This window comes from Pituophis catenifer, unplaced genomic scaffold, assembly GCF_029215685.1.
Source record: "Pituophis catenifer annectens isolate HBS135680 unplaced genomic scaffold, rPitCat1.0.hap2 SCAF_3, whole genome shotgun sequence".
NCBI lineage: Eukaryota > Metazoa > Chordata > Lepidosauria > Squamata > Colubridae > Pituophis > Pituophis catenifer.
Window position 1 is genome coordinate 85,518,198 of NW_027256883.1, and position 144,179 is coordinate 85,662,376.

A 144,179-nucleotide genomic window follows, 5' to 3' on the forward strand; every position below is an offset into this window, starting at 1 on the left:
CTTCTTTATCTTTTTTATATCGTGATTTAATTTGTGCATATGTCCACCAATCTATATGTGTGCCCTGTTCTTTTAATTCTTCCATTGTTTTGAGGTTCCCTGCCCCATCTAATATCTCTTTGTATTTCACTGTTTTGCCCAATTCCAGTACGTTTGGATATATTATTACCTCCATCGTAGATAGCCATCTGGGAACTTGAGTATATTGTTTTCACCTTATTTCTCCCCATGTCAACATTAGCGTATCCCTTATTTTATGTTTGTGAAAATATGTTCTTGTTCTTTTCCCTGTTTCCCAGAGGTGAGCATGCCATCCCTTCTGGAGGTCATGCCCCTCCAATGTCAGGATTCTTTTGTTTCCCAAAGTTGCCCATTCTTTTAGCCATACTAGATTTGCTGCTTTTTGGTAAATTTCCCAAATTGGTAGTCCAAGGCCACCCCTGTCTTTTTTATCTTGTAAATTCCTAATTGCAATCCTAGGTTTCTTCCCTCCCCAAATAAATTTTCTGATAATAGAATTAAGTTCCCGAAAAAATTTCCTATCTAGTTTGACTGGGGCAGTTTGGAATAGATACAACAGCTTTGGTAGGACGCTCATTTTAATTGCCGCAATCCTCCCTAAAAAGGATATCTGGAGCTTCTCCCACTTTTCTAAGTCTTGTTTAATATTTTTAACCAGGGGTACATAATTATCCTCTTTAATGGCCAAACATTTTGTTGAGATCCATACTCCCAAATATTTTACTTTCTTTACAATTTGTATCCCCATTGACTCCTCCAACAGTTTCTTTTGATCTTTGGTCATGTTTTTAGTCAACATTTTAGTTTTGGATTTTACAGTATCCTTCCTCTGCCACACCCACCAAGCCATGCCACGCCCACCAAGCCACCCCCATAGAACCAGTAGTAAAAAAAATTGAATCCCACCACTGGACAGTCCCAACACCCCAAGGTCAAACAATGGGAAAACTCCAAGCTGCTCAGAATGTTCTCAAAACAAAACGAATACAACTGATTGGTGGACAACAAACTGCAGGGAGGTCCAGGGGAAAGAAGGAATTTTACCTATGCTGCTTCTCACACAAAAACTTTAGAACTTGCTTCTGTGCCTATGTGGAATTATCAAGTAAAGTTATACTCTTGGTAAAATAATGTCCCTGGAGTTTCTTTTGCTGCATTTACCAATGGGATGGTTGACAATAACTTACTTACATTCATGTCCATAAGATGTGCTATTTATCATTGTATGAAAATGCAAAACAAAACCAGTCTCTATGAAAGGGAGAGGAAAAGGTGCCAAGCTTTCTCTGACAACTTGACAAAGATGTCTTTACTGCCATACTGCAAAGTAAGCCAGGCTGCCAAACACCTTCTGTTTTGTATTTCCAAGTTTGTTTTACTTTTTACATGCCTCATATATTTTATTTTTAATAATAATTTTATTAAGCATTATAATAAAAAATGAAAACTAATGCAAACTAAAAAATAAAAGAGTAAAAAGTAAAAAGTAAAGAAAAGAAGAGAAATAGGAAAAATAATATAGTAGGAAAAAAAAAAGAAATATATATAGAAATACCTGCCCCTTCATCACAATTAAAAACAATTTTAGTAACTTATCACCTTATCTTAAAATACAACAAATGCTCTCTTCTTCCCGTAGGCTACCTTTTACCTACAGTATAAACAGATTCTTAAAGCATAGTCATTTCAGTCCTAATCAGCAAAAGTCTATTAAGGGTGACCTGAGATAATATGTCTATTTTAAACTTGATCAAATAAACCAATTTTACATTCCTTCCTTTTACTTTTAACAAGCATGAACAAGCATCCTTTCAAATAATGTCTTAAATTTGATTTGATTTCATTTTTTTCGTTGTTTTTTCTCACAAAATTCTTCTAAGCTTTGACAAATATCTCGAAACAACTTCAGCCATGCTTACTTTCGTTTTGTTTTTCAGGTGCCACTTTTGGGGGGAGGGGGGAATCAGAAAGTATTAGAATGTGATGCCTTAAACTGCTAGACAAAACATCAACCAGAATCAACCAGAGAGCCTGTAGTACAGTGGACTAAAGCACTGTTTTTTTTTTTTATTGAAAAAGTTTTCAAATACAAATTTTTCCCCCTTTTTCCCCCCCCCTCCCCCCCCCTCCCTAACCCCCCCTCCCCACCCTTCCCCCCCTGTGACTTCTTCGTAACAAAAAAAAAAACCCTAATTCATAACAGATTACTTACTCCCTCCTCAAAATACTGACCTTTACTTACTAAAAGTATTATAAATCCCCCTTTATCCATACATCTCAGAAAAGAAGAAGAGAAAAAAACAAAACAAAAAACAAACACATTATACTATAACTATTATAAAATAACTTCTAATTTAGCATAATAGTGTTTTATATCTATACATTATTGCAACAATTCAAAACCACCTTCCACTTTAAAACTATACGATAAGTCCTACTTTAATAACATTTCAAAGCGGGCTCCCCATAAAATCTAATTTAACATTTATTCCACTCTATCCATTTCCTCCACTCCCCTAAATGTATCACTTAAAAATCCCTTTTCTTAAACTAATCAATCTGTAGCTAGCTTATTCACCCACTGTCTTACAAATTTACCATACACAACAATTCTTGATATCTTTAATTCACTGCCCACACTACTTAAAAATATATATATATATATATTCCATTATATCTAAATAAAAAAAGAAAAGACAATAACTTTAAATTTATAGTCCATATAATATCTTCTTGAAGTCTTTCCACTGGATTGTTAGAACCAACATCCATAATAGGGTAACATAGCTTGCTGATGCAACAGTTTATTCAAGGTCTCCAATCATATCTGCCCCCATCAGTAGTAAACATCTTCTTATATATATAAAAGTAAAAACAACCACCCGAGTGACATTATAATTATATTCCATATAATAATAATTGTGGGTATCATCAGGATTATTAATTTCCATCATCGTATTGGGTAACAACCCGATCTTCTGCATGTCCCAATGTGATTCTCTTGCCTTATAATTCAAAATAATTATAATATATTTATCAACACAAAAAGAAGTTTCAAAGTAGATAATTCAAAACCATCAATTTGAGGCTCTTTCCATGTCCCAAAATTACGGCAATGCAGAGATCTGCCACTATCCTCAGGATGATATTGACCAATGTGTCGCCTCCTCTATGTTTTCACATAATCATTCATATTTTAAAATCACTGGCTTCACTGTTGCTTGGGTTAGAAATTTCTATTTTTGCACAACCTATTTCTTTTTTGTTTTCTTTTTGTGGGTTTGACTTCCATCCTAATTTTTTGTGTCTCGCGTTTCTTTTTTATCCCTTGTATATCCTCTAATTGGTTTCCATGCTTGTCCTTGCCTTGATAAGTCATCACATTAAAATCAGATGGCACTTCTCTCGAATTTGTAGATAATCCAGCTGGGGTATCCGATAAATCCAAAGGCAATTTATCTGGTACAGTCTCTGTCTTTAGTTCCAGCTCCTTCTGCTTATCCTGTATTATATCTGAAGACGTTAAATTCATTTTCAACCTATTTTGATAAAATTCTTCCGCTCTTTCAACAGTATTTAACTGGTATCTTTCTCCTTGGTATCTCAATATAATACCAACTGGGACGTCCCACCGGAATTGAATATTTCTCCTTTTTAACTCAGACACCAGAAAGCCAAATTTCTTCCTTTCCATTAATATCTTAGGTGGGAGTTCCTTGTAAATCCAAATCTTTCTTCCATACAATTGCAAATTAGAATTGAAGGAATTTTGCACAATTTTATTCCTAATTTCTTTATCTGAAAAATAGATTACCACATCTCTAGGCAATTGCCTTTGCTTGGCAGTCCAGGAGTTTATTCGATAAGCTCTGTCAATCCTACAAAACACTTCCTCAGGTTGAATCTTTAAAATCCCAGCTAGAAATTCAGAAGATATTTTCCTTAAGTCATCTCTGTTATTTTCCTGCAAACCTCTAAGTCTTATTGCATATTCTGTAAAATTATATTGTATCTTTAGAACCTCTTTTTCAATCCTCTGTTGCAGAGTTTCTACATTACCAGACTTTTGATCAGCATCCATTTTAAATTTTTCTTCTGAACTATAATCCTGAATATTTAACAAATCATTTTCAATTTTTTGAATTCTATTGTCCAATTTGTCTTGAATTTCATCCATTTTTGACTCTAGTAAATTAGCATTTGTTTCCAACCGAATCATGAATTCTGACATTTTTAAAATTTTTTGCTGCAAAAAGTCAAACTTGGATTTCACCAATTCCTTAGTTTCCTGCTTAAATTTTTCAAGTTGCTGATTCACAATCTCATCCCTTCTTTCAATCTCCTCTAAGAGAAATTCTATTATATTAAAATCAGGTTTCTGGGACTGAAGAGTTAAAACTTGTTCCTTTAAATTCTTAGTGGGGGAATCCCCCCCACCTATTTTTTTGTCTGACTTCACAAGCCTCAGTGCCATGTTTCCGCCTAAGCAGGCTTTGTTAGAAGAAAAAAAAAACAAGACAAAAGACTTCCAGCCAGCAACAATCAGGCCTCCAGGGGAAAAAGAGAAAAACAAAAACAGGAGCGGAGTTTTGTCTACAAATGTAGCCAGTGGTATTTATTCCGCTACATTGTAATAATAAAAAACGGAAGAACTTTCCCTCTCAAACTCTTCTCCAGCCGCGGCAGACGCCATTTTAAAAAAAACCTTTTTTCCTCTTTCTCTTCCTCTATTCTCTTAAGTAATTTTTAAAAGATAAGTAAAATACTTGCGCTTCAGTATTACAGGTCCAGCTCACATTTTCTTTGAGTAATCTGTCAAATTCGCAGGCTTGCTTTTGACGCCTAGCTCTGCATTAGCAGAGGTCTCCCAAAGCCCGGAGCAGCGGCTGGGGATATGGGGCATCTCATCCGCTCCATCCCAAAAGTAAAAGAAAAACTTTTGGGACTCTGCAGAGAGTTCTACCCACCCCTGCCGGCTCTATCTCCGTTTCCTCATGGGAACGGAGTTTTTTCGAGCCGCCGTTCCGTTGTGAAGGCGGCTCTGACAGGCTATGGAAGCTGACGATCCCAAAGGAACGTCTGGCGGCGGCCAGCAGCAAACAGGAAGTCGACTAAAGCACTGTTATTAACATCTGCTGCTTGCAATTACTGCAAGTTCAAATCTCACCAGGCTCAAGGTTGACTCAGCCTTCCATCCTTTCAAAGGTAGGTGAAATGAGGACCCAGATTGTGGGGGCAATAAGATGACTTTGTTTTACTTTTTACATGCCTCATATATTTTATTTTTAATAATAATTTTATTAAGCATTATAATAAAAAATGAAAACTAATGCAAACTAAAAAATAAAAGAGTAAAAAGTAAAAAGTAAAGAAAAGAAGAGAAATAGGAAAAATAATATAGTAGGAAAAAAAAAGAAATATATATAGAAATACCTGCCCCTTCATCACAATTAAAAACAATTTTAGTAACTTATCACCTTATCTTAAAATACAACAAATGCTCTCTTCTTCCCGTAGGCTACCTTTTACCTACAGTATAAACAGATTCTTAAAGCATAGTCATTTCAGTCCTAATCAGCAAAAGTCTATTAAGGGTGACCTGAGATAATATGTCTATTTTAAACTTGATCAAATAAACCAATTTTTACATTCCTTCCTTTTACTTTTAACAAGCATGAACAAGCATCCTTTCAAATAATGTCTTAAATTTGATTTGATTTCATTTTTTTCGTTGTTTTTTCTCACAAAATTCTTCTAAGCTTTGACAAATATCTCGAAACAACTTCAGCCATGCTTACTTTCGTTTTGTTTTTCAGGTGCCACTTTTGGGGGGAGGGGGGAATCAGAAAGTATTAGAATGTGATGCCTTAAACTGCTAGACAAAACATCAACCAGAATCAACCAGAGAGCCTGTAGTACAGTGGACTAAAGCACTGTTATTAACATCTGCTGCTTGCAATTACTGCAAGTTCAAATCTCACCAGGCTCAAGGTTGACTCAGCCTTCCATCCTTTCAAAGGTAGGTGAAATGAGGACCCAGATTGTGGGGGCAATAAGATGACTTTGTTTTACTTTTTACATGCCTCATATATTTTATTTTTAATAATAATTTTATTAAGCATTATAATAAAAAATGAAAACTAATGCAAACTAAAAAATAAAAGAGTAAAAAGTAAAAAGTAAAGAAAAGAAGAGAAATAGGAAAAATAATATAGTAGGAAAAAAAAAGAAATATATATAGAAATACCTGCCCCTTCATCACAATTAAAAACAATTTTAGTAACTTATCACCTTATCTTAAAATACAACAAATGCTCTCTTCTTCCCGTAGGCTACCTTTTACCTACAGTATAAACAGATTCTTAAAGCATAGTCATTTCAGTCCTAATCAGCAAAAGTCTATTAAGGGTGACCTGAGATAATATGTCTATTTTAAACTTGATCAAATAAACCAATTTTTACATTCCTTCCTTTTACTTTTAACAAGCATGAACAAGCATCCTTTCAAATAATGTCTTAAATTTGATTTGATTTCATTTTTTTCGTTGTTTTTTCTCACAAAATTCTTCTAAGCTTTGACAAATATCTCGAAACAACTTCAGCCATGCTTACTTTCGTTTTGTTTTTCAGGTGCCACTTTTGGGGGGAGGGGGGAATCAGAAAGTATTAGAATGTGATGCCTTAAACTGCTAGACAAAACATCAACCAGAATCAACCAGAGAGCCTGTAGTACAGTGGACTAAAGCACTGTTATTAACATCTGCTGCTTGCAATTACTGCAAGTTCAAATCTCACCAGGCTCAAGGTTGACTCAGCCTTCCATCCTTTCAAAGGTAGGTGAAATGAGGACCCAGATTGTGGGGGCAATAAGATGACTTTGTTTTACTTTTTACATGCCTCATATATTTTATTTTTAATAATAATTTTATTAAGCATTATAATAAAAAATGAAAACTAATGCAAACTAAAAAATAAAAGAGTAAAAAGTAAAAAGTAAAGAAAAGAAGAGAAATAGGAAAAATAATATAGTAGGAAAAAAAAAGAAATATATATAGAAATACCTGCCCCTTCATCACAATTAAAAACAATTTTAGTAACTTATCACCTTATCTTAAAATACAACAAATGCTCTCTTCTTCCCGTAGGCTACCTTTTACCTACAGTATAAACAGATTCTTAAAGCATAGTCATTTCAGTCCTAATCAGCAAAAGTCTATTAAGGGTGACCTGAGATAATATGTCTATTTTAAACTTGATCAAATAAACCAATTTTACATTCCTTCCTTTTACTTTTAACAAGCATGAACAAGCATCCTTTCAAATAATGTCTTAAATTTGATTTGATTTCATTTTTTTCGTTGTTTTTTCTCACAAAATTCTTCTAAGCTTTGACAAATATCTCGAAACAACTTCAGCCATGCTTACTTTCGTTTTGTTTTTCAGGTGCCACTTTTGGGGGGAGGGGGGAATCAGAAAGTATTAGAATGTGATGCCTTAAACTGCTAGACAAAACATCAACCAGAATCAACCAGAGAGCCTGTAGTACAGTGGACTAAAGCACTGTTATTAACATCTGCTGCTTGCAATTACTGCAAGTTCAAATCTCACCAGGCTCAAGGTTGACTCAGCCTTCCATCCTTTCAAAGGTAGGTGAAATGAGGACCCAGATTGTGGGGGCAATAAGATGACTTTGTTTTACTTTTTACATGCCTCATATATTTTATTTTTAATAATAATTTTATTAAGCATTATAATAAAAAATGAAAACTAATGCAAACTAAAAAATAAAAGAGTAAAAAGTAAAAAGTAAAGAAAAGAAGAGAAATAGGAAAAATAATATAGTAGGAAAAAAAAAGAAATATATATAGAAATACCTGCCCCTTCATCACAATTAAAAACAATTTTAGTAACTTATCACCTTATCTTAAAATACAACAAATGCTCTCTTCTTCCCGTAGGCTACCTTTTACCTACAGTATAAACAAATTCTTAAAGCATAGTCATTTCAGTCCTAATCAGCAAAAGTCTATTAAGGGTGACCTGAGATAATATGTCTATTTTAAACTTGATCAAATAAACCAATTTTACATTCCTTCCTTTTACTTTTAACAAGCATGAACAAGCATCCTTTCAAATAATGTCTTAAATTTGATTTGATTTCATTTTTTTCGTTGTTTTTTCTCACAAAATTCTTCTAAGCTTTGACAAATATCTCGAAACAACTTCAGCCATGCTTACTTTCGTTTTGTTTTTCAGGTGCCACTTTTGGGGGGAGGGGGGAATCAGAAAGTATTAGAATGTGATGCCTTAAACTGCTAGACAAAACATCAACCAGAATCAACCAGAGAGCCTGTAGTACAGTGGACTAAAGCACTGTTATTAACATCTGCTGCTTGCAATTACTGCAAGTTCAAATCTCACCAGGCTCAAGGTTGACTCAGCCTTCCATCCTTTCAAAGGTAGGTGAAATGAGGACCCAGATTGTGGGGGCAATAAGATGACTTTGTATAAATATACAAAAGTATGAAGGCTATTGCTTAACGCATTGTAAGCCACCCTGAGTCTCCGGAGAAGGGCGGCATATAAATTAAAAGCAAAAAAAAAAAAGAATCAGCATGAGAGTCAAGGTCATGGCAATGAATATCTGCTGAGACCGAGGAAGAAGCTGCTGCCAGACTGATTGGTTAACATGATCTCAGACACCTGAGGTGGTTGGGAAGCTTCTATTCTTTTAACTACCCTAAAATGCAGGAATTACTTAGAGCTAGCTTCATCTTTCTATGTGCCAATATGATATACTCAATAAAAGGTCTTTTGAGCCTGACTGAGTCCTGATTCGATTGGGTTCATTACTTGGAACCATGACATATCTTTTGTAAATCCAATATAGGAAAATTATTCAAATCATCCTTTTGGTTTGTTATTTGTTATCCTTTTTAATTATTAAGACATCCGCTGTTCCATTTATATATCCAGTGTAGCAGTTTTTCCCATATCATGGGATCAGTATGCAAACAGCAAACTCAACTGGCTGAAGAGGTTGTAGAAAAAATGCTTTTAAAAGCCTCTGATGATCCCAGCTGAGTTGCCTGATTGGCAGAGCCCTTTAAAAGCATTTTTTACAACCTCTTCGGCCGAAGAGGTTGTAGAAAAAATGGTTTTAAAAGTTTTTTTTTTAAAAGTTGGCCACACCTACCCAGTCACATTAACACCCCCCCCCCACAGAGCCACACCCACAGAATCATTAGTAACAAATTTTACATTTCACCACCGAGTTAGGTGCATCTACTTGCTACTATAAGCCTTCTTCCAGACCAGTGGTTCCCAATGTGGGGCCCATGCCCCACAGGGGGGCAGTTTGATTTTTAATGGGGGCAATTGGAACCTTGTTTAAACCAAGTTAATGGCCTTTTAGGCTCCACATGAGTAGGAGTTCACTTTTTGAATAGTAAGAATTATATGTCACCGGGGGGGGGGGGCGGGGGGGGGCATCAGGATTTTAGACATGCTTAGGTGGGGCATGGCCAAAAAAAGGTTGGGAACACTGTTCCAGACTAATTTGAGTAAGAGCTAATCCCTGGAGCTTCTCATGAGTTGAAGAAATAGATTGAGTTCTCTGTATTAGATCTTACAAACACTTTTCTTTGACTATAAAAATCATCCAGATATGAATAGCTTTCAGACCAGTGGTGAAATCCAATTTTTTTTTACTACCGGTACTGTAGGTGTGGCTTGGTGGGCATGGTGTGGCTTGGTGGGCGTGGCAGGGGAAGGATACTGCAAAATCTCCATTCCCACCCCACTCCAGGGGAAGGATACTACAAAATCTCCATTCCCTCCCCACTCCTGAGGAAAGGATATTGCAAAATCTCCATTCCCACCCCACTCTGGGGCCAGCCAGAGGTGGTATTTGCCAGTTCTCCGAATTACTCAAAATTTCCGCTACTGGTTCTCCGAACTGTTCAAAATTTCCGCTACCGGTTCTCCAGAATCTGTCAGAACCTGGTAGATTTCACCCCTGTTTCAAACCCATAATGTGGCCTGGAATTGGAGCAGATAGCCTGTACAACAATCACCTTCTGCAGCATGTCCCTGATAGATAGACAATCGTGGATGGATAAAACTTGTTAAAAACCAAAGTGGGTTTCTTCAAAAGCAGAAGCAATCCCAATTTATCTGTGGAGTCTGCGCCCAAATGAAATGCAGAACAATACAAATATGAAAGAGATAACAATAGCTAATATTGCTAATTCCATGTGCTGCATGGAGGGGATCTCTTTTTATTCACAGAGCATGCTTGCTCCACATTATTCAAGGATTATATAATTGGCTTGTTTAAGTCAATGAAAGAATGCAAACATCATGTAGAAAGGATGAAATGTTTTAGCTGGCATAAACAAGCCTAAGCCACTTTTTGTTATTTATAAAAGGAGTTCTTGACAACATCAATCAAGGAATATGTATAGGTCATACAAATTGCTAAATTTCCTTCACACCTTGCTAAATTTCTTCCCACAACATTTTTAAACATCCTCTCTCAGGCCTGCAAAAATAAATAAATATTGAACTCTAGGATTTTAATGTGACCTAGCCCTATTTACACATACACAAAAGATTGCAACAAAGATTACTCTAATTCATTTTTCCTCTCTCTCTCTCTCTTTGTCTTCATAGGTGAAAAGAGTGTATTGTATTTAAGCCACTTAAAACTGCAATGCTGGGTTAATACAGCACCAGGCTGCCTCTGAATGCAGCTGATTTTGGAATTTCTGTTAGATAAAAATCTGGAGGGAAGCAATTTAATAATTAACTTTGTTTTCAACTATGTGTCTTTTTATGACTGTATGGCTTTTATAAATTGAATGAACGAACGAACGAACGAACGAACGAATGAATGAATGAATGAATGAATGAATGAATGAATGAACAGCATTAATACATTCTACATTTTTTATTATGGTCTCCCAGACGCTCCCTCCTTTAATCTTTATTTAGAGCACAATGGAGTCTATTAGCTCAAATAATGATAATGGGTGGGAGATGACCATTTTTAAATGACTGAATTATTTTAAAATATCATCACAAGTATCGGAATAAATGAATAGTCTAAAAACCCTATTCTTTGCTGCTATATTTTTTAGGAAGAAAACACACACGCTCAAATCTATTCAAACTATGCTTAACATCAGAATTTGTCCAAAATATCAGCTATTATTTTTGTCCCCAGAAAGAGAGATCTAAAAATTCCAAAAACATAATATATAAACTGATTAATATATAATAATATAAACATAATCGTTCGAATGTTTACCTGACTTTATGAACTGCAGCTATTTCCATCAGATACAGTACAGAAGCAAAATCCTTTCTTAAATATTCTAAACTTTTGTCTATATCATTTATAAACTTTGCAATAGCAAGTGGTTGTATAATTTATTCAGCAACATAAACCATCCACAAATTTCATACATGTAAGACGTCTAAGCAATTCAAATGCCAAGCTGAGCTCCTTGTGTCGACCCAAAATAAAATGCTATATTTTAATGCTGAGCAGCATGACAATGTTTTCTCCAATCCAAAATATAGTGAAATACACTCATTCTCTGTATTAGAAACAGGCTTGGCCTTCAAATTTTTATGAAATAAACTTGTGGAAGAGAGAGAGAGAGAGAGAGAGAGAGAGAGAGAGAGAGAGAGGAGGGAGGGAGGGAAAGAAAGAAAGAAAGAAAGAAAGAAAGAAAGAAAGAAAGAAAGAAAGAAAGAAAGAAAGAAAGAAAGAAAGCTATGTTCAAGAAAAGTTTGACATGCCTCTGGATGTAAGTTTTCAAATGACACAACCACAGATATTACTCAACAGTGTCCAAATTGTGCAACCAAATCATGCTTCTTGTTTGAAAAAGATAACATTTGTGTGCTCTACAGAGGGGCGCAGCTGAAATGACTCCTTTCTTACGTCCTTGCCACAATCCTAGCCAAATATCTAGCATTGCTGATACTATTTTTGCTGATACCAAGAGAACTATCTTGTTCAACCATTGCAAAATTGATTTATGAATGAGGCCCAATGGGTATAAAAACCCACCCTCAGCACACAACGAAGGGAATGTGAGCCATGTGACAAAGCAAACTTCTAATCACTTGGTCATAAACAGTGATTTCAGGCATTCTGAAAGGTGAGGAAATTTCTTCTCAGTCTATTTGTAATCAGATCAGCATTCCAGAGACCAGCCCAATAACTCTTCCAGACCTCGCCTCGGCATTGCCAGGCATAAACAGTTTGAAAAAGCAGTATTTTAAATCAGCTTCTAACCCAGCCGGCTTGGAAAAATGAATACATGTAATTAAACAAAGACGTTCTTCTCAAAGTTCACAGGGGGAAAGGCTCAAAAATATGTAAGGCTGCTGTTGAAAAAGTTCTGTGTCACCTCAGCAGGGCTATCAACTCCAGGCCCATGGGCCAGATGCGTCACGTGCTGGCCATGCCCACGCCCGTTTGAGCGAAGGGGGGGAAAGTCCCAATACGTCACGTGATGCTGTCGTGACAACGTGAGTTTGACACCCTGATACTAGAGCTTTAGCTAAACTTGAACACTACTGGGAGGGATAGGCGGGAGTGGGATTGGCAGCCAATATCTCTGGTATCATATCGATCATCTGGCTGCTACCTAGATACAACATGAGCTGACATTTCAAAAGGCTACCTTATGTATTATAAGATAGAGGCAATGTATAAATAACGCAAGGTGAAGAACAATAGGCAAAACATTGTAAACAATACCTAATTATTGGTGCCACTAGCTTATTTAACAAGTCTAAGACATTGTTGCAATTTCCTTTTTGTCTTATTATAACACATATAGAAATTCTTTTCTACATAACAGGTTAAGTAACAATACAGTAGGGACCTCTAAAGGTATGCATTCAAATAAAAATTGAGCTAGGTAATACTGTACAGATAATAACCTCAGGAGATTCCCTTAAATAACCTCGTGCTTCCTCTGCACCAGATTGTAGCTGTGATCAATAAGTATGGAAAGAATTTGACAGAAACAGAATCTGTTCAAAAGCATCCATCATAATTACCTACCATATGAAAACATTCTGAAGCTGGCATTCTACAGTGCATTGCCAGTGGCAGCAGATGTAGCCTGAAGACTTGCCCTAGTTAAACAAAGCTTTTTTTTTTTTCCCCAAGGAAGACTTCTGCTATTTACAAGATAAGGTATTCCTTGCAATTATGTATTGGAGCAGATTTAAACATGTTGTGCTTCACATTACTTAATGCTTCAAACCCAGAGTTTTGGCTTACTCATATGGTACCAGGTAGTGAAATAAAAAGCCAGAGTAGTAATAGTTGGGTTATAATGGCAGCTTAATAAAATAGTAAACAGAATCCAGATAACCCTTGCAACTCTATTTTTTTTAATTGCATAAACTTAAGGAATAATAAGAAAAAAAATTAAAAGTAGAGTGAAAAAACAAGACATAAGTAAAAACATTATGAAGAGGAATTCTTGGTAGCAAATTCTTCCCTTCTTTTTTCCAGCCACTAATCACTACTTACATATTTGTGCTATGCTTTGAACATTAAACATTCATTTTAAAATAGAGATTTCTGCTTGTTATATATCTATTTGACTCATTTCATCTGTTGTTTTTAATTCACCTGTAAACTTTTCCTTGAAACTGTATTATAAATATATAAATTGTCTTGCCATATGATATCTCGTATATAAAAGAGCATTCCTGCTTAAATTTGGTTAAATTTCTATTATGAATATATACAGTTACTTTGGCCATTATTGTATATTCTCCAGTTTGGGTCTCCCCCAATCTTTTATCAACAGCTAGTTTGGAGTAGTGATTAAGCATCAGGCTCGATATAAGGACATCATGAAATCTAGTCCCATCTGGGGTAGAAGAACAGCTGGGTGACCTTGAGCCAGTCACTCTCACTCAGCCCTCAGAAGCAGGTAATGGCAAATCACTTCTGAAAAACTGCAGGGGCTTATCCAGAAACTCTAATAATCAGACACAATTGAAAGGAAGAAAAAAGCATTTTGTATCCAATATTGTGTCACATTCATTCTTATCATTGTCAGCATGTATCTTAATACATTGTGATACTTTTCATTTATGCTTCCTCAAATTGTTCCAAATAAAACTATTTGTCATGTTTTTCAAGATCCCTCCTTCTTTCTTAAGGTCTTCTTTTAATTCTTCAGCTCTTTGTCAATACATTAACCATGGTAAATTCCCGTCTTCATTAAGCAATTCTTGCAGGGTCTTTAAACTGTTTTTTGAATTGGAAAATCCTTGTAATATGAGTTTCAGCTATAGTTTGACCATATATATGTTGACCAAAGTTACAATCATTTAAAATAATGAAGAAATCTGATTTTTGGTCAAAAACTGCAACTCATTTACAAAGTAGACTTCAATGGACCAAGCCCTTGTTTATATTGCTATCTGGGGGCAGGGGGTGGGGGGTGGGAATCACCCAGCATGGTTGAGATGGATGGTTTCAAACACCAATTGCCCAATAGACAATATTCAGATATGTAGATCAGATCAAAGTAAGACAAGAGACCTTTTTCTGAAAAATACAATCCTTTCATCCTTATCATCATCACCATCATCTATGTTTTGTTTTGTTTTGTTTTGTTTTGTTTTGTTCTTTTGCGGCTTCTTTAAACAGTTTGGAAAACTGTGGGATGGTGACTTTATGATATAACTGAGATTCTTCCTTCTAGATGAGATACATTTTTCCTTTTCCTTGCATATTTTAGGAGGCCGAATAGGTCAGGAGAATCCTCATTAGAGCATCTACATTTTGTGAAGCACAATCATCACTCCATATTCTAGTCAGACACAAAGCAATAGCAATAGCACTTAGACTTATATAGTTGTTGTGGCCTGCCAGCGGCCTGCACGGATCGTGGCTGATCCCGATGAGGAGGAGGCTGGTGTGGTGTCACGCCAGCAGCCTGCACAGCCAGTGCTCGCGTCGGACAGCGAGGAGGCTGAAGAGGATGTGGTGCCAGAGGCAGAGATTCAGCCAGGGCCTTCAGAACCTCCAGAGGCTCCTTCCAGTGAAGAGAGCGAAGTGGAGGAGCCTCTCCTCAATGCTCAAGCACACAGGGCTGCCAAAAGGCAGGAGTGGCTACTCAGGAGGAGGAGGTCTCCTCGAGAATAAGGCTTGAGGATAATTGACCATCCCTTAGCCTATTTAAATCACATGCTGTTAGTAAGTTTCTTGCTAGAAACAACTTGTAATTACCATCAGAGCATTTTTGGGAAAAGTCTTATCGTATCTTGCTTTCTGGGCTGGTTGCCAACCTTTGCCAGACTTTGGTTTATTCTTGCTACTTAATAAACTTGATAAGGACCATTGGTGTGTGTCAATATCCTCGGGAATCTGGAGCTGGGGCAGAACAATAGTGCTCCATAGTGTTTTACAGCACTCTCTGAGGGATTTACAATGTCAGTTTATTGCCCCCAACAATCTGGGTCCCCATTTTACTAACCTTGGAAGGCTGGAAGGCTGAGTCAACCTTGAGCTGGTCAGGATCAAATTCCTGGCTGCAGGTAGAGTTAGCCTGCAATAGTACATTCTAACCACTATGCCACCAGCAGGAGCAAAATAAAGGCTTACAAAACACTGCCTGACCAGAAAAACCATCTACCAAGAAGGTATGAATAAGAAGCTCTCTGTAGTTAACATATATAAGCAAGCTATAGGGTTCTAGATATATTTTATTTTATTTTATTTTTGTATCAAATGTCTGTTCTAAAAAATGAGATTTGAGTGTGGCAGGAAAAACTTTAGAAAGGGACTCTATCACTATGACAAAAATCCAAATTCTAACTCTGTAAAAAAAAAAATGAAGCTGAGAAGGACAGGCAGAAGGAAGTTCTGGAAGCAATATTAAATCTGCAACAATAACATCAATAAAATAACTTGGCTTCTCCATCTGCCCTAAATTAAATTTTAAAAAAACTTGAGGTAAACAGGACTGAATTTATGTAGAAATAACTGGGAGCTCTGGTCTAATACTTTGAAGAAATTTTCTGACCTCCAGGGATATTGGTATTCTAGCAAAATATAAAATAGTTCTACATGCCTAAAATCTGGTCAGTATCCACCCCTATTTTAGAATGCAAAGTACCCTAGTTTCTTGGGAAGAATGAGGATTCAAAACTCATTCAGTCTATCTCTTGCCAAAGGTTCTCCATTATCTTTCAAGTTTCAGCAAATCAAGTACAATATTAAATCTGATTTATAACTAAATGTAGCTTCTAGCAGTTACTGTCCATTCCTAATCTGAAAGCAATTCCAGAGATTTGCATCTTCTTCTTATGGGCTTCTGCTTCTTGTGCTTTCTTTTTTCTTTCTTTGATACCCATCCTACACAGCATTAACTTCATATTTGATACCCATCCTACATAGCATTAACTTCATATCCAGAGACCTATTCATTTCATATATTTTAGTATGCAGTAAAGCCAGTTGGCTAAGAAATATAAAATATGCCAATCATAGCTAAAGAATGTAAAATATGCCCTAGGATAGGGGTCTTCAAACTTTTTCAGGCCATCCAAACTGTTGCTTAAAAAACAACAACTGATCAAGACACAGAACTCTAGTAACAGAAAATTGACGACATTTGAGTTCCTTTTTTGTTGTTTTGCCTTAGTCTCTCACAGATCCTCATCAAGATCTCATAAAACCCCAAGATGGTTTTAAAACATGGAAGATGTTTTTTTAAAAAAAATCACCACCCTTTCCTAGTGAGTTAGTAAACTTTTTCAGCATGATATTTTGAGAATAAGGAAGTTTTCTAGTGAAGGCAGTTGAATTGTCAGATGAAGACATTCTACCTTCACTGTTGTTAGATTATCAAGTTTGGATTTTACTTGTGGCATTCCTGGATCTCTATAGAAACTCTGAACCTTTTTTCATGCTAAACTCTTCCTCTTTTCCTTCAGAATAGTGTATGATACTTCACCTCAGCCAAGAACAACATGTTGGCAATCCCCTCTTTTTTTTAATTCTCACTCGAGGGTGGAAATTTCCTCCTCTCTCTGCTCCCATCAGCTTTGATTACAATAGCCTTAAGGCATTGCAAGTCCACTTTCCATTCCCAATGGCTCTCCTTAGAACCTACTTCAAATCAACACAGAACAGGATTTGCAGTTATAAGTGCTGACGTTCTTACCAGCAAAAGAGTTTGTCCTACTTTTACAGTAAACCACCTCTAACTGGTTAAAAAAATCAGGAGCAAAGCATTTAAAAAAAAAACAACTAGACTTTCACTAAGCCATTAATATTGCCACCAAGCACTTGGGACCACGTATTTTTCAAAGTGCAATATAACAAATTCTTGCTCCGGTAAGATATTAGCTCCCCAAGAGCTAACATCAATCAACTTGTATGAAAAGCTTCTCTTAAAAACATGCACTGTGAACAGCTTCATTTTGTTCCGTCCCATTGCTATTCTCATTCCCAAAACCTTGAGAAGCAGTTTAAAAGCCAAGCAGTAATTATCTCTATTCTACTAAAGCAAAATGCTGAGAACAAGGAGCAAAACTCCCTGCTCCACCCTGAACTGCGGCGAATTCTGCAGCAATAAAAAAAAATCCCCTCATCTCTGCTCCACACGAGGGAAAGGAAGGCAAAACAAGGAAAACAGCCAGCAGCATCTCACTTCTCACAGGCTGATCTTTCTTCAGAGAAAGTGAAAGTGACCAGACCCTTTGTCTCCAAATGTTCAGCACTGAACCTTCCCTCTGACTTACTGAAGTGGTATTGCAAAGCCCTCAAGAGAATATTTGCCTTCTGGGACATGCAGTCTAAGAATGGAGGAGGAAGTCTCAGTTCTCTTTAATGAGGAAGCAAAACCGTGGCATCTTTTCCCCTTCCCTCTAAGGGAAAAACAAAACAAAACCCCTATCGACAGCAATTTTGAGCGTCTGCAGCTGAGCCAGAAATAAACAAGCACAGTTTTCCCACTGTGCTGATGCTGTAGGAGCATAGAAATCCAGAAGTCATCTCAACTGGACCATTCTATGGAAATAACCCAGACTTCGTTTGTGATTCTCCCCCCCCCCCTTTTTTTTTTTTTAATCTCTCTAAGCAGTTTGGTTTTGTCTATTTTTTTTTCAATAATAAATTTATTTTCCTCTGATTTCTGGAAGAAGCATTATTATTACTAGGTACATAATACTGTGAAATCACAGCTTCCAGTTCTTCAGCTGGTGTTAGCTTTCATATGCATCAAATCCTTCTCAGGATTTGCAACCTAGGATGTTGCAATGTATTGGCATTGTACATATGTGGATATGCAGACAAAGCAATGTGGCTTTTGTAAAATGACAGGTGGACATTTTGTCAATGTGCAGATTTTCAAAAATGCCATCCAAGATTTTTGGTATGGTGATAATCCCTGGAACCACCACAGCCAGTTTATGCCATCACCATTTAGTTCTGATTTTCAGATCTTGACATATTGTGATCTACTCCAATTCTTTGTTTCCTATTTTACAATCCCTAATTTTGCCCCATCAATTACTTTCTTCTTTTCAATCACCGTTAAATCTGGTGTGTTTTGTGCCAAGATTTTATGTTCAGGAATCCCATAATATTTTAACCTGCTAATATTTTTTACTACTTTTTCAACTACATGTTTTCACCAATTTTTCATTATTGGTGATAATTTTGGCAGATGTTCCAGTGAATCATTTTGGTGACTATATTATGTTGTTCGTTATAATCAATTTGTGCAATTTTCTTACATGAGTATATGAGCTACTATTCCTTCTACTTCTTTGCAACAATCTGCACTTTGAATCATTTGATAATTCTGGTCGTGATTTCATTAGTTCAAAGAGCTTGCTCTTGAGCAGCCAAAATCAAGTCTTCAGTTTCTTTTTATAATGTTCCAGTTGTAAGCCATTGCCAGGTTTTATCTTTATTTACTTTGCCCCTCCATCTTTTGTAGAAATTGACAATGTAATGCTATTCCTTGCCAGCATTCTCTTTGTGTTTTTATTACATTATTTCAATATTCATATTTTATTTCCTGTACATTGATTAAATTCCAAGTTTTAATTTGCACCAATGCTTGTTCTTGGCTGTCTTTCACGTAATCAGCCAATCCATGCTGTGGAAGTTTTGCTTCCATTTCTGTGGGGCAAGTACAAATAGTCCTCAATTTACAACTGGTTGCTTAGCAGCCATTCAAAGTTACGATGGATGCCAAAGGTACTTAAGACCCCACCCACCCACCACCTCTGCACTCAGCAAGCAACCCTCATTTATAGTAATTGGCAGCATCGCACATTTGTATAACCGTGATTTATGACATTTTTGCCAGAAACCAGTGTTTATTTCTGGTTTCTGGCAAAAACAGCCCATTGTGGACAATGGAATTGTTTAACAAACATTGTGATTTGCTTACAGACTGCTGCAAAAAATGTAAAATTGATGACTCACTTAATGACACACCTGATTTACGATAATACTGGGCTCAGTTAACAATTGTAGGTCAAGGACTACCTGCATATCTATCAACATCGCAATGGAGAGGTAATGCATAGTGAATATTCATTAATTTTATTGGCTTTTGGTTCGAATTGCCCAGTTTAGTTTTGGTCCAAACTGTCCATTATTCTTATTATGCTTTTATTATTATTTGCCAAATGCTACTTTGTAAAGTTAAAAGTGGTAATCCTGAGCCAACTGCTTCCAAATAGCTGTTTAAGAAGACCTATCATCTTTGTATCTGGAACTTTAAGAGTTTCTTCTTTACCTGAATATAAGCTGGGAGCAGAGGAGTGAGACAAATGATACCTGAGAAAATTCTGTAATATGCAACAGGACCCAGACAATACAAATACAGTTTTCTTTTTAAAAAAATTGCTTATCTATATATATAAAAGCGAAAAGCACTCATGGATTAATCATGAAATCTCCAGAACCGTAAAGCCTACAAACTTGAAATTTGCCATGTATGTTCCTCTTGGCTTCTAGGTGCTCACTAAGAAAGGATTTTTCGAAATGACCTTCAGAGCATTAGTATTTCCTATATAATTATAACATGCTCTGATGCTAATTAGTTAGACATTCTACTCCCCCTCCCAACTTGAAAATAACTCTTGAGAGAATGGGATAGCATAGGACAGGCTTCTGTGGGACAAGCCTCATGGAGAGAAGGGGCTAGAAAGCCTGAGGGAGAGAAGGGCATAGGATAGGAGACATTTCTGTGAGGCAAGGCTGAGGGAGAGAAGGGGAGAGGAGAGGATCAATGGGGCCAGCCTGAGGGAGAGAAGGGGAGAGGAGAGGCTGATCGTAACTACTCATTAATTTTCAAACTCTAGTCGATTTATCAAGCCTGATCACATAGTTTCGTAACGGAGCACGGGTATTCAGCTAGTATATCATAAGCAGATAGTCAGACAATGCGAAGGTGGAGGAATTTTTTTTTCTTCAGAATCAATTTCAAAATTGCAAGGTGTCAGGGATAGTCATCCTGCCAATTTTGCTCAATGTTACTTGAGAAAGTTGCAATCCTATTCCGTTTTTCAGGAATTCCTGAACTGTTCATAGGCATAGGTTTGTTCATAGGCATATATAATATTGCACGATAAAAACAGATTTCAATCTGAATATTGTGTAACGGAAAAGATGCTTCTCTACATGGGTTTCTATTGCTGGAAAAACAGAAGAGAATATTTGTAGCTCAGGGTTGAACTACAGGGTCCTTGGTTCTCTCAGAGCTTGATAGTTTTCTTGCAAACATTTCATTACCAAACTAGATAACATCATCATCATGTTAGTAGGGAGTGGGGTTTGCTATCATTTTATATAGTGGCTTGCCCTGGCAGTGTTGGTGGGAGTGGTCTTGGTAGTTCCTTGACTGCACTGTTGTTTACTGTTAGCTTGTTTGTCTAAGTTGATAGTTCCCAGATTGGGGTATTGTATTTTTTGATTATTGGTCTAATGTTAATCTTGGTGTTGATCTTTGCTCATCTGGGTGTTGATTGCTGGTGAGGAGGGTTTTTTGGCCTTTTTTATTTTCTTTTTGGCTTTTTGATCATCTCTTTTGAATGGTATGTAGATGTTGTTTATCTCTATGTGCCTGTTGATAGCTGATTTTTTTTTTCTGAGCCTCTAACTGGGAATTACCAGCATTGAATTTAGGGAAACTTCTGAATAAGCATACTCCTTCCAAGTAGGAGATTTTGAATACATGTCCTGCTTGCTTCTAAATGAGCATGGATGAAGTTTGTAACGCATGCTTATTTGAAAAGGAATTTGCAGAGATGCTGTCTACTTTTAATTATGGCCCCATCAAATAGAAGATGTTCCTTGACATCTTTCACATAAATGGACTAGAAACACTTCTCTATTGCTGACATAAAGAAATGATTGTGTAGATGTCTTGTTTGGTTGGACCTGTACAAATACATTTAAATTTTGAGAGGCAGAATGTATGCCTGAGAACAGAAGGGGAAACAAAAAGATGGCTCCTTGATATACTGTAAGTTGTATTGAAATAGCTATGTCTGTTGTATTGAAATAACTATGTCTCTCTTTCTGAAGTGGCACTGGCAGATATGTACAACAGAGGCCCTTGATGTCAACATACAGTACATATCATATTTCCTAATCTGTCTGCTGACATTACTAACAACATTTGCAACTACCAGGCAGTGTAGCTATGACAACTCATTGCCAACACTCCTTTTTTTCACCAAGCAGTTTCTTGTCTTTTGTTTCATTGTTATGACGGAGAAAAAAATTTCCCTGGAAGTTGCTCTGACAAGATGGTGAGATTGTTTGCTGATATAGTCATGCACATCCACTCCAAGTTAGATACCACTCTGACAAAATCTAGTGAATTGTCTGGGTAATATCTTACAAAACTGTCTGAGGCTTTTTTCAGCTTGCAGAGGTTTAGGAAGTGGCTTTAGTTTTTCTGCAATATAGGGCCAGCTGTATGCAGGCTGATCTATGCCCTGTCTGGCTTCTTTGAGCTTCAAGGAAAGACAGGTGTAACTAGATTTGGGAGATGGTCAATGCTTCATTAGTGGAGAGGTGAACTGCTTCAGTAGCATAATACTTACCTGCTCGTTTGCAACATTTGTTACCAGTAGGTTTCTAAGATTGATTAAAGGACTGTCTTTAATAAAGCAGTGAGTGGTTTGGTATCTGAATCAGAGGTGGGTTTCTACCGGTTCGCCCCAGTTTGCAGAAACTGGTAGGGGTGGTGGGAGGCTCCACCCACCTGCCCAGATGTCATCAAAAATGCTCTGCACATGCACAGGAGCACCGCACACCCGCACACTACCGATAGTGAACTGGTAGCGCTGGGATTTGAATCCCATCACTGCTGTGAATCTCTGAGCTGAACCAACCATTCTATGCATTTATCCTGGGAGGCAATGCTGAAGGTCCCCTTCTTACATGAGGTTAAATGGAGGGGTCCCAAAGGTAGATTTCTTAGTGTTAGTCCCCATGTTATGGATTCACATATCCCCCAAAATTTCATTGGTATCCACCCAATCTATCCAAAGACATTAAAACTACCTTGTTCTAGCAGGCCTATTTGGGATTATGGGTTTGAAGCAGTGGTGGGATTCAGCCAGTTCGCACCACTTCGGGAGAACCGGTTGTTAACTTTCTGAGCAGTTTGGCAAACTGGTTGTTGGAAGAAATCATTAGGGCAGAGAACCGGTTGTTAAATTACTTGAATCCCACCACTGGTTTGAAGGCATCAGGCTGAGCTGTAACCTTACCAAATGGTAGTTATTTCCTGGGGTTCAGAAAGAGGTCTTTCTGAACTCTTATTAGGAGATGCAAAGAATTGAATTAGGAATTTTTGCTGGCAAAATATGTCTGCTTTCTTGCTCTGCATCTGATTTCCCACTTGCTGACCAAAATTTGGGATTATGAACATTGTCCAAATGAACTTTATTCCGGCCTTTTATAACCAGCTTGTGATACCACACTCTGTAAATTGGAAGTGTTGGCTCCAACTGACATCTAAGCACTTGCAACGGGTGATTTGTTCTGCATGAACCTGGACTGATGTATTCATTGAAACATGCACAAATAGCCCATCTTCATTTACATATGCCTTCATTATGTGCATCTTAATATGCATTGGGACCTGCTGTTCTCAGTTAAACAATTGAAACACATACAACATGGGCATCGATAGTTTAATAAGGTTGACGGGTTTTAGATGGATATTTTGCTTCTCCTCCCGCAAACATTCTATGCAAAATAACATTTCTATTATGTTGTTAATATTATAAGGTTTAGATGCTGTGTCACTAGTTTTGTCTGATATACAGTGCTGTAGATTGTTAAGGTCATAGTATATTGTGCTAACATGGTGAAACAGCTGGTGTCTTGGTGTAGAATCTGTATTTACAGTTGCCAACTTTTTGTGAAAGAAAGTCTGGGATTAAATTTTCATATAGGAACAGAACAGGTTTGAGAGGAAACGTTGGGTAGGAAAACCAGATCAGAGGAATTATTGAGGAAAGAAAATGGTAAATCAAAGGAATTTGCAAGCTTGGGAGTGAATTTAAATAAGGGAGCTTACACTTCCTTTTAATAATGGGATAGAAATAATACAATGAACAGATCCGTAGGTGAATGAGTCCTGCATTTTTACTAAAATTGTTCAGTGGATGATTGAAGTAACCTGTTGTGTTCAGTATTAAATCAAACCTAATATGAATATTTCTGCAGAAAGTAGTGAAAATTGTGGTACTTTGAAATTAGTGGCACAATTTCCAGGGACTACAGAAGTTTGTGACCACAAATCCACTCCCCAGTCTTAAATGTCAGGAGGAAATCTTCAAAATACAATCTAAAAAAACAACATACATCATTGATTTGAATTTACTAACCAACCCATTACAGGCTTCTTAGAAGAAGTTTATTCAGATGTTTTGAACATAAATGTGTTAAATGCTTCTGCACATAATGTCCTTTTGCTAAGCAGAAAGAAGTGGTTGCTTAGTTTTGAAAAATCATTAGAGGCACGATTTCTTTAAACATTGAAATTTGAATTGTGCAGAGTATTTTTTTTATATACACCAACTGCTTTGCCCAGAAGTGCATGAAACAAAAAGCACACGTAGCACAGATTGCTCAGCAGTCAGTGGTGTCCAGAAAGAAGGGATTTTCCATGGCATTTTTGCACTGTTCATCATAGCAAGTTGCCAAGTGTCTGCACTAGATCTGCCTAATCAGCATAGCTACTTCTTTAAAAAGAGTTTTAGCCATTATTGCACAGACTTGCTTTGTGATGATCACAGCTCCCTGCCAGTATGCATTATCCTAACAGTTGCTTTTTCCCTAGCAACTTGTAATGACTGAGTTAAAAATTCTAAACTAATTTGAAACAGTAATTATTTTAGAAAGACTTGAAAGTTAACTCCAACAGCACAGGTTTCTTATAGGGCATGATCAATAGACTGTGCCAAACAAAACAAAAACACCCAAACCAGAGTTTTTGATTTAATATAATGAAAATAGGGAAAAAAACCAACCCTAGTAATACCGTAATTGGAAAAAAAAGATTTTAGGAAAGACTTCATTACTAAGAAAGGGACAAAGTGTCTCATGTAGCTTTCCTGCACCAAAGATTGATCTTTCAACATCAAAAAATCAATATAAAAATAATTTCTAGTGGTACATCTATACATCAGTCCTATTGTGAGATGTGGTGGAAGCCGTGATTTGATATCTGTAGTCTGCCAGGGAAAAATAGACTCAGACTCAACCCAAAGCTGCTTGGTCCGCAAGTCTCTTTTGTTGCATCAGATTTCCTCTAAAGTGAAATCCATAAATTAATTTGAGTGAAAGTTGTCAGGGTATTTTCATGACTTGGTATTTTAAGTCATGTGTGAAAAATAAGTGATAGGGAAATTTAAGGAACAAGAATAGTCATCTGATAAATAAAATTGCAATTGGGAATCAAGATACTCTTACAATTTTTCCCAGGGGATTTGACTATTATAGAAGGCAACTATATAAGATTAGAAGTCTAGTTTCTGAATAGTAGTAACTTGAGAGCAGTTTAATAAAAGCAAACATTGTGCTTAACTCGTTGGCTTTATAAGCCCCTTTTCTAGCTATGACATGGCATTGCAGCTGTAACTATAACTACCAGCTATAACTTTAGGTCATCATAGATACAAAACCACATAATAGCTACTAAACCACATTTAATTGGGTTGGGTTTGGAGTTGGCAGGTTAAATATAGCCTTAAAGGAAACTGACACAGCTAAATATTGTAAGGCCCATGAGTTCAATGGGACTTACTCCCAGTCAGTCTCTATCAAACTGTAATCTGAATGTTTCATTTAATGGGAAAGGATGATTGTAAGTGAGTAGGAATGCTAAATGCATATTGAAAACACCGATACTTCTTTATAAACAAGCAAGTTTTGCCTTACCTTTCAAGTGTGTTGAATTACAGCTTCCACAATTCCCAGGCAGCATGTCTGCACACCTGGAATTCACTGGGCTTGAGAAGAATGAATTAGCACTATCTGAGAGCTTGCCTGTTGGCAATGAAGATGTTACTGTCATTTTTCAGTAAAGCAATCTTCCCATGTTTAGTCAGAAGGAACTCTTAGTGTGTTCAACTGATTTATTGTCTAGTTAGGACAGGAACAGTAATTTCTTCTGCTGTTTCTTCAAGTGGAAAATGGCCCGAAGTTTCAGAAAGCAGGGTATCAAGGGATTCTGGTTATTTAACATCTGTTCAAAATTTTATTCAAACACAGAGAAATGTAAATCTTTAAAACATTTCTTATCTAGGTTTATAAAATGTGTCTTTCCCCATGTATATTGTATATGTATAATTTTAATCAAAACCCTGAAATAATAACTTTGGAAGACAGAGCCCAGGGAAGATTGTTTGGGTTTAACATATGCTTACATTTCCCACTTTTTACCAACATGATTGGCAACTACATTGGTTTGTTTCTTTTTCAACCTGGAAAATGCTGACTCGGGGATATGAGCTTTTATTTCAGAAAGAAAGAAGTAGTGCAGCTGACAAAGTTTGGATAATAAATCAGATATTGCAATAGGACTTGAAACAACAATGTGTTTAACTCATAGACATGTGATACATTTTGAAATCTCTTTAGGGATTTGTCAGTTGTTATATGTTGCTTCAGAACCCAAGGTTATTAAGAATTTTTAAAAAACTGATAATTATCCGAAGCTCCTACTGCTTCTTGTTAGTATCTGGGTCTTTGACTTCTGCTTACATGTATCATAGCAACATTTGAGTAGCTTGGGTGCAACTTGTATCATATGACCATCATTGTGCCAAAATAACTGCAAAGTGGGGACAGGTTTTATATCTCCCAGTGGAGTTTGAGGAACGCTGTACAGTCACTGTAAGTTAATAGTAGGGAAATTCATTCGCTCTGGGTCCTCTCCCTAACAGCTTGGAAGTTTAGACTTTTTAAAGGTAGAAAGTAAAACAAAAGTAATAGAAAATATCTTTCCACAATTAGTATCATGTTTCCCCGAAAATAAGACCTTGTCTTATATTTTTTTTGAACCCTGAAGTAAGCACTTGGCCTTATTGCCATGTGCTCAAAAGTCCAATTGGGCTTATTATCAGGGGATGTCTTATTTTGGGGGAAACAGAGTAGCTAGAGAAAGCTTATATAACTGGGTCATCTGTCAGATATTTTGGAATTCAGCTCCAAAATTTCAGATAGCATAACCAATAGACAGGCTTCCTAGGAATTCTGAGATTTGTCCCAACCCAATTTTTAGAAAGCACAGGTGTAGGAGTAATTTTTCTAGCTGGAAGTGTCCTGTTCAGTACTGGAAAGATTATTGGAACTCACAGACATTTGTTGAATTTACATGTGCTAAGACTTAATGTGGCTTAATGTGATTTGCTCAAACCATGGTTAAAGACCCTTGGTTTATACACATGTGAGTTCAGAAGCTAAAAGTATCCATCAACAAACCATTTTAAGAAAAACTAATGTTGAGCAAACTTTCAAAGAAGTTCGTTAATCATGATGATGATTATTATTATTATTGGGAAAGAACTGATTAGCATCTTAGCAAGATAGTTTTCTGGAAATACACTTGAAAACCATCTGCTTGGTTCAAATTCTTGGTACAGTTTAACCACTAACCAGTCTATTAAAAAATGGTTCTATTTTCTATACATATTAGTCTATTTACATTTTGGGGGAGGTGGGAAATGGATATTTTTATTCTCTTGCCAGTGTTTTGGGTTCTTCCCTCTTTAATCTAATTTTAGAAATCATAGCAATAAAAGAGAAGCTTCCATCTTTTCGGAAGCTCAGAATAATTTACTATAGATACGTACTAAATTTAAATAACATTGCAATAAAACCTGTGCAGTAATAGAATAAAAATATCATGACTTTCTCCTGGGACTTATCCCCAGCATTTAGAATTGAGAGGTTTGGGTGCCTATGTATAAAGATGTTTAATAACCTGGATCCAAAGAATATATTGAGAATATCGATCTTGGCCATCCATGGGGGGAGGGGCAAACAATGAAGACTGCATCATGACATTGCAACACAAATTCCACCCCATTTGTATTTGTGATGCAGCAGTGCAGGCGAGTAGGTAAGGAGTGGAGCTCACATTGTAAATATCAAGATACGTGTTTTGTCATTTTGGCAAAATGTTGGCTTGTTATGGAAGCTCAGGTACTCATCACTGTTCTGTCTCAGGCGACAAATAGAAGTCTGCCAAAAAAATCCACTTACTGCTCTAATCTAAATACCTTAGAAACTATGGAATTTTCTATCCTTTTCTATTGGCTCCCTGGGAGAGCATCACATGCAGTAGTCATTACATTATGGTTTAATTTTTGTGATCGTGCTAAATTGATATTATGGGGAAATGCAAACTTGAAAATGCCAAAGTAATCTTTTTATCTAATAAGAGTGAAGACTGTGATTCATAGCTTAAGTAATTGAATTTAATTATAACTGTTAACTTGTAGAGCTACAGCACTGATGCCATTTGCCAAAATGTTCAAAATAGCAATTACCAAATAGTCCTCAGTTAATGACTAGTCATTCAGCAACTGTTACAATGACGAAGAACAAGTGATACTTATGATCGATCCTTGAAGCTGTAAAATATTGCAATATCGCATAGTCACATGATCCTGTTTTCAATCTTCCCTATCAGCTTCATACAAGCAAAATTGAGGGGGAAAGCAACAGGAGGATGCAAATCCTTGCTTAATGACCCACCATGATTCACTTAACAATGGTTACTGGAGACTAGTGGAACTGCTTTTGCTAGGTAGTGTGGCCATGTGATGCATTTTACAACCATATCACACAGCAACAGAAGTTCCAGTCCCAATTAACGTTGTTAAGAAAAGACTACCTGTGCTCAAACTTTTTAACATCTTCAAAACTCCCTGTAAAATTAGAAGAGTTCGCATGTTAAATAATAAACCTATTATACCAATTTATAATTGTTTGTAAGACAAACACTAAATGAGATGTTCAGATTTATAGAGAAGCATGGAATGTAAAATCAGTGGGTCTGATACTGTAATGGAATGTGGAAATGAGGAGGGAAAGGACGGAAGTGCTGCCTAGGAAACAATTAGACAAAAGAGGCCCCAGTGGCTTAATAGTTAGAGAAAGGGACTTAGAAGGGACTAACCCGAATGGATCAAGCAATTAAAAATGGCAGTGGGAAGTTTGTACTTATAGAGTTGCAAAATTCTGTTAATGTAGCCTTACAATAAAGTAGATTTAGCTCATCTAGTCATATCTCCTGTCTAGTTTACCCAGGAGAACTAACAGATACATGAATGTCAATGAGAAATTATATCGGCACCACTTAGCATTTCCATACATTTCCATACAATTTTATGGAGGTGGTCTTCCCAGATTAATTCCAGTTATTCCATTTTCCCATGTTGCTAAACAACACTGGCAAGCCAAGATCTCTCTACCTTCATTCCTTTTTCCACCCTATGGTTTCTTTCTCTAGCAAGGAAAAATAAAAGTAAAAATCGCAACCAACCACTATGGCAGCAGCAGTAATGAACCTACTCAATGTGACTGTCAAGGGTGGGAGGTAGTGGGAAAACACAAAGGGAAAGATGGATTGAGATAGAAATACCTATCAGTGAGAAACTCACAGCATTTCCATAATATCCATTTAAAGTGTTCGTAAACTGCGGTTTTACTGTTTCTTCTGTAGTAGGAGCTGAAATGATGATTAATGTAACTTAGTTTTGTGACTCTCCCAGAAGCCATATGGCCATTATGGCACATTTTTATACATTTTAAATTGTAATTAATCAACAAATTTATTATTTTGTATCTTTTGGACATTGTTTATTTTGAAGAAGAATTTGATAGGCACAGGTTATTGTTCAGATGGGGTGCCCAAAATGAAATATTTATTCACTTGGTATGTTGTATAGGGATGGGCAACTCACTGGTTCAAGATTCCATTGAAATCCGGAACATTCTGTTCTCCGCCAGACCATGCCAACCTTTACCAGATCTTTCCATTCAATGGTTTCCAGAAGCAAATGCTGAGAACTCAAATCATCTCAACATGGCTGGGGCAAAATATTTTAGTGTTAAGATGTTTCAGTGTTTCATGTTTCCAGTTCAGAGGATTTACTTCTGGAAACTAGAATGTCACAATCCAGCATTATCAGATAGGAGAACAGACTGTTCCAGAGTTCTCCAGAATGTTCCATTGCTGGACTGGTCAATTTTGTAAATCCCTAGTTTATATTTATAGTGGCTTGTTTTTGGACAAAAGTTATTTCATGCATATTCAGGAAGACCAATTGGCTTTTGTAAATGCCCACATTCATTTGAATTATATGCCAATAATTTAGAAATTACAGGAGCTCAGCAAACATTCCTTTACCAATTGTAAAAAGCTCAGTGCTGCAAGACTGGGAAAAATACCCATTCTTTGTCAGTTGTACAATTGGTTGGTGAAGCCTAGTACTGTTTCAGAATTTTGGATTGCATTTTATTAGTTTATGTGATAATGTTTTGATTTGTTTCACACTCTTAAATAAAATGACTTAAAAGTTAATTATTTCATAACAAGGTGCACACATACACAAACAAATACCTTACTTTATATATAAATAAAGGATACCAAACTTTCCCCTTTTTCTTGTTCTTTTTCCATATATAATTAAACCAAAATCCTGTGGAAGGTGTCTGCTCTGTTGTTATACTTAATGTTATTATAAATTATAAATTCAAGACCAGTGGAAGCAGCACGTCATTAATTTTGCAAGTAGGCACTTTCCCCCTATGATGGTAGGTGGAGTGGAAAGAATAACATCTTCTTTTGAGATATTTGTGAATTTTCCATCACCACATCAGTGGTGGACAAATGTCAAGTAAGCAAGACCTATCAAGTAAAGTGAAGTACAGAATAGTGTTAGAGCAGCAAGCACATATTGAGAATTAATGAACAACTTACCTCTAAATAATCACAGAGCCCTATATTAGCTTTCGGTGCTAGAAATTAGCTCACAGTCACCTCGATGAAAAATTCTGCCCGATTCTAGTTTTTTTTTTTAACCTTATCTTAATTTCAGTACAGAATTATGAAGATCAATCAGCTGCCTCCCATGTTGTTTTTTAAGAAAGGATGATTGTACTGTTGCATAGATCTCAGTAACTAGCACTTGAATAGTTTTGAAATCCAGATTTTGTAGGAGGTGATACTGTAGATCAAAAGGTGTCACTACATACAAATCATTTCTTTACCAAAGTTGTACAATCATTTCACAACCTAATAATTCATTAATTTCAATAAGACTCTGACAAAGCTAACTTTTCCAAGATCCGGTCTCTATCTTTGAACGAGAATCTCCAGGATTATGAAGTGAATAACTAAAACGTAATTATTCTATGAAACTATTTTTAGCTTGATTCATTTTTATCTGTTTCTCTTTCCTGAAACATGGTGAAAACTTTGGTTTTTATGGACTTCAGTTGAATGCACTTTATAAGAGAGAACACAAAGGACATAATTAGTATATTTGTGCTGCATGGTGGTATTGTTTTTGATTCAACAGATTTAGGAAACAAGAGACACCCTTCCTCCCAATTCATCTGTTAAATTGAGGCTTTCCTATATATTTTTTATTTTGAAATAAATTTAAAAAAAAATCATATTTTTGAATAAGAAGAAGAAATGTCTATGCAGAAATTGAAAGGGTGATCAGAGAGAAAGTACCTGGTTGCCAGAGATCCAGATTGGTCTGGAATGAAATTACCACAAGCTTTTCTTGCCTATATTTTCATTATTTTTCTGATCTGGGGGGCTTTTCTATTTGGGCTGGGGCATATTTGATGTATGAATTCTGTTTTTCACACTGTGGTGTGGTTAAGGCAGTTGGGTTTCTTCTGCGATGTGCCAGCTGTGGGCAACACAGAGAGTTCAACATGTAGTAAGTAACCTCTTCTTCCATTTTGACCAAATCTCTTCTGTATGTTCAGGTTTTGAGCTGCATAGTCACTGATCATGCAACTGGCCATTGCTCTTTGCCATAAAGTCACTTCATGCTCTTTTGAAGCAGAGCAGATAAGTAGAGCCCTGATATGAATAACTTAAGTGTATTTCATGCCTTGAGTAATTCTTCCTGCTAAAAACCTGGAATGTCAAATTATCTCCTAGTCCTTGCTGTCTTGGACTCTCTGTTTGTCCAGGCTTCATATATTTAATCTCAGGTGAAGGACTCACGGCATGTTAAAGTTAGTTTTCTGCCACACATAGCTGTTAACTTGGATGAATGATAGGGACACAATAGCTAATAGGGATCTTGAGATACTTGAACTATGGCATTTACTATCAGCTTTCCTGATCTGGCAAGGTTAGCCTAATTGGCCAATAGTAAAGTCAATGCTCATCACATTCTACCGCTCTCAATAATCATAAGCTAGTCCCAATGATTCCATATGTTATTATATTAATAGCATATATTTAAGACTAGTTTTACAGTAGGTCTGCTTTAAGAACAGAGTGTTTTTCCATAAGGCTGGTTAATTGGGATTAATTTTCCTGGGAAAAATTGAGAGGCTGACACTCTTCATTTTTATACCTGTCTTAATAACATTAACATAATTTTTTTCTTGGTCTCATTCTAGATCAAGAATGGGCATCATTGATCAACGCCAGGTCCTTTCTTGATGCATTGGTTCAGGTCCTAGTCATTGTTGACATGCCACAATTCTTTTTTTTTTTAATACTGTCCATAATTACTATGAGATCTACAAAATCCAGCTTTCTCTTTTTAATGTTTTAAAATCTACATTTAATTATTGGGCAAGGTCATCTGTTGGCATAAAACTATATATCATTGATATGGTAATTAGTACAGGTAGTTCTTGATTTATGACCACAATTGAGGCCAAAATTTCCATACGGTTAAGTGAGTTTTGCCCCATTTTATGACCTTTCTTGCTACAGTTGTTAAATGATTTGCTGCAGTTAAGTTAGTGACACAGTTAAGTGAATCTGGATTCCCCATTGACTTTACTTGTCAGAAGGTCACAAAAGGTGATCACATGACCCTGGAACACTGCATCTGTCATAAATGAGTCAGTTGCCAAGGGTCTGAATTTTGATCACATGACCATGGGGATGTTGCAATGGTCATGTGAAAAACAATTACAAGTCTCTTTTCTCAGTGCCATTGTAACTTTGAATGGTCACTAAACAAGCTGTTGTAAGTCAAGGACTACGTGTATCAGTTTTCTGTAGAACATATAGAATTGGAGATGCATTCAAGAGGATAAAAAGACAGGGAGTGTGAACCCAGAGTGTCCTGTATTATGATACCTGGGTACTCACTGGACTGATTAATTGGGCAGATATCCATTTGGAATTGAAATATTTTGCCATATGAAACAAGCTTGTCTTGGATTTCACTGTAATTCTTAGCTGCTGAATGGCAATTGCAACCCAGAATGATGTATGGGTTTCAGCTGATTTGCCACCTGCTGCCAATGCAAATAGATACCTGGCTTCTACCAGTTACACCCATGTAACATCTAGCAACTATAATGCAATCTCATGGAAATTTCTTTGAAAATGATCCAGACCTTTCAGTAGGCATAGAATGCCAATGAGGTAAGAAACATATTCCCATCCATGCTGAAATACTGGCACATTTACATTTTCAGAGGCTGTTGGAACTTGCTGGTTGTGATATTTAAAGGCTTGACTACATGGCTTGGATGTTGCCTTAGAAAGTTCTCTCCTGTATAGTCTTCAGGAGTTTCAATTTTGTTGACAAAGGCTGTAATAACTGTTGGGTTTCTGAAAACCAGGTTCAGCTTTTCCTAAGGATAGGTCTTGAAAAGTGAAATAGGATTCTTTTAAGAGAGTCTGCTTTTCACTGGTCTCATTTGGATGGCAAATACATCCTCATTTTACTAAAGATGGGGTGTAAATAGAAGTGTGCTTTTACTCCTCTTGCCTTTAAACCATGGGTGTCAAACTCGTGGCGTCACGTTGCTGTTTTGTGATGTTTTTTCCCTTCACGGAACTGGGGTGGGCATGCCCTGTGCATGTCGCATTCAGCCCATGGGCCGCCAGTTTGACACCCCTGCTTTAAACTATACTGTAATTTATTGAAACATTAGGTAGGGAACACTGATGTTAAACTATGGAAATAGTTAACACGTGCAAGGAATGTTGAGTATGTTGTATATCCTTGACTAAATGCCATTTAGATGCAATTCTCCTTTATCTTATTTATTCGAATTATCATACCTGGGCCACATAACTTCAGACAACCAGTAGATGATAGTGAAGAAAGACCTGTCTATATCTCTTTGTCATCTAGTGGCCCTCTGGAGTTCTGTAGCCCAGATCTAAACATTTATAGATACTTCCTGAACATAGAATGAGAGACCAGAGGCCACCTAGTCCAACCTCCTGCTCACGGTTTGAACCCCTGAAACAATTTGGAGAATTTATCTAGTCCTAGTCTCTGTTTAAATACCTTCATTTAGAAGGAACATACTTCATGAGGCTGCCTGTTTCACAGGTTTACCATCAGGAAATTCCTGTATCTACTGGAATCTACTTCTCTGTAGTTTCAGTCCTTTGATTCTGGGCCTGCCAACTAAGACAACAGAAACCAAATCCCTTGTGTTCTATATGCCAATCATTTAGATATTTGAAGATTACTTTCATGTTTCTCCCAGACTTATCTTCCACAGACTAAACGTACCCACTTTTATCCAGTATCTCAGCCCTGACTACTTGGAGATATGTGGATTTTAACTCCCAGAATTCCCCGACTGGGGAATTCTGGGAGTTTTGAAGTCCATACACCTTCAAGTGGCCAAAATTGAAAAACATTGCTTTAATAATTCCTCACAGGAGTTTAAGTCCTATCACCTTCTTGGGGTTCTCCTCTGAAGGCATCCACATTTTATTACAATATGTGGTTTTTCTTTTAGTTCATAAAATGTCTACCCAGAGCATGAAGCAGGTTGTACTTAAATAGTTTTGTCTTTGTTATGCACTATGTCTTCAGAATTAGTGGCTCTTTCTCAATTTGGTGCCCTTCAGGTGTGTTAGATTTTGACTCCCTAATTCTTTAGCTAACAAGACCAAGAGAAATAGGTCCACTATAACTTCAAAACATCAACTTTGGAAAAGCCATAGACAGCAATCTCCAAATATAGGTACATATAGATATAGATACACTGCGACATAATTTTCCATGCGATGAACAGATGGACTAATACTTGATGCTATTGAGTCATAATACTCACTAATGATAATGGCCACATTTGCTCTCGTGCAATGCCCATGCAGGGTTAAAGCAGTACCTTTGTGACCAGTCTTGCAGTCCTGCTGCTTGGTATCACTAAAGAAATAAAATATTTCAGAGTCCAAGAATACTGGGACAAACTAGCTACTGCACATCCCTCCTTCTATAGGAAACTTCTTTATTTCTTAGTTTTATCTGTGCAATGGATCATAAACAACTCCTAAAGCAGTCCCTCCTATAATTTTCAATTCTGACTGTACATGTGTTTTCTGATTCCCAACTACCCAAATCAATTTTCAATCCGTTTCTCTCCTGCTTTGCTTCGTCTTGATCTCAGCTTATCTCTCTTTCTTGGGGATCTGTCTCAATCTGGTCAACATTCTCAGTATCTTTGACTTTGCTAAATTTTGATTTGGAAAAGAGACACAAGGTCTCCTTTTAGAGGAAGGTACCAGAATTTGATAACCAGAAAGAAGGCAGGGGTCCATACCATGTCCACTAACAGTTTTATACTATGTACTCTTTAGTTTGGTGAAGTTATTGATGTATTATGGAGTGAGAAGGTTTGGTTTTTCTGCTGGCTTGTGACAGAACCTAATATTGATTTGGGCACAGAAAAAAAATGACTGGACAAATATCACCCAGTTGGTTGCTGTTCCTAATCTGGGCCTCCCTGCTTTGAGTCCAGCACTATACCACACTGGCTCGCTATTAGTGAGAGAAGTTAATCTAAATAAAATTGCAGCCGCTAACACCTGAAATGTTTTTTAAATTATTTAACTTTTATTACTGTTGCACCATTTATACAATTACATATAATTTCAATGCATCCATTGTACATTTTGCTTTTTCTTTTGTTTATTTCCAATGAGAGGTGACTTGGTGTCTGTGACACAGAATGGAAGAGAAACTGGAACTGCAATGAACGCAGATTTTTTTTTTTTTTTCATTTTCACTGACCAATAAACAGAACTACAGGTGCACTCAACCACAGACATGCATTAAACTTGTCATGAGAAATCTAGGTAGGCTAAGTAGGATGAGAATGCTTTTTTTAACTATTTTTTTTAAACTCCCAAAAATATTTGGGGAAGAAGAAGAAGAATTGCAGGATTGGCATTGAGAAAAAATGTTGACAGCTATGTGAGTTTTGTCTGAAAGTTGCCATTCATCCACTGCATAAAAAATACAAAATGATAAAGCCTGTAAATAAAATTTTTAAAGAACCCACAAGAAATACTGCTTTTATAAAGGTTTGATTGGTGTGGCACTGGCCCAGAAGGCAGAATTAATCCTATCATTGCTCCTCCATCCCTCCTAGGAAAAAGGAAGGAAAAGAATAAGTGGAGTGCATTTAGAGCAGGTCAGGAGGAAAAGGAAGAAAAGGAGTAGGAGAAGAGAAAGAGGCATACTGCACTTTCAGACAAACTGAGTTGTCTTCTTAATGAAATGCAGAGATTTTTTGGAAAGTTGGCAGAAACTATATTAGATATTTCCCCCACAAAAATACTATTTAGATTACCCCATGTCGACCATTCCCCCATCCCCCTTAACTTAATGGGACACTTCTTGCTTGCTTGCTTGCTTGTTTTCTTGGGCAATACAGTTCAGCTACGTAACAAGTTAGTAGAGCTGGGGAAAAAAAGATAATTAAAAAAAAAAGACACAGGTTGTTTTAAGTGGTTAATTTTGTTTTGTTTCGCAACAGGCTGTCCAATTTAATCCTTCACTGCTATGGTTTGATCCGAGTTTGCTGCGGGAGCTTCAGATGGTTTCGCTTCCTCTGGTGGGGCTGCAGGCTCTGAGGCCTTAGGAGTAGAACTAGGTGCTTCTGTTGTTGCTGGGGTCTCCTTGGAAGAAGGTGCAGCCTCGTTGCTGCTGCTGGGTTTTGAGTCTGAAGCTTGGGCCACATCACTTTTAGTTTCTGGGACTGCAGGAGCCTCAGTCTTTTTGGCTTCCCCTTCCTCCTTGCCCTTGTCATCTCCTTTACTAGTAGCTGTGACCTCTGAAGGCTGGGAAGCTTTTGCATCACCACTGGGCTCTGAGGATTTCGGGGTGTCACTGCTGGCTGGAGGAGCATCTGAGCTTGGCTCCTCCTTAGAGGTTTCAGTGCTCTTCGGAGGCTCTGCTTTTGTGTCACCCGGAGTGTCCGGCTTCTCTGGTTCTGGCTTCTTCGGTTCTTCTGGGCTTACACCTTTCTCCCCTTCCTTCTCTTCTGTCTTGTTGGCAGCTACCTGGGCATCCTTGTCTCCCATCTCCTCTTTGTTATTCTCCTTCACTTCTGCAGTCTCCGTGGTGGTCTGCTGGCTTGACTCATTCTCTTTTGGAGCCTCCCCTTCCTCAGCTGTTGTCCCCTCAGCCTTCTTGTCTTTATCTTTGGTCTTTTCATCATTCACATTATATCCCTTCTTCTTCTTGCTCAGTTTACCTCCCATGGTGGAGCTCTGGAAATGAGAAAAAGAAGAACGTCATCCTCCAAATAAGGTTACCAATAAAATGAACACTAAATTGCTTTGTTGTTCTCACACAATATGCAAGCAATAATACTAGAATAAATAGAGAAGAGTGGGCTGCATCCAGACTAAATTTCTCAATCGTGTTTTTGATCTCATTGAAATAAATGAAGTGAACTAGTTGTCAATAATTCAATCTCATTTCATAAAACAGGAGTAAACAAGACAGTTTCAGTCATGTTGTCCTATCAATGTAACCTGCTAAACTGTAAGTGGCTGTGTTCACCCATAAAGCTGAACCCAAAGCACATCATGCTCAGTAGGATATGCAAACTCATATTGTATTTGAATGCAATCCAGGCATTTTATAACTGCAAACTAAAGTAACATTTTCACTATGATCTTATGCTGTACCACTTGAGTTGCTAGTGGATTTAATTTTGCCAGAAAGGGGAAATTATTACATCTATTTATGACTATTAAAATCATAATTTCATAGAGTAAATAAATGCAGATCCCTGGGCCCAAAATATTGTAAATCTCCATTCTATAAGTCTTAAATCCAGATAGCAGTGGTGTTAGAAGACTATCTCTTATACACCTCTCTTCCTCTCCATAATAAACCTGGTCTAGTTTATTACTGAAGAAATAAACACCAATTCGGGATCCTGTCCAGGGGTGCTATTCAGTAGGTTCTGACAGGTTCTGGAGAACCAGTAGTGGAAATTATGAGTAGTTTGGAGAACCAGTAGTAAAAATTCTGACTGGCCCTGCCCCCATCCATTCTCTGCCTCCTGAGTCCCAGCTGATCAGAAAGATAATGGGATTTTGCAGTAACCTTCCCCTGAAGTGGGGAGGGAATGGAGATTTTACAGTATCCTTCCCCCAGGAGTGGGGAGGGAATGGGGATTTTGCAATATCCTTCCCTTGGAGTGGGGTGGGAATGGAAATTTTGCAGTATCCTTCCCCTGCCACGCCCACCAAGCCACACCACGCCCACAAAACCAATAGTAAAAAAAAACCGAATTCCACCACTGATCCTCTCCCTCTTCAAATGCCCTGATATACACATTTCCTATGTTACCTTCTTTCATATACCATTCACGCTATTTCACCTTAATATAACAAAGGAAAATTCCATGCATTGTATAAAAAAGAGCAATTGTTTACATTTTCTATGTATAAACATATACAATGACATCCAAATAGGAATGGGCAATCTTACCCAAATCCTGAAAAAAAATCCTGCTTAATTTATCTTCATTTAATTTTCCCTCAGCCTTCCTACAGATGTTTACTGGAGTGAAAATTTCCATGCATTGCAAACTGCATTCCAGGCAAATGAATTTCATTCTCTTGCTTTAGATGGACTGTTTTTCATCTGAAAAATATTGGATAATTTCCCAAAGCTTCATGCAATTCTCTACATTTTATTAAGTTGTGGCCACATGCCATGTGTAACATGCTCCTTTGCCTTGCTCCTCCAGGATACTAATCCTAACCTCCCATCTAACCTCTAACCTCCATTCTGATATGATCTTGGTTAATAAACCAGGAAGATAAGTTGGAGCACAGCAGAGAGGGAACATGTTGTAGCTATAAGCTTTGGATGATTGTCGGATCATAACTTCTGGGCACATTAGTTCATGCGTGTTTATTCTTCCCTATATTTTCTGTAATTTAGAAGAGGAAAGATTTGCTTGTGGTTTCCCCTTGCGTGTCTACCCATGTTTTAGAAAATAAATATTTTCTAGCCACTTGTATACTCACAAGCATTCATGACTATAATATAGCTACTTTAGAAAAAGAATTAAAAGGTAACAGCTTGCTAGGAAAGATTTTAAATAATGCACTGAATTTAAAATGGATCTCACATCAACCCTTCCAAAAAGACACCGAGCCCACTTTGGTCAGGAAAACAGTCGCTAAAACCTAACAACATTAGTGTCACTCCATTTCATCCATGTAGGTCACTGTGAGTTTATTGCATAAAGAAAACATGTTCACGCCCATCCAGTCACATTTCACTTCACCGGAGTTTTTGCAAATCAGCAAGAGCAATATATTAAACAAAAGCGAGTGTTATATTTGCTTCCAGATAGTCAATCCCCAATTAAGCCTCTATTTGTTTGCCTGGTAATGGCTAGATAACACAAACCAGCTTTTGTGCAAGGTGCCTATTTCTTCCCCCCTCTGCAGTTTCTCTCCCCAAAACAGGATGGACAATAGAAGCAGGTAGAGTGCGAGCTGCCAGAAGATACTCTGCAACCTGACCATAAGTTATGCCATTATATTTGAATGCTAGTATTTCTTCACAAGAATGAAGGGCAATCACACATTTAACTGAGATTAAAAACAATCAGCCATGGGAGATGGCTGCTGATGAGAGGGGCACTGAACATCTACCTGTTTGGGGTTTTTTTTATTTTTTGTTTTTGAATGACCATTGGATTAGACAGGGTCATTTTTGTCCTCATCCAAAATATATTTCATTTCTAGTCCATTGACATTTTGATTTCATCTATTGATTCTGCTAATTAGATCCTGTTCAATGAGCTCAAATGTCCTTCTTGTGCCAAGCTACAATAAACTCAATGTTTCTAGCAGAGAAAATCCAATGGCTGCATGTAAGATGCATTTGAATGGGGTGGGGGGAGATATTGAGTCGAAATAGAAAATGGAATAATATGGCAGTATAACACCAGTTCTCTAATAATTCTACAATGCTCTGAAGAGAATTCACTTCCTTCTGTACTTGAACAAATACATTTTCACCAAATGTGGATTGCAAACTTCCACTGAGAAATATTAGGAAGATGGAGAAAATAAAAAAAAATCTGGAAGAAGGTAGCGATAATACCCATGTATACATACATGCAAAACTAAGGGTGGTACCACACTTTCAGCATATCTCAATGCAAGCACAAGAAATGAACAATTGTGTGTGTGTGCATGTGCAGGATTGTTGTCATTGAATTTTTATCTTGTCATCAATTGTCGTCATTGAATTGTTGTCAACTCACCACCAACCAGCCAAATTCCAATTTTTTTTTTTTTCGTTCTTTTAAATGAAAGACCTTTTCATCTTATGTTGATTTACAAGCTCTGGTTTGCATGCCACACTTTAATGCCTTGTAAGCAACCATTCCACTCCACTCCATTCGGCTACTGCATCTATGGCATGAATACTCTCCCCTTTCCAGCCCCTCATTGCTGCCCTGACTTTTTTCTTACAAAATAACTTTTTTGTTTCATTTGGGATGAGGAAGAGGGGAAAAGTTCTTTGAGGAAACAGTGAAACAATGGACCTGACTTAATTTTATTTAACAAGCTGAATTAACAGGAATGTCGTTAATTTTCTTTCTAGCCCTAGTGAAAGCAAGCATGGTAGAAGTGTGGTACTTTTTTTTTCCTTTTAAAACAAACAAATTGATCCAGGAAGAGTAAACAAACAGGGCAATCCATTAATCAAGCTGTATAAACACCAAGAACACCAACCTCTCACTGAGGCAGAGGTGGATACAGATTTCAAAATGGCCACTGTGTACAGACAATTGAAGTCTCCCCTTTATGGGTATGTAGTGCACATTCAAAGGGACGTAGTGGCTCAGTGGCTAAGATGCTGAGCTTATTGATCGAAAGTTTGGTAGTTCAGCAGTTCGAATCTCTAGTGCCGCGTAATGGAGTGAGCTCCTGTTACTTGTCCCAGCTTCTGCCAATCTAGCAGTTTGAAAGCACATAAAAAATGCAAGTAGAAAAAATAGGGAGCACCTTTGGTGCGCCTTTGGCATTTAGTCACACCGGCCACATGACCATGGAGATGTCTTCGGACAGCGCTGGCTCTTCAGCTTTGAAACAGTGATGAGGACCGCCCCCTAGAGTCGGGAACGACTAGCACATACAGTATGTGCAAGGGGAACCTTTACCTTTACCTTTTAGTGCACATTCAACAGAGTTGGGGCTTTGATCTTCTAGTCTCACTCACCATGTTGAAACCAGTCACACTCACTATGTTGAAACCAGTCACACTCACATGTTGAAACCAGTCACATTCACTATGTTGAAACCAGTCACACTCACCATGTTGAAACAAATGACTGTCACCAACTGAGACTAAAGCAAAGGAAGGGTTTGAAATCTAGGAAGGATTCCTTATACTTCCCCCCCCCAGCTGATTTATCGAGGGAGGCAAATGGCTGCAGCATGGATAATGCCTGTTTTTGTTTAATATATAAAAATTAATGCTAGGATTTATTTATTTGTCCCTTTTTTCTGCATATGCAGAAATTAATTAGCTTATGTGTTAAGCTAATCAAGCAAAAAAACAAACAAACCCCCAGTTCAGAAGTATTCCTTTGTTACAGGTAGATATGAGGGGGTGGGGAAGCATAACAGGAAAGGATGAGTATTCTGGGGAAAGATGGAGTCTTCTGGTTTTATAACACTGTGATCACTGAAAAGAGGGGTTGACCCCTTTTCTCTCTTTAATGTTTGCAGCCAGTTCTTCTGTGGATTGAGGCTATCTCACTGAGCCTTTTAGTTTTAGTATTCCCAGTTAATTATTAGGAGGAGTTAAGGAAGATATGAGGATTTATACCATAATCTTACTCCATAAAAATTTCCAACAAAATATAAGGACAGTTATTCGGTCTTTGTTCCATGGCAAAATGGCATGAGGGAAGAGTTAAATCCTTTCAACCTGGCCATCATACCAGCCTGAATTAGGAGTGCCATGGTTGTATTAATTCCTTAAAATGCATTTTTATGTATGTGAATTATTGAAGTGAGGTTTTTAATAGATGTTGCATTACATTATGTACTAGGTGTTTAAAAAACACTATTAAGGAAAAAATGACTGCAGAACTTTAAAAAATATGAATGCCAGCTCATATAAACTCAGATTTCTATATAGCACTAATCAGTCTATAGGCATCCAATGAAGGATGCAGAACAGATTATCTTTTAAGTGCCTTTTAATTTACTGTTTAAAAATATATCCCATAATTGCCATTAAAAAGTGTAAAGCAAAAATGAATATTGCTGTTTTGTTTGTGCGTTAAATGCAGGAAATCAACCAGGGTAGTATTAACTCATTTATGAGATATATTACCTTCAACACCTGTAGGAATAGATACATAACAAACTAGTCCAATATGTCAACAGATGGTCTTCTTTCTGTGGAAGAATAATTGCAATAATCCCTAGTCAGCAGTATTTTTGCTCATGCTGATGAGGATCAGAAAAGTTGTAATGTCTTGACATTCAAAAGGCAACAGGTTAGAGATGGCTATGCCAATCACTTCCTTATATCAAGTGTTATGAAAAATAAAATCCATAGCCCAAACTGTGTTTCAAAATTGTCTTCAATCATTTAAGAATATGAACTAGCAAATTTTCTGCAATACTACCATCTTCACTACCACCACCGATTCACACTCACCAGGGTGGATAAAAATCAATGATTTTTTTAAAAAAATCAAAAAAATCAGATTTTTTTTATTTAAATCGGATTTTTTTTTTGATTTTTATCTAATTTATTTTAATAAAAAACTTTTGGGGTAAAAATCTATTGTAAGATAGTTTTCTATTTAAGATACATAAATAATTTAGTTTATTCAGCATGAAATGGAGCTTAGTTATGTAGCATGAGACTATATATTCTGCAACACTGGGACTATCGGTGAGTCAACAGTGGGTCAAAGGAGTAGCAGAGATGACAGTTGCTCTTTAAAAATTATGATTTAAATCGAGTTGATTTAAATCAAGCCTTTTTACTAGTGATTTAAATCATGATTTAAATTGTGATTTAAATCAACTCGATTTAAATCTAATCCACCCTGACACTCACTGAGACAAACCTGACATCATACAGTTAAGTGCACAGATACAAACAAATAAGTCTTTTCTATTTCTAATAGACTGGTAAAGGCAACATCTTGGCAAAGGCTAATAGTCACTATTTTAATCAAGAGCACAATAGGGACAGAAAAAGTTAAATCTGCCTCGTGTCCAGACCACAATCCTAATCTTGATTTAAGGTCCTGGGGCTACTACTAAAAAATCACCAGATCTAAAAAGCCCTTTTCCATTTTCCCTTTTCCTCATTTACTGCTTAACCTCTTGGAACTGAAAGGCAAGAAAAACACTGCTATTAAAAAGCGAAGCATGATTATATCCATACACTATTGACTAAGCTTTTGAGAAACTCACAGCTCCAACCCTCCACCACATTTCAATAAATTGTGAGCTCAATTGGGATAGATAAACTAGCCTAAGTATATACCGTATTTTTCACCCCATAAGACACACTCCCCCCCCAAAACTGGGTGGAAATGTCTGTGCATTTTATGGAGTGAATATTGTAGCTGGGCTGCGGGGTCCTTTTAGAGTGCTGAAACCTACCGGAGTGCAGGAGTCAATAGGCAGAGCTGGCACATGAGACGACACCTATTTGTGGTCCTCTCAGGTTCCGCCTCCTGCCCTCACTTCACTGCTGCTCCATATTCAGCGCTCCATATGCACAGTGAGTCGGTGCTCCAGATTCATATTTTTTTCTTCATTTCCTCCTCAAAACCTAGGTGCGTCTTATGGAGCAAAAAATACAGTAAGTAAAAGTAATTTGGTAAGCTAATTGGATGGTCATTCCTCCCACTTTGGCATGTATCATCTTTGTGGTTGAAATGTTTAGAACAGGGGTATCAAAGTCAATTTCATTGAGGGCTGCATCAGGGTTTGTATTTGACCTCAGGGGGACAGGTGGGCATGGCCAGCTCGACATCACTCATGTCAGGGGCGCTTGTGGTGGCCCAAGGCTGTCACTTCCGAAAATGGAGCACAAGAGGGCCACACGTGGCCCTCCCGAGTTCCACTTTCGCTGGCAGAGGCACCATGGGCCAGTCCTTCGCTATTTCCAGGGCAGCCCCGCGGGCCAGACACTGCGGGCCTTGAGTTTGACATCCCTGGTCTAGAAAAATCACTGAAACATTCCTTTTAAACAAAGGGAGCTTATCCTGCAAATCCTGCTAAGAGCTTCAACAATGTCCACATGGCAGCTTCTCCCATCATAGTGCTGTACTAAGAGGACAAGAGGCAGCTCTTGTAAACCCACTCCTAAAAGTAATTCTGTGCTTAGGATTTAGGATGGGACACTCACATACACTCAATACATCAGACAATTAATGGGAAGGGAGGCTTCAAAAAATATATTTGTAGGATTTTAGACCAGCTTCAGCAGATTCGGTAACGGCAGAAGAGCAGCTATAGATCAATGATGGGGTCAGAATTTACTGCAAAAAGTTGCTGGAGTCAGAATCCGCAGCCAAAGTGACAAGCGAGGAAGGCAGGGAAGTCGTTCAAATTACAGGCATGCCTATCTAGGAAAGAACTGCTGAGGCTCTTGGCGCTACATTTTTCTGGACTTTGGACCAGTGTGCTGGAGAAGAAAAAATGTTTTCTGCAGTTTTGCTGTTTTGCCTTTTCAAATCCCTTATGATAAGTAAGGAGAACAGAATACAGGCTACTGGGGGAAATTATAGATCCTGCCAATAAAACTGAGCAGTCATCTAAGCTTCGGGCCAGCTAGTAATCCTATCTGAAACATGAAAGTTAAGAAACGGTTCCTTTCCTGTGGCAATTTCCTGACTTCGTTTCTTCTTCTTCTGGTTTGCTTTCACTTGTGGCTTGAGAGGCCTACTCTTTTCACATATTCCTATCCCCACCACCACATTTAATGTCCTAACTTGTCACAGGGGCTCCTTTCCACACACCAAGCCTTCCTTATTTTCCAGTCTTTTCACTTGTGCTTCCTGTCCTTCAGAGAACAAAATCAGCTTGAAACTCCAACTTTGTTAAAGTCTAATTTCAGCAACTGCTGATGCAAAACTTTTGACAAAGGGAAGAGGGTTTACTACATCTGTCACGAGCCAACAGAAGATCCTCTGCGTGTTGTTACATGCACAGAGGCAGGCACTTCCTACCAAAGAATATATTTTTAATTATTAACTGCAGATCTCTGGTCAACATTCAAGTTATTCAATTAGAGGATCACTCTGAAGAGTGAGCAAAGGATCACTCTGCTGTGTTCTTACATTAGCTTCCAGAGCTATAAGGTCTAGTGGAAGGCTTGTTGGGGATTTATACAATTATCATTGCCTGAACAGAAAACATGGATGCTTCACCAGCTATCACAGTGAAGAGAGCTAATGCAACAGGGCAACAAATATCAAGATTTGTTGATTTGTTGACAAAGTTCTGTATATGGGCCCACATTGCATTAGACCAAATGATAACTATAAAATCAGTGTGACTGAAAGTATCACTTTTTTTACTTTGCACTCACTATTACACCATTACTTTTTTCAACACCAGCTTATTGAACTGGTGTCCAGTTCATGCATGGAAGCTGCATTAATACCCATGGCTATTTTGTCATCCCCCATGTTATCGGCTATTTTGTGATCTCCCATATTATGTCACAAAATACTAAATTATAGCGATACTTTTTCATGCATTTTAAAAACAAGCAGTAAAAGAGATGCCTGTGATCTTTTTTATATGGGCATATGAACATATGCACATATTTACACATCAAAAGTTAGGTTAGGAAACTCTGTTCCTGCCCCTTTTGGTGTTTTCATCATATCACTGGGATCACATCTTTTCTGACTCTCAGCAATTGAAACAAAAAAAAAAAAGAATACTGAAAGCAACCAGTTGCAAAATGTTGTCTACACATAAATCTCAATTAATCAGTAATGCTTCAATTCATACATCAAACTAAGCAGACCATAGTATAAGCTTAGTGCACACAGTGTAACCTGGATTTTTGCTTTTCTCGCTAACCACAATGTACCAATCTCCAGTGCCTTCATACACTTGTTATAACTCGGTTGACTTCACTGTTTATTTAATGAAAGTTTACTTTAATAATTCAATGTAAATGATTAAAGTAATTATTACTTTAATAATTCAATGTACTTATACTGTCCTGAAAAATTATTGTTGCCAACAGGTGAATGTATTATTTGTCTATATCAATGACTGAAGTAAAGACTCAGGAAATCTTCACTTTAAGCATTCACAATCTTCTTTTGTGAAAAGCATTTTGCAGCCCAAGCTGTGTGATCTGCAATTCTTAGCTTACTAGAGAAACGCACCAAGAAAATAACATTATTTTAAAGTCCATAGGACTCCATTATTAGGAAATCTTTTTCTCCCTGACTGACAGCTGATCACCTCAAAATCATATGGCTTTTAGTCATGTTACTCTAGGAAAGGATGCAAGCAAACAAACTGTTCTTTAAACACCCTTTCTGCAACCTAGTTTTGGCAGAGACTATCTGTTCTTAAATAATTGAACCCAGGATGGGAAGTGGCTGCAAAAACTAAGCTGACAATAGTTTCTACAAAAACCTTAACCCTTAATTTCTTGGGTGAATTATTTTCTGCCCACATTTTACCTTGCTTTGGAAACTACAGTGTATTCCATTAATTTTATAAATTTTACTCAATAGAAAGTTTCATTCCTTTCAAATATTACTTGTTAACTATGGAGTTCAACAGATAAATACAACCCCCGGAAGCAGAATCCTTTATTGGAATGTTCAATATTCTCTGGATACAAAGAGGGAGTTGTTCCACTATCTATAATTAAATCTGAGTTCCAGATTTAAAAATACTGAGATCTAGTTGTGTAGCCTTTATAGGCAAAGCATTCCATTTTCCATCATCCTTGAACCCGCACTTGTCTTCAGCTCAGACCACTGTCCCTCCTGCTTTTATCAGAAGTTGACCAGCTCACAACAGAATTCATAGGAGCAAAAGATGGAAGCATTTTTGTGCTGTCACAATTCAAACTCCAACCCTTTTGTATATCCATGCAATATCACAACAAACATATAAAAGAGTGAGAGGTCATTATGTGATGCTGCTCTTATCATCCGCCATCCTTCATAAATTGTTCCATTCAAACTGACCCATAGAATGGAAAATGATTGGAAGGGTATTCTTCCAGGGTAAGAATAGGGTAGGGTAAGAGGGTACTACCTCTTACAGATTATATCAACACATCATTGTGCAAAACAACTAATTATATTGTGCTACTTATATGTCTAATCCACATTTCTGACAAATGACAGTTTGCTGCATAATTTTCAACAACCAAATATGGTTTGCCACTAAAGTAGAAATAGAAGCTTCTAATCTGTTTCCCTGACATGAACAAAAAGGAGAAAGCAATACAAGGAATTACATCACTATTTATGCCTTCTCACTTTCATAATGGCTGTAAAAAAAAAAAAAAAAAAACCCACACAATTCCTACATCCTGGAATTAGCGTTCGAAGAATCTTCTCCATTATCATCAAGGTAAGTTTTGCTTCCCAGGATGTTGATGGTTCAATGGTAATTAAGCAATAACAGCAAATATGTGACACAGAAAGGAGTCTGTCCTGTTGCATGTTAAAATCATGTCATGATTGTAAATGTATTTTTCAATCATTTCTGATTTCTGCTCTAAAAGCCAGCTCATCTAGAACAAACCACTAATGTTCTTGAAATGCAACAGGGAAATATAGGTTATTACAAGAAAAGAAAAGAAGAAAAAAGCCCAATATTTCTAAGTACTTTCGTAATAAGAGTTTGGAGGAGGAGGAGGGGGAGGAGGAGGAGGAGGAGGAGGGGGAGGAGGAGGAGGAGGAGGAGGAAAACATTGAAGTGGAGAGACTGGAAAAGTCCACAGAACATACTAAAACACAGAGTTATAATCATATCTTAATCTAGTTTGTTGAGTAAAATCAAAATTACCCATCCATTTGGGTAATTTTGTCCTATCTGAGATACAAATTGGTTGCTTCAAATGTCACTATCAAGATATTTTATCTTTTAATCGCCTTTTCTTAATATAATCATGCTGGTATCAAGACTTCATGCTAACGTTATCGAGGAAGAATCTGAAATAAAGGCTCCTTCAAACTGTACTACAATAATGCTTAACTTTTACAGAAAATTATGCCAAGAGTCTGGACTTTTAACAGAGGAAGTTTACAATGACAGGATGTCCCCAGTGATTTCCTAACAAGATAAGGGATTGTTTTCTGTTAACTGACTAAAACATAGGTAACATTTCATATTCCAGATGCTAGGTGCTATAAAACCTCACGTCAATTTATACTGATTGGGTCTCCATATGTTTTAAAAATAGTTCTTGTTGTAATTTGCAGATGATTTAAAAACAAGATGATTACATGTAACTGGTAAAAAAGACAAAATGGAATAAAGGCATGTCTTTTTACGTATTCTCAGATTAATAATTATAATTATTAATCAGATTAATTATTATAATTAATAATTTATTAGTAATTAATAAATAGAAAAAACCTACTTCTAACTTTAAAAAGTTGATAAGCATAGGAGTTTTATACATCCTATTGGACCACCTGCCTGAAGGCCTAAAGCCCTGGTGGCACAGTGGTTAGAATGCAGTATTGCAGGCTAATTCTGCCGACTGCCAGCAGTTCGATCCTGACAGGGTCAAGGTTGACTCAGCCTCCCATACTTTCGAGGTGAGTAAAATGAGATTGTTGGGGGCAATATGGTGACTCTGTAAATCACTTAGAAAGGGCTGTAAAGCACTATGAAGTGGTATATAAGTTTACTGCTATTGCTAAATGTACAGGTAGTCCTTGACTTACAAGAGAAGTCACTTAGGAATCCATTCCTACTTGTGACCTAATTCCATAGTTCTGACACCTACACACTATCCCATAGTCACTTGGCTACAGTTATATGCTTGGCAACTGCCTCACCTTTGCAGCTGGTTGCAACATTTAATGGTCACATGACTGCAATTTACAATGTTTTTTTGCTGATTTCCAGCCTTCCTTTCCCAGCAAAAAATGACTATAGGAATATATTAATTCATTCACTTGATGGCCACAGTATCCAATGCAAAATAAAAATAAAAATAATAAAATCAAATCTGGTCGCAAGGATGCTTCAATTTATGACTTTCGTTATTTATGACAGAAATTCTGAGTTCCATTACTTGTAATTCAAGGATTACCTGAAATTTTATCTTGCAAGTGTATAAATCATGACTGGGACTAAATCCTATCTTTCAATATCTTCTTTTTTTAAGTAAAAGTAGGCTTCTATCCTTAACTTTGCATATGTTGGTCTCGAATATGCTAAATGAGCAATACCCAAATGAAATTTAAGGAAGAGCAGGATTTCCAGAGGATGACAATTATGCAATATATTTAAGACCCTTATAGTTTCCCATGGAATCAAGTACATATGTGTGAGGATAAATTACTCACTGTGGAAATTGGATCACCTTGGAACTTACTAACTTACTTACAAACAGCTTATAGTAGTGTTACTATTAGGTAATGGAAATAATTGATTTTAACCACAATCTAATGCAGCCTTATAAGGACACTGTTCAATGCTTTCTATTAATGTCCTTATACATAATTTTTGAATATTATCATTGGGATATTTTTAAAAATAGTGGATCTCTAATGCTTTGCCATCCAGTAGAAGCCATAATAACTTTTCTTATTACGGGAATTATATTACTTGTGTCATGTTCTCATGACATCATGCAAATGATTTACAGTATGTCATTCATAAAAGAGACATGGCGGCTCAGTGGCTAAGATACTGAGCTTGTCGATCGAAAGGTCGGCAGTTCAGTGGTTTGAATCCCTAGTGCCATGTAACGGGGTGAGCACTAGCTTCTGCCAACCTAGCAGTTCAAAAGTACATAAAAAATGCAAGTAGAAAAAATAGGGACCACCTTCAGTGGGAAGGTAACAGCATTCCGTGTCCCTTTGGCATTTAGTCATGCCAGCCACATGACCACAGGGACATCTTCGGACAGCGCTGGCTCTTCAGCTTTGAAACGGAGATGAGCACCGCCCCCTAGAGTCGGGAACGACTAGCACATATGTGCGAGGGAAACCTTTACCTATGTCATTCATGTCATTTGCCCAGAAAATTTATGATATCATTTCACACGCACATACACCATATTCATGCTAAATGGCAAAATTATGACTCAATGAGAAGTGCAAGGTAATGGAACAGTGACCAATGACATTAGTGAATTAACAATGGGACAAAGAGGAAGATCTAATGAATTATCCTGCATACCTATCAGTTATCCTTGCGTATATACAGAATAAGCATATTAGCAAACTGCCATCTAAAAACCTTGCAAATTTAAAAAGGTGGGAATAGAAATGGTCTAGGCAAAATCATCTTGCAGATTTCTAAAGAACATCAAGCACAACACAATTAATCTCTGTATTACAGAGTATCAGAGATGAACAAGATAGACAATCTCTCCTCAAAGAATTTGCAAACACTATTTAAATGAGGAAGAAGGAGATTAAAGAGGGAAGGCAAAGGATGAGGGACAAGATAACACAGTATGAACACGATTAGACACAATTACACAATCTAGGATTACATTAATTGGCTTCAAAACTTTGGCTAGACTTTTATTTAGATATTCTTTGTTGCTCTGTGACACTTATTTCCTATTATACATGCCTCATTTACTACTTCCTGTTTTACCTTTAAAAAATGTGAATGTACAGTTGGGAATAATATCCATATTGAGAGATGAATGAAAATTACAATTTAGTTTTGTTTAAGAAAGTAAATAAAAAAAATTGCCCCTCAACCTCTCCTCACATATATATATCCCTCTACTATGTGTGCCCTCCACCCAAGCTTGTATCTGTGTGTGTGTTTTCCTGAATATTGTGAAGTGCCAGGTAGGAGCTATAAAAAGGAAGAGAAGATGGGAAGGTTCTTTATATTGTCAATCTGAGCTTGCCTCCAGCCCCAGTCTATACCTATCCCATTAGACATTGTTCAGGAGATTCTCCAAAACTCTTTTCAAAAAGGCAAGGGGACTGTAGGGGCAATAAGCAGAAAGAAACTTTTCTTCCATTTGCTTTTTTAGAGTACAACTTGTCTTAGTCTCAAAACCATATACCAGAAGAAAGATGTCCATGCAGAATTAGGGGCATAAAATGTAGTACTTCCAGGATGTCTTAGTACATCAATACTATTTCCAAAAACACAATTCTCAAGTAAGCTGAGTCTGGCTTTTCTTCGGATCTATGCCATTATTTCATCATTGCTAACAATGACAGATTTTAAGCAATACTGCAAATGTTTCTAGACAAAAATACATTTTATCACTGAACGCTTTTGTTGAAGGTCCCCCTTTTTAAAATATATATACCTTATCCTTTCATTATCATATTCAAAAGAGACTAGAAGGCTCTACAATGAAACCCTAGCAAAAGTAACAAGCATGGTTTGGAGTGAAGCTACTATTGCATGCATGCCAACACATCACACTTTGCTCCAACGTTGAGGCAGAACACATTCCACCCACAGACTCTTCTATGTATAGAACGGGAAGCTAAACCTGTTTCAATGGTAGAGATGAAATGCATCCTCCAGTGCATCTTAAATCATCTAGAGTCCTGACAGGTGGCATTCAGAAATTACATGAAGCCTGCAAGTAATCATTTTGTGACCTCGAGAAGTTTTGCTTTGCTTTGTTTTTTTTTAAACCATCTGCATGGTTTAAGATTTGCCCATACTTTAAAAAACCAATCTTGTGGCTTAAAACTTCTGAAAAATCTGTACCCCAAATAGTTTGAGTCTTGTCTATTTTGGGGAGCTTGACACACGGCACAAATGTTGACGTCTTGACATCAAGCTGTTGGAAGTTGTACAATTTTGACGTCAAGCTAGTGGAAGTTGTACATATAAGGAGTACAGATCACTTCGCAGAGTGGATATTATTACCTCAACATTATTAGTTCAAAGGTTATTCCATGGTAACTGAAGGATAATGTGGTACCATCACTCCACATATAGAAACAGATTGGACTGCTACTAGAATCTCACTTCCAGATTAATTCATCTAAGGCTTAATGGATTTTTAGGATTCAGGATTCTCAGTAATTCAGGTCATGGTTGTCCCAAAGATGCTTTTTCAAGGGGCAACTGGACTTTCTGGTTTTTCTTTGAAGACATTTTGCTTCTCATCCAAGAAGCATCTTCAGCTCTGGCTGGATGGTGGGGAATGGAAGAATTTATACTCCTTGAAGACAGCTGGTCATTTGCACTCTTTTAGAGAGTCCTTGAGGTCAGCTGGAGATTTCTCTGTGTCGTCAGAGTCACCTGAGTAGTGCAAATGGGTGTGGGGCCTTCTTGGAACTATTGAAAGGATTGTGTTGTAGACTGGATGAGAAGCAAAATGTCTTCAAAGAAAAACCAGAAAGTCCAGTTGCCTCTAAGGCTTATGATCAGTTTAAAAACTACTGTACCTAAAAGACTAATATTTGCTGAAGCATTTGAATGGAAGGGGTTGAGCAAAAAGAAGTTGAAACCAGAGTTAGTGCAAAACCCAAGTTAGTAAATTCACAACTCAAGTTCCATAGTAAATAGGCACATTATATAGATTGCATGGAGATGCAATATCACATCTTTCCCTACATGGCATACTTGTTTTAAAGTGTTTGCTATCCAAAGCAATAGAGAGTTAAAGTTTCAACTTCACAGTCTGAGTTACTGGATTCTCAATACATCAAAGCAAGGCTGTTGTAAACATGCCATGAGGGATTTAGCTTTGTTTAATGTTCCATTCCACCACAGTTTCAAAACAAGAGTTTTCCTCTGTAGATTTAAGGATTACTGGATAATACCCATGCACAATTTCACACACTTTCCATTATATGATTTTTTATTTTTTTGGCCATTCTTATCCACAATCCATGTATTGATCCCTGATATTTGGAGTGATTCATACTGATGTTTTTATTTATTTCAATTTATTTTTCGATGACTTGAAATGGCTTATGACTCCCTAGTGAAGCTGTGGAAACATGACTTTCAGGATTAAACCCAGAAGTGTAATTTTGGTACAATTGTATCCTATACATGTTTATTCATCAGCAAGTTGATAAACGCTCATATGCATATATAAGTACACAGAAATGGGCTCTATCAACTTTATCCTGTCTTCTGATTCAATCCATGGGCAGACAATAATTGCTTTTACATTCCCTTGTATTCAACAGGCAAAACAGGCAGCAGGAAAAAATAACTGCACTAGATAGAAGAAAACGGTTCCCCGCATGTTGGATTCCCATCAATGCAAAATGTTTTTTAAAACATATTGCAATGCCTTAATGAGGTAAATATTACTTCATATTTCTAGACCTGATCCTGCTTCTCTATAGTCTGCATTACTGTTTAATCTGCCAGAGTTAAACTGAACCACCACTGCTAAAACTATTTCTTGCTGATGCTCTCCATTATTAATAATCACTCTTGTATTTTTGCTACCTAGTCAACAGCCACTGCTTCATACAAAAATATTCACCAATTTACTACATTGTATTCCAGCGTTCTTGGCTAGTGTATATAGTTCCCGTGCCCCATTTCATCTGCATAACAATTTTACAGGTAACCAAGTGAGCTTCATTAATGAATTAAATGTAGAATCCAGGTGACCTAATTAAATTATAATTAAATTAAATCACTATACTGATTTCCACATACAGAGGCAAGGAAGCTGTCCTTACTTCATGCCATACAAATAGTATGCAGAGATCAATGGAAGGCCTTCTGAGAAAAAAAAGAACATGGAAGCAGTGGCCTAAGTAGAGCCTTCCCAAAATATAAAGCATTGGGCAAAATTAGCATTTATTTACCAGGTGAAGGCTCTTGACAATTCAGTTTGGTTATGGCACTGTTTCACAGACATCAAATCTCCATTTTTCCCAGGGACACTAAAGCCAGAAATCTAACCAGTGGTGAAATGTAAAATTTGTTACTACCAGTTCTGTGGGCGTGGCTTGGGGGGGTAATGTGACTGGGTGGGCATGGCCAACTTTTAAAAAAAAAACTTTTTAAAAGCATTTTAAAGCATTTTTTTACAACCTATTCGAATAGATTGCAAAAAAAATGCTTTTAAAAGGTTAAAAAAAGGCTCTGACAATCACAGCTGTGGCGCGCAATCGTCAGAGCCTTTTTTTACCTTTTAAAAGCAGGAAGTAATGACAGTCGGGTGGATGAGCAGAGCCTTGCGCCGCCATCGCTACCGGTTCTCCAAACCATCTGCCACAATCACTACCAGATCGCCCAATCCGGTCTGAACCGGGAGCATTTTACCCCTGAATCCAACTTAGTGTTCTGCTATGTGAAGCTTTTGCACTCTATTGAAATATACTGAATTAATCTTATAGGGCAACAACATGTTGTTCCGTGACGTATCGCAACTTTCCCCCCCCCCTTTGCTAAACTGGGAGTGGGCATGGCCAGCATCTGACACAACCGCAGGCTGCGAGTTTGACACCCCTGTTATACGGCATCTCCTGTATGGACTATGGGGTTTAGCCAAATATCACAACAATTATTTAATGATCAACCTTCCCAATCAAAATAAAAAATTAAGCTTATTACTTGTACCAGCAAATGTATTCCAAACTTCTTTTAAGTTAAGTATTTTTTTTTCTAATTGAATATGCTTAGTCCAACTGTGTTGTGTATTAACCCCACAATGCAGCAATATCTGAAGGACCATCCTTGTCTTTGCTGAAACAACATCTTACAGCTGCATTTAGATCCGTTTCATTCTGCTGTCTGTGCAACAGAAATTTTTATGAGATCTTGTTTATCTTGTCTAGATTTGACCTACTTCATCCGACTTTGCCAGCTGTAACATAACCTTATCTATTTTTATTAGATGTTACCTTCCCTGACTTGAGACTGTGAGATATTACCAGCTTTCCAAGAGACAGTCTTAGATGCACACAAGGTAGGTTATTAAATCTTCTAGGACTGAAGCCTCTTATTCTCAGGAATTCATATAAGATTCTATAAAACTGGAATATTGGAACAGAGATTGGAAACAGAATGATTGCATAGATTTATTACTTCATAAACCCTTTGTGCTGTAGGACTCATTCTGTAGCCTAGAATGAGCTGAGAAATGATCATCTTCTTTTCCCCATGGCAGAAAACACTGGGTAAAAAAGTACTTAATTCATATCTGTAGGAGTGTATTATCTAAAACGTATGTTACTAACAGGACAAATTTTATAAGTTAACTAAGAATGTACAATCTCACATAATCCTTCCACAATATACAATAGATTCTTAAGGACAGATATTTCTTCTCAAAGAAAAAAATACTGTCCATTACTGTAAATGTTTTATGGGAGAATTGCTTATTATAGATCTGTGGCAGCTTCACAAATTCTAGGACCAGATGTGTTCTGATTGGCAGAATGTGTTTACATTTGCTTATGGTAGCTTCTCATTAACAGTAAAACAAGAGTGTAATAGATTCCTAAGAACTAAGCAGGAGGGAAAAGAAAAATTTACATTTCAAACTCAGAATGAATCACATACACTGACTGTCTGCCTATGTCAAACAAGGCATAACATCTGTCTCTGACTGATGTTTTATCTCATAGCTTGCATAGTGTGAGATAGGATCCCTATACTTTACAGATCAAAAGCTCCTTCCAGGACAGAACTGATGATAAGGTTTCTACATTCTCGAAATCACTGTAATCACATTCATCACAACTAACTTTCCAGGAATGGTACATCACTTTGATGAAAGGATGAGTTCATTACAATACTTCTCTTCATCCAAGACATCAGCAGTGTGGTATGGGTCACCCCACAATGAATCACCGTGGAGGGAAAGTAAAATTTTTTAGCCATGCTGGAGAGTAGGCCATAGAGCTAAGGAATCTTTAGCAAAATGAATGGCTTAACGATAAAGTTGACACTTTACCAGTGTTGTCACTTTGTTTCATATACATCTCCAGGATCATCTAGAGATAATCTTTGGGTACCTGCTCTTATTATACCTCATCATCTACTAATAGGTTTTTTTATTGATTAAATTAAGCTACTGAATGGACAATTTTTACAGCATCATTAAGGGTTATCTTATGATACTTTTGCGCCTTCATACCCTCTTACAAAATCCGTGAGAAATACAATTTGGTGAGGATGCTGAGCATTGTCACAGTTTCCCACTCTGATGTTAACTTCTAGTTGAGAGATTAACTATCATACTGGAAAAACTGTGGATACCTGTCTCATTTGTGTGTCGGGGGTGGGGGGAGAGAGAATGCAAAGGAAGTGTACCTACAGTTAAATTTCGTTGTTGTGCCAGTTTTCTTCATTCCTTACCCAAATTGGTATACCATCAAATCATCAGGCACTGAGCAGTTTACAGCAATACAATTCGATAAGACATAAATTCATCCCACAAACCCAAGCCATAAAATCCATCGCCTACTAAAACCAGTTAACATTCAAAACAAACTATAAAGGCTGCCCAGAACACCATCTGAATCAGTCATGCTAGCTAGCTTTCTTTATGCCACCTCAATCGCCAAAATAACTCTAGGCAGAGCTCCTACCTCATGAACCTCCCATAGAGCCTATACATTTCTACCTGGGATGCATGCAAAGGATAGAATTAGTCATAAAAGATGATCCTGGAGGTCCTTTTGTTCCAAAAATATGAAGGATATGGGTATTAATGACTACAGGTAGTCCTCGACTTACAACAATTCATTTAGTGACCGTTCAAAGTTACAACGGCACTTGTGATTTACGACCCACTTACGACCATTGCAGCATTCCCCAGGGCCACGTGATCAAAATTCAGATGCTTGACAACTGGTTCATATTTATGATGAGTGCAGCATCCCAGGATCAGCTGATCCGCTTTTGCAATCTTCCAACAAGCAAAGTCAATGGGGGAAGCCAGATTCATTTAACAACCATGCTATCAATTTAACAACTGCAATGGTTCACTTAACAACTGTGGCAAGAAAATGGGGGCAAAACTCGCTTAATAAATGTCTCACTTAGCAACATAAAATTTGGGCTCAATTATGGTCGTAAGTCGAAGACTACCTTATTTGTTACTTTCAGATTTAGCCACTAGCCTGCAACTAGTTGCCAAGCCAGACAAAGAGAATGCTGGGAAGATTGTAGTTTGATTTAATGCAGCAGAGCTCTTGGGACACAGCACGCAACAGCTCAGACAACCCAAATCCATAACCCATGACAGCCAAAAGCACTCTTAACCATTTTCTTTACATTTTTTTTCAGAGCAAAAACCAATTAAAAGAATATATACACTTAGGCAGTCAAATAGAAGTGGGTTTTTTTCCCCCGTTACAAAAAACATATTTTTAAAAAATAAGACTAAAATCACTAATACTCAAAAATCAAACATTTTTACAATTGGTGAGAAGAATCCTCTTTATACATTTAAGCCACTTTTCCTCAAATGGGGAATCATTTCCAGATGTACTGGGACTAGAGCTTCCATCATTCACAGCCAACATTTTTATTCATGTTTCTGGTCCATCTGTTTAGTTTGCTTGCTTTGCGTTCTCCCTCATTAAAATAACCCATTTTAAAATAATCTTCCTCACATACAAAACAGTGTAAATTGTTAACCCATTGCTTTAAGAATAACAAAAATAACAGGGTTGGAAGGGACCTTGGAGGTCTTCTAATTCAATCACCTGCTGAAGCAGGAGGCCCTATACCAGTGATGGCTAACCTTTTTTTCCTCGGGTGCCAAAAGCGTGCGCGCACGCACGTGCCCACACCCATAATGCAATGCCCCCCACATGCCCTTCCCCTCTGCACGTGCGTGCGACCCCCCCCATGCACATGCGCCCCCATACGTGCACCCCTGCTCTCACCGCGCATGTGTGCACGACCCCCCCTTTTTGGCCTCACACCCCAAAACAGCACTGGGGGGTGGAAGCCTTTGCCTCCCAAAACGGCTGGGGGGAAGGGAAAAAAGCCTCGCCTCCCAAAACAGTGCTGGGAGGGGAATCTCCGGAGATCTGGGAAGGCACAGGCAGCAGAAAGTGAGGAGAAAGGTAGGTCTCCCCCAACCGCGTGCATCTCCCGCTTGCAAGGCAGACTCGAAATCAGCTGGCCAGCGGGAAGCGTGCACGCATGCGCAGTGGAGCTGAGCTGGGTGAAGGCTGGCGTGCCCACAGAGAGGGCTCCACGTGCCACCTGTGGCATGCGTGCCATAGGTTCGCCATTACATCCCTATACTATTTCAGACAAATGGTTGCCCAGTCTCTTCTTACAACGCTCCATAGATGAAGTTTCACAATATTTTGTTATATTCTTACTCTTTTCACTTAGAATAAATGAATCCCAAATACTCTTCTTTATTATTTTTTCTTAGAGATGAGTAAAAAGAGTAATTCCTTGATAGAAGAGCTTAGAAGGTACTTTAGCAGGCGAGCAGGCTAGAATCTGTCAGGAAGCCAATAAACTAACAGCAGCCATTCCTAATTCATTTTCAGAGGATCTCTGGGAAGAAGGGGATCTGTCATGGAGGAAAGTACTCCTCTCTTCAAATCTGTAACAAGTCTATTTCTGGAGGTTTGCCATTCATGCTGAGTTCTTGTATATACTGGAAACCAACATAATCCACAGCTTTCTTTTGCATTCAAGGATTCACTTATGCATGATATCCCATTATAGCTAAATTTTTAATGCCAGATTTTCTTCCAGGCTATGATTGAAACCATGAATTTTGCTTACATCAACAGAAGAAAAGAACACACTCCTCTTAAGGCTAAGAAACCCAGCCAGAGTTTCTTGCTTGTTTTGAAATGAGTTAATTTGAGAGTTGGGTATTCAACTGCAACCAATTGAATATAAATTCTATTCTATTCTATTCTATTCTATTCTATTCTATTCTATTCTATTCTATTCTATTCTATTCTATTCAACATTGGCTCAGTCTTTGTTATTTTAAGCACTAGGTATTGAATGCCGAAGGAACGCGGTGGCTCAGTGGCTAAGATACTGTGCTTGTTGATCGAAAGTTTGGCAATTCAGTGGTTTGAATCCCTAGTGCTGCATAACGGGGTGAGCTCCCATTATTTGTCCCAGCTTCTGCCAACCTAGCAGTTCGAAAGCATGTAAAAAATACAAGTAGAAAAATAGGGACCACCTTTGGTGGGAAGGTAACAGTGTTCTGTGCACTTTTGGCATTCAGTCATGCTGGTCACATGACCACGGAGATGTCTTCATTCTACCATATTATTATAATGTTCTTCTAAAATGCTGTGCTTAATAAGTCTCTTGGAGGAATAAAAATATTATTACATATTAACAAATACCTGTGGTTACAGTGATATAATAAATCATGGACTAGCCAGGAATGAGAGGGCCTGGAATAGTAAAATGGGTAACAGACCAAATAGTATTCTAACCAAGCTCAATATAGACTAATATTTGATAAATCTCTACTTATTTGGGGCACTAATAGTCTGACAAGGCAGGCTGAATGAGAGTGGAAGAAAAGGGAGATAGATCAGATTAAATCAGAAGATGGTTTGCTACACATCCATTTGTGACACACAGATACTATATTATTGCTTGTCTAGGTGTAATGTTGCCAAGGGGTGAAATGATGATTAAACAAAGGAGTCTGGCCTGTTCTAGCCAACTAGACCAATAGAAAGCAGATTTTCAATAGCCGAGGTATAGAGATCCCAGGGAAGCTTGTAACAGGCAAACTGAAGATTCTAACAAGTATTATATGCCAGTAATATCAACTCTTAGCAACCACACACAGAGATTTTGTCCATGATCATCTAGCCCTAAATCAGTCCTTCTTCCATTGGTACACCCATCATTAGTGGAACTGATTCTGGTCTTCTCCTTTTCCTCTTTCCTTCCATCTTTCCCAGCATGACGGCATTCTCTAAACAGCTAGATCTTCTCATAATGCGCACCAAATAAGATAATTTCAACCTGGTCATTTTGTCTCAAGTGAGAACATTGGTTTGGTTTGTTTGATGATCCATTGTTTGTTTCCTTGGCTGTCCTTTTATTCTCAAGTGCTTTCTCCAACACCAAATTTCAAAAGCGTCAATACTCATTTTATCCTGCTTCCTCAAAGTCCAACTTTCACTTCCATAGCATGGAAGTGAAAATACCATTCATGCACTATTCTTAATTTTGTTGTTATAAAACCATCATGGGGTATAGCTGGGTAGTATGTGTCTCTAATTAAAACAATAGCATATCCAAACTCAGAATCTGGCACAGGACAAGCAGTCAGTGAGAAGGAGTTCCCGCAGCATTAAACAACAGTATAAAAAGTATGAGTATGCATTTACATTTTTTTTTCTTCTGAAACTCCAAATGCTCAGAGGTATTTATCCTGAAAACATGTGTTTCAAATGTTGCCTTCTCTATATGGGAAGTAATTAGATGGAATATTAAAATTTCAGCCAAGTCATATAGGGAATCCAGCAATGTCTATAGAGATTCTTAAGTCTTTCTGAAGTAAAAAAGTCCAGTTGCCTTTTAAAAAAGAGTCTTTGTGAGAATCCAACAATGATATGAACTGTAAAAATAAAGTGATTCTGACTGCATCTGTTTTATCAGAGCTGACAATAATAAAAGGATATGAAATGTAATAATCATATAGTGAATAAATCTGGTGGAATAAAGTTAAGTATCAGAGCGTGGGCAATTGATACATCCTTCCAGAGCATGGAATGGTATGAGTATTACTGATGCAAATACAACTCCCCTATTAGTAATGCCTAAAAACTCACTCATAATTTTAAATGTATGCTTTTTTAAACTGAAGTTAACTTATTAGACACAGCTCATATTTCACTTTTCAGGTCACCTGAATCTCATGTATTCATTTCTGCTTAGTTTTCAATTGGCATTATCAGCAGTTCATGAATCATAAAAAATCAAATGTGAATACCAGCTGGAGGGGATATGATATTGTGAGGTTTTCAGTGGTTCAGGTTTCCTTGATTTTTCAGTGGGTTACAATTTCCTTAAGGCACTTTAAGTCTGATGTGCTTGAAGAACTAATTCCATTGAGCTTGGATACCATGAAACATCTGGATAATAATTACAAAAATACAGAAATAGAAACAAATGATTATGTGTACTTAACCACAAAGCAAAGTATACAATGAATTCTTGTATTTTTCAGTTATCCTCTGAGCTGAGATCCTTATGAAAAGAGATCATCTAAAGTGACCACACACTGACTCATATTAGGAATTTAAAAAATGGCTCTGCTGAATTCTTTCAAGCCTGTGATTTGGTCATTTACTAGCCAAGAAATAAATAAATAAATTCCCTTCAATCTGTATCATGTGGAACAGGATTTTGAATGCTGTATTCTCCAACTGTGGACTAGAATATTTTTCCTACTTATGACATAATATTTCGATTTAGTTTCCTGCATTTTATAGAAGGCAGGAAACTAACACTCCCACACTTTTACAAAAAAGAACACACGATCGCATGTATAGTTTTGTGTCTCACTGCTGATGTGCATTTTGGTTACATTCCTCCAGCAGCTGCATGTTTAGCAACATATATTAAAGATATGTTGTAGGAAGATGACCATGGAGAGGCCACACGTAGGACATGAGACGAGCAGCTCGTAACTAGAACATGCCACGAGCCAGTGTTGATGAGCAGTCATTGTTGGTAATTGAATGTTGATAAGTCTGCTTTTTCATAATTTATGTAATCACCTTTTAATGCTTTGTCAGCTTCCGAAGATCTTGAGCAAAGAATCCACTTCCAGTCTTGTTATCTGAGTGGCATTTAAATAAAAGTACTATATCTTCTAGGTCCTTCTATATGCAGAGAACTCCTCACTAGTATCTGACCTGGTTTAGAAATCTTTCTTTCCTTATTCTTTGCATGCCATTAAGGACACCGAAGCCCTAAACAGAAGGAGACATCGCTTACTCTACCCTCTACTAGATTCATAGGATGGCCTTGGGCTAATTAATACTATTGATTCCATTCTGAATCTGAAAACGAGAAACATATGGACCTGCCTCATAGTTTTGCTGAGGAGATGAATGAGATTAAGGATTATAAATTGAAAAGACACAGGAAATATACATCATAATTTCTTTGTAGTCTGAAACACTGCTCAACTCTGCATCTCATGAACTCCAGTTATGAATTTGTTGAAGTCTCTGAGAGAATGAAATGAAAGCAGAATTAGGCCAAAAAGTAAATCTAACAATTTCTTCTGTATGCTTAAATCTGTTCTGAGTTTCTAAATTTAAAGTTAATCCTCTTTCAAACAAAGTATTTTTTAAAAAAAAAGAAAAAGAAAAAAAAGTAGGACTGCATGAACTTTCTAATCTTGCAAAGGCACCATGGACTGCATTTTTCAAAGTCTATAGAAAAACTGTACTAATACCAATCCAAGATTTATATTTCCCTTTCACAAATGGCAGTAAACTGCATTAAAGTAAGCCCACGAAGATCAGATAAGGAAGTGGGAAGGGAAGCACTAAGAGTGGAATGACATTCTTGTGGTTTCTGAACATGATAGATTGGAGCATAGTGTTGGCCTACTTCAGAGGAAGAGGAAGGCTGGGATGGAATGAGATTTTGATTGGTTCATTTCTTTCCTATCTCCATCTTCTCCTCCAACTCAGGATGCAAGAGGAAAAAGTAGAGATATGGGTTCTGCTGGTTAATTTGCCACAGGAAAATGCTTTCAGTGATTTCGGAAAGCTATTTTTAATGTGAAGGGAAAGGTGCCAAGAGCTAGGCAAAACAAGATGGTTATACCTTAGCTGAACAGCATGTGGCTTCATTTGGCTATGGACACTTTGGTTCAAGAATCAATTATATTCCACAACAAGTGGCTGAGCCAGAAGTCGAAACAACTATAATGCCTAGCACAATATAGAAGATGACACTCTAAGGATGAAGATACATATGAGACATTAGGGAAGACTTAAGAGCTGTCAATCACTGAAATAGGCTACTATATGAAGTGGCTTCTTCCCCTTCATTGGAGACTTTCAAAGAGAGGATGGATAGTCATCTACCAGAGATGATGCAATGAATCCTACAGTGTGCAGGGGGTTTAGTCTTGAAAACCTCTTATGTCAATTACATCTCTATGATTCTATGAGTATGACTTGTGCAATTTATATATGTTGGTTAAATTAAAGAAAACTGCTCCCAAACCCCTGCCAATATCTACAGTACTTGATTGTCAAATCATTACCTGCCTTACATGATTACCTGAACATTGGCTAATTTAAAGCATTGGTGGACTATAGCATACACCAGGACAGGGGTGAAATGCTCCCGGTTTGGACCGGATTGCCTGATCCGGTAGCAATGGAGGCGGGTGGTTCGCAGAACCGGTAGCAAAAATCCCTGCCCGCCCCCCCACCATGCCCAGCTGAGCCACACAATCATCAGAGGCTTTTTTTAAAAAAAAATTAAAAGCATTTTTTCTACAACCTCTTCGGCCAAAAAAATGCTTTTAAAAGTAAAAAAAAAAAGGCCTCTGATGATCGCGCGGCTCAGCTGGGATCATCAAATGCTTTTAAAAGCCTCTGATGATCCCAGCTGAGTTGCCTGATCAGCAGAGACTTTTTTTCTTTTAAATGCCTCTGATGATCCAAGCTGAGTTGTCTGATTGGCAGAGGCTTTTTTTCTTTTAAAGCCTCTGACGATCCAAGCTGAGTTGCCTAATCAGCAGAGGCTATTTTTCTTTTAAATGCCTCTGACGATCCAAGCTGAGTTGCCTGATCGGCAGAGGCTTTTAAAAGAAAAAAAGCCTCTGCCGATCAGGCAACTCAGCTGGGATTGTCAGAGCCTTTTGAAAGCATTTTTTACAACCTCTTCGCCGAATAGGTTGTAGAAAAAATGGTTTTAAAAGTAAAAAAAAAAAATGGCCACGCCCACCCAGTCAGATTACCCACATACACACACACACCAAGCCACGCCAACAGAACCGGGAGTAACAAATTTTAGATTTCACCACTGCACCAGGAGTGTCAAACTCACGTCGTCACGGCAGCATCATGTGATGTATGGATTTTTTCCCCTTCGCTAAAGCGGACGTGGGCATGGCCAATGCATGACACACCCAGCTCAGAGGCTGGGAGTTTGATATCCCTGGCATATACCAAAGAATACCTTCTTCTAGCACAAACCATGTGAGCACCTCTAGTATCTGTGAGATTGTCTAATTTATCTCTACTTGGTACAGAGATCTTGGTACCTCTCTTAACATCCTTGATGTTTCTCTTCATATCTTGAAATTAAATGGCAATTTCTTTTGTCTGGTCACAGCTTCAAAGCTACACTATCCTTTGAATTCTTTGTTTTGAATCCTATAACAACCCTTGAGGCAAGGTACTAGTTGTTCTGTTTTTCTTCTTGGCACCAGCATCTTTGTGAATTTTATTCGGCTTCAATATTGCTTGGTCTTCAAAATAATTCTGTTGACCCCTATTTTATACAGAGAAAAGCTCTGTGTGCTTTTCTCATATTTCCAGTGCAATGGCCCACCTTTTTTATCCTGACTTTTCTGCATGGTTTGCATATAGAGATCCACTAATACACAAACATAAAGCTCTGCCTTTTGGCACAAAATCCAGTTCCATGCATAATGTGACGGAGGTTGCCTGCTTTTAATTCTAGTGCTCTGGAGGGACTTAAATCTAAGCCTGAACAAAAAATTGCAGAGATTGTGCAGGATATTTAGAGCACCTCAGAAAAGTGCTATCAAGGACGCTTCAGCAACTACAGCTCTTTAGCAACCTCCAAGTCTGCTTAAACCAACCTGTTGGAAACCCCAATGAGTCTTCAGTCAAATCTTCCAACTCTATGCAAATATCTTTAGTGTCAGTACGGCACATGGATATGTTCAGCCAAAGACTCTGTACAACAGTATTCTCCAGGTTATCTAAATGTCTGGAGGCCTTTTTTTCTACTCTTTGAAAAACGTGACTAAAGATTGAGAAATTATAGGGTAGGCTCTATTTGTGGCAAATGTCTGAATTTTCATGTCTGTCAGTAAGTGTGTTCTTTTATATTCCGTTTAGTCTAAATCAATATTTTTCTCCTTTTCTATTTTACGCCTTTGTTTTCTGCCTTGCCACTTTCTTCTACTGATTATCTGACAAGTGCTAACTTTTCCAATCTTTTTTTATTAAATGCTTACACACACACACACACACGCCACCTGGACTCTGGGAGGGTTACATTTTAAAAGTAGAAATAATAAAGTGAAAAGAAGAAAAAATGCACATTGTGTATCTAGTAAAAAGCAAAACCAGCACATCACCAGAAAAAAAGGCAACAGATGGTGGACAAGGTTCCTTAAGCCCAGCTGTGGCAGCAAAACTAGAAGCTTTTGGAACTGCTGCAGCGTGGAAGCCATATGGGATGGTCCTGTTTAACATCTGTTTGGATAAGTGGCATGACACTGGGAGAGGCTCTCCCCAGCCTCCAACCCCAATCCAAGTAAAAGTTAATCATCCATGCCATGGAGGAGATAAGAAGCTATCACTTTCTGTGTCATCCTACATGGAGAAAAACCCCTCCATGCAGATCAAGCATTGCCAGATCTTCCTGAATAGGACCTGTTGGCCAATACAATAGGAAGCACTCCTATCTGACTTACTTGGAGAAACTTCAATTGTCAAGCAAGGTGCCAGGCATGTTCATGGAATCATCCACACAAAAGAAACAAAATTTCACAGGTGCTACAAGAGAAAAGTAATCCTAGTTGCCTATCATTATCCCCTTTAAAGTAATTTCATAGCATAGTAACCCAATAAATATCTAATTGTTAAATGTCTGCTTATTGGCCAATTTTTATAAAGCTTTTGTACTCCGATACAAAGGCAGGAAGCTTAAGTCTGTAGTCCATTTAAGGAGAAGAACTCTGAATTCCTATCTGAAAAGTCCAGGCCTGTACTCTGGTTGTCACTGCGATGAAATGGAATCAATTCAAAATTTGTCTTAGCGGAAACAAAGGTGAACTAATAGGGTTGTCCAAAGATTAATAGGATCATTTTAACAAAAAACGAAGACAAACAATACCTGCTGAGACATCCTTTTTGTATTGTCAAAATAAAAACGGAACTGTGCTAATCCAGACTCCCTGCCTTACGTGCATACTGGAAGGCAACTGCATGCAGATGTCTACGCTTGTATTTATTTTGCAATACAGATCGCTATTAAAAAAGAAACAAAAATGTGTATATGGGGCAGATATGCACAAAGTGTATCACAACTGTAAAAATTCATAGCCAAATTGTGAGAACAATTGTGTGTGTAAAAAGTTTTGCTCATTAGATTTAAGCACCTTCCAAATTGCAAGCAGATGGAGAAATTAAATCATACAAATATAAGCCTGAACAGGGGAAAAAAGAGGAACATGTAACATCAGACTTGACAAAGCCAGCTAACATGAAAAGCTACTGTAGTTCTATTTTATATCTGGTCTTAAGCAGCAACCAGGTCAGTTTTTCAGCATCGGTTCCAACTACAAACAGCTTGTATTTTTCCTCTTTGGAGACGAATGGCTCCTTGATAGTCATCAACACAGGCAGCTTCCTTGCTTAAGGGGACTGCCATCCCATCTCCTTGTCCATATTTTGAGCCCCCACCAGGGAAGGGAAAAAACCATCAACAGTTTCAGTATATCGATGGTGTAAGATAAAGGCATATTTTGCAACAACAACAACACAGCAATCAAGAGATTTGAGCTGCCTCAGGGCAGAAGAAGACTGGTAAGACACAATCTGATAGGCTCTTTTCTTATGGCATGGTTTGCTGTGAATAGCTTTGGAAGAAAAGGAACATTTCTCGAATGCTGACCTTTCACCTTAATTCGGAAATTATATCATGAGGACAATCACAGTTTTCCTGTTCTGGTCATAAAATTATGGCCAGAGGACTGGAATGTGTGGAATGCATTCTAAAGTAGAGCACCCTAAGGAGAAATCCTAAATGTAACTATTACTGCTAGTGGATAGCTGGGAGCAAAGAGTAGCCTTACCTACATTCCAAGCATTCTGATGCCAGAACATTAATTGATTGCCACATTAGCTGACACAGGATCAGCCTAAGGCCAAGGGCCTTTTAAATGGAAAATTTAATAGGAGGGAGAAAAGAGATTTTAAAAAGAGTGATAAGTGCAAAATGGGATTTATTGACAATAAAGTAAAACTCTACACCTTTTGAGCTACAATAAGCTCAGTCAGAAAATCTTTTACAGGAGCTGTGCTTTTGAGCATAAGCTTCTTTGAATTAAATATCCCTCCATAAAGAGCTTATCCGAGCTTTGAATGAGTTGGGTTCCTGCTTTGTGAATAAATTCCAGTTTGCACCAATTTTCTTTTGATCTGTACTGATTGGGTGTTACGTCCATACAATGCTACAGATCAAAGCAAAACATCTTCACAATGAAATATTACTAAATTATTTCAGCTTGATCATTGTAAGTTTTTTCAGGCCATTTCAGCCGCCCTGAGTCTCCAGAGAAAGGTGGCATATAAATTGAATAAATAAATAAATAAATAAATAAATAAATAAATAAATAAATAAATAAATAAATTAATTAATTAATTAATTAATTAATTAATTAATTAATTTCCTGGCATACAAACTAAATAATTTGCTCAAATCTCTTCTTGGTTTTACTTTTTTTTTGGGGGGGGGGGTATCTAAGCAAAAAAGACTTCTGGAACAATAACATTCATTTTCCATTTTACTTTTAAATGGTGCAAAGGCACAACCCACTTAAAAATGATTGCCTGATTAATTTATAAAGTAGGGATGAGATTTATGTTTTGCATCGAAAAGTGAATCAAGAAGGGGGGGGAGAGCAAACTGACTCCATTCCTCGCTTCTTCTAATTGCATTTGACCACTTTGAAAGTCTTTTATTTCTCTTGAAAAGGAGTCTGGCTAGAGAAACAAGATAGCAAAGTGAACCTCACACCAAAGCTATGACTAAAATGACAGCCATATGAAGCACATATCACAAAATGCTATCTTTGTTCCAAATCTGATGTGATACATGCCATTTTGCTTGGTGTTAAATAAACATCGTTAAACAAATAACGGTTAAGGGATAGAGGAAAGACAACATGTCATTCAGATCACAGGAAAAGGGGGCCGTTAAACCTTTATTCCAAATCAGGTCCCAATTAGAATCAAGACTCATACAAAAAAAACCTCCACTAGTTATTTTTTTTTCCCTTCCACCATATTCTTGTTCACATTGTGGTGCAGGATTATTTAAACCCCTAATCCCTCACTCCACAAACATTTATGTATGTATTGCCGTCTCTTAGAATTCAGCGCTGAACATTGTTCTGCGTATTAGCATTGGTTAATTGGTTTAAGCAAGACAGGATGCCAGTGAACTAAAATTAAGCATTTAAAGTTTCGGCTATACTGATTTAAGATCATGAAACTGCAACTACCAAACAAAACTGCAGCTGAAGCTTACACTTGACAGAAAAAGAGGAACTTAAAAAAAATGAAAGTGTCCATAAAAGGGAATTTGGTCACCACTTGCCTGCCTGCACAAATTTGACCCTAGCTCTTTAATTCATATAGCTAAAACAAGTAACTGCAGAGTGTATGTGGCAGTTCTTATACTTCTACTGAACAAAGGGCTGATCCAACTATTCGCTGTACCTGCTTACAGAAGAACAGACATTAGCCATCTGGCCCCCTGACCTTCCATGCCCTAGTCTCACCCAAATGTTTAAACATTTGAAAACAAAAGCTGACAAACCATATTGCAGCTGCTTGTGGTTTTCTGAGCTGTCTGAGAGAAAATGCATTTCAAATGCACTGTGGGAATTCTGGGAACCTAGTCTAGGGGTAACAGCAGGAACATGGTCAGAGATTTTGGAATAGAACATCTGGCAGTAATTAGAAGAGACCCAAAGGTATACATTTAGGGTTTGGGAGGCACAGCCGGGCAGGGGGGTTGTCTCTTTTTATAAAACAGACTGGGTGTCTGAAATTGAGCCCGTTCTCCACGGTTTGTCTTATATCCAGGGTTGTATAAAGGACTTCATTGCAAAAATGTGTAAGAATCCTCCATCTTCATCCAAATAAACTTTATTTGTATAATACAAAAATGACTGTACTATATGATTTTATGCATGTATAGATATTTTTGGTACCACTGTTTCTCTCAAGCCCACAGAAGCAGCTGTGTGTGTCTGTCTGTCTGTCTGTGTGTATCTACCAAGTCCATTTTCACAAATCCTATATATCAAGTCAATCAGAAGAGAGCTGGAAAGTCTTCTAGTCCAACCTCTTCAAAGAGGAAATCCTATACAATTTGAGGCAAGTGGCTGTCCAGTCTCTTCTTAAAAATCTCCAGTGATGAAGCACTCACAACTTCTGAAGGAAAGCCATTCCACTCTTAATTGTCCTCACTGTTAGGAAGTTTCTTCTTAATTCCAGGTTGCTTCTCTCCTTGATTAGTTTCCATCCACTGTTTCTTGTCTTGCCTTCTGGTGCTTTGGAAAATAAGTTGACCACCTCTTCTTTGTGGCAGTTCCTCAAATACTGGAATACTCCTATCATGTCACCCCCCTAGCTCTTCTTTTCTCTAGACTCACCATACCCAGGTTCCTGCAACCATTCTTCATGTTTTAATCTCCAAGCCTTTAATCATTCTGGTTGCTCTTCCCCGCAAACATAATTTATTGATACAATTATGAGCTAAGTATTGTTTTCCATATTAAAGTTTTGTTTGATGTAAACTGTAATTTAACCTGGTTGCAATTTTGACTATAAAGAATAAATGGAAATGCTTGCCAGAGGCAAGGCAAGACTGTCCCATCCCCAAACCTGAGCATTTACAAAGTAATAGAAGTGTCAGGATACTTGAGAACTTCCTTTACTTCCCTTCCCTTCCCTTTTCTCCCCCCTCCTCTCTTTCTCACAGATAAACCCCCCCCCCATATCCAGATGTCTACAATTGCTTGAAAGACTTTGAGGCCAAGACAGTGAGTAACCAAAGCAAGCCTACCCCTTTTCTAGTTTATATTTCTTATAGACTACTAGGCAGATAACTGAATCTAATTTTTCAGAAATAAAAAAAATGGAAACTTTAAAAGATATTCCAACTCTTCCAAAGGCAATACAGTATGTTGCGGTGTGAATACTGATCTAAAACATAGTTAGCTTGCCATACATAGAATTGTCATAAATAATCTTGTAGGACAGCACACTCTGTTTAGGACCAACCCTGTCCTTTCCTGGAACATTTCGAAACATTTCTCCCCGTAATGTGCTACTTGGTAACCAACTTAAAATACCCAAAACAATAGTGAATCGGATCATAGACATGTGGTACAAGTCATACCATTAAAATGTGCCAGTCATAAATTCAAGGTGCCAGCGACCTGAATTATTACTTGCACTATGTAAAATAACCTAAGTACATAATTTGTATTGTCTGTGTAATAAATGATACATGCAATGTCACTTTCCCCCACTCTCACTCCTCCCTCCCAGAAATGCCAGTGAATGGGATGAAAGCTAATACTATGCAACCAATATGAGATATAATAGCTCCTGAAGAAAAAATTATGAAAATAGCATATGGGAGCTCTCTGAGTAAGTACATGGACTATTCATAAGACACAGTTTTATGGCAGAACCCTTGGATGCTAAGTGTTGTGGTCCACCAGCAGCCTGCGGAGCTGGCAGCGGAGTCGGACAGTGAGGAGGCTGGGGAGGACAATGGGCCAGTCCTGGAGTCATGGGAAAGCCCAGACAAGGGCTCTGCATTGGAGGCAGAGATGGGGTCAGGGCCATCTGGGAGCGATGTGCAGACTCCGGAGCCTCCAGAGGTGGATAGCAGAGAGGCAGAGGAACAGGAGTAGCCTGTTCCTAGTGCACACATGCAAAGAGCTGCCAGAAGGCAAGAGCAGCTAAAGCAAAAAGGACGACTTGGGAGTAAGGCAAGGAGATGATTGGCTCCTCCCAGAATGCTTAAAAGAGTAGCAATGGCTCTTGGGATCTTTGTAGGAAAGCAACGTTGTTACATTTATTCTTGTCAGTCTCTTGCTTCTGAACTTTTGCCAAGAAAAGCCTTTGGCAGGGTGCCAAAGTAGACAAAGGTTGGCGATAAGGCCGAAGGATTATTTACGAAGAATTTGTTTTGGACTTAATTTGGACTAAGCTGAGAATGAAGCAATTCTCAGCTGTTCTAATAAAATATGTTTGTTTAGGACTGATTGTGTCAGATAATAACTACTTGGGCCTAGGTCACAACACTAAGAAGATACCAGTGAGGATTGGGTTCCCCCTCCCCCCAAATTAAGGTACAACCCACCTCACTCTCAGAATGTCTCCGGGCAGTTTATAGCATACAAGATGATTTGCTAGGTAAGATGAACTATGTTCAACATAGTTAGTCAAAAGCTATCTAGCATATTTTGAGCATTGGAAACCCAAGCCTACGGATTTACCTTTCACTAATGTATATTGATGTATATTATATTACCAAATATATTATTCTGTATATTGAATGACAGCTTCAATTCCTTCTTTTTCTTGTGACAAAAGGATCATTGGAAAGCAAGTAAATAATTTTTTGAAAAAACATTGACCTTTTGATATAAATATACTGAGTTTCAGATCCTGGCATGCGGATATACTTGGCCACCATAAAAATGGTAGACAGCAGCTGATACATTTAAAAATGCACAAGGTGGTATGTAACATAAAACAGATCTCTACTGTTTGAAAAATATGGGTTGCTTATTACTACATTTGCAGAACAGGATAATGCCCTGCAAGTGTTAGAACTAAATGATCCATATGAAGTGTCACATAGCTTTAGCTAAACTATCCACTTCGAAAATGCCTGAACTGGTTGGACATGTACGTATTTGCACTTTTATCTTAAAAATAATCCCACAGATTTTGGTTTAAAAAAAAAAACAAGGCTTGAAAAATTTCACCATTGTTCAAGGTGCCAACAAAACCACAATTAAGGCTGATGAAAATAATGAGATGGCAAAGGCTGGAAACAAACATATTTGAACTTATAGCACATTCCAGATCAGAATTGCTAATTGTAAGTCCACTAGCCCTCAGAATTATTCATTATAAGAAAAGAGATTCCACAGCTGCATTTGTGATACAAGATTTAAGAAAAGTGGCTTCATCATTCATCCATTGGTTAAGGCAGCATCTGGCTTAATTCCACCGTAATATTTTATCCAAACACATCACTGCTAATGCTGAAAACTGGTCAGACGAGGTGATGTTGCAACACTTTTTTCCACAGGAATAATCTCTTCTCCTATTTTTGAGAGTTGATTATTAATATTGCAAGAGGTTTTTTTTCTTTTTTCTTTTTAAAAAGAGCAGCCAGCCAACCTCAATGATTGAAATAAATTTCCTGGAAGGAACTGGTAGATTCATCAGCATTAAAGCACCTCACTGAATCGTATGTTTTCACTGGAAGATGTCACTAGTTTTATAACTATATAAATTAGTTTATAACTAATTTATATAGCTGACTGAGCAGCACACAAAAATATGTGTTTTCTATACCACTATGGTTTCTAAAGCCCCTTTTCCCACTGAAATCAAGAAGGAAGCTGCTTTTAACAAATTTATTTGGGGGGGCGGCGGGGTTGAGGAATATTACGAATCCATTTTAGATGTCTGTTTAACTGAGGATAGTTTGTTTTTCCTTCTAGAAAATTCAAGATTAAAATAATATCTGCCCATTTCTTATTTACTCCAGAAATATATTTCAATTCAGCTTATTTTAGGCTGCTTTTTCTTTTTCTTTTTCTTTTTCTTTTAAATGGGTCTTTAATGGCAGCTGAACTGCGGATTTTGGCAGGCAGAAGTTCTGCCCATACAATCCTGTCTTTTGAAATGTTTTCAGAATGTGATTCTTATTACAGGCCCTGAATCAAACAGAGAAAGTACTTCTTAGGACTATTGTTATCAGTTTCTAGCAGGTTGTGAAGAAATACTCTATGTGATTAGAGTTGTCAATCATTGTGAAAGAGGGGGGGTTACAAGACCAGGTATTGAGTGTGCCAGATTAGTGATGTATAAAGGTTAAAAATTTGGATTAATCCCCAGAATATTTTGAATAGACATTTACAAGGTCATAGTGAACATGCTTGACTATCATGTGCATATGCTCATTAAGAAGCTCAAAAACAGCAGACTCTATATTGATGTATCTCTGCATAATTCAGATGTACCTCTGTTCCATAAACTCTACGGAGCTGGAATAAATAGTGACTGTTTTTTTAAATAAAGAAAAAAAATGAAAATGGAAGTGAAGTCGCTTCCAAACAACAGCTTGTTAAGACATAGGAATCACTATCTTTTCAATATGACACCATTGCACACTATTATTCAATGGACTTCTCATACAAAACACTAACTGAAAATTTCTGTGTTGTTTAGCTGAGATCTCTCATGATGATACCAAAATTCCTAAGGTTTTACATTAAGATTTCTGCATTCCTTCAAAAGATTACAAGAGATTTTGTACAGTACTCTAATCCAAGGTTCTGGTGAAATTGCCAGTGTCTTAGAAAATCTGACAATCTTGCAAGATGTCAACAGTTTTACTCTTTTTTAATAGGCTTGCGTGGTTAGGATGCTAGGTTAACAAGCAACAAGCCTGCATTCGAGACTCGAGTGCTGTGGGGCGGAGTAAGCTTCTGTCCTTCGCTCCAGCTCCTGCCGGGGACATTATAGGAGCCCCCAACTGGGCGTCCCCTGGGCAACAGTGATGTCACCAGCTAATCCTTTCAACCCACACTCATGCTGCTTCCAACATGAGTGCAATGTGATTTTTAAATATATTTATTTTGCATTACAGTTTAATTTGCAGGTTACAAATGTTATTTTGAGAACAATATAAATCCCAGAGATTTTTAGGATATTTGCTCAAAGTATACTAGCAGAAAAGTGATGTCTTCCATTGGAAAAGCAGTAACACCTCCTATGTAAATAGTCTATGTTGCATGGAGAATGAGTATGAGGAAGACTGGCAGCCAGAAAGGCTTTGGCCAGACCACTGCAGGACCATCCCTCCCAACTGGCCAAGGGGTTCTGTTCCTCCATCCAGCACCTGTTGTTGTTGTTTTTTTTTTGGTTTATCTGAGGGAATACAGCTAGTCCTCAACTTACAACAGTTCATTTAGTGGCCATTCGAAGTTACAAAAGCACTGAAGAAAGTGACTTATGACTGCTTTTCACATGACCATTGCAGTACCTCACTAATGATGTTACCTGCTTTGATAATGAAACATCTGCAAGAGAACAACTAAGTTCAGAAAGCATCAGGGACCAGACAGTTCAACCTTGAGCTACAAATATTCTATTGGCATGCCAACTCTGCTAGATTGGATCATCTGGGCAGACAGGCAGTCTCTCAAGGCATCTTAAATGACCAGCTTCTTGAATCACATCAAGAAGCAAACTGGCAACCAACGAAACTCCCAAAGCAGAGGTGTTGCATGACAGAGGTGTTGCCAGCTCTTATGTCTCTCATGGAAGCCAAGATCTCTTTTGGCAGGATGCCCCCAAGGTGCAGGATACTTCAGGAAACTGCAACATTTGGCAAAAAACACTGCCTGATCAAAAAAAAAAACCAAAAAAACAAAAAACAGAGAGGGCTTCATTTTTGGGAAGTGACAAAACGAACATCTCAAGAGCAGCGGCTTTCAATTTGACATATTTTCAGCCCATCTCAGGAGCAACAATATTAAAATGAAAAAGAATGTTTGTACTAGCCATCCACTAGCCATACAAACACTACTTCATCCTCTGCAATTTGTGTATTCTTGGTATAGAATATATGGAATCTGATCCATCATGAAAAAGCTTTCTAAGTTATTTAATAACATAATCCACCAGAATTTATTAATTCTGCATTTTATTTCCTGGGTTTTGTCTGCATACCAAAATTTGTGAAATCAAGGGGTGTTAGTTTAATGATTGGTTATGCAATTTAGATTATTGTTAAAGATCAATAGAAATACCTTGTGTTCTGCTCTGGGAAGTCGGGGAGGGGGGGTTGGGAGGGGGGGTTGTGGGGAAAATGTGTTTGTTTTAAAACTTTTTCAATAAAAAAAAAAAAAGAGAACTGGTTATCCTAACAATCATTTGCATGCTGCAATGTTCAACCTGCTAGTGAACACTTAGTCATGACCTCAGAGAGTACAAAATTAGTTTTTCAGTAGGATTTTTTTTACATATAATGAAAAAATGATACATTTCTCAAAGACAAAGCTAAACATTTCAAATAAGCCAGCAAACAATGAAAAATACTTCGTTTTTTACTAGTTGCTTCTCTGAAATCACAGATTCCTTGTACCCAAATATCATTGGCAGTTTGTATACACACATTCAATTCATATAAAAACTGAAACTGCTCCAAAATTTAATACAAATACAATTATTTCCCCCCAAAATCAAGTTTATCGTTTGTAGTTCTCTTATTTCAATTGGACTATAAGAACAAATTAAGAGAATTTGTGGACTTCCATCTCAATCACTGGATTTGATTACATTTGCATGGATATGAAATATTTTTCACTGAAGCCAGGATTACCCCCAAAAAATATTATGATGTAAAATGGAGTTTCGTTGCTTACAGAGAATTATGAATGTGGTTGGTTGATGTTTAATACTGTGAAATTACCTTTCATGAGGGAAGGGATCACAATGACAGATGACAGTCATTCCGCAACTAGCTTTCTAGAGATCCAGTAGACACAATGAATGCAGGGGTGAAATACTACCAGTTCGTTCTGGTTCGGGCAAACCGGTAGTAAAAAAATGCTTTAAAAAGTAAAAAAAAAAAAAAAAAAAGTTCCGATGATCACAGCTGTGCCGCGCAATCGTCGGAACCTTTTTCTTACTTTTTTAAAGCATTTTTTTACTCCCATTTTGGGCAAATAGGTAGTAAAAAATGCTTTTAAAAGTTTTTTTTAAGTTGGCCACACCCACCCAGTCACATGACCCACCCACCCCCAAGCCACATTTACCAAGCCATGCCCACAGAACCGGTAGCAACAAATTTTACATTTCACCACTGAATGAATGCATATACTTATTCTAATAACCAGAGACAATATGCAGTTGACAGTAAACATCAATAGTTCTATAAAAAAGATTTGGTGCATATCAGCTAGTTGTCATACTTCATTGAAATTACTCTACTTAATTTATAAAACTTGACAAGTAAAGGGGCAGGATGAAATTTGAGATATCATGAAGAAAGATTAGATCTACATAGTAAAGTTACTGTATCCAGTAACTCACTGTTTACAAACTTTACAGAATATTTTGCAGATGAAAATGAACTACAGAAGTGGTATTTATCCTTAATGAGGCACCTTCTAGATTGATATAAATAGAAGAATGCAGAATTTAGACAGATAACAAGTTTATTAGGTGCCATATATCATAGTGCCTATGACCAACAATGTTTTTGTCATTCCTTTTAACCATTTAAAAAAAATATTCACAAACATTTGAATCAAGAAGAAACTCCTAACCTATCCCCCATGTTTTCAGAATTCATAAATCTTCATTTTGGGACTATCTAAAACTTCCTTAAATCAAATAATAATGTAAAGTCATACATCTTTACAAACTTTAAAGCAGATGTACAGTAGATCAATGCCTCCCAACAGTATGAAGGGCAGTGCATTCATTACTTTTCAAAGGGTTTTTTGGGGGGAGAGCCATCAACAGAGCAACCCAAACCGCTTCAAATTATATTGGAAGTGTTGGGGTACAATTCATCTGGCAATAAGGTAGTACACTCCAGAGGTTACCCAGTACCCTAGTTTGCCTCAGAAACCTCCAACATGTCTTGAAATTAGGACTCCAGGAACGTATCTGCTTTATTTATCAAATGATCACGGACCAGCACCCAAGCTAAACCTGGCATACTTATTTTATTCTCCATTGGGGTCAATGGATGGGTTTTTTTAAAAAAAAGCACTGGGAATGGATAAAACCCAATACCTACTCAACCATAATAAGTTGGCAATTTTAGGAAAAGATGGATTACTTGATTGGGAATAAGAACTGCCAGTCCAAGTATAGTAGCACAAGGTACCTCCCTCGCAGTTTATTTTCTGGAGGAAGCAGAAAACCAAGAGAGGAATTTGAGTGGTTGAGAGAGAGGTTGTGCCTGCAGGAAGCTCTGAATCCCGGCTCTGGGAAAACCTCCATCCATCAGGGTGTTGGGTTTATTAATGTATACTGAGAGCCCGGGGAACACAAGGATTGACAGATTATAGATACGTTGTAATATTAAGTGAACAAGCTTGCAATTCATTTTAAGTTATTTAAGAAAGATTAATTTGATTCCTTGTTTCAACATCAACCAGTTGCTTCTGGCTGTGCTACTCTACATCTTCCCCATGTTTCATCCAACAGAGACACTGAAAATATTGTATTCCCACAATAAAGATATTAAGATGATTTTGCGATATTTTTACATGGTCCTGTCTTGATTCCAATGATGACATCAAATAGCCAGATATTACTGATTGGGTATATTTTGACATAAACTCTTTCTCAGTGTGAGTGAATAATCTTCCTTGTGATTATTCTAAGAAGCAACAGCAGCCAGAAAGCAACATTCTCGGATCAAAAACAGGGTCACGCTCACAGAGTTTAAATATTGGAAAATAAATATTCAATGTTGTTGAATTGCTAGTTTGTATCGGATAATCAGTACAGGGGAATATTCAGGGCAGGCATAATTAATTTCAAGCATATAGAAACATATGTGGTCATAATAGATTACACTGATTTATTTCCTAGAATACAGCTATGTTTTATACAGTATCTAAAGAGCACGTTGCTAACATGCAACCAAGACAGGATTAAAGTTTTAGTAAATGCTATGTCTACTTCAGTGCCAAAGAGTACATGTTAAACTGTCTGTTTAATAATGAATGGCTTCAAAAACATTTCTCTGAAAATGTTTCTTTCTCAGGAAAGATAACTGGAATTGTCCACTTTTACAGCAACAGACCAGGCAAAATAATTTGTAATGCGGATGTTTGGACAAATTGCTTATGAATGCAGAGAAGCAATTTCTTCTATCAACTTCAGCTTTCACAGCAATTATAATCTCTTTCAGTTTGACCAGCTCTGCACACTGCAGTGCTTTCCCAGGTAGCCTTTAACTTATAACCACAATTGGGACTGGAAAAACCATTAAGTGATGCGGGTCATTAAATGTGGCATCACATGACCACACCCAATTTTACTTCCTTTTTTGCCACACTCATTAAGTGAGACATAATGTGACTGTGATTTGTGACATCCTGTTGGCTTCCCCCTTGACTTTGTTTAGTGGAACCAGGTGGGAAGCCTTCAAATGGTGATCACATGACCCCTGGATACTGCAACCTTCATAAATACCTGCCGGTTGCCATGCACGCAAATCACAGGAATGTTGTGATGGTCGGAATTGTGAGGAGTGTTCATAAGTCACTTTTCAGCAACATCACAACTTTGAATGGTCACTAAGTGAATAGTCATAAGTCGAGGACTATCTGTAGTAACCTTGCTACTTCCCAGATTTCTTGCTTTGGTACATTTTTCAGTCAACCATTAAGGAAAATGATGTCCCATTGTTATCAGTATAAAACAGGCAGAAAAGGAAAAGGAATTACATTGGGATGAACAATTAGGTTTTAACAAAGAGATCAAATCAGGGGTGGGATTCAGCCGGTTCCGGCAAACCGGCAGCTCAGATGATCAGCTGAGAGTGAACCAGTTCACTCCGATGATCAGTTGGGCCCACCTGCCCGCCCCTGAGCTATACCGATCTATATTTCTTTTGTTTGAAGCCCAGCTGATAGGCACAGCAGAGCAGATTGCTGCACCTCAGCTGTTTTACTCACCGGGGCTGCAGTAGAAGGTGCGTTTTAGAGCTGTTTTCAAATGCACTGTGCATGCGCGGAGCAAACCAGTTGTTACACCGGTTGAATCCCACCATTGGATCAAATGATACATTTAGTTATTGCATTTACATGGATGCCCAGTTCAAACAATGTGTCTCTGAATGGCATACAAAGCTAATCAAAAATGAATGCAAAACAAAAAACACACACAGCATTAAAAGTGAACTAAAATAATAAAACGGCAACCAGACCAAAAATATACTTTGACTCATCTGATTTAGAACTGTGCTCTTCCCAAGACAAATTCCAACATCCAGGTGCCACTACCAAGAAGGTATTTAACCAAGATTATATAATATCATGTCAACAAGGTAGACCAGACAAAGAAACTGGGGCCATATATGTCAGAATTATTTTTACTTTAACAGTTACAAAAATAGAATCTCATAAGAATCTCCACTACATTCTGGACCAAATGAAGCTTCTGAGTATATTTCAATTGTATTTTGATTGTATTTCAGAGACTGGTAATAAGCAATAAGGCTTGGGATAAATAAATATATCTAAACATACTAATGATGAACCAGTGTAATGTTTTATAAAACACTGTGAATGACAATGTCAGAGGAAGATTTCTTTCTGAAGTAAATTCAGTGAAGAACACACTCAGATTCATTTAGTACTGATAGGTTATGCCTATCAAAAACAGTTCAGCTCTGAAACTCATGTGAGTTAGAAACAGGTGCTATACAAAATAATGTTGTGCTAGTAGTAACAAGAGAGGGTGTTTCCTTTAAAATAATTGAAGCTAACCATTTTTAGTACTTGCTAGTTTATCTAAGCAAAACAAGCTACTGGATCAGAACGAATGTTTAAATCAGCATCTGGTTTGTCAGATTTGTGCACTAAAAAACAATTACAAGCAGCACAACATTGTTTGCCAGTAGTGGTATTTATGAGCATATTGGTGGCAGCAACAGCTACAACCTCTGTAATGGAGATGGGCTTCCCTTCAATTCCCTAGGTCCACGATGGCGAACCTGTGGCACGCAGAGCCCTCTCTGCGGTCATGCCAGCCATCGCCCCAACTCAGCTCCACCATGCATGCGCACCTCCCGCCGGCCAGCTGGTATTCGGGTCTCTGCTGTGCATGCGTGGGGGTGGGGAGCATGGTGGATGAGTGCACGTATGTGCAGGGAGGCGGGATGCATGTGTGGGGGTGCAGGTGGCTTTCCAGGCCCAAAACGGGGTGTGGAGGGCCTCACGTGGCCCCCCACACCATTTTGGCTTCCAGGTTGGTGCAGGAGGATTTCCAGGCCTAAAATGGGGTGGGGGGCAGGCCCCCCGCGCCCTGTTTTGGGCCTGGAAAGCCTCCTGCACTAACCTGGAAGCCAAAACAGGAGGATGCATGCATGGGGGGACACATGTGCAGGGGGCGCTCACCAGGGCCGGATTTTCCTATAGGCTAACTAGGCTTCAGCCTAGGGCCTCAAGATCAAGAGGGGCCTACATTCAAATTGTTAGCAAAATTAAAATTTCATTTTCACTATAGGTGAAAGGGCCTCATAAGTGGAATAGCCTAGGGCCTCTTTTCATCTAAATCCGGCCCTGGCGCTCACATTGCATTTTGGGGTTTTTGGCACACACGTGTGCACTCACACGCATGTGCGCTTTGGGCACTCAGCACCAAAAAGGTTAACCATCACTCCCCTAGGTGATTCTTGGGGGCAGAGTGGCTAGAAGTTATGGTTGTGATGCAGTGATATCTCCAGAATGGGCAAAATTGAATGTATTAAATGGAAAAGAATAGCTGTATATATAGCCTTCTATTGAGAATAAGTCACTAAAAATTCCTATTTTCCTTGGGATTCTTGGGACATCGCATAAGAGAAGTGCAGATAACTCTGTTATTTGAGGGGGAAAAAACCTTTTAGCAAGAAAAAATAAAGATGTGGGAGAGATCAATAAATTCATGAAATTTGATAACATTGATCAAAAACTGCAGAATTAAATCTGGAAATTTGACAGTTATAGGTGGCGAACGGTGCATATGGCAGACAAAGCACTTCCTTTACTCTGGCATTTATCTACTTATTTATTTAATACATTTATATAGCTGCCTATTGGGCAGCTCCCAATGCAAAGACCTAGCCTTTCCTTTAAAAAGCTGTCAAATTTACATTTCATAAAATTTTATTCCCCAGCACAACCATCACCATAAAATCAATATAAGTATTTATTTAATACTTATATTTGCCTTCATTCGTGTATTTATTTAACTTTGAAAAATATGATTTTCTCGTCACTATGCATGTAAGAGATGACCAGGCTGAGCCCAAGGGAGGGGGTGTCAAAGGCATCATCAGTCATGAGTCCCTTCTTGCCCATAAGAGATCTAAGTCCAGTTCACCTTGAATTCCTTTCATTCTTATCTACCACCAATTTGCTTTGACCAAATACAGTAGATTCTTGTAGAGAGCTTAAGCTTGCAATAAATCTTTATAGTCATTTGAACTGCCTGAATTTCCTGACTTCCCTGGCACTTGACATTTCTACAACTACCCCATGTTCTGCTTCTAGGTGATGTTCCAGGAGGGAAAAAAATTGTGATCATGTCCATGACCTTACCTGGAGACAAGTTTTATCCCTTCCTCCTTTGGTTTGCTTCTTTCACTCTTCAGAAATTGAAAGGAAAACCTTCACTGTAAAAAGCTGAGTCCAGAGCCTACATCCTAATTGTGCACAATAAATGTATCAAGCAGTCCAAGAACTCCTGAAATAAGCATGCTTTGTCTGAACTTGTTCTATTAAGAGCCAAATCTGTAAACTTCCAAAAAGAACTTGAATGAAGGTGCAGTCTTGCAAAGCTTTTCTACTTGGCAAAGGGGGAAAAATGTGACTCTAATGTGAGGGCTGTTTCAGCTAGAGGCCATTTAGGAACTATTTTGACAGCCACTGTAACATAGTTAATTTGCCAATTTTATCCAAATGACTTAACACCCCACAAAACTCATATAGGTATGTAATCAAATATATCCATGTTTACATGACAAGAAAAGCTGTCCTACCCTTTAGACCTATTGTCTTAAAAGGGGAAATTTTGTTTCATAGGAATAATCCAATTCAGTTATATTTCTACTATTGTTTTATTATTTTTATATTGTACTTGGAAAACTTCCCCCATCTTGTAACATTTGGAGCTTTCTGTGATCATAACTGTTGAAAGCAGACAACAGTTCCTTGCCATCTCAGATAGAAACTGTAGGGTATGCTATCACAAAGCTAGCCATGACCACATGTGGTTTGGCCTAAACCCACTTGAAGCCTTCAACTTTCTGTCCCAATCTTTTTGTAAATAACTTTGGGAGGCCAGGACTCTAAAAGTAATATTTAAAATAAAGAAATAGACATTCACCAATTCAATTCAGGGAGATTTAAATGTGGGTCATGTCTAATAGGAATATAATTTTTATAAACCCGCATGGCTATAATTCCTTTATTTTATATAAGATAAGCAAGGTACATACATGCAAAAAAATTTGAATGGAACAAATAATGAGACAATAGGGGCAACTGAAATGACTGAGAATTAAAAGTGATTCTGATTGGATTGATTTTCATATCTACAAATCATTGAAGCTAACTTTTAAAAGTTACACATGCTAAGAATGACTGAGATGTTCTGGGCGAGATCATCCGTGGCTTCGGGGTGAGATACCACCAGTACGCTGATGACACCCAGCTGTACATCTCCACCCCAGGCCACCCCAATGATGCCCTTGAAGTGATGTCCCAGTGCCTGGAGGCTGTGCGGATCTGGATGGGGAGGAACAGGCTCAAGCTTAACCCTTCCAAGACTGATTGGCTGTGGCTCCCGGCATCCCGATATAGTCAGTTGACTCCATCACTGACTATTGGGGGCGAGTCTTTGGCCCCCACAGAAAGGGCTCGCAATCTGGGAGTCCTCCTGGATATGCAGCTGTCCTTGGAGGAACATCTGACAGCTGTAACCAGGGGGACCTTTTGTCAGGTTCGCCTGATTCGCCAGTTGCGGCCCTTTCTTGATCGGGATTCCCTGTGCACAGTCACTCATGCCCTCGTCACCTCTCGCCTTGACTACTGCAACGCTCTCTACATGGGGCTCCCCTTGAAGAGCACCCGGAGGCTCCAACTGGTCCAGAATGCAGCAGCGCGGGTAGTGACGGGAACAGCATGGCGCTCCCATGTAACACCGCTCCTGCGCAAGCTGCACTGGCTCCCAGTGGTCTTCCGGGTGCGCTTCAAGGTGCTGGTTATCACCTTTAAAGCGCTCCTTGGCATCGGGCCTAGCTATCTTCGAGACCGCCTGCTGCTACAGACGACCTCCCATCGTCCCGTGCGCTCCCACAGAGAGGGCCTCCTCAGGGCGCCATCAGCCAATCAATGTAGGCTGGTGACCCCCAGGGGGAGGGCCTTCTCTGTGGGGGCACTTACCCTCTGGAATCAGTTGCCCCCAGAGATAAGGAGAATCCAAGACCTTAGTGCCTTCCGCCGTGCCCTTAAAACCCACTTTTTCTAGCAAGCCGGGCTGGCTTAAGAAGAAATTTTAAATGTTTTAACTGGTTTGTATTTTTAATTTTGGGCCAAATTTATATATATTTTAATTGTTTTTTAATATTTGTATTTTATGTTTTTTAATTCTGGCTGTACACCGCCCTGAGTCCTCAGGGAGAAGGGTGGTATATAAATTTAAAATTAAAAAATTAAAAAAAAAATCTGCATGGAATGGATCTTCCATGTTTCAAGACCAGTCCTATTCTTTATTCAAGCTATCCTGACAGCTAAATTAATTTAAGAGCTGAAAGAACAACTTTACAGTGCTGAAAGATTATGTCGGTACAACTTGACCTGTGTAAGAGACCTAACAGAAGTTGGATCCACATCAGTATGCCTTAAAGCCACTTCTATCCTTAGGGAGTACTCTGGTCAGCTCTGTTTGACAGGATTAAGAGATATTCTCAGTTTTTGATTACTTGGGCCTCCAATTTACTGTACATAAGTGAGCTTGAATTCTGGTTTCTGTATCTCTGGAATAGGTTGCTTCAAGAATTTTCAATGCATAGTCTCCATTGCTGTGGTTGCCACTAATTCCACTTATGATTCTGTTGCCTTTAATAATGTTTTCTCCACTGATCTTGTTTCCAAACAGTCTAACAATGTTTATTTTGCAAAGAATAAATCCATTGTACATTTAAAGCCATCCATTGTACTGTTTTTCAGCTCTGTTACCTCTGTGATGGAAATTAGGTAAGGTAGATGTTATCATTCAAAATGCCAGATTGTTTTGTCACTCTAGTTTGCAACTTCCTGAACCTAATCTTCTGTATTTGATATTCTCCTCCAGAACAAGTAGTTGCAAACAGGCCAGTTTTGGAACTGCAGATTGGCTTCCTTCCTTCTGAGTCATGTTCTTGGACAGATTACTCACACCTCAGTTTCCTAGTGTTCCACTTGTAAGAAATTTTTAAGTGATAACAGGCATATGTACTTGTTAATAATACTGCAGATACTGCGACTCCTAACTCAGCATACAATGAGCTGAAATGATCAAGTTTCCAATCAAAAGTTTAATTTTCCCTCCTTCCAAATTGACTTTTTTAAAAGAAAAATACTTAGATACAATCACTCGATTTCATATTTGGTGTATTACATCAATTTTACAAGTAACTAGTTTCAGAGGAATGGATTTTTCCCCCAAAACCAAATACTTTTATATGTTTTTTTAGAGGAGCAGACTTATATTCACAACAATACAGCAAAAACCCAGATATAACCATTACTGGAGGCTAGAAACCATGACATGCTTATATGAAGTTCATTGTGCAACACAACATTCCTTTTTATTCCTCTGATTGAGGCATTTCAGAACTATTAAAATTGACCTGCTTCTGCTGACTTTTTTTAAAAAGTCTAATACTGTAGTAAAACGTTCATAGGAAGTACCAATATCACCAAGATGGAATCTAAAAAAGTGATTATCACATTAGTTGCAGTCTCACACATTCCTAAAACTACTGAGGGCATTGAAATCACCGCAGTTGTAAATATTCATAAGCCAGAAATCAATATCTCAATGTCTGCAGATATTTTGTATGTTGGCACTGCTTCTGAATCAGGAGAACAGTTTTTTTATTGTGGTGTTGTACACAATCTATGCAATTAGGAATACAAAGCATCAAAAAAATTGCCAACCAAAAAGAACAGATAGGTTTAGATTATTTTTCTTGGTTATGGCATCTACGCAACAATGCTTCAAAAAAAAAAAAACCCTAAAAATATAGTAATACCATGTAATCAAGTTCAATTATTTAAGACTGTATTTGCCTATCACAAGGAATGGTCTTCCACATGCCAACTTCAAGATAACACTGGGAGAACAGTACCCATTAAAAGATCCAGTATGTGGTGTTATTGGGCCAAGTTATGAATTGCTATAAGCAACCCTGCTGTTTGGTTGCGATTGCTATGAATATTGTCATGTGTTTAACTATCAGTTTATCTGATATTGCCTATATCTATGAAAACTGCTCACCATATGGAGAATCATTGGCTCAAAGTTTAATGAATCAAATCCCTATGGAGAAGTTTAATATTATATTTGTGGTATATTAACCAGAATTTTAAAGAATTTTACCTCTTCAACATTTAGGTTAGAGATACAAAATCTGTCATGTTGTAATCTAAAATGGATTATATTAGAAATGTTACTCTCTTTTTTTGGTTATTTAAATAGTGGAGAGCTTGTCAAGATTCCATGGATAAAACGAACAAAGAATAATCTTCTACCATGCCAGAACAATGATGTAGAGTGACCCAGAAGCTAAGCATTCACAGACTGGACTTTTCCAAAAGGAAAATTAACATAGTGTTTTGGGAAAATTATGTACCATTAATATTCCAGTAATGTCCAAAAGATACATCAAGACATAACCTCAGGAAAAGATAATGTGACTATCATGAATTGTGTAGTATAAATGCAGCCTCTGATAATTTGGGATATATTTAACAGACAGCTCGAAGATAAAAAGGCAGACAGGTATCACCCAATGCAATGCCTATTCTGTTTTCACAGCATGCCACATGTTCCCTTGCCCCTCACATCTAGTGAAAGCATATGAAGCCCCAGAATGCACTTTTTTGATGACCTGTTGTATGAAAACAGAACATAGTTTGCTGTCAAAAACTATTAAGATCAATGCTTTGGAAAATATTCCTCCAAACTTGCTGGCCAGTTTTTTGGAGAATCAGATTCTCTGGAAGGTTCACCATGATAGTTTCAAAGTCTCCTCCATTTTATCTGAGTATATTCATGAACAGACAATTTATATGCTAGGACAGCCTCAGAAGCAAAGTGTCGCAAATATCACTATGAAAGTCGTATAATCATTTTACTGCTATAATTTATGGAATTATTCAAATCATTGTGTTAGCATTGTCACTGGAATCTATTTTCAGAGTCCTCTGCAGATTTGCATGCAAATGTTTACCTTTCAAAATTTTATAGCATTGGTCACAAACTACAGTAAATATATATCAAATACACTTGTACATTATAGATAGGTAGTGTGTTTGCTACAAGGAGTAAGTTGCCTAATAAATTGTCAGAGTATGCTTTAAAATACAATAGCATCAGACCTCCCCAATAGTTACTACAGGGCTTATTTATTTACTCATTCATTCATATGTGTATGTGATTTATCCCTCACTTCAATCTGAAGGGCCATTAAGCAGCTCAACTGAGAGCTATGAATAGTTTTCAATTGCTGGCTTTCCTTTTGCAATATTACATGAATATATAATCTAATCACAGAAGAAACAGTGATTGTGATTGACAAACGTATCTCAGATATTAACATTCTGGCATGGAATACATTGGATGAATTGTGATGAACTTTAACATGCAATTGGATATGAGTGTGATCAAGAAAACTAAGAAATAAAAATGCTGAAATGCAGCATTTTTTAAACACACAAAAAAAGCTACAATTCATGAATACAATTTTTGACCTACCAAGCCAAATATTAATGAATTCACGAAACATTTAGCGATAGGGGAAACAACAACCCCATTTGAAGAAAAGAAAGAACGAGCATAATTTGAAAAGAAATCTTTTCTTGTTCACTTAGATTAAGTCCACCTATCAATGTTCAAGAGTTATACTGTTTTTCTTTAAAACAGAAAGATAGCAAATGGTTCTCTCAAAACCTTCTTAATTTGGGGAATACCTGCACTCTAATCTCCATATGGGATCCTTCTTGGTCATTGCCAGTGGTATGATTATGGGATCCATTTTTTCTATTATATAAACTAATCTGATAGGGTATCTTGAAAGTAGTGTTGGTGGGGGGGTTCACTGATTATTTGGCCCACATGTCTTTTTCTTTTTCCCTATACATGCTATATAAAAAGTGAGAAGGATAGTGTAACTAATGAGTATATTTTGTTACTACTTTGAAAAAAACTCTTTTAACAACATTGACCAAACAACCATAATAGGACAATTTGGGATACTCAGTAAAGACCCAAACTGATGTCCAAATTGAAACTCAATATTTCTATCCAATCAGTATTAATATGAAATAATAAACTTTGAGAGCATCATCAGTTTACCAACAGTTTTTCTGTCAGGGTAGAAAAGACTTGGATTGAAAGGGGAAAAAAGACTCAGTAACTTGACTTAGAATGGGCATTAGTCTTACCTTGAATGCCAGTTTTCATTGAAGCTGTGGGTTGCTTCAGTCGGACTGGCTGTTGGCTGAGTCATAGTTTTTTGACCACGCCCCTTGCTCCTCCCTTTCAGGCTCAGTTTTGGCGAAGAAGGGCCACAAGAAAGATCTCCAACAGGAACCAACACCATTAGAGACAGGAACTGGTCCAACACTGCAACTGGAAAAAAAGCTCCTTGGACATTAGAAAAGTCGGGTACAGGCCCTGAGACAGAGGGAGGGGCTGGAGAGACCCCAGCTTGATGCACTTGTTGCAATGCCCTCCTGCCAAATGATGCTTCACCTGAAGTGAAAACATCTAATTTATAATGGCGAATAAATGATGAGGGAGTGAACCAGGTGGCCGCCCTGCAGACCTCTTTAAGGGAGGCCTGAGTTGCCCAGGCCGCTGAGGTAACAGCACTCCATGTGGAGTGAGCAGTAATGCGACTGGGAACAGGAAACACCTGGGCTTGATATGCCGAGGCAATGCAAGCTCTGATCCAGCAACCAATTGTCACGGAGGAGACCTTATACCCTAAAGAATTTGGTAAAAGTGATATAAATAAGGCCTCAGATTTTCTGAAAGGGGAAGTTCTTTAATGTAAATTTTGAGACCCCTCCACACATCTAAAGTGTGCCACCTCTGCTCCAAGTCATGAGAAGGCCTTGGACAAAAATTAGGAAGAACAACCTCCTGAGCTCTATGAAAGAGGGAATTTACTTTAGGGATAAAGGAGGGGTCCAGGCGCAAGACAACAGTGTCTGGTCTGAAAACACAGAGATCTTCTCTAACAGAAAGGGCTGCCAGCTCAGATATGCGGTGAGCTGACGTTATGGCCACTAGGAAGGCTACTTTGAGAGTGAGGAAACGGAGGTGGATAGTGTGGAGAGGCTCAAAGGGAACCCCAGTTAATGCCTTAAGTACTTTGGACAAATCCCAAGTGGGGTATCTATGAATTGAAGAGGGCCGTAAGAGACTGGCTCCTCTTAGACATTTTTTAATAACTGGGTGATGAGTCAGTGGCACCGGACAATACCGTAGATATGGCAGCCACATGCCTCTGAAGGGTGCTATGGGCCAGACTGCGGTCTAAGCCATTCTGCAGGAATTCAAGTATCTTGATGGTTCTTTTTAAAAAGACATTCAAATTTCTTATCTTCTGGTCATAGACCTTCAGATGTATCCCCTGCCACATAGGAAGAGGAAAGAGCTGCTACAGGACTGTCCACTGGGGGAACCTGTAATAATTGAGCAAACGTAGGTGCTACAGCGTAATATTTTCTATCTGAACCATGTGCGGAAGACAGGGTTGCAGGACTAGACCATTGCTTTTTAACCACGTCTATGAACAATTGTGGGGTTGGAATAAAACACTGTTCAGGAGGAGGCTCAGAGAAAAGGCCCTGTGGTTGTCCCTGTTGAGCTTCCTGCATTGAAAGAGGTAATCATCCTCTTTCAATGCAGCAGTGATTCGTGCCTTATGCAATAAGGACTTGAATCTATTTGGGGGAAATAAACCTGTAAAAGCAGGTGTGTCTTGAATCACCCCTTCATCATCTGATAAGTCAGAGTGACGTTCTTCGTCAAAGGCAAATGCCTCACTTGCTCTGAAAGCTGCAGGAAAATGAGAGGCAGTAAGGCTAGCTGAAGGAGAACCTCTTATTTGAGTGGAACGTTCTGAAATTATTGAACCAGAGTGATGACCCTGTAAGGCAGCAGCCATGCGAGAGGCAATGGCCTGATCAATTAGGATTTTTAATCCTTCTGGCAAATTTTTAAATGGGTCCTCTGGAGTGTTTTCTGGTAAGGAAGATTCCCCTGCAGAAGCTGTTGTGGTAAAAATCCTACCAGATTCAGGAGTTGCAGGAGTAAATTGGCATGTAAAAGGATTTTGAACTGTGCCTTGGTCTTCATGAAGAAGAACCCCTCCCTCCCCTTCTGATGACCAAGCCTGGTTAACTGCAGTAACAGGGAGGGAGGGAGTAGAGGGAAGAGGAGAAACCTCTTTATCAGGCACATTTGCAACAGCCTTGGTAATCTGCTTCTCTAAGGTTTTGTGCCTCCTTTCCAAATCCTTCTCCTCCACTTTAGAAAGGTGCTTGCGTTTGCAAGTGGTTTTCTTTCCCGTGGACTTGCCAGCTCCCTCCCCTTGGGAAGAGCAATCCACCATTTTGCTTTTGTACTCACTGCGACCAAGATATTGACTGGAGAAGAATTAGTTTCACTTTCACAACGTGGAGTAAGAAAAAATGGTGGAGGCTATGTCAGAGAAGACCGATGGCAGCCAGCACACATGTGAGCAGGATGAACTCTGCTCTAAAGGTGACTGTCTAGGTAGCACCTAGAAACAGTCCCTATCAAGCACCCCCACAGCCATGATTCAAGGAACCGATGGCTGGAAAAATTGCCACATGGAGAGTGCAATGAGTGTCCTTGCAACTCTCCACCTAAAGAAAGCTCTGTTGGTGGTATAAGAGGATTGAGGCCAAATGACTTGCAAACCTCTCCTCTGAGCTCATTGGTGGCAAAGCGGCAAAAATTTGGCTGTAAAAATGCCGCGGTGCTTCAAAGGGCTGCCCTACAGCTGATTGTCGGCTTCAGAAGCTAAGAGTGGCGGCGGCCGAAAAAAACAGCAATCCTGGAGATGTTACCAGGTTTTCGCTGATTAAAGTTGGTGGCACAGCATCTCAGCCCCTGCGCCTTCATTGGTGGTATAGGGCTTCAAAAAGCCTCACCAAAAAGAAAGAAAAATTGCATGAAGGGAGCTTCCAAAATGGCGGACGCCAGGAGCGAAGAAGGAGCCTGGTAGACCAAGCCGCTCCAAAAGACTGGGTAGACCGGTAGGCTGCAATAGCTAAATAGCCTGATAGACCGGTACCCTTGGAAAAATAAATTTAGAAAAATAAAAATAAAGGTCAAAAAACTTACAATTATTAAATGGAATCGAACAGACCTGGGCTGAGAGCCAGATCTGCAGGAGATGTTTCTCTTAGGCTGACTGTGTCGAAACTGGGCCTGAAAGGGAGGAGCAAGGGGCATGGTCAAAAAACTATGACTCAGCCAACAGCAGATCCGGCTGAAGCAACCCATGTCTGGACAATGCCACAACCATTAATGGGAAATTGCTCCTGGAAGCTGGTTTGCTTATTCTGGCCTCTGGTCCACCTAGATTTGACATGTATTCAGGTTTTTACTACATTCCAAAATTGATTCTTGTAGGGCATTCATATGACTTGCTCTTGCCAATCCGTCAAGCTTCCTAGGTATAACTTCTGTTTAACTGATTTGTGCATTATTTTGTTCTCATACTTTACTTATTGAATTTAACATGAAGAGGTCCCTCCATTTATATAAGGGATAGTTAATCTTTTGGAATTTTCATCTTGAATCCTCCCTTATCCTTCCATACAGTATATCATCTCTTAGCTGAGAATGTCCAGGCTCTACACAATGAGACTTCAAAGATTCTTATTTTATGAATCTGAACTCTGTTCCACTAATAAAAGGAAAGAATATCCAAAGCTTTGTAGCTTTCTCAAAGGGATGAAAATTTAAAATAATATTTATTTACTCATTCCTTCATTCAATTTCTATAGCCACAATTCTAAAATTATAGAACAATTAAAACAATTTATAAAACATTAAAACAATAAAAACCCACAAAATAAATAAGTATAAAGAACAGCCATAGTGATTAATCAACTAATAGCAAAGTAACAAAGAAGAGTGTGGTGGCCTCCCACTCAGAAGATTGAGAGTTCAATCCTAGGTAGTAGTTGATGTCCCTCTCGGGTCACAAAGAAAAAAAATCTGCTGTAAACTTCAGGTAGACATCAGGAAAGGCATCCAGCCAGTAAATGCTCAGCTCCATCCAGTCACCCCCAACTATACCCCAAATAGGGACAATAGGGTTGTAAAAAGAGGTTTATTTTTAGTAAGTAAGCCAAGAAACAGGGCTTTTAACACATTCTGAGCCCCAAGTTGGGTACATAGTCAGGTTTTTAAGGCTTTGCAAAAAGCCAACAGGGTTGAGGCCATTGTAATCTCGGAGGGGAGAATATTTTATAAGGCAGGTGCTACAACAAAAAAGGCCTATATTCTAGTTCCCGCCAATCAACACTCTTTGACTGATGGGATCTGCAGTATGCCCACTCTGTTGGATCAGATTAGACAGATAAACATTCCTGGGAAAAGATGGTTCTTCAGGTAATATATTATACTAAGTTATATCATACTTCATCAGACCCAATATTAATAATTGTGATCAGTATATCATTATTTAGACTTGCTAGGAAATTCCACTGCGATTATGTATGACACTTTTATAAGATTTTTAGCTGCCCTCACCAATCTGGCACCCTTCAGATGTTGAAGCAGCAGCTAGAAAGTCACTTGACTAAGATACTTTAATTTGGATTTCTGCATTCAGCAAGAGGTTGGGCTTGATGCCAAAATGACTCTTTCCAACTTTATGATTTCATGGAACATCAATCCCCAGAATTCCTCACCAACTTGGCGTTCAGCTTTCCATTATACTGGATGGGTGCCATTGTTGTAGATAACTGTCCTATTCCATTACTGTAGATTATATATAAAGAATCAGTTGTCAACTTAATTACATATAAATTACTGATTGACAGAGGTAGTCATCAATTAATGATGGACGACTATCACTAAATGATGTGGTCATAAAATGCAATGCCAGTTGTCACGCCACTTATAGATGGCAATTCCAGCAATTCTGGCTGCCACTATTAAGTGAATCTCATGACACTTAAGCAAGGATGTCACCTCACTACTGTATGCAATTTCCTCATTGACTTCCTGTGTTGGAAGAAGGTCGTGAACAAAGAATTTATCAGCATGGGACATTGTGATGGCCAGTCACAATGGTCAGTTGTAAGTCCCACTCAGTGCCATTACAAGTTCAAATAGTCACTAAACGAGTGGTTGTTACTAAAGACCACCTGCATTTGAAACTACAATGGAAAACAACCACTTGATTCCATCCTGGCCTTTGCACAGGATCTCCTTAGAACAAGGATGTCAAACTCACCGCATCACATTGCTGTCACGTGACGTTTCATGACCTTCGGGGAGCTGGGGTGGGCATGGCCTGTGTGTGATGCATCCAGCCTGCAGGCCGCCAGTTTGACACCCCTACCTCAGAATAAGGGGAAAAGATAGCTGAAGTGAAACAGATGAAATCTTTCGAGAAGATACCCTCCAATATTCATTTTATACCAGTTCATTATGATTTCCTTCAACAACAACAAAAATCCCAAGTAAAAATGATTCATAAAGCCCACTATTTCCAGAATTCTTTGAACTGAAAAATTAGGATTAAAGCAATACAAGCTGGTCAAAAAAAGAGGATTTGGAGCAAATGTAGTAGTGCAGAGACTTGAACACATAATTTAACAGAGGCATTATAGATTGCATAAAGATTGAGGAGTGTCAACAAAGAAGAAATTGGCACAACAAGTCTTAAGCAAGAAATTTAGCAACTCCAGAGAAAGCAAAGGGGAAGATATTTTGAGAAGTTGAAACAGAAGCAGCAGAGCAAAACTTGTTAAGGGCCAAAGTGCTTGGAGTAGAAAGGGAGGAACTGCATATAGTATACCATCAAAGTTCTGAAGAAAGAGGAAGAAAAGAAGAAGTTGACTACAAGATTAAATTAAAGGGAAATGGTTCCTGACCACCAGGCTCAACTTTTGGAAACAAGGCATCCCTTCCCCCAAAAAAATCCTATGGGAAAGTGGAAAAAATGGCGTAGTGAACTGGAAAATTACTTACCCTAGACAGAATTATTTTGACTGCCAATGAAGCCAGGATAAATACAACTGTTAAGGACAGGCTTTAATATAATTATGATGTGAAGACATAATGTCAAAAATAAGCTAAGAGGGCTTTAGTTAATTATAGAAAGTCAAGCAGTTTAAGACTTATTAGATAGGGTCTTCTTAGTGTAATATAGAAGCTAAGCTCTGGAACAGAAACAAGTCATTAAAATGGATCTCCATCAAATTTTATTTCTTAGATTAAAATTTATTATTCCAGTTCTACTTGAGTAATTACAAATGAGATTACTTTCCTCCCTATTATTGTAGTACCTGTCAAGGATATCCCTTATCTCCTCTTACATTTAATTTACTTTCGTTTGTTTTATTAGAAAATTCTGTGATCCTCAAATTACCGTATATAGATGGCAGGAACTGTTATTATATATGGATGGTATCTACCATATGTCTAAGAACTGTCAAAAATCTGTGGCAATATAAACAATATTCTGGATATAAAATAAACTGAAATAGATCAAATATTTTTCCAGAAAGCAATAAGGTTTTTATGGAAATATATAAGAATGGCTTTTGTCTTTTGTTCACACTCTATTAACATACTTGCACCTAGGAAAACATCCTATTTGGTTAATATGAATATTTCAAATAATTTAGCACAGATTAATGGAGATATCCATACGTTTGGGGGGGGGGAATATTGTGAAATGAAAATTAAAACTGATATATATTCCAAGAAGAATGTCCATGTTAATTCTAATTCTAATTAGATGTTTTAAACATCAGTAATTAAATGTTTAAACAATGGTCAAGTTCCAAGATTTTCCCCTTCAGGGTTACATTTTAATATGAAAATGGCCTTTTTAATTTTCTGATTTTTAATAATATTTTCGGCATATTTTGTTAACATCTATATTGAATTAAAGTGTAATGAAAATGACTGATTATATACCACTATGAGTCCAACTGCTAAAGAATTCTGGGACCTGAGGTCTACACATATTAAAGATGAAAACACTTCCAAAAACATCTTTCAATTATCAAGACCAATCTTATTGCTTGGTCCTAAATATAGTAGAAACTCCATTATATTTCCTGCACTGAGAGCTGAAATGTACCGATTTAAATAATTGGCTAGAAATTAACAATTGATCAACGTTCTAGTGATAAACTGACCATTTTGAATAATCCTTATTTAAAATCAGCCAAATTTACTACACTGATTGACGTTCTTAGAAGAAAGTTAAGATCTGAAAATCTTAAATTACGTAACAAATATTGGAATAATCTGTTTATTAAGAACTTGATCGTTCCCAAAAAAGATCAGCAGTTCCTGGAAAGACACTTTTGTACCAGATACCAAGAGTTGATTTTTATGAAATATGACAACTCTCACTGTTTGTAATTGCACTTTATTGGTGTAAAGAAGACAGCAGACTATGTTTCTCTGTGATCAAGATTAAATTTGCTCTTAAAAAGTGAGCTGTAGCAATTCTTATATAATAAACATAATTGTTATATTTTTGTAGTTTTTTTCTTTTTGTTAATTTGTTTTGTAGTTTTATCTTGTTTTGTTCTACTGTATTTGGATTCACATTTTTTTTCATTTTGTAGTTATATTAAAGCAATAAAACATGTTTAGAAACAAGACAATAAGAGTTATGAAGCTTTAAGTTCTTAATTAAAATGTCATGGTGGCTATGGATTTACTAGATAAAGTCAGATAAGCTAATTTCTCTGAGCCTTGGTTTCAAGGCTTGGTGTCTTTTGTTTATTTGGCACTCAACAAAGAAGCATGGCAGATGAGATACCAAATGTTCTACTGTGACATGAAAGAAGCATCCTTCTTTCAATTACGTTGACACTACATGTTGTTCCCTTCAAAAATAGGATTCATCTGAAGAGACTTTACAGCACTTAGCTTAAACCCACAATCCACACCCATCAAATTGCCTTGTACATTTGGTCAGCACTCCCCCCCCCCCCCGGCCGCCCCCAATCCTGGCTCATTATCAAAATCTATTTTGCTTTTAGGCATCAGGAGAGACTTAAGAATTGGGAAAAGTGGCATGGAATGAAAATGCCCTATGGTTTCAGTGTATTTATATAACCATGTTTTTTGCATGAAAGCCTGGGAAAACCTATAGTGTATACACATATTGAGAATTTGTATGTAGTTTAGCCAAGAGGGCAGCAGGGGAATCTGGCATCTGATGAAGAAAACAAAAATTGTGGAGAATCATTTTCCCCCTTGTTTTCAGATCTTCTGGTTCTTGAAACAGATAAAGAAACAAAAACAGGCAAATGGTCCCATAAGCACCAAATATTTCAGGCAGAACATTGTTGCATGACATGGCATTATCCAACGTCACAGCATACATTGTGTTTGTGTGTGTGTGTCATATAGTTATACTGGTGTTCATAAAATTGTGTGTTAAGCATTCACCTGACAATTCATCATACTTATTTTCAACACAGAACCACTCTAGAAAGGTGGTTGAATCCTGTTGAATGTAAAAGGACCCATTGATTTTTCCATTGCTGCTTCTCTTTGTCTTACTGCTTTCTCTTTGCATTCCACCATATTAGGAATTTCCTCCCCAAGCAATTTGTGACAACAGCAATGCTGTCAAAATATCTTGCAATGAATTATCTTTTTTTTTTTAATTTGATTTATATGCCGCCCTTCTCCGGAGACTCTGGGCGGCTTACAATGTGTTAAGTAATAGCCTTCATACTTTTGCCCCCACAAACTGGGTCCTCAATTTACCTACCTTAGAAAGGATGGAAGGCTGAGTCAACCTTGAACCTGGTGAGATTCGAACTTACAGTAATTGCAGACAGCTGGTGTTAATCACAATGTTATCAGTCTGCTGAGCCACCAGGCCCCTTGGTGGAGTATAAGACACACTTTTTCCCCCTAAAAGAGGGTGAAAATTTGGGTGTGTCTTATACACTGAATGTAGCCCCGCCCACCCACTGGCCCCCACTCTTTGGCCTCTGCCTCCCAGCAATTTACCTCCTTGCAGCAAGCAGCAAACAGCCCGTTTCAGCTTCAGCACAGCCTGATTAGCACAAGCAGTTGATTGCCAGTTGGATCAGCCTCCTGATCCTCAGCTGTTTCAGGGGCCTCCGCTGTTTGCTGCAAGGAGGCAAACTGCTGGGAGGCAGATTTTTTTTCTTGTGCTAATCAGGATGTGCTTAAAATAAAACTAAAGCAGGCTGTTTGCTGCAAGGAGGCAAATTGCTGAGAGGCAGAGGCAGATTTTTTTTCTTGTTTTCCTCCCCAAAAAAGGTAGGTGCATCTTATAGACCAGACCATCTTATACTCTGAAAAATATGGTAAGCCCATAGATATAAGCTAATTGTCTTAATTTGCATTCTTATTCTTTTTTTCTACACAACTTTTGTTAATAAAAAGTTTAGATTTATTTGTTACATAATGTACATCTAAACATCCCCCTCGCAGCCTGTAAAGGCCACATCACCAAGGCTCTTACCTATTAGGTTTCCCTGGGAACAATGCAGCCTGAATTGCCAATTTTTTCCCCCTCTTTTTCTTATACCCACAAGCTGTACAGGTAGTCCTCGACTTACTGCCACAATTGAGCCCCAAATTTATATTGTTAAGTGAGACATTTGTTAAGTGAGTTTTGCAACCTTTCTTGCCACTATTGTTAAGTGAATCTGGCTTCCCCATTGACTTTGCTTGTCAGAAAATCGTAAAAGATGATCATATGATCCTGGGATACTGCAACCATCATAAATATGAGTCAGTTGCCAAGCATCTGAATTTTGATCATGTGACCACCGGGATGTTGCAATGGTCATAAAGTGTGAAAAAACAGTCATAAGCCACTTCTTTCAGTGCTGCTGTAACTTTGAATGGTTACTAAATGAACTAAATTGAGGATTGTTTGTATTTCCTACCTCTTGGCATGCATCTCAGACTCTAAATAACAATCAATAAGTTAATCAGGCAAAAAAAATAAGCTTAAAGTACTAAAGTGGCAGAAACATCTTCCTTAGAATTAAAAGAAACAAATTAAAGAAGGCTGCATTTCAGCAAGGAACAGCAGCTGGTTCAACTTGTCTGGGTTTGGAAGCTAAACAGGATTAGGCCCACTTAGTCCTTGGATGGGAGATCTCAGGGAATATTAGAGTTGTAGTAGAAATTACATTTCGGAAAAAGACAGTGGCAAACTATTTCCAAGAAAATCGTATGGGCATATGATTGTAAAGTCACCAAGTGTGTCATCTTTGATTTACATAAGTAATGCTATAATATTTTTATTTGGTAGACACTTATTCACTTTGGTAGACACTTTGCTCAGCAGAAGCAAACAATAACATTACAACAACAATAATTTTACAGATATTTCTCTTCCCAGTCCTACTATTATTTAACTATTATTGGATACTGTAATAGTAAAATGCATTACTTTTAGAAAGGATGTGTAGGGAGAAATGTTAGTGGCCTATACCTAGCATCCAAGCATACTGTATTTCCCCGAAAATAAGACCCTGTCTTATATTTTTTTGAACCCTGAAATAAGTGCTCGGCCTTATTGCCATCAGGGGATGTCTTATTTTGGGGAAAACAGGGTAGTTATCAAAGATTCACTGAACCTCTCCCAAGAGTGATGAGTATCTTGCCCTTGCTGCCCAATGTCAAAAATTCATATGTAAAATATAACATTTCCAGAGTACCCAGGAATGACATTTGTACTGTTAGTTCCAGTCACTCTTGCAGCATTGCTGTTTCTCCCACCACCGCTATCAGTTATTTTTTTATTGATTTATAATTTGTGCCTGAGGAGATACATTATGTAAGATGAGGCTCAATGGAGAGCACTTAGCTCAGTGCCTGTGCCGAGTTAAAAGAAGAGGTGTGCAAAACCAATAGGTGGTTCTAAGCAGGACATCTAAGTATGGATGCACAAAATGCTTTGAGCTGAAACTTATTCCAAAGTGGCTATTGAACATACTGTGCACACACTACACTGGACCTTTGTAGTTTATGATTAGGTTAATCTGGTAATTTCGTTTCCAATTTAGCCAGCACAGCCACAGAGATAAATGATGATCCTATCGCTATCAGCTCAGACAGGATACATGGAGTGGAATTCTGCAGTACAGCAGGAGTTAATTAGCAAGGTCAGGACTTGAAGAGGTTGTGGGATTTTGCTACTCCCTTTGCACAAACTAGAAAGGACAGCTTACCTGGCAGGTAAGTTATCACTAATGCATTTCATTTTTTGTTAGAGGGAAATGTTGACTTCATATGAGTGGGCTGCATGTGGGCTTTTCGTGCTACTTTCCTTTGCTGCCTTGTAGACTCCTTAAATAAAGCAGGTAAATGCAAATAGCTATGGGTGCGTGTGTTATATATTCTGCTTCACCAAAAACTGTTGTTAGTACTGCTGAAATTGTAAGATGTAAATATAAAGATTATTACCTAGCACTGCGTTGAATGTCTTGGTCAGTCTGCTAAGCTTTGGTATGTTTGTGTTTACACTCTGTGTATGTTCTTTTTTGTAAGTTTGAAGCCTAGTTTTAAATGTATTTAAAATTGCAAAGGCTTGATCAATTTATTGAATTTTGTGTGCACGTGCTCACATTCCATGTTACGTGCACGTGCCTTGTTGATTTTGGTCTTCAGGGCATATGAGCTAGTTTGCAAAATTTAGTGCATTAGTGTTTGTTAGGGTGTGTACAATAGGAATAGTAATGCTGTTTATTTGTGTAAAAGTAAATGGCTGCAGACAAGTCCGGTGCATATTAACATAGCAGATGTTTTTTTATTAGGCCTCTACTGAGAGCAGGCTGACCCCAAAAGAAAAACAAAACGAAACTCTAAAATCCTGCGGCATGAACTTGTTTCCTAAATGAGTCAGGGTGGGAACCCATGTTGGCTGCTTTCTGCCATTCAACCTGCAGGAAAAAAATGGCTAAAGGGATGATTACCTATTTTTATGGTCCTAAGGTGAAGAAAGGCTATTCTCATTGTTTTGTATGGCTACAAAACCCAGGAAAAATAATACTCAGAAAAACAGACTGTTATTTTGTTTCAAAGTTGAACCATTGGACCATTGGAACTATATGGCCAAGTTGGGGTTTTTCATAGAAAAAAATTAAACATAGCTGGATTTCCAAGATTATATATATTTCCAATTTTATCACATCCTTGCATCCAACCCAAAGCCAGTCCAGATGACTTAAAACTGCTTCATTTTCAAATTACTTGAAAATGAAATAATGTTAGCTGATGGCCCTATTTAGCAACAGCTAAAACTAACATTCCCTGAAAATAATAACTCTTACGTGAATAGATACTATTTTTGTATTTTAGAATCCAATGTTAATACTGAAGGAGCAATTTCTTACAGTCACAATTTGGCATGCTGTGTCAAATTAAATACTACAGTCTTCAAACTAATTTTGATGGCTTGGTACAGCATAGGAGGCTACCATGGCTTAGTCATCAAATCAATGATTAAAAATGGCATAGCACGTTTATCACTTAATGGGGCTCTGTTCAGCAAGTTTCTTTCCCTCCCCCTCCTTTCCTCTCTGTTAAATCTTATCTCAGGGCCATCTATGGTCCATGTCTCTTAATTAGAGACCTGTGTCAACAAAATTTAAGAAGAAATCAAAATCAAGGAGTTGTCAGTTTGCCTGAAACAAAGGATAGTAGGCAAAGCAAAACTGGGGAATTACAATAAACAGCATTTGCTCTGCTGGAGGGTCAAGAGAAACATTCTGAAAAGTCTTTAAATGTTTATTAAAAAGAAGAAAAAGGATCCTTGCAATATTTCTAATGAATGCTAATTAAGGAAATGTTATGAGTCTTTATATTAAAAAAAATAATTATCATGTTATGACTTGCTTCTGCTCTATCCCCCCTCCCAATTTTTAATTTTCTCTAGGGTGCATTTTTAAATGATTATGGGAATTTGCACCATTATATAGGACCATAAACCATGAGTCCAGAGATTCCCAGCAAATCTCCTACTCCTTTCACTTGCTATGATGGTGAAAAATAACTGAGACTAGCGAGTGAATTTTTGTAGTTTTCTAACAAGGACAGCTAAAACTTGGGTCCCATTTGGGTTACATACTTATGTGGGTGGAGACACTTAATTATATGGCTGTATAAAGTTTCCACTCAAGAAATTAGAAAATCTTTGACAATATGAGTCTGCATAATGTTTACCAAAAGGAAGCAAATCCTTGTGAAATGTTCTCCCATCATAAAGGTATCTATGCAAACTGTCGAGACACCAACTGGGGAAGTGCTCATTTCCTCAGTCCTCTGCACCTAAATTGTTGCTTAGGGACCTGAAAAATGCTACTGATCTTTCATTTTTCACTTTGTTTCACAAATATAGCAAAGTGGGCTTAATCATCAGGCAATGTAAGGCACTTATTTCAAACAGCAGAGTTTAGCTATCATAAAAGGGAAACAATGAGTAGGTGACAGACCTCTAAAAATCAGCATATGTTTTACATGAAAAGGGGGAAAGCAGTCATTAGGCAACACTTCTAACTCATATACGCTAAGCCACTTTATCTTTTTTTTTTTTGCATTATTTTCTCCACTGTTCTATCACTATCATGCTGTTTGTTATTTCATCTTTCTTTTGTTAAAATGTCATCTTTTTCCTTTTCCAGTTTTGATTTCTCTTCTTGTTTACCCTTACAAAATCAGAAAAGGCAAAATAATAAACCTGAAAATGATTGAAGGGAGGGAGGGAGGAAGAAAGGGAAGGAGGGTTGTTTTTATTATTTATTAAATTTATATGCTGCCCATGTCACAAATAATTATATTTTCTTAGAAGCTAAACAAATCTCAAAAACTTTTAATAAACAATATAACAACAAATAAATAGCATTGAATTGTTGGATGTAATAAGAGCCATGGTGGCGCAGTGGTTAGAATGCAGTACTGCAGGCTACTTCTGCTGACTGCTGGCTGCCTGCAATTTGGCAATTCTAATCTCACCAGGCTCAAGGTTGACTCAGCCTTTCATCCTTCAGAGATGGGTAAAATGAGGACCCAGACTGTTGGGGGCAATATGCTGACTCTGTAAACTGCTTAGAGAGGGCTGGAAAGCACTGTGAAGTGGTAGATATGTCTAAGCACTATTGCTATTGTATAATACTGTAATTTTACTAAGATTTTGAAAAATAAAATAGGAGAGATGCAACATATTGTCTGTATTGGATTAATTTTTCAGTTTTGTATGTCTTTGAAGATTGAATAAAACAAATATACTTTTCCTGAAAGGAAGATTTTTTTTTTAAAAAATGGCAAAACTACAACCTGAAACATTGTTTGAACTGGGATAGTTTTCCTTTTTTTTTTCTTAGCGCCATTCATTCTGCAAACCTACTCAGATTAAGCTATTATTTTCAAATATTTTGAAACAGTATATTTAGATGTTATAACTATTTAGAAAAAAGAAAATGGTAGTATATGATACTAAGATACTGCAGAAAGGATATTCTTACAGTATATTCCATTCCCCATAGGTGTTTTCTTTGGTACACAGCTTAATGCATGGACCATCTATTATACAGCATATGGCTTCTATTTTCAAGTCTCTGATGCTTTTAGGAATTTGTACCTTGACTTCATTTACTGATGTTTAGCTGCAATATGAACTGATTGACAAGCGAAAGGCCAACCAGTTCACACCCTTCAGCCCATTCCCCACAAGTTATTTCCTGAATCAACTCAGCTATTTAATCTAAAACATTCATCCTTTAACCCATCAAAAGGGTTGGTGTTTGGGAGGAAGACATTTTCTCTAAGCTTGCCCTATTCTACATACTTACTTTCTCATAAAATGGAGATTAAAGTAGAAAAAATACTAATACTTAAGGTGTTTCTATGTGTGGGGAAAGTATTGAGGGTTTTTTAAATTATCTGACATAGATAACCTGTTGAAGTATTCAGTTTTATCAGATGACAAGCAGTATTTTTTCCTTAATGGAGATATTCTTTTATTCTTTTTCTGTTAGCTCCTTTTCCAATGCAATTTCTGTAGACTCTAACTGTGGTTGATTTATTAATCTATAGAGTGTGTGTGTGTATATATACATACACTACGCACACACACACACACACACATATATATATATACATACACACACACAATATACAAGGAGAGAGAGAGAGATTCTATATCAGTAGGTTTCAATTTTTTCCCCACCACTTTTACTCTCCCTCACACACACCACATACAAAAGGTGCTGTGTATATGTTGTTATAAATGTTACAGAATAGGACCACACATTACAGAATATTGATTTGGACACTTTCTCCAGTGCATTCTGGCCCTAGGTTTTCCACTACAAACTGTGGTTGCTCTGTTATATGGAGTCCTTAGACTGACTTAAGACCATGGTAGAGATTATGTAATGTAGAATCATGGTGTAAGGTACTTTTTTTAACAAAGAAGCTAGACCTATACAGTCCTTTGAATTTGAAACAAAATTTGAATTTGAAACAAAAGGGTAATTCAGAGTATAACAGGTGTGCAAAATAGCACTGGTCTACAGCTCCTTAAACTAAATTCAGAGTGTTACACAACCTATTAATGACCAGACTTAAAAGTTAAAAGGGCCAATCACTTCTGAAATTTCATATATATGAAGACTGGCTATAGTATCCAGCAAGCAGACAAAAAAAAAATTCAATTCAGCACCTGGTTAATCTGTTTAAAGTGTTCATCTAATTGAAAAATTGAACTGAAAAAAAAAAAATAAGGGGGAATTCCAATTCAGTCTATGACCTGTATGGAAAGATTAAATAGCTTTTTCTGAAAAGCGGGTGTGTCCAACACGTATACTAAAAGATTTGCAACAGAGTATGATAGAACAGTGATGGCAGGGGGAAATGTAAAAAGGGGTACAAATGGTATATAATGGCAAACTGAGGTAGGATAGGTAAGTTCCAGTTTCTTGATTTTAAGACATATTTTCAGAATGGAATTCAGAGTAATTCTATTATACATGATTACAGAGTTTGAAATATTGATCAAGGAGGTCTGTTTGTAAATTAAATAACATAATATTTGCATTTTCAGTAATCACTCAATCTGAGGGAGATAATGCATTGCATCCTAAGAATTTTTGTTTGCATGTGTGTTTTTGTTAAAGATGAGACAAAAACTAACTGGGGATGGAGGAAGGGCACATCATTTTGAAAATGGTTTCCTTTTAAGCTACATCACTTCCAGACATTTAATTCGCTAATTAGGCCAAGACCTAGCAAAACAATAGTTGTACAATACATTAAGGATATCAGTTAATCAAGACTCCCTAGCTAGCAATCAAGGGTAGTACTACGCCATAATCATAGTGGTGATCTCCAGAAGAAACCTCAAATTCAATCTAAATTATACATCTTTCAGCTGACAGGCTTTCACTTGAGCTATACTATATTTTGTTTGTGGCATATTATAAACTTGAGAATTTCAAACTGTTTTTTCTGGAATAAAGAGGGGCAAAGAAGAACAAGGAAAAAGAGCAAAGATGGAAACAGGAACCATAGAAATTCTGCTTCTTTTACTTAAAATAAAACCCACTTCACAGGATTTTGATTTTCTCACTTTCAAGACACATCATTTGCACAAATCTTCTTGAAAACATGTGAACTGGCATTTTCAAACAAAAGCAAAAGCTTCCATGAAAGATTAAATTTTGCAAGTGATAATAGGCAAAATTAAAGTTGTACTATATAATCAACAAGCAATGAATCCAGTCAAATATATTTAAAAAGAAGTTCCATTTTTTTTGAGAAGGGACTTACTGCCCAGATAGTCTTCTCAAGTACATGCTATACTGAAAATTTGTTCCTTTAAACACAATGATACTTTCTTCCAAGTAAAAACACATTGTATCATACTTACCAGGAACTGTCTTCCAATGAATTTAGAAGATACTTCTAAACAAACATGTTTAAAATTTAGGTTACTGGCTGATCATTAATGACAAAGCAGCTTCATCAGATCATTTAATCTTGTTATAAATATGTCACATGGAAGCAACACCTACTAACTCTAACAAATGTACCTCTGGTTGCTGTATTACAAATATGAATGTCAATCATTTACTCAAGAGACCTTGCAAAAAAAGATAAAAAGAACTTAGGGTGTTAGAACAAAGTTCCATTTTATGTTGCAAATTTCAGCAAAGACTTCAACAACTTCTGCTTTTCTTATGAAAGATGGTTTTCTAAGTATAACTACACTTACATAGTATGTTTAGTTAGTCAGCAACAATGACAGGAAAATAAAAAGACACATTAGAAAATATGTTTTATTTGCAGTTTTCTAGGACAACTTGACACTAATTTTTTTTTCCTTACCATCTATTTATATTATAACATATGTTTGAAGGGATATAGAAAGCAGACAAGACTATAAATATTATCTCAAACAGAACTTAAGCAATGTTAGATCACTTGAGCAAGATTTTAAGAATATTCAGTTAGAAGTTTTTCTCAGTTGCAGAGCAGCTGCATGTGATAGATTTCCTCAACAGTTAGTTTACTAATAAATTTCCTGAATTACTCAATCAGATGGTTTAACAACTTACCAGACACCAAAGCAAAGAAGGGGAAAAGGAGTCAGTGTAGGCTGCAAAAATCTGGATGACCATTAGAGGGCAACAAAGAGATACAGAAAAGTCTTTGGAGTTGTTTGCCATAAGTATTATTTCAGGATAGAGAATAGCCCTGGGATATATAACTCATAAAATAAAATCATACAAATGACAATTGGAGTATTTATTCCATAATTTGGAAATACTCAGTAATAAACAGATCCTTTAATAGAAAGCCTTATTCTCCTCCCAAATTTCTAGTTTCTGTTTTCTCTTCTCATATCTAAACCAAAGCTGCTACTTTTAATAGCCTCATTTCCATGCCTCCATGTGGTTGTTTCTCAGAAAGTCTGGCATTGGCCCAACTTTTGTCTTAAGAGTTAAGCAATTGCTGGGTTAATTTATTATGGCAAAATCTGTCTGCTTTGTGTCTTTTTTGTAATTAAATGAATGCTGAACAACAGATTGAGACAATTGCTGTAGTTATTACAATGTTAACAACCAATACTTCCAATTTATATCTTATTTTATTTAGCAATTGAATACTTCCAATTATGACTTTTCAAATTTGTTGAAAAACTTGCCCATCTTTGGTAAAATATCCTCCTTACCCATGTTAAACCTGGGTGGTATTAACACAGTTTATGTTACTATTTTGGAAAATCTGTGGGTAAAGCAATAAATTGATTTTGAGGCCTGTAGATGGAAGATAACCAATCAGCATTCAAGATAGTATTTAATTGGCTGAATTATTATTATTTTGCTAGATTGATAGATAAGATAGTCAGAGATACAGACAATACATACACTTGGGCCTACCACTGGTTATTCATCTTTAATGTGGCAGTTTTTGATACGACAAATCTCTCAGTAGATCTCTATCTGAGAGAAGCTTGACAATTTAAGTGATTTCCTCTATTATAAATATGCCAGGCAACCAATATCTTCTGAGATGAGTTTGATCATTTGCATCAACCACCCACATAATAAGAAACATAACATTCATATTAAAAATAAGAGAACATTACAATCTTAAAGCTCTACTGGACAAATGAGAATTTTTCAGTTGTCTTAAATTGTTGAATCTAAACAAATGTTAATTGCACACACCTTACTGATTAGATTTTACCAATTGAAAAAAAAAGAATTTGTTCATTTCCAGAATCTGCTATAATAGCAACATTTTCACTAAAGTGTGTTGATGCAGTCACTAAGCTTCACTAAAATAAACCCAGTTATGTTCCTAACAAGTAGCCAGCTTTTGCTACATGTTAATACAGAGGAGTGGGGAAATGGTTATCATGCTCTTAATAAACGACTGAGAAAAACAAGAGAAGCAATAAGTGGAGTTTCAGGAGACAGACTAAAAGGTGGGAGTCTGAATACCTTCATCCATTTCTGTCCTCACAGGAAACCATTACAGAAAAGAAAGCATCCCACTAAGGTGGAAAAATCTGAATAACGGTGGCAGCTTGAGTGTCTGCTATGGCAACAGCTTCTTCTAAGTATCATGAAATGTGGAATTTAATTGCATTACACACACTGACGTTCCCTAATTGTCATCTTCCAAAGGATCAGCCTAATTAGTGCATTTCAACTACCCTTCTAATGTTTGCAGACAAGATGGCCAGCTTAGCAGATACTAGTTGAGGAGTAGAAAAACGCAATGAAATGGTTGCCCCAGTTCTCAGCAGTTGCTTGAGAGCCATTTTGCAAGACATGCGAGTGAGAGGAAAAAAAACCACAGCCTACACCCACCATTTTCATTTATTTACCTTGATTTTTCATTAATTTAAATGGCAGGGAAGGTATCTTTTTTTCCTGCCATAAAAGTAAAACTATTGAGTCGTAATACCACACTAATGACAATCTTATCCATTCTATCATGAACAAGGATTTTCCTCTTTAATAACAGAAGTAATTTCATCCATGTGGGATTGCACATGCTGAGATTTTAAACACTGGGTTTAAAGCCAATACAATATTCTCCAATGCAATTATTATTTAAGTGGGGTCTGTTGATGAACAGATTTCCTAAAATGCTGTCCTACAGATCCTGAGTGATTACTCTCTCAAGATGCCAGTCTTTGTTCCAATAATTCTGATATGAGCCTGTCTAAGGATGGAACGACTAGTCTCATCTCTCTTCCACACCCTGCTCTCCTACGCATGCGCCACGAGAAGACAAAGGAATAGGTAATTACAGAAGACTTTCATTCATTTCCCCTGCAGTACTGCAAAAGAGAAGCCAAACTGGAGGGTTTTCTCACCTATGTACATGATGTGGCAAAAATTCTGTGCAAGCAGGCACACCACTGACGGCTCCTTTAAAAGCATCCCTTAATTAAACAGGCCGGGTTTAACATTTTCAGGGTTACAATTTAAATACACATCCTAAAAAGGCAGTCCGCAAGGGTGGAGAAGGAAGGAAAACGCCAGGATTTAGGATTTGCAAGATACACAGATTTTCTGGGGGGGGTGGGGGGAAGGTGGAGGAAGGGTCTTTCCTATGAATATTCATGGAGCGGGGAGCATCTGTGCAGTAATTCTGATCTTAATAAAGATGGATCGCCGATTTTTAAAAGCTCGTCTTGCAGCTTTTGTATTAACCGGGGTGGGGGATTAAAACTGTGGCAGCGTCTTTTTTTTTTTCCCCCTTCAAGTCACATCCGTGAGTACTAACAAAACCATAAGCTCTTTTCTTTAGGGCCGTCAAAGCAAAGCAAAGAAAAAAGAAAACCAAATCAACACATGCCCGAATGGTTCAAATTGGCAGATGTCCATTCACAAAGGAAGTATTATTACCTCCCTCCTCCCCACGCCGCCCCGTCAGTTCTTCGGTAAAGAATCTGCACGGTTACTTTTTAACGTTTGGTCACCGGGCACTCCCAAAAATGTTCGGAGTTTTCTACAAAGCGTTCCACAGGTAATACTGTGAAAAGCCTCTTCGGAAGCTCAAGCTCCGAGAATCCTTCGCAGCGTTCTCTCTATAAGCGCTCCCTGCCTTCCCTCCCCCGCCCCCATTTCTATCCCCCCCCACCCAAATCTTCTGCAGGGTCTTAGCAGGGATGACTGTCACCCCACCCCACCCCACCCCACCCCTCCCGCGCGCGTTCTTCGAATCGAGCCTTTCTCCTGCAAGGCGAGTGAATGGCTTTCTAAAAAGCTTCCTTGAAAAGCCCTCCGCCCCGATCTTCCCACGCATGTTCTCCATCAGGGCGACCATCCCGCGGATGTTTCGTGCATAGCAGAGATTTCATTTCTTTTACATCTTCCTCTCGTATCGCCAAAAAAAAAAAAAAAAAAAAAACCCACCCCACCGCGATCGTTCTCTTTCCTAGTAGTAAAAGCCGCCGTCCAGGCATGTACACTCCATAAGGCGACTCCCAAAAATGGATCCATTCCTTCCCCTATACCGTAGGGTTTCTTCCCCCCCCCCTCCACAGGCAAATTCTTCAATCTCATGCACACACGCGAACACACACACCCTTCATACATGTAATACCTGCCCGAAATCGTTTCGAGACAAGCGTGCAAAGCCGACCGCCTGGAGGAAAGAATCAAAATCAATTGGCCAGGCGCGGAAAATCAACCTCTCAGATGGCGACGAAGAGGCGCGGCAAGCCTTACCTTCTTTTCCTCGGCTCCTCTGTCCCCTTTTGTGCGGATTGGGTGGGTGGGGTGGGGGGGTCACAAAGAGAGAGAGAGAGAGAGAGGCCCGGCTAAACCCCGCGCCCACTGACTGAGACGCCGGAGATCTCCCTCGCTCGGTTGCTGGGAGTGGAGTGGCTGGAGCTGGCTGATTGGAGCAACGCCGGCGCCGCCGCTACTGCCTCTGCATTTCGCTCTCCCGCCCGCTTCTCTCTGTGACAGTCTGTGTGGGCAGTTCAAAAGCCACACATGCACGCGCGCGCACACCACTCTCTCTCACTCACTCACTCACTTCCCCCCCACCACCCCCGGTTTACTGAGGGTTTTTTCTCCCCTTCCTCTTTTTTTTTTTAATTATTCTCCCCCCCCCCGCTCCACGCAAGCTCTTGCGCTTCAAGAGAGGCTCGCTCGGGCTCGTCCTTAGGGGGCGCCCTGAGCCCAGGTTTATATATATATATATATAAAAGAAGAGACGTGGTTTGGAAGGTGTCTTAAACGGAGCGTTGAGCCCGAGCTACCAATATATATCTCTAATATTGGCAGCTCGGGTTCAAAACTAACGTTTAGGACACCTTCCAACTACATCTCTACTTAAGACAAGCAAAGCCTATATGTGTGTGTGTGTGTGTGTAGTTTATTAGGTTGGAGACGTGGTTTGGAAAGGTCTAAAAACGTAGCTTGAGCCAGAGCTGCCAATTTCCCACGAAAAGGGCTCTTAAAACGGTTGGGGGGGGGCGGGAAGGAATATAATAGAATTCAGCATTTCTTCGGGCGGATTTCTTTATCTCTCACAAGGATTTTTTTCCCCCTAATCTCCAGAGATAATTCGTGTTTTTATTTTATTTTTTTCCCTCCCTCCCCTTTTTTTTTTTTTTTTTTTTTTTTTTGAGAGCCTCCCTCAAGGTGCGCGCGGGCGAATTCCGGCACCATCCTCGAAACGGGAATGGGAGTGAGAGAGAGCGCGCGCGCGCGCGTGAAGGAACAGCAACACGCGGTCTTGTCTGCTTTCTCTGGAGGCGCGACACTGATCTATATATATATATATCTAGAGAGAGAGATGTTAAATAAAGACGGATTCCCCCAAAAGGTCGACGGCGACGTCTTCGCGCTGGAAGGGACGGTCGAGCTCTCGGTTCACAAGCCAGCTGGCTGGCCTCTCTTGCCTTTTTTTACGTTTCGTCGCTACGGGAGGCGTGCTCCGTCTCTGAGCTTCTTCGAGGCGTTGAAAGGCGCGCAGAGAGCTTCGTCGTAAAAAAAATATATATCAAGGGGTTTGCAAAGACAATGGAAAAAGGTGGCGAGCGAACGGGGCGCTGAGTCTCTTTCTGTGGAGGGGTTCGCGGACGTTGGTAGCAGCACCCTCCATGGGACATGGAATAGCCCCGTCCGACACAACAACTCTCCTGCGCTCTTTTTCACCTTATTTCACAATCTAGTAAAAGGCTTCCGTTATCTACAACCGCCTGGCTCCTTCCGGGAGAGGCAAGAGACCGCCAGTCATCTTAAAACCGAGCCGCTGCGTGTGTTTAGCACGGGACTGCATGGCTAGGATGCTGCTTTGGTGGAGTTTTATTTGTGGTTCTGTGGCGCCCTCTGTTAGCTACCCTGCTGAACAGCAGCTTGTCTTTTATATATGAACAGTCGAAATGTTTCTTTGACGTGTGCTCCTGTACAGTTTATGCTACTGAAGATGTTTTAAGTTATGAAATCCTAATGCAGCGTTAATATGCAAACTTCTTGAATTAAAACTCGATACACTTGTATGAATTGGGTTTAAGGGTGCTAATGGCAAATAACTGGATTATGTCCAGTAATCCTGATAATACGAAGGATTTACTGTTGCTGTAATGTACTGTAAAGTTAAAATGAGTTCGGATTTGGACTTTCCTGTGCATTTTTTAAATTTTTTCTGTACTGTGTTAACATTGTTTACCAATGTGCAAGCAAATAGCAAGAAAGACTCAAGCTGGCTTTGTTTATTCAGTAGGTTTACTTGAAAGACATGTTTAAGGTGGCAATTTTCCTGTCATTTAGCAGGTTCAAAAAGGACTGGGAAAGGGGGGGAAAAAGACTAAGCTGAACCAAATCATTCATTTTGCATACATAAACAAAAATTTGCTCAAAATGTATTCAATTTGCTACACAAGCATGTAAAGCTTGAAGTGTTCTGCAAACCTTTACTGAAATTTTGGTAAATAGAAAAAATGGAGAACAAAGTTAAAATACATGTGACTGCAATACCTTCCAAAGGTTAGTAGTACAGAATCCAATGCTGCTGCCACAGTGCATTGGTTCCCATGGAAACCAATGTTTTTTTGGTATCTCTTTTCCAGTGCTTTTAAATTGCATCTAAATACAATAAAGAAAATAGTTCCTATTGTAGAGAAGGCAAAATAGATTACAGCCAAGAGAGGTCAGTTCGGTTTTCCTAGGGGAAAAATATGAGGAGTATTCATATCTACAATTAGCATGATGGATAAGTACAGCAGTTCAGGCTAAGTGGATATCTAATAATTTATTCTGTGATGAAGAGCCACTATTCTGAATAAATTAATAGAAACGGTTTGTGAAATGGGAAGATTCTCATTCATATCTAACCTTGCAGTTAGATTAATGTATCATTTTTACTTTTGAATCCATCATGTTACATAAATTCCTTAATATTCACATCGGTGGGTTGCTCCCGGTTTGCACTGGTTCACAAGAACCGGTAGTAAAAATTTGTAGTAGTTCGGAGAACCGGTAATAACATTGGCTGGCCACGCCCCCGAACCGGTCCCCGTCCCAGTCACCGCTCGCTTACACCACCCACCTCATCAGACCTCATTGGCCGAAGAGGTTGTAGGAAAAAAAAATGCTTTTAAAAGCCTCTAGCGATCCTAGCTGAGTTGCCTGATCGTCAGAGGCTTTTAAAAGCTGAATTTTTTTCTGCAACCTCTTAAGGTTGTAGAAAAAATGCTTTTAAAAGTAAAAAAAAAATTGGCCACCCCCACACAGTCACATTACTTCCCCCCACCAAGTCACGCCCACAAAATAAGCCACGCCCACAGAACCAGTAGTAAAAAAATTTAGAACCCACCCCTGATTCACACGTACTTCATTATGGCTCATCTGTTGGCAACAAGGATCCCAGAGGAGGTGGGGGGATTGGACTATAGATCTACTAATTGTTAAAAAAATGAGAAAACATGCATTCCCATTAAGCTATCCTTGCCTATGTTACTGTATTACAAGAGTCCTAATATGTTTAGGTTACTTCTATGGAACATTATATCTGGTATTGAAATTATTGTAATGAAGGCCTGGCCTAACTAATTTATTAGCAAACTATTAAGAGGCTTTTTTAAGGGAGCCGTGAATTAGCTCTAACCAGAGTCGTCCATCTTTGTCTATACTTTTGCTCAAGCAGAAGTAGCTAGCTAAAACCTACATTAACATTTACTATAAGAACATAAAGAGGCTGACCACAAATGCTTCTGTTATAGGAAGTGTTACTCTAGCTGGCTGGCTGTGGCTTCGTAACTGCTGAATTTTGCAAGGGGCCCCATTACTGGAATAAGGAAAGGACACATAGAATTTGGCTTAAGTTGTGGTAAAAAATGTCCATGCAAAAGTCCAGAGGTAAAAAGTTAATCACTAGCATGTTAAAAAACTCACACAGAAACCGTGTTAGATTTAAAAAGCTACAAGACAAGGATTTTCAAGATTATCCACTCCTTTCTTTTTATTTTAGTTTTGGAAGTTTTAACTAGAGACATAAGACGGGTTGAAAAAATATTGGGCTTGAAGATTAAAAAAGAAATGTATAGAGAGCTTTTGCTGATGGCTTTGTTTTGGTTTTTATAAAACCCACAAAACATAATGATTAAGATTAAGTACCTTGGAGTTGCAATGATTAATACAAATTCTAAATTGTTTCAGAACAACTATATGACTGGAATAATATTAAAGAATTTATTGAGGAGGGATAAATTACAAGAAGAATTTCTTGTAAGAATTCTGTAATCAAGATGAATATTTTACCTGAGATTTTGTTTTGTTTTTTTTTCAGATGTAAATAATGTTGATGACAGGCACGCCATTTAAGCAATAGGAAAGATATTTTTAAATTTATATGGAAAGGAAAAATGATAATTAGATATAAATTGTTGCAGGATGCTAAAGTGAGAGGAGGTTTGAGGCTAGCAGATTTGAAATTACATTTTAGTTTTCTAAAACAGTTTTTAAAACTTTTTGGATAAAGGAGTGGATAATCTTGAAAAATAAGAGATTATGATTTGAGATTTGAATGTCATGTCTACTTGTATCTTAAGTGAACACAGATTTTAAGAATCGTTTTATTAAGCGTGCCATCAAAAGTTTGGATTAAAAATAAAACAAAGCTTTTTCCTAAAATATGTCTCAGGTTGTTACCCCAAGAACCTTTTTTTTAGAAAAGCAATGATGCAAGACCAATCTGGTGGATTTATGGTAAGATATGTTTTATTCAATGTAAACCTAATATGAATATAATTAGAAGAATTAAAGTTGGCTGGGCGTATTTGCCATTAGTTCAAATATTTAACAATTAAAAGAAAAAATTAAATATGAGGTCATGTTTTTGAGTATACAAAATGTGGTTTGAAAATGCATTGTGTGTCAGTGATAAACATGTTATTGCTAAGATTTATAAATTGTTGAAATTGAATTTGAAAAAAGAACATGGTAAGAACTGAATGATCCAATGGGATATAATGATTTCTAAATAGGAAACACATGAACTAATGAGTTGAAATTTACACTGAATTATACTTTGAAAGAAAAATTCTATAAGGTAATTGTTGGTATTTAACACCTGAGAAATTGTCAGAAACTTATAAAGAAGTTTCAGTTGTATGTTGGAAATGCAAAGAAGATACTTTTTATCATCTCTGGTGGACTTGTGATAAAGCAGATATGTCAAATGCAAGGCCCATGGGCCAGATCAGGCCCACTAGAGTTTAGATCTGGCCCGCAGGACCACCCTGGAGATGGTGAGAGGCCGGCCCCTGCCACCTTGGCCCCAGCCTACCCCCACCCGCAACTAAAGGATAAATCTGAATCCAGTGGGCCAGAAGACAGCCAAGCCACTATGACCCTCCCTTTCCTTCTCAGCCACTGAATCCAGACACAGTCACTGCTCCTTGCCATAGCCATGGCTGGACTTGCAATTACGTCCACCCGCTTTATCCTGCAAAGCGGGACTCACCCAGCGCCCTTGTCTGCCATCATACCTGGAGCCCTGACTAAAGGCCAAGCGTTCTAGCCTCACCTTGCCAAGGAAGGGTGCAGGAACCAAGACTACACTGTGTCTCACTGGCTGAGGTTCATTGGGTGACACTCTGCCCTCCCCCAGTGAGCCTGGATTACATACCTCTTGTTGGCGCTTTTGTCAGGCGCCCCAACTTTACTCTGGAATTTCAGGGTTGGAAAGTGGAGGGGGTAGCACCACGTTTGTAGGCATTAGCTGCACTTGCTGGAAAGCCTCCAGCTCCCCACCCACCCACCCACAGCTAGCTCTCTTGGAGCCTTCCTGACCCCAATGGAAAGCTCCGAAGGAGATAGGTGCTTCCACAGGCAGCAGCGTTGTCCTCCGCCCCCTGCTTTGCCAGGAGGGAGAAACACCAACGATGTCTGGGATTGATCTGGGAAGAATGTCTCCTTTGGCATGCTGTGTGTGCGCACACACACACACACACACACACACACACACACACACATCATTCCAAGCTTGGAGACTTATCCATAACTGAGCTTGCAAACTGCCAATCATGCCTGGGTGTGGGAGAAGGCCCTCTCCTTCCTCTGTGGACAAAAGTCCCCCATTTTCTCTCTTTGCAGTTCTCTCTTTCTTTTAGTTTTCTAACTATTTTTATAATGGAATTTAATCAAATTTTTAAAAAACCACACACCCAGAGGTGGCGAGCTTAGCTAAATAAGTGCGTCCTCCATGGTTATTATGGGATGTTAGCCTAAACTGCACTGATGTCATCTGATGTGTACATGGCCTTTATGCAGGGGTGAAATCCCTGTTCAGACCAGTTCGGGCGAACCTCTAGGGATTATTGGCATTAGTTCGCCGAACCGGTAGTAATCACCCCTCAGCCCCACCCACGCGTGGCCGGTCACTGCTCACCTCTTCTGGCCACTCAATATTCCACAGAATTCAATGTTAAACGCAGCAGAGAGAATGCTAACTTTTCTCCCTCCATTCAGACTGGAGCTGCTGCAGCCTGTCCCTTTAAGGTAGTCCCCAGGAGGGAGAGAGATGGAGGGGAGCAGCTGGAATGGAGCCTTTTTCGTGAAAGGCAGGAAAATGGGGAAGGGGATTTTCCTGCCTGTCGTCCATTCCTCAATCTCAGCACAGACTGAGGGAAGGATGGTAGGCAGGAATATTCCCCTCCCCATTTTTCTGCCATTCACGAAAAGGAGTGGCTGGGAGGGGCCAGTGAGGAGCCCCTCAATGTGAGTGATATTGAGTTGGCCATGCCCACCCAGTCACATGACTCCCCCCCCAACAAGCCACGGCCACAGAATCAGTAGGGGAAATTTCATCACTACCTTTATGGTATATAAACAGTGCCTTTGGTATATAAACAGCTTGTTGAATGCCCAAATCAGGGTTGCCTGATTTGAATTTGGGTCCCAAGTATGCCTCCCTTTAATTATGCCCAGAAATAAAGTGTTGAATCTTAGTTTTCCCTCTTAGAATGATTTTTGTGCCAAGTAAGCTGCAAGCTGAGCCAACAACAAATTAATGCTTCTTGGGATTTATTTGCTTCTACTTGTCACTGACCTACGGCTAACTTATCTTATTTAGCTAAGCTCTCCATCTTGTAAATTTGCTCCAAAAACATATAAGGATGAATAATGCTTATAAAATTATTATTTTTAAAAAGTTGTCTACAACATACTGCAGCTCTTTGTTTTCACTGAGCAACTGCATTTTTTTCTCTGAAAGTTAATGATATGCTTATTACTTCTCATTTTCTGGGTTCTAAGAAGACTTGGTTCCTTGCTTGGAAGAGTGCTATCTAAAAATATCTACTAAATACAAATACTATATACTATATATGAGCAATCTCTCTCTCTCTCTTTCTCTCTCTGTATGTGAGTGGGTGGGGGTGGTGTATAAGCAGGGAGACAGAATATATATATGACTACATACATACACTAACAAGATGTTCACCAGACAGTAAGGTGTATGTGAATTTGGTCAGCAACAACCACCACCACCAGAAGACACATTTTCACTGTCTCTGCCACAAAAACAATTGAAGTTCTATTCATGCAGTAAGATGGTCACTCACATTTATCTTGTGCAAGATTATCAGCACCTGAGGGTAAAAATTTAATTGTTGCAGGGATTGTTTTTTCACAGTGAAAAATGGAAGAGGATGAACATTAGCTTGGTATCCTCTTGGACAGGGATTGTAACTTTATGTTGGAATGACCTTAGCAGACATTCTTCCTCCTGTCACCCAAGGCCATTTCCACATATCATACAAGGATGCAGAATTATGGCTGATAGAATAACATCCTACCCTATATTGTGCATGTGGGCATATTTGAACATGTTTTACATTTCATAAAATTTGGAAGAAGTGCTCTGATCTCATGTGAATGTATCATCTCTCTAATATTCATTAAAGCAGTCCATTTTTTCCAGGCTCAAAAATATTAACTTACTGAATCAGTAAGTTCAACTATAGTGTGTGTCATTGCTTTTTTTCCTCTTTGTGACCTTGCTTGTGCTTGCTGTTACACCTGACTCCTTCTCTCAGTTGCCTCAAAGGCATATGAAGATTTAATGTTCATAAATGGTGAGGTGTAAAGTATGCAGAAATACAATCTAGAGTTTTATATGTAAAGGCCAACCTACCATTAGGTTAAGTGATAATCTTGGCAACATCTGATATTACAATTTTCTCCAGAATGGGAAAGGTGTATGTGACATATGTATCAGAGGTTCCAAAATAATTTGTCTAGTTGTTGATATTAGATCTCAGAATGAGCATCATTTATTGCTCCATCAAGATAAAAACTCATAGAAATTTGCAAGGAGTGAAAACCTAATTATTTGATGTCTGATGACTTTCAGACATCAGATACTTAAAGGCTCTTATATAGGGCGGGGGACTCTTTTCTGAAAGTTCTTGTAAAATGAAATACAAATTCAAATAAGATGGAACATCCAAGCAAGAAATGTGAATGTGCATTTGTGGTTTCTATCAACTTTACTCCCTGAACTAACCCTCCAAATCAAATCTCATTAAAGTTTTAAAGAAGATATTTTCTCTTCTTGATCTATTACTAATATCTCTTATGACAATACAAGAATAGAGATAACCTGAACTTGCAGCTTTCAGGACACACCGAGGAAGTGCATTATGTGTGTCTTTAGATTACAGTCAATTCAAAATACAGGCATCACACTGCTAAACAGCTCCAAGAAAAGAAATATTATCTTGAGGGGTCTTAAAGAGCTTCACTGACTTACGGTCCACTTCCAAGCACCATTCAGAGTGATAGAGCTTTTTTTCCTTTTTATTTTTTACTCTTACTATTTTCATGTATTCAAATTATGTTTATACTTTTACCTGTTATCTTATATATGCTTGACAAGTAATAAACATAAACATAAACCTTCAAAAACTACACTGTTTAGTCTGAAATAAGCAACAACTCCATGGAGAAACCATGGAAGCTTAAAATATTTGTCAACCAAAAGCCAGGTCAGAAGCCAAGGAAACAAGAAAAGCAATTAATAACATCACAGAGATAAATTACTACACAGTCTGACTCGGACTGTGGTAGCATCAGTGAAAATACTTAACAGCAAACAGGAAACTGCAGTTGCCAGCAACATATTTAGATGCCAACATTGGAGCCTTCTTGGATTTTTTTTTTCTTACTCTTGATCTTAACCAAAAGGCTGGGAAGCAATTGTTGCTAAATTTACCAGATAATCATTCTGCAAGCCATCTTTTTCAGTGATTATAATCATTTTCAGGCCTCCATACAGTCAGCCATCTACTGTATGTTGGATTTTTCTGACTTGTAATCTTGGAATAGCTTCACTTCACCTCATCTAAGGATTTTTCTGAAACAAACAAGACACACAGTTGGATGAAGTCTTTCTGGGTTTTTGAAGAAATATTTACTCCAGTTTGAACTTTCTCATATAGGTAGTCCTCAATTTATGGCAGCTCATTTAGTAATCATTCAAAGTCACAACAGCACTGAAAAAGATGACTTATGACCTTTTTTCACACTTACGACCTTTGCAATGTTATTAAAATTTGAATAACTGGCATGTATTTATGACAATTGCACTCAGAGTTATGTGACCACATTTTGCAGCTTTCTGATAAGGAAAGTCAATAGGAAAGCCAGATTGACTTAATAACCATGTTTCTAACTCAACAATTGCACCAATTCATTTAACAACTGTGGCAAGAAAGGTTGCAAAATTAAGCAAAACTCAATTAACAACTGTCTTGCTTAGCAATAGAAACGTTTGGCTCAATTGTGGGTAGTAAGCCAAGGATTACCTGTAATCAGCTTTTATGCATTCCAGGGAAAATATGCCAGTAGAAAAATCAAATGGTATTTCTTCATGTAGAAAATGACAATATTGCCTTGGTTACTTAACATTGGGGTAAAAGACTATTCATAGAATTAAGGGTGATAATAGTATAAAGAATATTTTTTTCAGTTTAGAGTACCAGAAAACATAGGCCCCATATCCTATGATATCAGCACTTACATTTTGCAATCTGGGAACAGTGCAGTCCCTTGCCTTTTTTAATAAATATATTAACACTACATATAAAAAGGGGGTGGGACTTCATAATACAGTGGCATCCACCACCATGACTTTTCTGACCCCCTAGCAAATATTCTTGAGCTCACCAAAACTAATATTATACTTCTTAAATCTTTAAATAAATAGCCACTAATTGTGACATCAATATTAGGAGGAGGTTAAAATGCCATCTGGCAGAGTATGACCTGGGAAAGCATTAAAAGACAGGTAATTGTGACCCCCCCCCCATGGAAGGAGAGAATATTTCTGATGAAAATATATCACTGTTGCCTTGTGGGTTACATTTCAGATCAGCTATTATACTGGAGGTCTGCTGCCTTATCAGTCAAAAAAACTTGTAAATAGCCATCAATATTAGCACCTATTGGTAGCCTGATCCTCCATGAACCTATCCAATCCCATTTTAAAGCTATATAAATTGCTTTCATATCAATATAAGAAATTTACACTGATTTTTTTAAATAAGGGCATTATTTCTATTTTCAATTCCCTTCCAAATAATGCAAGGTATAGAACTTGCTTATTTTTTTAATAGTAGCTACAGTTATTTCCATTGACTTGTCCACTATGACTCCAAGTTCTCTTTCCAAACTCAGGTTTTATTAATGTATAAATGAACTTTTATATATAAATGCTTTCCTCTATTCATTTCACATAACGAGAGACCTGCAACATCATCCTTTCTGAATTACTTTTTTTTGCAAATAACAAGCCACAAGGTGGAGCTCTCAGGTAATCAAAATTATTTTAAACTACCATTATATGAGGGAGGAGCCCATTTAAAGTCAGTTTCCTTGGGTTCTCCTCAATCATGAATATCAAAATAGAGTTCTCACTTTACAATTTGCATATTCTGATCATGCAATCTAATCCCACAGCTCTAGTAATTTAAATGCTATTTGTTATATAAGCCCTTTTTATTATCCATATGGATTCTGTTGTTGGTCATTGTTTTTACTTTTAATGTTTGTCCCATGGTTTCAGGATTTGGTTAATTTTGCACTGTATTTGCCCAATCTTTAAAAAGAAACTATCAGTGTATGAAGTGACAAGGGAGGTTTTATTTATCAGCTGGCTTCTCATAGACTCTGAAACCAATTTGGGCTGAGAGGGAACGATTGGCCCAAGCAACCCCAGCTGGGTCTCATCATTCCTGGTTCCAGCACTTTCTCAGCTCTGGCTCTTGAATTTGTTGATTCTAAAATATCTGAACTAACGATAGTCTAAATACCCATCTGGTAAAATTTGGAATCAAATTATTGGAGACTTTTTCATATACTTTCCTTAATTCATATCTTTCCCCTAGATTATCAGGGGTGTCCAACCTTGGCAACTTTAAGTCTTGTGGATTTCAATTCCCAGAATTCCCCAGCCAGTCATGCTGAAAAGTCACCAAGATCCTTCCAAGCAGCAGACGTGCCCACTGAAAACCAAGTAGAGATGCCCATGCAATCAATGCAATAATGCAACAGCTATCTGAAACTTTTCCCATTGATACTTAAATTTCCATGGGTGGATGCATTTGTCAGGGAGTGGCATAGCAGCTGAAAAGCCAGATCCTGGAAAGATAAACTCAGAGTGACATATGAGATCAAATTCTTACCCAGAGGACTCTTGAAATGGGAGATGCTGCTTAATTCCTAAGTCTTGCTTTGAAATCTTATCCCATTTTTCCAGAGAGATTTATTTTCATCCTATATTTTTAGGTGCAAAGTTTGATAATTGGATCTAGAGAAAGTACCTCAGCCTTTTACAATGAATGTCATGCATGGCACCAGCTGTCTGTTTCTATGAAAGAAAGAAACATCTTATAACTACAGCTCATGCCTATATAAGGCAGAGGGCAGACCTGATACTAATTAAGACTCATACAGAGAGGTCTTAAACACATCAAACTACCAAGCTATTTATAATATTACATTAATAAACATAAATGCATGCATTCTTACACTTTCTTATTTTGATTGTTAATGCACACATTATTAGAAAGGAAGGAAACAGAAATAACCAGAATATATTTGATAAACTCGCGTAAGCAGTCTTCAGGTTACATGCAATTCTAAAAGCCATTTCATTTGGCATGCAAAATCGGAAGGAAACTGCTTGGTACCAATTTAACAGTTAGAAAGGGTTATGTTGTATGTAACATGACATAGAAAACAAGCTGTTGTATAAAATAATCTAGGGAAGTATGAAATTAAAACTTATGAGTGGATTTTCTATTCATTTTTCAAAGCTATTTGGCAATTTATTTCTTTTCATTTTAAATGAGGTGTCTTCTCACCAAAACTAAGAGTGGGGAGGGGCAAAAAACCAGAAGAATTCCATCTTGCCAGTCAAAATTGTTTCCTTGTCAGCTTTGAAAGGACTTTGGCCAAAACCATATTTACTTTCGCTTTGTTTCTTAATTGCCACTCTTGGGGGGAGGAGGGAGTTAGAAAGGACTAGAGTGCGGTGCCTGAGTCCACTAGACAAAACATCCACCACACGCAGCGTGTGAACCAAGGCCATGGCAACGAACATCTGCTGAGACTGAGGGGGAGCTACCACTGGATTGATTGGTTAACATGACCCAAGACCAGAGGTGAAATGCTTCCAGTTCGGATCAAATCGCCCGATCTGGTAGTGATGGTGGCAGGTGGTTCGGAGAACCGGTAGCAAAAATCCCTGCCCCCCCCCCCCATGCCCAGCTGAGCTATGCGATCATCAGAGGCTTTTTTTTTTTCACTTTTAAAAGCATTTTTTCTACAACCTCTTCGGCCGAAAAAATGCTTTTAAAAGTGAAAAAAAGCCTCTGACGATCGCGCGGCTCAGCTGGGATCATCAGAGGCTTTTAAAAGCATTTTTTTCTGCTACCTCTTCGGCCAAAGAGGTTGTAGAAAAAAAAAATGCCTTTAAAGCCTCTGACGATCCCAGCTGAGTTGCCTGATCATCAGAGGCTTTTAAAAACATTTTTTTCTGCAACCTCTTAAGCTTGTAGAAAAAATGCCTTTAAAAGTAAAAAAAAAAAAGTTGGTCACGCCCACCCGGTCACATTACCCCACCACCACCAAGCCACGCCCACAGAACCGGTAATAACAAATTTTACATTTCACCACTGCCCAAGACACCTGAGGGGGGGGGTGGGAAGTTTCTATTCTTTTTATTGCTCTGAAGCATGGGAATTACCCACAACTAGCTTCACCTATCGAAGTGCAGATACGATGTACTCAATGAAAGGTCTTTCAAGCCTGAATGGAGCTTCTGAGTCCTGATTCAATTGGGTTCATTGCTCGAAACCATGACATTCCTCTCCATCTCCAGGTTCTTACAGACTCTGGGAACTGAGACAGCATTACTTGAATATAAAAGGAATTTTGTTATTCGTCTTTTAGTTACTATTGCCCAGAGTTATTTTATATAACACAGACTGCTGTTCAAACCAAATCAATAAATAACTTTGCCCACTATTGTCTTCTTAGAAGCCTAAAAAGGCTCAGGATGGGATTAATTTTTTTTCCCTCTATGGAGTAAACAGTTCAAAGGTTGATTGGTTGCTGTTGTTGCAGCAAAGTCCATAAGACGTAAATCCATCCCCTGACCAAATGTTTCAATTGCTTATCCTCAAAATCAAGAACTGCCAATGTTCCTTTAAAAGCCCTTTGCGGTCATTCTACCAGCAAAACCAATAGGTGTGCTTATTCCTTCCAGTTCAGATCAGTAATAGGATAAGAGGTTTTGAGCTCTACAAACACTTGGATCTCATTTAGTCATTCGTGTTGACTTAGAGCCAGATAGATCAAAGGGGATACACAAGTCAGGAGGTTTTCTTTTGCTACCTGCTAGTTGAAGTCACAAGATATCAACTTGTGACTGTTCACTGTTGCAACAAGATGTATTTCAAGTGCATTGAAGACGTTGCCAGCCCCTTGTTTAAGTGACATGTTTTGCAAAATTTGCATCACCACAAATGCCTGGAAAGGATTCTTCATTGAAAGAATACATTAATTTTAACTGTGAGCCCAAAGGATTGCAGCTGAAATGTGCCAGAGAACATCTAGTTCTCAGAATTAAAAGGGTGGGGAGAATTTTTATCAAGGCTATCTTGGCTGCAAAAATCTGGGCAATCACTAGATAGCAGCCGAGACAGGAAACAAATTCCAGTGAAACCCAAGACTTAACTGAGAATTTGGTAGAATATAGGAAAGAAAATGATTCCTAGATAGTGAACTCATCTCTGTGAACTGTCTCAGGCGTGTCCATTTAATTATGCTATCCATAGAACTTGCATGTTAATTGTAAGACTTATCTGTTGAACTGGATATTTACTAACAACTTGGGTATTGTTCTCTTCCTCTCCCTATCTGATTCCTATAACAAACCATATTGCATTTGTACCTCCTGGTTACTTCTACCCACTTATTGTTGTTGTTAGTTGTGAAGTTGTGTCGAACCCATCGCGACCCCATGGACAACTTTCCTCCAGGCCTTCCGATCCTCTACCATCCCCCGGAAACCATTTAAGCTCACACCGACTGCTTCAGTGACTCCATCCAGCCACCTCATTCTCTGCCGTCCCCTTCTTCTTTTGCCCTCAATTGTTCCCAGCATTAAGCTCTGCTCCAGTGAGTCCTTACTTCTCATTGTGGCCAAAGTATTTCAGTTTCATCTTCAGGATCTGGCCTTCTAAAGAGCAGTCAGGGTTGACCTCCTCTAGGACTGACTGGTTTGATTGCCTGGCAGTCCAAGGGACTTGCAGGAGACTTCTCCAGCATCATAGTTCAAAGGCTTCAATTCTTTGACAGTCACCCTTTCCTATGGTCCAACTTTCACAACCATACATTGCAACTGGGAAAACCATAACCTTGACTATATGCACTTTTGTTGGCAGGGTCTCTGCTTTTTAGTATGCTGTCTACTTATTACCCACTTATTACTATAAACAAAAAGTTAATTTGTATATTGAATAGCCATTTATAAGGTATAAGACCCTTTTTATTTAGAAGAAAAGTATAATAACTAGTTAATCTGTGTTGAGATCAGTACTTTAGTTATTGTAAGAAATTTAAAAGTGTGTGTGTGTGTGTGTGTGTGTGTGTGTGTGTGTGAGAGAGAGAGAGAGAGAGAGAGAGAGAGAGAGAGAGAGAGAGAGAGAGAGAGGGCACAAATTTAGCTTGGAAGTGTGCATTTTCTATAAATACATGTTGTTTATGTCCAGGGGTGGGTTCTACTTACCTTTACTACCAGTTTGCATAGTGTGCGCAGATCACCTATGATGACGTCTGGGTCACTGGGCGAACCGGGGTAAACCAACCACTCTTTATGTTTCTTAGAAAATTAGGTAGGAATTAATACTATTATTTGAGGAGCAAAATCCCCCTGATCAGGACTACCAGATGAATTGCAAAACACCAGCCAACTGCAAGATGACAATAAAGAGATACAAAAAATGTTAGTTATAGTCTATGTTTTTGCAACCCAGATCCGGTAGCTTTAACATCAGACCATATAACATTGACAAAACTTGTTGTCTTTCTTACTTGCTTGAGAAGAATGAGGTTGGAAAATATATTAAACAGGAAATTCCTTCCAGAAGATAAGCAGCTACTCAATTCCAGCATTCAGTTATCGTGCAACTAAAATGCATTTATGAGTTATACTCCACTTTCATGAATAGTCAGCATTTTACATATATATATACCCAAAGGAAATTCTTAGATTACAATCCATCAAGATGTTTTAAGAATTCATATGCTCATGAAAAAGCAAGATCTCTGTCAAATTTATTTATTCAATTTATTATCTGCCCATCTCACTTTTATGTGACACTGCAGAAATGTTTTAGCCACATAAATATTTGTGTCATAGGAAAATAACTAACACTTAGTCTTATTTACATTAATTCATTCATGTCGTTACACAATTCATTTCTTTTTTAAGGTTGGAGAAAAATAAAATTAAACCACATCCATAAATTATAAATTAAAATTTACTTTCATGAACAAGTTTATGTTTAAAAAAAGTTTTTAACCTGCCATTTTTATTTTTTATATTTTATCATAATCCAAAGTTTTTTTAAAATTTCCAGAAAAAAACTACACAAAATATGGATATATTAATTATAATTCTAAAGGTAAAGATTTCCCCTGTCCAGTCATGTCCAATTCTTGGGAGTGGTGCTCATCTGAGGGAGCGAGTGTTATCCAAAGACACTTTCCGAGGTGATGTGGCTGGCATGACTATATGCCAAGGCACACAGAATGTTGTTACCTTCCCACCGAAGTAGTACCTATTTATCTACTCACATTTGCATGCTTTCAAGCTATTAGGTGGGCAGAAGCTAGAGCAAGTAACACCTCACCCTACTGTGAGATGCTCAGATCTTGAACCCAGGCTTTCAGCTTTCCAGATGACAAGCTTGGTGTCCCTAACCACTGAGCCATCATGCCTCCCCCCATTATAATTCTATTCTTGCTTAATTGAAAGTAAGTTCTGTGAGACCTAATGGACATACTGCTGGAGACTGAGTTATAAAAGTATCAAACTTGTTTTTAACAATTTTGCTATTTTAGGTTTCAGCAAAAGAAGAGCAAGAAAGCAAGGTTTTCTTGACTGATGATTCTTCATTAGATGAACACTTAAAAATATAAATCACCCTTGCCACAAGCATGACAAATTTAGTTCCAAGGTTCCAGTGAGCATCATTTTTGAGGTATTAGTTGCCTCTATCCCTGTGAATATCTGAATCTCACAGAAGCAAGGAGCATCTGATACAGATCAAAGCAGGTAGATCAATCAAAGTCAAGTCACAGCAAGGAAAAAAATATCAAGGAAGCAGAAGATGAAAACAGATCTTTGCACAGCTGCAGCCAAGTTCGGCTGCTTGAAAAGCTGTGTCTGTTTGTTTTATTTGGCAATATTTATAAACCACCAATCCATGCAGACTTTGGGTGGCAGACAACAGCTCAAAATTTGATGCATTAAAAACATTAAATAATCCAGCAAAGCAACTAGAAAGATTATAAAAAATTTGGATTTTGGATTTTGGATGCTGGCAGAGTTAATCCAGGAGACTAAAAATGCAAGTATTGTATGTTAACTCCATTTAAAAAGGGAAAGATGGCACCTAGGGCGTGAAAACGAAACTTATAAGTGAAAGTCTTTGTTAACATCAGTAACATTGTTAAAGCTATCAGGTTATTCAAGAAAAAGATTTAAAGTGGAAGTGGAATGGAAAAGACTGTGGTATTGATTTTAACTAACTTACATCCTTAATTTGTGTGTCAAATAATTGGATTTAATGACCTGATAGCCGAATTAATACAAATATAAAGAGACAATTGAAAAATGGCTGAAATTAAAGATGGATTATATGAGTCAGCAAATTTACAAGTGGTGACTGCGAAGGACTTAAAAGATTTTTTAAAATCTTTTACTGTTGAGATAAGATAGATAATTAAAAGAACTTTTCAAGATTTTAAATTGGGGAATAATAATGACTTGCTGGCTGGAAAAGAGGAAGAAACTAATCAGGATAATGTGACTTTGGAGGATAAAAGAGACAACCTGGAGGTTATTATACCGAAAATAGAGGTTCTAGAAGAGGCTTCCATTCAACTAATTGAGAAACAGCAAGAAGACTCTTTACTGCAGGTTGATAAATATTTTGACAAGTTTTGGCTCTACAGACAGAATCAATATTTAAGGAACGAACTGATGGACTACAAATGCAGGAAGAGTCGAAACGGGGGCTTCAAATTAAAGGAAACAACCTCAAGAAGAGAACAAATTCCAAAGACACACTAACTACAATTTCAAACCCAAACATTTTTGAAAATAAAAGCAGGGGGAGGAGCAATGCCGAAGAAGAAAGTATTATTGAAGAAGGACTGGAAAAAATATAGAAAGAAAGAAAGACTGGTCATATTTTGGAGATTGTCTCATGATGTTAAAAGATTTAATTAAAGTTGGATAACTTTTTGAATTTTATTGTAGTTTTAAAGTATTGAAGTTTAAAGGTGGATAACTTAAAATTTAATGGATAACTTTCTGAAAGTTTTGAAACTTATATTTTGGAGAATGTTCTGCTAATGTATTAAGAGATTCTAAAATGTTTAAAATAAGATTATGGGTTTTTTTTATAAATGTGAAATGTGATAAGAGAATTTATAAAAGGAAGGTTGAAGTATAATTTTTAAAAGGGGAGTTAACAAGTGTGAGAGAGTTTTGAATTCTGTAATAGTTAGCATATTTTAGCTTATGTTCATTAAATGCTATATCCTGTTTTTGCTCTGGGAAGTCGGGGGGGTTGGGTGGGGATAAAATGATGCATGATAATTGATTTTGTAGTGTTTGGTTGTTTGAATATAAAAAAAATAAAACTTTTGTCTTAAAAAAAACATTAAATAATGTCACTCAACTGATCACGATGATTCCCAAACCAAAATTATAAGCCAAAGCTTGCTGAAATAGTATCAATTACTCTCAATTATTCTCAATTAAAAAGGAAGGTTGGGGCCATCTATACTTTTATGAGTAAAGTGTTTCTCAAGTCGGATCACAACTGAGAAGGCCTCAGCAAGGAGCCAATGTCAATTCAATTAAAGTTTTTTTTTAAGTATGACCCATTCATATACAGTATATTGGTATCCAATGAGTTAATTAGACTGTTAAAAAGTCCTTATTGGATTCCATGAGTAAGAAGGAAATTTTGTTCACTGACTGAACAAAAGATAAATGGCAAAATTGTTCCTTCAGTCTTCTAGGATTTTGGACAAGAATATAACATTCCCCTTGTAAACCGGAGTGCTGAAACATACCCTGAAGATTTATTTATTTTTTTGCCTGTTAAATCATTACAAACTCCAAGATGATAAACATGCTAAACTAAGATAATTAGCAAAATTAAAGGGGGTACAATATAATAAACATCCTAAACTAAGATAATTAGCAAAATTAAAGGGGGTACAATTTCAGGTCAAGAGGCCTTTTGAATTACTTGGTTTTTGTGTGTGTGTGTTGAATGTTTATGCAATTTGACCAATTCCACCAAGTGAAGAGAATTCTTTGGGGTAGATAATGATAGTGTGGCTGGAAGCAAATGAATTGCACAGTAGCTTTAGACAAAGACTACTCCAAAAGTGATTAAAATACCAACCGACATCTGCAGCAGGCCTGTGCTGAGCAATAATGATTGGGCATTGGGTTTATCCATCCATCACTGGAAACACCACTTTTCTTAAGGCAGGAGAATGTATGCAATCATTAGCCTTTGGATGATAATTTAATTAGTTACGGGTAAATTGTAACCTTTACCATATGAGCCTGGTTCAATGAGTCACAGTTGGAAATACTTGTAATTCTTGTTTGGAGGTTTGTTGTCTATTCATCCTGAGAAATCAATTTTTTTTTCTTATTAAAAGAATTATCCATAGATATTCAATATGTGGGTTGTCACTGCAATTTGTAGCTATTAGAGTAGAAAGAAAATGTGTGACGAATATCCAGGGTAAAATACAATTATTTTAAGTATCCATCCCTTCTATTTGTAATTAGACAAAGGAACATTAGATGTCTAAATTCCAGTACATGGAAATACGCTATAAGAAGCCTGGTATTTACACACCCTTAATCTAGGAATGTTATAGGATTAGTAAAGCATCCTTTCAATAGGAAGTAGAGAACAAGGAGCAATTCTTACAGATTAGGCAATCTTTTAAATCCAAGTGATGAAGAACACAACTGAATTTTGTGTTCTCAGCATTCCTCTAAGTTTATCTTGCTAAAATAACATTGGGCAAATTTTGAATTCTATATTGCTCTGCTACAGTGTACGTTTCACTGTAATGTAGAAAAACTCTTGTTAGTTTAATCTCAATCATAATATTTAAAATCTGATTATTATTTTTTTTAAAAAGAGCAGTTTCCAGAATATTGATATAGAAATAAAAATATTGGTGGAGTACAATAATTATAATTTTCCATCCACCAAAGACAGTAAAAAATGAATTTGCATTTTTCAACCTTCAAGTCAATCTTGACTCCTGGCAATTTCAGAAGTTGTTTGCCATTGCTTTTCTTCCTTGGACTGAGATAGAGTGAATGGCCCAAGGTCATTCTTTGTGCCTAAGGCAGAATTAGAACTCATAGCCTCCCATTTTCCAGTCCAATCTCTTAACACCAAACTACCTGTCAGTACCATGGCTGCTCTCATTTTGCCTTAACTGAAAATCACTTCCTACTAGATGTTTAACTACTGAAAGGATCATTTATTGCAAACTCGCAAACCTCACCCAAAAGAGCAGAGATTCACACCAAGATTAACATTAGACCAACAATCAAGAAGCAAACACTACCCCAATCAAGGAACTGCCAAACAAGCTAGCAGTAAACAGCCCAACCAAAGAATTACCAAGACCTCTCCCACCAACACTGACAGGGTAAGCAACTAGAATATAAAATGAGAGCAAACCCCACTCCTTACTAGCATTGATAATGTTACCTATTTTGGATAATGAAACATCTGCAAGAAACCAACCAAGCTCAGAGAGCACCAAGGAACTCACATGACAAACTTTTTTGGGACTTCAAATCTTCAAAGAAAGTGGTTCAGAAAAGAATAAAAAGCTTGGTGATTGACAGCAGGCATGTCAAGAGGTCCCTACCTACAAGGTTCATTGTCAGCTTGAATGAGAAGCCTAGGGTATTCCACTTAAGCAGTCCCATGATCTGGAACCCATTTTTGAAATGTTGATGATCAATGAGCAAATGACTTCTCAGCCATCACCCACATTCCCTGACTCAGGAAAAAAATAACAAATGTATGTGTGTCCTAGTGAAATAAACCTTATCATCTAATTTTGAGAAGCTACAGTTATTAAAGATTCCATGTTTATCCCTGGATCAGTCACAGATTCCTGACACATATAACTCAGCCAAGCTCTGATCTTGGGTTACTAAATATGTTGGCACAACTCTCTCTCATTTTCTTATGCCAGTATGGAACATGATCCCCACTTGCTTGTCGTATCACATGTACTGCTGTCTTGATAGGCATCTACTTCAAAAGTCACAGTACTATTGTTGCTTAATATTACATTTATATGGAAATGACGAGGACTATGAAAACTGATTATAATCTTTCTGGGAGCTACTGCTGAAGGGAATTTCCCAGTTACCTTACATCATAAGAAATCCCTGGATACAGGATTTTTTCCCCATCTTATTTTTCTAGCCTGTCGACTTGAATTGCTTTAATATCTTTGTTTTAAAATGATCATAGTCACCCATTAAAAGATCCATACTCTACAATACTCTTTATTAAAATCAACTTAAAGCTTGCATGCACTTTGGCATCATTTTGTTTGATCCTAATAAAGATATCGGAGAGCAAGGGTGGTGCAGTGGCTAAGACACCAGGCTAGGAATGCCCACTAATGAGTTTTAGTCTCACTTTAAGCAGAAAGCCATCTGAGTGACCTTGGGCCAGTCACTCTCTCTCAACTCTAGAAAATAGGCAATGGCAAACCACTTCCAAAATCTTGCTAAAAAAATTGCAGGGACACGTTCAGACACTTGCCAGGAGGTACGTATACACAGACACATATCTTGATTTTTGAAGTGTAATATGTAAGTGTACATGTGTTTGTGTATATACAGTATATGTAAATGATATCTAATTAAACAGATAAAGATCCAGAAAGAATTTATCTGTATTATAATAGCCTAAAGCAGGTTTCATTGCTGAGACCAAGTGCTTCCTGATTTGGGATTGATTAAATTGCCATCTGAATTAATACTGTAATCAGCAACACAATCTGGGAAAGATAAATTAATCACAACTACATGCAATGCAATGGGATAAATGAATTTAGATAATGAAATTAAGCCAGACTCCCCTTGTAGCCCTAACCCTAAACTGTGCCTAATTCATGACTATATTTCCAGCAGTGGCTGTAGTGGTAAAATAATTCTCTCTTGTCATTGCACATTGCTTGCCCTTATTTTGAATTTTGACTTTTTACAAGCAAACGAACACATAGGGACACAGGATGGGAGAGAATGTTACAAAGTTGGATTGACACTCATTTATGGTACAGAGCCCTTTTTTGGAATTTGAATATTATTTGAGGACATCTACATTTTCTGCCTGATAGCAAATCATAACTAAAGATTTTTTTTAAAAAAAATAAAGGGTTAGTTTTTTTAAAAGCCACTGTAAACCCCACAGATACTTAACTAACAATCGATTTTCACTCCAGAAGCTGTTCAACACATATCAAATTGTTTCCAAAGTCCAATAACAGAGAAGAATTTTCTCTTTCCACAATGAAGGCAAAAGGGAATGAAACCATGCTAGCTGATAACCCATCCCAAATTTGTGTATCTTTCTAGCTAAATCTTCATATCTATTTGTTCCACAGAACACATGAGTGTCAATGACATGGCTAACTGACACAATCCCTCTATTGATTCATGTATTCAGTTTATAGTTTACTTCATTGTCATTGCACATGGTACAACAAAATTAAATGCCGTCTTCAGTGTACGTTATAACTATAAAAATTAAAACACAAACATACATCCTTTACATTCTATATAATTGAAATTGAAAACGTGATATTGCACTATACCGTAGAATTCAATATGGTTATTGCCCTGGGATAGAAGCTGTTTTTCAGCCTATTTGTCCTTGTTTTTATTGACCTGTACCGTCTGCCAGATGGTAATAGTTCAAAAAAAGGGTGCCCAGTATGAGATGGATCTTTAAGAATATTTTGAACTTTCTTAAGGCAGTGGGAGCTATAAAGCTCTTCCAAGGAGGAGAAAGGGCAACCAATGATCCTCTGGGCAATGACGTTGTCCTTCTGGAGTGCTGTGAAGATGGTTGTCTAGTGACAGTGAAGATGGTTGTAAAAGATTTAGGGTTCTTTTATTTTTGGTAAAAAAGCATATAATATCTCACGAGGCTTCCTTCCCTTCCCAAAATAGAGAATCTTGGACATATATCGGATCTTGTACTGCATGATCACATTTTCAATGAAGTCTCTACATATATGCAGCTGTGAGTTAACAAGTCTGCAAAAATAATAGCTGTCAATGCACATGGGAATTAGTTTACAAAGTTATACATAACTCACAGCCAATCTGGTTGACCTAAGACTATTTTTAGTGACTTAAGACTATTTTTCACACTTACAACTATTGCAGCAACCCATTATCATGTGATCAATATTTGGATACTTGGCAACTGGTTCATATTTATGATGGTTGCAGCATCCTGGGGTCACGTGTTCCCCTTTTGTGACCTTCTGATAAGCAAAGTCAATGGGGAAGACAGATTCACTTAACAACCGGGTGACTAACCTAACAACTGCAGTGATTCACTTAACAATGCTGGCAAGAAAGGTCGTAAAATGGGGCAAATTCACTTAATGATTGTTTCGCTTAGCAACATAAATTTTGGGCTCAATTGTGGTTGTAGGTTCAAGGACTACCTGTATTAGAAAGCAAGCAATGAAGTCTGACAACTGAAAAAGGAATTTGCCTTATTTGAACAGTTTTGAGAATTGTCAAGCTGTTTGAGCAAACGTCTCAAAATCTATTCAAATACTTTTTGTGCAGTGCTCATGTCCTACAAGACACTGTTTTCTATTCTGAAATGGATATTATGTTGAAAAAAGATGTTTGTTATCTCACAGAGTAAGCCAACCCTGCCGATTTGTTGATTCATGAAACTCAATTACTGTCAGGCCCAAGCTCACAGACAAGACAATGAAATCCAATCCAATCCGATCCTTTATTTACTTACATCCAATGGGTAGAATCTTGCCAAACTAAAGCTGTAACTTTTTTAAAATACCAGATACATTCTGAGAAATTGTATGGTGTGATTACCCTGATCCTCTACCTTCCTCCCCCATCCAACTCAGGATTGAAGTCCCTTGATTTGGGTTTCTTTCTGGAAAAGGTCTGAGTTGCAAAATTCTCCTGCTCTGCTGATGCAGGTGCACATTCCATCACAATTACAGAATAATAAACACATTAAAATAATCCTAGGAGCCATAACCTGAAACTTGTTATGATTTTAAAACAATATTTACAATTAGTCCTCGCTGTGTCATTCTGTGTTATATGCCTATGTAGTTCTCGGACAGCTCTGTTTCAAGAGACCAAAGTTGATAAGTCTGCCTGGACAAATCCAGAGCCATCTGTTCTGATCCTTGTTCAGAGATAAACAGAGATAAAGTCATAGATCAAGGACAATCTCTCTGAACAGAAGTCTAGAAGGTGAAAACAAAGTAGGATCATAAAGGAGAGATGGGCAGTAAGTGGAAAATCTTTAGTTGTTAAATCAAAAAATAGGCACAGATGAATTTGTAAAAGTAAAAAGATTTCATATGCTGGTTTCTAGTCAACCCAGTAGAATCCATGAAGATTTAGCTTTAGGGCTTGGTCTGTTTTACCAGTATTTTTTCTTCTTTTTATGACTCTCCAATCCCTTAATTCGGATTAGAATCGCATCGACTGAATGAAGTTGGGTGTTTACTGGCTGGATGCCTTTCCTGATGCCTACATGGAGTTCGCAGCAGATGTTTCCACTTGGTGCCCTGAAAGAGAAACATTTGCCGCTATCTAGGATTGAATTATCAACCTTCTGAGGGGGAGGCAAGTGCCTTCACCACTAGGCCACCATGCAGCTCTCTGTTTTACCACTAATATTTTTTTAAAAAAGTATGCACTGGATGTTCTAGTGATCTCCAAATTAATGGCCTACTTTACGTATCCTGAGCTGATACTTTCCAGGTATGCTGATATTATAAATGTCCAGTGATATGTAGAAGGCACAAGGAAGGTGGCCCAAACAGTGACCATAGATATATAAAGTTTATTGTGATAGATATGTTGTATAAGAGATATGGTAGTGACTGAAGTAGTAGGAATTACTTTGCATAAAAGAAGAAAAATGAATCAGATGCATTTATCCCTCTCAGCAGCTCTTCAGCTGATCTCCCTACTCTTTACATGCTGTACATGATGACTTCAAAAGTAAAGACATGGGTGCTATATACCTGTCTGTCTTTTTCTTAAACCTATGTGTTGGACAGTAAAAGAGCTTTTAGGGGGAGCAAATTTACTACATGTGAAAAAGTGCCCTTCATTCTTTTACCTTATATTTCTCTAGTCAAGACAAAATCCACTTTTAGCAAGTATAAAATAAACACTCTGGATTTTGGATTTGATGTGCTCCAACTTGAAAAAAAACCACGAGTGTTTCAATGTGTAGAGAGGATACCTGATGGAAATATTTTATTCACATGCTTTCCTGACTTGGAAAGCCGATAGCCCAAGTTTGAGACCCGAGCATCATGCAACAGGGTAAGTGCCCATCTTTGCCTAGCTCCTGCCCACCTTGCAGTTTGAAAGCATGCAAGTTGTATGTAGATAAATAGGTACCACTTCAGTGGGGAGGAAACAGTGCTCCGCAACATCATGCTGGCCACATGATTGTGGAAACATCTTCGGAAAATGCTGGCTCATTGGCCTTGAAACAGAGATGAGTGCTACCCTTATAGTCGGCAATGACTAGCGGAGTAAAATCTGCAGGGACTCATTTCCTTCCCTTTTTCCTGACTTAGCAATACCTCTGCCTGTTTGCCAAGGTTTGGCATCATCACTTATACATTGCATGCATTCATACATTACAGCCATTATTCTTGTTCTACCTTGAGGCCTTGGGGAATCATCTTTGACAGAACTTGGCTGCTGGCCTAGATCTACACTGCAGAGCTACATAATGGCATTATTTTTGTACTTTTATCAGAGAAAACGGCCCATTCCATAAAATGACTGATATCTATAACATTTGTCAAGCAGAAAGACAACCATTTTAAAATGAAAGAAGCAGATCCACCTTAAATACATACAATTTACACAATCTTTTTTTCTTCTTGGGCAGCAGTTTCTCTTTCATTCCTGTGGCACAAGACTGTTTCAAATCTTTGTCCTAATGCTACATCTTCTATAATAAACCTTCTCATGGCATTTATTATTGTTGGCTATAGGTCAGTAAAAAAAATTTTTTTTACTACCGGTTCTGTGGGCGTGGCTTATTTTGTGGGCGTGGCTTGATGGTCATGTGACAATTCTTTAGGATTTAGCAGAGGTACTGGTCTACCAGGCTTTTAACTGCTTGCAGAGCTGTACCGGTCTACCCATTTATTTTTGCAGGCACTGATCTACTCATGTATTTTTGCAGGCACTGGTCTACCCATTTATTTTTGCAGGCACCGGTCTACTCATTTGTTTTCTTTTAACACTGATCAGCTGTAGGGTGGCCCTTTGAAGCCCCATGGCAAGAGTTTAAACAGTTTTTTTCCCTCTAGCCATCAGCTGGGACTCAGGAGGCAGCAATAGATTGGGGGTGGGGTCAAATAAAAGGTAAGAATAACGTGGGGGGTGGGGGGCGGGGGCGGCAGAACCGGTTCGGTGGCGTCATATTGTCACCGCTACTGGCTCCACAGAACCGGGCCGAACCGGGAGGAACCCACCACTGCTATAGGTTCCCTGCTCAGTTAAGTATGCTTTAATCTAGAAGTATTGTAACTCCTAACATTAACAGGGAAAGCATCTTCAAAACTGTAGATCCAGCTTTACAGCCTTTTCTCCTCCATCGTTTTCCATGATCTAGGAAAGGGATATGATCCTTCTGACAGAAGACTTCAGATTATTTTCATTTCCTCTAATTTAAGTGTAGATAATCAGGCTCTTCTGCCTAATTTTCAATCCTTACCATTATGAAAAGAATATCCACATGTCTTCTTCATTTTAAAATCTGTGTAAATACAAGCTGCACAAGCACACATTCATTTACTAAACTTTAACAATGGCATCAACTCCTACTTTTCCCATTAATACCTCATACATATGGTGCATTGTCTCAGTATAAATGTTGATGATCAATTACATTTAATATACTGTAGGTTTATTGTGATTAAAAATTCAGAATCTAAATGGTCTGTTGCCCTATGGTTTAGCACAAGAAATCTTTCCAGATATATTCTAGGCATTCCAAAGAGTTCATGGCCCAGCGTGACTTCTTCAATTCTTCCAGTGGTTAGAAATAATCTTCATACAAATTCCTTAAACTCATTAAAATGCATTGAAATCAATTATTCTCATGGAAACATAAAACCAATCTGATTGTGCAAATGGGATCAGTGGCTAAGTTAGAACAATATTTATGGGTAAAATAGCAGCACTAGATTCACAGGGATAAATTAATGATAAGGGATTTAGAAAGCTAGAAGAGAATTGTTTATTACATTCTGGTCACCTTTTCTCTTAGAAGTAGGCAATTTTTGGGCAATCAAACCTGTTTTTAACATGAGAAGCAGAGGATCCAGAGGTGGTATCTCATTGCACAATTTATGAGAACCGGGTTTTAAATTTTCATACTATGGCTAGTCAAAAAACACTTCTTTTTGCTGCTTAGTGGGGCCACGCCTTTCAGTGATACTTTCCTTTGCTTGCTGCATCCTGAGGTGGATGGATGGATAGATGGAATGTCAGTAAGAAGGAAGCCTGACCGGTACAAGACATATATGGGCATATTTCCACCCACCAACATCACAGTGATATTGGCAGCTTTTCCAATTAGTCAGAACGGAGGCTCTCAAAAATGTTGTTAATTCAAAGACGTTTTCACATATCAAAAATATTTACAAGAATTCTAAATGATGGCTGGAGAATGAGAATTGCTTATTCTAGATACATGGGAAATCAGATATACTGGCCTCGTGATCACCTGAGACCCCCTATAATTCAGAGAAGTAGCAGTACAGAGTTGGAAGGGACCTTGGAGGGCATCTAATACAACCCCCTGCTCATGCAAGAGACCTATACTAGGGATTCGAGCCGCTGAACTGCTGACCTTTCTGATCGACAAGCTCAGCGTCTTAGCCACTGAGCCACCTAGCCAGGCTCTAAACAAGAGCTACAAATGACTCAGATGGAACATAGTCTTATCAAGGATACTGTATGATCAACCCCATATAAATGTAGCCTATTGTTCAAATCATAGCAAGCTGTCTTACTAAATGAATTATTTCTTCTTTAATGCCCAGCCTTTTAAGCTCAGACTTGCACATACAAAATGCATGGCTACCACTGAGCTCCAAATGGGCCATGCTCTGTTTTAGCTGCTTTTGCAGTCATCAGAGTATTAAACATACAACATAGGAGATAATGACTATTTCTTGTGAATGTTCTTACAAAGCTGCAGATAATTGCATTTTCCAACAAATGTGGAAACAATCACTGGATATTTTATTTTGCTTTGAAGTCCATTCCCTCCTATCAAAAAGAGATGGAATCTGCAAAGCAATTTTTTTTCAAATGTCCAGAAAGTTACAGCTTGTTTTGTTATGTACTTAATAGAGTTTTCCAATAGCTTCACAGAAGCACACATAGGAAAACTTGGCTGTTGATTTGTAACCAAGCAGCTATATTTCTCAATTTAATGGCTTGGGCTATTTTAAGTTTCCAACAGGGAGGCTTACAAATATTTTCCTTGGCTTTGACTCTTTTAAACTTTGCCATCCATTCAATTTTTTTCAGCCAATTTTAGCTTTCGGATATCAGTTGATTCATAAAAGGAAGATTAACAAAAACATTTCACGTTGGATTTAAAAATAATATATTTAATGATCCCAAAGCTATACTCCTAGCAAACAAAGATAAACAGAGACAATAGCCTTCTGTCTAAAAAAGACATCTCTCTGTCCAACACAAGCCTGCTGCATGCCAAACCTCAGCTTCTTCTTCGAGTGACTTGAATCTGTCTTTGTGCCTAAATTGGAGTCAACAGGATGCTGCTTCATTATTATCCCCTTCCTGGAGGCAATTTCCTTTGATTGCAAGGTTCTTCTGGTGCTATGAGCATCTGTCCTTCTACTTCTGAAGTCAATCCTTTGTTGCTTGGCCCTAAACAGGACAGTCATTGAAGCCGTATATGGTATTATTAATGGTGCTTTCAGAGTTGTTTACTGGTCCTGTGGATTCCAACCAATTCTCTTTGTAAAGTGAGGCAGAAAGTGAAGCATGAAGACTAAGTCTGCTTCAACAGTTGTGTCTAAGGTTGCAACAGGGCATTTTAAATGAAGGTGAAAGGGACAATGGGATCCCATAACAAGTGGTTTTATAATTTCAGTGTTTACTTTGCTGCCTTGAATGAAAATATAAATCCAAGAGACATTTCATTTTTGGGAATTTTCCCTTACTGGACAAAAAATAATGGAGAAAAAATTATATTGACACAGGCAACAGAGAGGGGGAAAGTTGCAGAGTTCATTCTGCCTTGGGCCTCTCCAAGTATTAAAAAGGATCTGAATTATAGCCACTTTTCTCAGTTTGTTTTCATTCCACTGCTCTGAGTTTTCTAATCCCATTCTGCACATTCACAAAGCCCTGGATTAGATGGACGAAACATCACAGCTTTTTTTAAAAAAAATAATACTTTCCAAAAGATATGAGAAGTTTTATGAGTAAATTGCAACAATTTGTGAATCCATTGCCAGAATGGCTTACTATGATGTTAGATTAGAACTAGAGAATTCAGGTAACACAGATTTGGAAGCAAGAGGAGGTGAGTGTCATGCACAATGAGACCCAATTTTGACTGCAACTGTTGGAGGTTTGCTGAAAATAGCAGTTAGGGTAGGGCAAGGGCCAAGATATTTTCACAAACAAGATTTGGCATGTTCAAAGGGCATGTTTTACAACTTTCCTAGAACACATTCTGTGAACCCAAAGTGTGAAGTGCTATTCAAATTTAAAAAGCAGAATGATATCCTGGATTCTAAAGGAGTCCTATTTACTGTGGGGGACGTGGTGGCTCAGTGGCTAAGAGCTGAGCTTGTCGATTGTAAAGTCAGCAGTTCAGCGGTTCGAATCCCTAGTGCCGTGTAATGGGGTGAACTCCCATTACTTGTCCCAGTTTCTGCCAACCTAGCAGTTCAAAAGCACGTAAAAAATGCAAGTAGAAAAATAGGGACCACCTTTGGTGGAAAGGTAACAGCATTCCATGCATCTTTGGCATTTACTCATGCCTGCCAGATGACCATGGGGATGTCTTCAGACATCGTTGGCTCTTCGGCTTTGAAACAGAGATGAGCACCGCCCTCTAGAGTTGGGAATGACTAGCACATATGTGCAAGGGGAACCTTTACTTTTACTTACTGGGAATCAAACTGATGTTAGTGGAGGCTGAATGTTTTACTCTTCTCCCATATGCAATATGTATTCCCAACTAAAATAATGTTGCAAGATCTCTTTCTCTGCCCTCACTCAGGAAAGCCATTCTGCTGTTTCTAACTCTGAAATGTCCTACTACTCAGAAACTATAAGAGTAGAGAGATAAAACTGCCACAGAAACATTTAACCAGAGAAATAATTATTTAGAAATGGCTCTGGCAGCTTCCTTCAATGTGGTGTCCTCCAGATGTGATGGGGTTGCGATATCCAGAATTCCCAACCAGCATCTCTGTTGGTGGAGAGTTGGTCATGGGAATGATTTATTAGAGCGCAGACTCCCAAAAATAACTACAGCAAGTAGCGGTGTTGATTTTGTTCCGTTTTCTCAGAACTGAAGAAGAATTCAGGGCCTTAGAAAAAGCTCTCTAAAATACCACAGGCTGAAAGAAGAGCTTAAGCAGCCTGCTTGCCCCTTGCTCTGTGACAATCAAACCCATTGACCAGATAAGCTTGTTCTTGGTGGAGAGAACTGGTGATCAGTGAGAATACTGGATTAGTCTTTTATTAGCTACCAAAAGATACTATGGAAAAAAAATACAGGCCTGTTGCCTTACTTTTAAATCAAACTGTAAATTCTACACCCGTACTCATACAAAATAAACTTGGTTCAAATCTTTAGTGACATATCTTCACCAATAGTCTGTATTCCCCATCTGTATGACTCCATATAAACAAGAAACATAAAACCGTATTTGGATTCACACGTAATTTCATTTCCAGTTGAAAATCAGGTCTGCATTTGCTAATCCCATCTCATCTTTCTGGTGTAAAATGCTCAACATGGCTTCAGTTCTGATTGTTTCTTCAGGGTGTTTTTTCCTCCCATATTTCTGCAAACCTTGAGCTTCCCACAAACAAGCAAATGTTTCTTTTATTTCTCTACGGGCCCCATTTTGGCTGCAGTCCTGCTGGCACTTACTAGGTGAGTTTGCTATTGGAAGGAGTGATAGGCTTGGCTGAAATTAAACTGTTTCAGTGAATTAGGTATCAGTACGAGACTGGGAGCAGAATGCTAGACATAAACTCAACTGACATTAACCAAACATCTGTGTAATAAGTGGTTTAAGCAATGCTGCTCTTTCTGTTTCCTAAACATTGACTGAACCTCAAAACCCAAGCTCTCCTCAGTGCTAACTGGAAGTTTTTTTGTTTTTTTTATTTCTCACCATTTGTTTAGTAAGGACCATGCATATTGATTTATGGCTGAAGTAATAATCTTAATTGATATTAAGTGTGGCTTTACTTGATTAAAAATGAATCTGCATTTTACAAAATGTCTTTCTTGTAAGGATTGACTAGGAATACGAGATATGATATGTTTAAAGAGCTTCCTACAGAGAAATGCACCATTTTACGGAACATAGAATGAAAGAGTTAGAAGGGACCTTAGAGGTCTTCTAGTCCAACCCCCTGCTCAAGCAGAAGACTCTGTATCTTTCCTGTTTTTCAGAACAAAATTCCTCCCGTGAATATTTTATTCTGTAATGGCAAGTTTGTTTTCTATACCAATGACTTTGTCATTCAACTCTGAGGAACATATGGGAGATTTATTAAAACAGAAGCCCTTCTGTTAGTGAATGTCAGGTGGTGAAAAACACTGAAGATATCTGTTGGTTTTTAAAATTTGCCAGAATGCTTTACAATGGCAAGATGCTGTAGTTCTCTAACCAGTTACACTTGAATGTCAGAATGCTACTTTTACAATTTGAGGGAAGGGCAGATTATTAGTAAAGAATATATGCTGACAATGCAGCTTTAAAATATTTTTGCCCAGCGGATACACAGAAGAGACATATACAGGTAATCCTTGACTTACAACCACAAGTGAGCCCAAAATTTCTGTTGCTAAGTGAGACAATTGTTAAGTGACTTTTGCCACATTTTATGACCTTTCTTACCACAGTTGTTAAATGAATTGCTGCGTTTGTTAAGTTAGTAACATAGTTATTAAATCAATTTGGCTTTCTCATTGACTTTATCAGAAAGTTGCAAAAGGTGGTGACATAAACTCTGAGACAGTGCCATCCTCATAAATAGTTGCCAGTTGCCAAGCATCTGAATTTTGATCATATAATCATTGGGATGCTGCAACAATCATAACTGTGAAAAATGGTCATAAGTCACTTTTTTCAGTGCTATTGTAACTTTGAACAGTCACTAAATGAATTGTTGTAAGTAAAGGACTACCTGTACTTTTTTTTTTTTTTTTTTAATTTTGATTTATATGCCGCCCTTCTCCGAAGACTCAGGGCGGCTTTTTGACATAAGAACACCATGTTTGACTTCCTAGCAAGTATGCCTGTCATATAGAAGTCATACCTTATCTAATGAAACAGATGCAACATCCATTTTCAGAAAGAAAAATCTATCTTCATCTTTAATCCAGATAATTCACTATTGATACACCATGATCTATGAAGAACAAGTTATACATGGACAAAAGATCTCATTAGCTAATCAAAGCTTTTTTGCTGTCTCAATCAATGATTGTCCAGCTTGACAACTTCAAGATTTGTAGAGTTCCACTTCCAGAATTCCCCAGCTAGCATGGAAGTTGAAGTCCTTACATCTTAAAATAGTTTGAAAAACACTGGTCTAGAATAATGTCAATTTCTGAGAGCTGAATACTGTACCCAATAGAACAGTATTTCACAGACTTAAAACTGTTTAAGAAACAGCTTTATATTCTACCTGAGCCAGCTGATGGAATTTGCTGTGGTTGCCTTGGCTTGGGAATAACAGCTGCCAAGCCAGCAATCAGAGCAGGAATCAACCCAGCATAACTTATTAGCATTAAAGGAGTCAAAGGCAGACAAAGGTCATAGATCAAGATTGTTGGAAAGCTGAACCTCAAACAGAATCGATCGTCTAAAAGAAGAACCCGGAGAAAGCCCAAGGACTCAGAAATTAGGGATTCAGGACATTTACAACAGCCATAAATCCATAAGAACATCGTTTCCAATATAGACTAGTCTGAACTGTGGGTAATTTAATGCAGAATTTATAAGATCTGCAGAGCCATAGGCTGTACTAGATAAATTTCAAAATATCTTCCAATTCTATGATTCAATAATCCCATCCATCGTCCAGATGCAAACTAAAGGCTAGAGCCTAAACCTTACAAATATCTACATTGCCTCTGGTTAGGTGGAACATTAGCTTCACTTTCCTTTATACGCGCGTGTGTGTGTATACACATACATTCATGTGCATGTGTGTGCATAAAGTTTATCAACATAATATGTTATGTTGTTATATTAAGCAGAAAAATGCAGAAAAACATACATCCAACAGTAGTAGCAAAAAATTACATACAAAAAAAGAAAAAAATGACCCAAACTTCAAATAAGTTTAACATTGAACATACCAAAAATCTACCCCAACTGAATGCTGGAAAGAAAAAAAACCTAATAAATTCTCCTCCCTTTACATAATGGATCTGTAAATAGTTATAAACTTTTTCATCCTTATTTAACAAGAAAAATATATAAACAAATATTTCTGATGATCTCTAATAATTTGACTCGACCGAACATCGGGTCGATTTGAATTATTGGGTCAGCTTTTCTAATCATGGGGGCGAGAGAACCTTCCAGTAATTCTAACATCTTTTGACCTAAGTCAAGGATTTCTCTAGAAACATGACATTGGTAAACAATACACATGTTTAGCTCAATAGACACTATGGACACAATTAAGGTTTATAGCACAACTGTACTTTTAATCTGTGTTTGATTATGTGAAGTTACATTTATACTTTTTCATAACAAATCTAATTTACCTAGAAATAGTACAAAAAAAGGAGCTTTGAGTTAGCATTAAATGGTGGCCCTGTTGCTTCTTTGACCACATAGATCACTTTTAATTATGGTTTCTTCTTTAATAGAAGATCTAAACAACAAGTCAGAGGCTTTCTAGTACTTTCTTTGTGTCCAGTAATATGTAGTTAGGAGAAGCTGGTTTATGGGACGTGATATTCCTAAATCTAAGTCTACCAAAGAATTTTGCTTGTCCCTTCAGATCTGGCAAGAAAGGGATGCTGCAGGTCCCATCTCTCGGGGAACTGCACTTAGTAAGCTAAGGAAGTGGGCCGTCTAATGTGATAGCCACTTTATAGAACATTCCTCTCTGCAAACTAAAGTCACTCCAACCCTCCTTGTTTTATTTTGAAGTCTCTTGAGACTTTGTCTCAAACCTGTCATCAAACTTTGTCATCAAACCTGGAAGTCTCAAGGGACTGTTGAAATCTTGAGGCGATTCTGTTTGACTTGTTTATTGTTTTATACTTATTTTTTGCTTTATTCCACCCAGAATCTCTTCTTGTGAGATGGGCAGCCATATAAATTTGAAAAATAAATAAATGTTCACCTCTGCAGATTTGATTGATTTGAGATACTAATTGGATCTGAAATTCTTTTCCCTCCCACCTCCTCTTTTGAAGAAACTTTTGGTTTTATAGAAGTAAAAGTGCCATGTCATTATGTTGCAAGTTATTTCAGCTTGGATGTGTTTGCATGGATGTGTTTGCACCTTGTGCTAAATGATAATACAATTTGTTTCTGTTTAACAAGATTTTTATAAATTCAGCCACTTAGCTTTAGTAACATAATTAATGACAAGGATGAATAGTCTTTTGATGGCTGGGTGCCAGACAGAGGAGGCTGGTGGCAAAGCAGAAAATGTGATTTAAAAAGGCAGAGATAGATGGTGTTACAAGGATCTGTTTTGGATAAATGAGGGGTTCTTCCTGCCTTTGTTTTTAAAATTATAATAAACATATTATGTAATATTTTATATACATGTATGTACATACATACATACATACATACATACATATATACACACACACACAACATTATTTGAGCACGGGCAAAATTGGAGCAAATTCAACAAACAACTACATTGCTGTAGAGTCACTATCAATTAGTGAACTGGGAAAAATTATGCCTCTTTTTGCAGATTTCAGATAATTTACTGTATATAAATATAAATATATCTCCTGTATATTATAAATGTAGTAAAGTATTTAAATTATTATAGCTACTATATGTTAATTATCATTTTA

The 144,179-nt window shown here is 37.8% G+C and overlaps 1 protein-coding gene across 2 annotated transcripts; it reads right to left on the reverse strand.

Moving 5' to 3' along the window:
• Positions 1-35,669: 35,669 nt before the first annotated feature.
• Positions 35,670-109,125, reverse strand: BASP1 (brain abundant membrane attached signal protein 1). Of its 2 annotated transcripts, none has more exons than XM_070942582.1 (2): positions 108,955-109,125; positions 35,670-37,313 (listed from the first exon to the last, which is right to left on the reverse strand). In XM_070942582.1, exon 2 carries the CDS (start codon positions 37,302-37,304, stop codon positions 36,588-36,590), a length of 717 nt encoding a protein of 238 aa, XP_070798683.1. In that variant the 5' UTR covers positions 37,305-37,313; positions 108,955-109,125; the 3' UTR covers positions 35,670-36,587. The 2 variants fall into 2 exon arrangements, with proteins under 2 accessions (XP_070798683.1, XP_070798684.1); XM_070942583.1 differs by lacking the exon at positions 108,955-109,125 and adding an exon at positions 92,970-93,032.
• Positions 109,126-144,179: the final 35,054 nt, after the last annotated feature.

Coding starts and splice junctions, on each gene's coding strand:
- BASP1 (XM_070942582.1), bottom strand. CDS start 37,304: ATGGGAGGTAAACTGAGCAAGAAGAAGAAGGGATATAATGTGAATGAT.